Consider the following 144,179-nt stretch of genomic DNA (forward strand, 5'->3'; position numbering starts at 1 on the left):
CACTGGCTCACTTGCTCACAAATTTACTCACTCTTACTGAGTCACTCTCTCACTAATTGACTCACTCTCACTCACTCTCTCTCATGACTCACTCTCACTGACTCAATCTCACTAATTAACTCGCTGTCACTGACTCACTCACTAATTGACTCACTCTCAATGACTCACTAATTGACTCACTCTCACTGACTCACTCACTCTCTAACTAATTGACTCACTCTCACTGACTTACTCTCACGGACTCACTAATTGACTCACTCTCACTGACACACTCTCACTAATTGACTCACTCTCACTGACACACTCACTAATTGACTCACTCTCAATGACTCACTAATTGACTCACTCTCAATGACTCACTAATTGACTCACTCTCACTTACTCTCTCTCTCATGACTCACTCTCACTGACTCACTAATTGACTCACTCTCACTGACTCACCCTCTCTCTCTCTCACCAATTGACTCACTCTCACTGGCTCACTTGCTCACAAATTTACTCACTCTCACTGAGACACTCTCTCACTAATTGACTCACTCTCACTGACTCACTCTCTCATGACTCACTCTCACTGACTCAATCTTACTAATTAACTCGCTCTCACTGACTCACTAACTAATTGACTCACTCTCAATGACTCACTAATTGACTCACTCTCACTGACTGACTCTCACTAATTGACTCACTCTCACTGGCTCACTCTCACTGACTTACTCTCACGGACTCACAAATTGACTCACTCTCACTGACACACTCTCACTAATTGACTAACTCTCACTGACACTCACTAATTGACTCACTCTCAATGACTCACTAATTGACTCACTCTCACTGACTCACTCTCTCTCATGACTCACTCTCACTGACTCACTATCACTAATTGACTCACTCTCACTGACTCACTCACTAATTGACTCACTCACTGAGTCACTTGCTCACTAATTGACTCACTCTCTCACTAATTGCCACACTCTCACAGACTCACTCTCTCAGACTCACTCTCACAGACTTACTCTCACAGACTCACTTACTAATTGACTCACTCTCAATGACTCACTAATTGCCTCACTCTCACTGACTCACTCTCTCTCTCTCTCACTAATTGACTCACTCTCAATGACTCACTAATTGACTCACTCTCACTAACTCACTCTCTCACTAATTGACTCACTCTCACTGGCTCACTCTCACTGACTTACTCTCACGGACTCACAAATTGACTCACTCTCACTGACTCACTCTCTCTCATGACTCACTCTCACTGACTCACTATAACTAATTGACTCACTCTCACTGACTCACACACTAATTGACTCACTCACTGAGTCACTCTCTCACTAATTGCCACACTCTCACAGACTCACTCTCACAGACTCACTTACTAATTGACTCACTCTCAATGACTCACTAATTGCCTCACTCTCACTGACTCACTCTCTCTCTCTCTCACTAATTGACTCACTCTCACTGACTCACTCTCTCTCTCATGACTCACTCTCACTGACTCACTCTCACTAATTGACTAACTCTCACAGACTCACTTACTAATTGACTCACTCTCAATGACTCACTAATTGACTCACTCTCACTGACTCACTCTCTCTCACTAATTGACTCACTCTCACTGGCTCACTTGCTCACAAATTTACTCACTCTTACTGAGTCACTCTCTCACTAATTGACTCACTCTCACTCACTCTCTCTCATGACTCACTCTCACTGACTCAATCTCACTAATTAACTCGCTGTCACTGACTCACTCACTAATTGACTCACTCTCAATGACTCACTAATTGACTCACTCTCACTGACTCACTCACTCTCTAACTAATTGACTCACTCTCACTGACTTACTCTCACGGACTCACTAATTGACTCACTCTCACTGACACACTCTCACTAATTGACTCACTCTCACTGACACACTCACTAATTGACTCACTCTCAATGACTCACTAATTGACTCACTCTCAATGACTCACTAATTGACTCACTCTCACTTACTCTCTCTCTCATGACTCACTCTCACTGACTCACTATCACTAATTGACTTACTCTCACTGACTCACTCACTCATTGACTCACTCACTGAGTCACTCTCTCACTAATTGACTCACTCTCTCACTAATTGCCACACTCTCACTAATTGCCACACTCTCACTAATTGCCACAGTCTCACTAATTGCCACAGTCTCACAGACTCACTCTCACAGACTCACTCTCACAGACTCACTCACTCACTAATTGACTCACTCACTGAGTCACTCTCACTAATTGACTCACTCTCTCACTAATTGCCACACTCTCACTAATTGCCACACTCTCACTAATTGCCACACTATCACAGACTCACTCTCACAGACTCACTCTCACAGACTCACTCACTCACTCATTGACTCACTCTCACTGGCTCACTCTCACTGACTCACTCTCTCACTAATTGACTCACTCTCACTGGCTCACTTGCTCACAAATTTACTCACTCTCACTGAGTCACTCTCTCACTAATTGACTCACTCTCACTGACTCACTCTCTCTCATGACTCACTCTCACTGACTCAATCTCACTAATTAACTCGCTCTCACTGACTCGCTCACTAATTGACTCACTCTCAATGACTCACTAATTAACTCACTCTCACTGACTAACTCACTCTCTCACTAATTGACTCACTCTCACTGGCTCACTCTCACTGACTTACTCTCACGGACTCACAAATTTACTCACTCTCACTGACTCACTCTCTCTCATGACTCACTCTCACTGACTCACTATCACTAATTGACTCACTCTCACTGACTCACTCACTGAGTCACTCTCTCACTAATTGCCACACTCTCACAGACTCACTCTCACAGACTCACTTACTAATTGACTCACTCTCAATGACTCACTAATTGCCTCACTCTCACTGACTCACTCTCTCTCACTAATTGACTCACTCTCACTGACTCACTCTCTCTCTCATGATTCACTCTCACTGACTCACTCTCACTAATTGACTAACTCTCACAGACTCACTTACTAATTGACTCACTCTCAATGACTCACTAATTGACTCACTCTCACTGACTCACTCTCTCTCACTAATTGACTCACTCTCACTGGCTCACTTGCTCACAAATTTACTCACTCTTACTGAGTCACTCTCTCACTAATTGACTCACTCTCACTCACTCTCTCTCATGACTCACTCTCACTGACTCAATCTCACTAATTAACTCGCTGTCACTGACTCACTCACTAATTGACTCACTCTCAATGACTCACTAATTGACTCACTCTCACTGACTCACTCACTCTTTAACTAATTGACTCACTCTCACTGACTTACTCTCACGGACTCACTAATTGACTCACTCTCAATGACTCACTAATTGACTCACTCTCACTGACTCACTCTCTCTCTCATGACTCACTCTCACTGACTCACTATCACTAATTGACTCTCTCTCACTGACTCACTCACTAATTGACTCACTCACTGAGTCACTCTCTCACTAATTGACTCACTCTCTCACTAATTGCCACACTCTCACTAATTGCCACACTCTCACTAATTGCCACAGTCTCACTAATTGCCACAGTCTCACTAATTGCCACAGTCTCACAGACTCACTCTCACAGACTCACTCTCACAGACTCACTCACTCACTCATTGACTCACTCTCACTGGCTCACTCTCACTGGCTCACTCTCACTGGCTCACTCTCACTGACTCACTAATTGACTCACTCTCACTGACTCACTCTCACTAATTGACTCACTCACTGACTCACTCACTAATTGACTCACTCTCAATGACTCACTAATTGACTCACTCTCACTGACTCACTCTCTCTCTCATGACTCACTCTCACTGACTCACTCTCACTAATTGACTCACTCGAACAGACTCACTTACTAATTAACTCACTCTCAATGACTCACTAATTGACTCACTCTCACTGACTCACCCTCTCTCTCTCTCACCAATTGACTCACTCTCACTGGCTCACTTGCTCACAAATTTACTCACTCTCACTGAGACACTCTCTCACTAATTGACTCACTCTCACTGACTCACTCTCTCATGACTCACTCTCACTGACTCAATCTCACTAATTAACTCGCTCTCACTGACTCACTGACTAATTGACTCACTCTCAATGACTCACTAATTGACTCACTCTCACTGACTGACTCTCACTAATTGACTCACTCTCACTGGCTCACTCTCACTGACTTACTCTCACGGACTCACAAATTGACTCACTCTCACTGACACACTCTCACTAATTGACTAACTCTCACTGACACTCACTAATTGACTCACTCTCAATGACTCACTAATTGACTCACTCTCACTGACTCACTCTCTCTCATGACTCACTCTCACTGACTCACTATCACTAATTGACTCACTCTCACTGACTCACTCACTAATTGACTCACTCACTGAGTCACTCGCTCACTAATTGACTCACTCTCTCACTAATTGCCACACTCTCACAGACTCACTCTCACAGACTCACTCTCACAGACTCACTCTCACAGACTCACTTACTAATTGACTCACTTTCAATGACTCACTAATTGCCTCACTCTCACTGACTCACTCTCTCTCTCTCTCTCACTAATTGACTCACTCTCACTGGCTCACTTGCTCACAAATTTACTCACTCTCACAGATTAACTCACTCTCTCACTAATTGCCACACTCTCACTAATTGCCACACTCTCAATAATTGCCACACTCTCACTAATTGCCACACTCTCACAGACTCACTCACACAGACTCACTCACTCATTGACTCACTCTCACTGGCTCACTCTCACTGGCTCACTCTCACTGGCTCACTCTCACTGGCTCACTCTCACTGACTCACTAATTGACACACTCTCACTGACTCACTCTCACTAATTGACTCACTCACTGACTCACTCACTAATTTACTCACTCTCAATGACTCTCTAATTGACTCACTCTCACTGACTCACTCTCTCTCTCATGACTCACTCTCACTGACTCACTCTCACTAATTGACTCACTCGAACAGACTCACTAATTAACTCACTTTCAATGACTCACTAATTGACTCACTCTCTCTCACTAATTGACTCACTCTCACTGGCTCACTTGCTCAAACATTTACTCACTCTCACTGACTCACTATCACTAATTGACTCACTCTCACTGACTCACTCACTAATTGACTCACTCACTGAGTCACTCTCACTAATTAACTCACTCTCTCACTAATTGCCACACTCTCACTAATTGCCACACTCTCACTAATTGCCACAGTCTCACTAATTGCCACAATCTCACTAATTGCCACAGTCTCACAGACTCACTCTCACAGACTCACTCTCACAGACTCACTCTCACAGACTCACTCTCACAGACTCACTCACTCATTGACTCACTCTCACTGGCTCACTCTCACTGGCTCACTCTCACTGACTCACTAATTGACACACTCTCACTGACTCACTCTCACTAATTGACTCACTCACTGACTCACTCACTAATTGACTCACTCTCAACGACTCACTAATTGACTCACTCTCACTGACTCACTCTCTCTCTCACTAATTGACTCACTCTCACTGGCTCACTTCCTCACAAATTTACTCACTCTCACTGAGTCACTCTCTCACTAATTGACTCACTCTCACTGACTCACACTCTCTCTCATGACTCACTCTCACTGACTCAATCTCACTAATTACCTCGCTCTCACTGACTCACTCACTGATTGACTCACTCTCAATGACTCACTAATTGACTCACTCTCACTGACTCACTCTCTCATGACTCACTCTCACTGACTCACTCTCACTAATTGACTCACTCTCACAGACTCACTTACTAATTGACTCACTAATTGATTCACTCTCACTGACTCACTCTCTCTCTCACTAATTGACTCACTCTCACTGGCTCACTTGCTCAAACATTTACTCACTCTCACTGAGTCACTCTCTCACTGACTCACTCTCTCTCTCTCTCATGACTCACTCTCACTGACTCAATCTCACTAATTAACTCGCTCTCACTGACTCACTCACTAAAAGACTCACTCTCAATGACTCACTAATTGACTCACTCCCACTGACTCACTCACTCTCACTGGCTCAGTCTCACTGACTTACTCTCACAGACTCACTAATTGACTCACTCTCACTGACACACTCTCACTAATTGACTCACTCTCACTGACACACTCACTAATTGACTCACTCACTGTGTCACTCTCTCTCTCATGACTCACTCTCACTGACTCACTATCACTAATTGACTCACTCTCACTGACTCACTCACTAATTGACTCACTCACTGAGTCACTCTCACTAATTGACTCACTCTCTCACTAATTGCCACACTCTCACTAATTGCCACACTCTCACTAATTGCCACACTCTCACTAATTGCCACACTCTCACAGACTCACTCTCACAGACTCACTCACTCACTCATTGATTGCCACACTCTCACTAATTGCCACACTCTCACTAATTGCCACACTCTCACAGACTCACTCTCACAGACTCACTCTCACAGACTCACTCACTCACTCATTGATTCACTCTCACTGGCTCACTCTCACTGGCTCACTCTCACTGGCTCACTCTCACTGACTTACTCTCACTGACTCACTAATTGACTCCCTCTCACTGACTCACTCTCACTAATTGACTCACTCACTGACTCACTCACTAATTGACTCACTAATTGACTCACTCTCCCTGAATCACTCTCTCTCTCATGACTCACTCTCACTGACTCACTCTCACTAATTGACTCACTCGAACAGACTCACTTACTAATTAACTCACTCTCAATGACTCACTAATTGACTCACTCTCACTGACTCACTCTCTCTCTCACTAATTGACTCACTCTCACTGGCTCACTTGCTCAAACATTTACTCACTCTCACTGACTTACTATCACTAATTGACTCACTCTCACTGACTCACTCACTAATTGACTCACTCACTGAGTCACTCTCACTAATTGACTCACTCTCACTAATTGCCACACTCTCACTAATTGCCACACTCTCACAGACTCACTCTCACAGACTCACTCTCACAGACTCACTCACTCATTGACTCACTCTCACTGGCTCACTCTCACTGACTCACTCTCACTAATTGACTCACTCTCAATGACTCACTAATTGACTCACTCTCACTGACTCACTCTCTCTCTCATGACTCACTCTCACTGACTCACTATCACTAATTGACTCACTCTCACTGACTCAATCACTAATTGACTCACTCACTGAGTCACTCTCTCACTAATTGACTCACTCTCTCACTAATTGCCACACTCTCACTAATTGCCGCACTCTCACTAATTGCCACAGTCTCACTAATTGCCACAGTCTCACAGACTCACGTTCACAGACTCACTCTCACAGACTCACTCACTCACTCATTGACTCACTCTCACTGGCTCACTCTCACTGGCTCACTCTCACTGGCTCACTCTCACTGACTCACTAATTGACTCACTCTCACTGACTCACTCTCACTAATTGACTCACTCACTGACTCACTCACTAATTGACTCACTCTCAATGACTCACTAATTGACTCACTCTCACTGACTCACTCTCTCTCTCATGACTCACTCTCACTGACTCACTCTCACTAATTGACTCACTCGAACAGACTCACTTACTAATTAACTCACTCTCAATGACTCACTAATTGACTCACTCTCACTGACTCACCCTCTCTCTCTCTCACCAATTGACTCACTCTCACTGGCTCACTTGCTCACAAATTTACTCACTCTCACTGAGACACTCTCTCACTAATTGACTCACTCTCACTGACTCACTCTCTCATGACTCACTCTCACTGACTCAATCTCACTAATTAACTCGCTCTCACTGACTCACTGACTAATTGACTCACTCTCAATGACTCACTAATTGACTCACTCTCACTGACTGACTCTCACTAATTGACTCACTCTCACTGGCTCACTCTCACTGACTTACTCTCACGGACTCACAAATTGACTCACTCTCACTGACACACTCTCACTAATTGACTAACTCTCACTGACACTCACTAATTGACTCACTCTCAATGACTCACTAATTGACTCACTCTCACTGACTCACCCTCTCTCTCTCTCACCAATTGACTCACTCTCACTGGCTCACTTGCTCACAAATTTACTCACTCTCACTGAGACACTCTCTCACTAATTGACTCACTCTCACTGACTCACTCTCTCATGACTCACTCTCACTGACTCAATCTCACTAATTAACTCGCTCTCACTGACTCACTGACTAATTGACTCACTCTCAATGACTCACTAATTGACTCACTCTCACTGACTGGCTCTCACTAATTGACTCACTCTCACTGGCTCACTCTCACTGACTTACTCTCACGGACTCACAAATTGACTCACTCTCACTGACACACTCTCACTAATTGACTAACTCTCACTGACACTCACTAATTGACTCACTCTCAATGACTCACTAATTGACTCACTCTCACTGACTCACTCTCTCTCATGACTCACTCTCACTGACTCACTATCACTAATTGACTCACTCTCACTGACTCACTCACTAATTGACTCACTCACTGAGTCACTTGCTCACTAATTGACTCACTCTCTCACTAATTGCCACACTCTCACAGACTCACTCTCTCAGACTCACTCTCACAGACTTACTCTCACAGACTCACTTACTAATTGACTCACTCTCAATGACTCACTGACTCACTCTCACTGACTCACTCTCTCTCTCTCTCACTAATTGACTCACTCTCAATGACTCACTAATTGACTCACTCTCACTAACTCACTCTCTCACTAATTGACTTACTCTCACTGGCTCACTCTCACTGACTTACTCTCACGGACTCACAAATTGACTCACTCTCACTGACTCTCTCTCATGACTCACTCTCACTGACTCACTATCACTAATTGACCCACTCTCACTGACTCACACACTAATTGACTCACTCACTGAGTCACTCTCTCACTAATTGCCACACTCTCACAGACTCACTCTCACAGACTCACTTACTAATTGACTCACTCTCAATGACTCACTAATTGCCTCACTCTCACTGACTCACTCTCTCTCTCTCACTAATTGACTCACTCTCACTGACTCACTCTCTCTCTCATGACTCACTCTCACTGACTCACTCTCACTAATTGACTAACTCTCACAGACTCACTTACCAATTGACTCACTCTCAATGACTCACTAATTGACTCACTCTCACTGACTCACTCTCTCTCACTAATTGACTCACTCTCACTGGCTCACTTGCTCACAAATTTACTCACTCTTACTGAGTCACTCTCTCACTAATTGACTCACTCTCACTCACTCTCTCTCATGACTCACTCTCACTGACTCAATCTCACTAATTAACTCGCTGTCACTGACTCACTCACTAATTGACTCACTCTCAATGACTCACTAATTGACTCACTCTCACTGACTCACTCACTCTCTAACTAATTGACTCACTCTCACTGACTTACTCTCACGGACTCACTAATTGACTCACTCTCACTGAAACACTCTCACTAATTGACTCACTCTCACTGACACACTCACTAATTGACTCACTCTCAATGACTCACTAATTGACTCACTCTCAATGACTCACTAATTGATTCACTCTCACTTACTCTCTCTCTCATGACTCACTCTCACTGACTCACTATCACTAATTGACTCACTCTCACTGACTCACTCACTAATTGACTCACTCACTGAGTCACTCTCTCACTAATTGACTCACTCTCTCACTAATTGCCACACTCTCACTAATTGCCACACTCTCACTAATTGCCACACTATCACAGACTCACTCTCACAGACTCACTCTCACAGACTCACTCACTCACTCATTGACTCACTCTCACTGGCTCACTCTCACTGACTCACTCTCTCACTAATTGACTCACTCTCACTGGCTCACTTGCTCACAAATTTACTCACTCTCACTGAGTCACTCTCTCACTAATTGACTCACTCTCACTGACTCACTCTCTCTCATGACTCACTATCACTGACTCAATCTCACTAATTAACTCGCTCTCACTGACTCGCTCACTAATTGACTCACTCTCAATGACTCACTAATTGACTCACTCTCACTGACTAACTCACTCTCTCACTAATTGACTCACTCTCACTGGCTCACTCTCACTGACTTACTCTCACGGACTCACAAATTGACTCACTCTCACTGACTCACTCTCTCTCATGACTCACTCTCACTGACTCACTATCACTAATTGACTCACTCTCACTGACTCACTCACTGAGTCACTCTCTCACTAATTGCCACACTCTCACAGACTCACTCTCACAGACTCACTTACTAATTGACTCACTCTCAATGACTCACTAATTGCCTCACTCTCACTGACTCACTCTCTCTCACTAATTGACTCACTCTCACTGACTCACTCTCTCTCTCATGATTCACTCTCACTGACTCACTCTCACTAATTGACTAACTCTCACAGACTCACTTACTAATTGACTCACTCTCAATGACTCACTAATTGACTCACTCTCACTGACTCACTCTCTCTCACTAATTGACTCACTCTCACTGGCTCACTTGCTCACAAATTTACTCACTCTTACTGAGTCACTCTCTCACTAATTGACTCACTCTCACTCACTCTCTCTCATGACTCACTCTCACTGACTCAATCTCACTAATTAACTCGCTGTCACTGACTCACTCACTAATTGACTCACTCTCAATGACTCACTAATTGACTCACTCTCACTGACTCACTCACTCTCTAACTAATTGACTCACTCTCACTGACTTACTCTCACGGACTCACTAATTGACTCACTCTCAATGACTCACTAATTGACTCACTCTCACTGACTCACTCACTAATTGACTCACTCACTGAGTCACTCTCTCACTAATTGACTCACTCTCTCACTAATTGCCACACTCTCACTAATTGCCACACTCTCACTAATTGCCACAGTCTCACTAATTGCCACAGTCTCACTAATTGCCACAGTCTCACAGACTCACTCTCACAGACTCACTCTCACAGACTCACTCACTCACTCATTGACTCACTCTCACTGGCTCACTCTCACTGGCTCACTCTCACTGGCTCACTCTCACTGACTCACTAATTGACTCACTCTCACTGACTCACTCTCGCTAATTGACTCACTCACTGACTCACTCACTAATTGACTCACTCTCAATGACTCACTAATTGACTCACTCTCACTGACTCACTCTCTCTCTCATGACTCACTCTCACTGACTCACTCTCACTAATTGACTCACTCGAACAGACTCACTTACTAATTAACTCACTCTCAATGACTCACTAATTGACTCACTCTCACTGACTCACCCTCTCTCTCTCTCACCAATTGACTCACTCTCACTGGCTCACTTGCTCACAAATTTACTCACTCTCACTGAGACACTCTCTCACTAATTGACTCACTCTCACTGACTCACTCTCTCATGACTCACTCTCACTGACTCAATCTCACTAATTAACTCGCTCTCACTGACTCACTGACTAATTGACTCACTCTCAATGACTCACTAATTGACTCACTCTCACTGACTGACTCTCACTAATTGACTCACTCTCACTGGCTCACTCTCACTGACTTACTCTCACGGACTCACAAATTGACTCACTCTCACTGACACACTCTCACTAATTGACTAACTCTCACTGACACTCACTAATTGACTCACTCTCAATGACTCACTAATTGACTCACTCTCACTGACTCACTCTCTCTCATGACTCACTCTCACTGACTCACTATCACTAATTGACTCACTCTCACTGACTCACTCACTAATTGACTCACTCACTGAGTCACTCGCTCACTAATTGACTCACTCTCTCACTAATTGCCACACTCTCACAGACTCACTCTCACAGACTCACTCTCACAGACTCACTCTCACAGACTCACTTACTAATTGACTCACTTTCAATGACTCACTAATTGCCTCACTCTCACTGACTCACTCTCTCTCTCTCTCACTAATTGACTCACTCTCACTGGCTCACTTGCTCACAAATTTACTCACTCTCACAGATTAACTCACTCTCTCACTAATTGCCACACTCTCACTAATTGCCACACTCTCAATAATTGCCACACTCTCACTAATTGCCACACTCTCACAGACTCACTCACACAGACTCACTCACTCATTGACTCACTCGCACTGGCTCACTCTCACTGGCTCACTCTCACTGGCTCACTCTCACTGGCTCACTCTCACTGACTCACTAATTGACACACTCTCACTGACTCACTCTCACTAATTGACTCACTCACTGACTCACTCACTAATTTACTCACTCTCAATGACTCTCTAATTGACTCACTCTCACTGACTCACTCTCTCTCTCATGACTCACTCTCACTGACTCACTCTCACTAATTGACTCACTCGAACAGACTCACTAATTAACTCACTTTCAATGACTCACTAATTGACTCACTCTCTCTCACTAATTGACTCACTCTCACTGGCTCACTTGCTCAAACATTTACTCACTCTCACTGACTCACTATCACTAATTGACTCACTCTCACTGACTCACTCACTAATTGACTCACTCACTGAGTCACTCTCACTAATTAACTCACTCTCTCACTAATTGCCACACTCTCACTAATTGCCACACTCTCACTAATTGCCGCAGTCTCACTAATTGCCACAATCTCACTAATTGCCACAGTCTCACAGACTCACTCTCACAGACTCACTCTCACAGACTCACTCTCACAGACTCACTCTCACTGGCTCACTCTCACTGACTCACTAATTGACACACTCTCACTGACTCACTCTCACTAATTGACTCACTCACTGACTCACTCACTAATTGACTCACTCTCAACGACTCACTAATTGACTCACTCTCACTGACTCACTCTCTCTCTCACTAATTGACTCACTCTCACTGGCTCACTTCCTCACAAATTTACTCACTCTCACTGAGTCACTCTCTCACTAATTGACTCACTCTCACTGACTCACACTCTCTCTCATGACTCACTCTCACTGACTCAATCTCACTAATTACCTCGCTCTCACTGACTCACTCACTGATTGACTCACTCTCAATGACTCACTAATTGACTCACTCTCACTGACTCACTCTCTCATGACTCACTCTCACTGACTCACTCTCACTAATTGACTCACTCTCACAGACTCACTTACTAATTGACTCACTAATTGATTCACTCTCACTGACTCACTCTCTCTCTCACTAATTGACTCACTCTCACTGGCTCACTTGCTCAAACATTTACTCACTCTCACTGAGTCACTCTCTCACTGACTCACTCTCTCTCTCTCATGACTCACTCTCACTGACTCAATCTCACTAATTACCTCGCTCTCACTGACTCACTCACTAAAAGACTCACTCTCAATGACTCACTAATTGACTCACTCCCACTGACTCACTCACTCTCACTGGCTCAGTCTCACTGACTTACTCTCACAGACTCACTAATTGACTCACTCTCACTGACACACTCTCACTAATTGACTCACTCTCACCGACACACTCACTAATTGACTCACTCACTGTGTCACTCTCTCTCTCATGACTCACTCTCACTGACTCACTATCACTAATTGACTCACTCTCACTGACTCACTCACTAATTGACTCACTCACTGAGTCACTCTCACTAATTGACTCACTCTCTCACTAATTGCCACACTCTCACTAATTGCCACACTCTCACTAATTGCCACACTCTCACTAATTGCCACACTCTCACAGACTCACTCTCACAGACTCACTCACTCACTCATTGATTGCCACACTCTCACTAATTGCCACACTCTCACTAATTGCCACACTCTCACAGACTCACTCTCACAGACTCACTCTCACAGACTCACTCACTCACTCATTGATTCACTCTCACTGGCTCACTCTCACTGGCTCACTCTCACTGGCTCACTCTCACTGACTTACTCTCACTGACTCACTAATTGACTCACTCTCACTGACTCACTCTCACTAATTGACTCACTCACTGACTCACTCACTAATTGACTCACTAATTGACTCACTCTCACTGAATCACTCTCTCTCTCATGACTCACTCTCACTGACTCACTCTCACTAATTGACTCACTCGAACAGACTCACTTACTAATTAACTCACTCTCAATGACTCACTAATTGACTCACTCTCACTGACTCACTCTCTCTCTCACTAATTGACTCACTCTCACTGGCTCACTTGCTCAAACATTTACTCACTCTCACTGACTTACTATCACTAATTGACTCACTCTCACTGACTCACTCACTAATTGACTCACTCACTGAGTCACTCTCACTAATTGACTCACTCTCACTAATTGCCACACTCTCACTAATTGCCACACTCTCACAGACTCACTCTCACAGACTCACTCTCACAGACTCACTCACTCATTGACTCACTCTCACTGGCTCACTCTCACTGACTCACTCTCACTAATTGACTCACTCTCAATGACTCACTAATTGACTCACTCTCACTGACTCACTCTCTCTCTCATGACTCACTCTCACTGACTCACTATCACTAATTGACTCACTCTCACTGACTCACTCACTAATTGACTCACTCACTGAGTCACTCTCTCACTAATTGACTCACTCTCTCACTAATTGCCACACTCTCACTAATTGCCGCACTCTCACTAATTGCCACAGTCTCACTAATTGCCACAGTCTCACAGACTCCCGTTCACAGACTCACTCTCACAGACTCACTCACTCACTCATTGACTAACTCTCACTGGCTCACTCTCACTGGCTCACTCTCACTGGCTCACTCTCACTGACTCACTAATTGACTCACTCTCACTGACTCACTCTCACTAATTGACTCACTCACTGACTCACTCACTAATTGACTCACTCTCAATGACTCACTAATTGACTCACTCTCACTGACTCACTCTCTCTCTCATGACTCACTCTCACTGACTCACTCTCACTAATTGACTCACTCGAACAGACTCACTTACTAATTAACTCACTCTCAATGACTCACTAATTGACTCACTCTCACTGACTCACCCTCTCTCTCTCTCACCAATTGACTCACTCTCACTGGCTCACTTGCTCACAAATTTACTCACTCTCACTGAGACACTCTCTCACTAATTGACTCACTCTCACTGACTCACTCTCTCATGACTCACTCTCACTGACTCAATCTCACTAATTAACTCGCTCTCACTGACTCACTGACTAATTGACTCACTCTCAATGACTCACTAATTGACTCACTCTCACTGACTGACTCTCACTAATTGACTCACTCTCACTGGCTCACTCTCACTGACTTACTCTCACGGACTCACAAATTGACTCACTCTCACTGACACACTCTCACTAATTGACTAACTCTCACTGACACTCACTAATTGACTCACTCTCAATGACTCACTAATTGACTCACTCTCACTGACTCACCCTCTCTCTCTCTCACCAATTGACTCACTCTCACTGGCTCACTTGCTCACAAATTTACTCACTCTCACTGAGACACTCTCTCACTAATTGACTCACTCTCACTGACTCACTCTCTCATGACTCACTCTCACTGACTCAATCTCACTAATTAACTCGCTCTCACTGACTCACTGACTAATTGACTCACTCTCAATGACTCACTAATTGACTCACTCTCACTGACTGGCTCTCACTAATTGACTCACTCTCACTGGCTCACTCTCACTGACTTACTCTCATGGACTCACAAATTGACTCACTCTCACTGACACACTCCCACTAATTGACTAACTCTCACTGACACTCACTAATTGACTCACTCTCAATGACTCACTAATTGACTCACTCTCACTGACTCACTCTCTCTCATGACTCACTCTCACTGACTCACTATCACTAATTGACTCACTCTCACTGACTCACTCACTAATTGACTCACTCACTGAGTCACTTGCTCACTAATTGACTCACTCTCTCACTAATTGCCACACTCTCACAGACTCACTCTCTCAGACTCACTCTCACAGACTTGCTCTCACAGACTCACTTACTAATTGACTCACTCTCAATGACTCACTGACTCACTCTCACTGACTCACTCTCTCTCTCTCTCACTAATTGACTCACTCTCAATGACTCACTAATTGACTCACTCTCACTAACTCACTCTCTCACTAATTGACTCACTCTCACTGGCTCACTCTCACTGACTTACTCTCACGGACTCACAAATTGACTCACTCTCACTGACTCACTCTCTCTCATGACTCACTCTCACTGACTCACTATCACTAATTGACCCACTCTCACTGACTCACACACTAATTGACTCACTCACTGAGTCACTCTCTCACTAATTGCCACACTCTCACAGACTCACTTACTAATTGACTCACTCTCAATGACTCACTAATTGCCTCACTCTCACTGACTCACTCTCTCTCTCTCACTAATTGACTCACTCTCACTGACTCACTCTCTCTCTCATGACTCACTCTCACTGACTCACTCTCACTAATTGACTAACTCTCACAGACTCACTTACTAATTGACTCACTCTCAATGACTCACTAATTGACTCACTCTCACTGACTCACTCTCTCTCACTAATTGACTCACTCTCACTGGCTCACTTGCTCACAAATTTACTCACTCTTACTGAGTCACTCTCTCACTAATTGACTCACTCTCACTCACTCTCTCTCATGACTCACTCTCACTGACTCAATCTCACTAATTAACTCGCTGTCACTGACTCACTCACTAATTGACTCACTCTCAATGACTCACTAATTGACTCACTCTCACTGACTCACTCACTCTCTAACTAATTGACTCACTCTCACTGACTTACTCTCACGGACTCACTAATTGACTCACTCTCACTGACACACTCTCACTAATTGACTCACTCTCACTGACACACTCACTAATTGACTCACTCTCAATGACTCACTAATTGACTCACTCTCAATGACTCACTAATTGACTCACTCTCACTTACTCTCTCTCTCATGACTCACTCTCACTGACTCACTATCACTAATTGACTCACTCTCACTGACTCACTCACTAATTGACTCACTCACTGAGTCACTCTCTCACTAATTGACTCACTCTCTCACTAATTGCCACACTCTCACTAATTGCCACACTCTCACTAATTGCCACAGTCTCACTAATTGCCACAGTCTCACAGACTCACTCTCACAGACTCACTCTCACAGACTCACTCACTCACTAATTGACTCACTCACTGAGTCACTCTCACTAATTGACTCACTCTCTCACTAATTGCCACACTCTCACTAATTGCCACACTCTCACTAATTGCCACACTATCACAGACTCACTCTCACAGACTCACTCTCACAGACTCACTCACTCACTCATTGACTCACTCTCACTGGCTCACTCTCACTGACTCACTCTCTCACTAATTGACTCACTCTCACTGGCTCACTTGCTCACAAATTTACTCACTCTCACTGAGTCACTCTCTCACTAATTGACTCACTCTCACTGACTCACTCTCTCTCATGACTCACTCTCACTGACTCAATCTCACTAATTAACTCGCTCTCACTGACTCGCTCACTAATTGACTCACTCTCAATGACTCACTAATTGACTCACTCTCACTGACTAACTCACTCTCTCACTAATTGACTCACTCTCACTGGCTCACTCTCACTGACTTACTCTCACGGACTCACAAATTGACTCACTCTCACTGACTCACTCTCTCTCATGACTCACTCTCACTGACTCACTATCACTAATTGACTCACTCTCACTGACTCACTCACTGAGTCACTCTCTCACTAATTGCCACACTCTCACAGACTCACTCTCACAGACTCACTTACTAATTGTCTCACTCTCAATGACTCACTAATTGCCTCACTCTCACTGACTCACTCTCTCTCACTAATTGACTCACTCTCACTGACTCACTCTCTCTCTCATGATTCACTCTCACTGACTCACTCTCACTAATTGACTAACTCTCACAGACTCACTTACTAATTGACTCACTCTCAATGACTCACTAATTGACTCACTCTCACTGACTCACTCTCTCTCACTAATTGACTCACTCTCACTGGCTCACTTGCTCACAAATTTACTCACTCTTACTGAGTCACTCTCTCACTAATTGACTCACTCTCACTCACTCTCTCTCATGACTCACTCTCACTGACTCAATCTCACTAATTAACTCGCTGTCACTGACTCACTCACTAATTGACTCACTCTCAATGACTCACTAATTGACTCACTCTCACTGACTCACTCACTCTCTAACTAATTGACTCACTCTCACTGACTTACTCTCACGGACTCACTAATTGACTCACTCTCAATGACTCACTAATTGACTCACTCTCACTGACTCACTCTCTCTCTCATGACTCACTCTCACTGACTCACTATCACTAATTGACTCACTCTCACTGACTCACTCACTAATTGACTCACTCACTGAGTCACTCTCTCACTAATTGACTCACTCTCTCACTAATTGCCACACTCTCACTAATTGCCACACTCTCACTAATTGCCACAGTCTCACTAATTGCCACAGTCTCACTAATTGCCACAGTCTCACAGACTCACTCTCACAGACTCACTCTCACAGACTCACTCACTCACTCATTGACTCACTCTCACTGGCTCACTCTCACTGGCTCACTCTCACTGGCTCACTCTCACTGACTCACTAATTGACTCACTCTCACTGACTCACTCTCACTAATTGACTCACTCACTGACTCACTCACTAATTGACTCACTCTCAATGACTCACTAATTGACTCACTCTCACTGACTCACTCTCTCTCTGATGACTCACTCTCACTGACTCACTCTCACTAATTGACTCACTCGAACAGACTCACTTACTAATTAACTCACTCTCAATGACTCACTAATTGACTCACTCTCACTGACTGACTCTCACTAATTGACTCACTCTCACTGGCTCACTCTCACTGACTTACTCTCACGGACTCACAAATTGACTCACTCTCACTGACACACTCTCACTAATTGACTAACTCTCACTGACACTCACTAATTGACTCACTCTCAATGACTCACTAATTGACTCACTCTCACTGACTCACTCTCTCTCATGACTCACTCTCACTGACTCACTATCACTAATTGACTCACTCTCACTGACTCACTCACTAATTGACTCACTCACTGAGTCACTCGCTCACTAATTGACTCACTCTCTCACTAATTGCCACACTCTCACAGACTCACTCTCACAGACTCACTCTCACAGACTCACTTACTAATTGACTCACTCTCAATGACTCACTAATTGCCTCACTCTCACTGACTCACTCTCTCTCTCTCTCACTAATTGACTCACTCTCACTGGCTCACTTGCTCACAAATTTACTCACTCTCACAGATTAACTCACTCTCTCACTAATTGCCACACTCTCACTAATTGCCACACTCTCACTAATTGCCACACTCTCACTAATTGCCACACTCTCAATAATTGCCACACTCTCACTAATTGCCACACTCTCACAGACTCACTCACACAGACTCACTCACTCATTGACTCACTCTCACTGGCTCACTCTCACTGGCTCACTCTCACTGGCTCACTCTCACTGACTCACTAATTGACACACTCTCACTGACTCACTCTCACTAATTGACTCACTCACTGACTCACTCACTAATTGACTCACTCTCAATGACTCTCTAATTGACTCACTCTCACTGACTCACTCTCTCTCTCATGACTCACTCTCACTGACTCACTCTCACTAATTGACTCACTCGAACAGACTCACTAATTATCTCACTTTCAATGACTCACTAATTGACTCACTCTCTCTCACTAATTGACTCACTCTCACTGGCTCACTTGCTCAAACATTTACTCACTCTCACTGACTCACTATCACTAATTGACTCACTCTCACTGACTCACTCACTAATTGACTCACTCACTGAGTCACTCTCACTAATTAACTCACTCTCTCACTAATTGCCACACTCTCACTAATTGCCACACTCTCACTAATTGCCACAGTCTCACTAATTGCCACAGTCTCACAGACTCACTCTCACAGACTCACTCTCACAGACTCACTCTCATAGACTCACTCTCATAGACTCACTCACTCATTGACTCACTCTCACTGGCTCACTCTCACTGGCTCACTCTCACTGACTCACTAATTGACACACTCTCACTGACTCACTCTCACTAATTGACTCACTCACTGACTCACTCACTAATTGACTCACTCTCAACGACTCACTAATTGACTCACTCTCACTGAGTCACTCTCTCACTAATTGACTCACTCTCACTGACTCACACTCTCTCTCATGACTCACTCCCACTGACTCAATCTCACTAATTAACTCGCTCTCACTGACTCACTCACTGATTGACTCACTCTCAATGACTCACTAATTGACTCACTCTCACTGACTCACTCTCTCTCTCATGACTCACTCTCACTGACTCACTCTCACTAATTGACTCACTCTCACAGACTCACTTACTAATTGACTCACTAATTGATTCACTCTCACTGACTCACTCTCTCTCTCACTAATTGACTCACTCTCACTGGCTCACTTGCTCAAACATTTACTCACTCTCACTGAGTCACTCTCTCACTGACTCACTCTCTCTCTCTCATGACTCACTCTCACTGACTCAATCTCACTAATTAACTCGCTCTCACTGACTCACTCACTAAAAGACTCACTCTCAATGACTCACTAATTGACTCACTCCCACTGACTCACTCACTCTCACTGGCTCACTCTCACTGACTTACTCTCACAGACTCACTAATTGACTCACTCTCACTGACACACTCTCACTAATTGACTCACTCTCACTGACACACTCACTAATTGACTCACTCACTGTGTCACTCTCTCTCTCATGACTCACTCTCACTGACTCACTATCACTAATTGACTCACTCTCACTGACTCACTCACTAATTGACTCACTCACTGAGTCACTCTCACTAATTGACTCACTCTCTCACTAATTGCCACACTCTCACTAATTGCCACACTCTCACTAATTGCCACACTCTCACTAATTGCCACACTCTCACAGACTCACTCTCACAGACTCACTCTCACAGACTCACTCACTCACTCATTGATTCACTCTCACTGGCTCACTCTCACTGGCTCACTCTCACTGGCTCACTCTCACTGACTTACTCTCACTGACTCACTAATTGACTCACTCTCACTGACTCACTCTCACTAATTGACTCACTCACTGACTCACTCACTAATTGACTCACTAATTGACTCACTCTCACTGAATCACTCTCTCTCTCATGACTCACTCTCACTGACTCACTCTCACTAATTGACTCACTCGAACAGACTCACTTACTAATTAACTCACTCTCAATGACTCACTAATTGACTCACTCTCACTGACTCACTCTCTCTCTCACTAATTGACTCACTCTCACTGGCTCACTTGCTCAAACATTTACTCACTCTCACTGACTTACTATCACTAATTGACTCACTCTCACTGACTCACTCACTAATTGACTCACTCACTGAGTCACTCTCACTAATTGACTCACTCTCACTAATTGCCACACTCTCACTAATTGCCACACTCTCACAGACTCACTCTCACAGACTCACTCTCACAGACTCACTCACTCATTGACTCACTCTCACTGGCTCACTCTCACTGACTCGCTCTCCCTCTCATTAATTGACTCACTCTCACTGGCTCACTTGCTCACAAATTTACTCACTCTCACTCTCACTGACTCAATCTCACTAATTAACTCGCTCTCACTGACTCGCTCACTAATTGACTCACTCTCAATGACTCACTAATTGACTCACTCTCACTGACTAACTCACTCTCTCACTAATTGACTCACTCTCACTGGCTCACTGTTGGAAGGCGGACCCCGAGGAGTCGGTGAGACCACCAAGGGGGGCCCTCGCACTGCACGAAGTAGCCGAGCGCTGCCGAGAAGTCTCCTGAGAGATCCTTCTCCTATCACGTACTAGCACAGTAACACCACCACACCGGACTCAAGGAGGTTGTCTCAAGACAAGCAATTCTTTATCATCAATAAAAGGTTACGAGTTCAATATTTACACGAAGGGATCGAGGGATCCACCAAAAGTCTCAATGTCTCTTTGGAAGGGTAGGGGTAGCGGGACAGTCTTTGGCAGGAATGTGGTACGAGGGTACCTGGGGCCCAGTTCTTATCCTCAAGCTGGAGGACCTCCGATCTCGGAGGGGTTGAGCCGCGACGGCGTCAGCAGGGCTCTGGCGTACAGTTCGTGGAGAGCCGCGATTCAATCAGCAGGGCTCTCAAGATGGTTTCTGCTCAGCTCGAGCCGCGACGTCGTCAGCAGGGCTCCGAGGAAGGTCTCAGCGAGGTGGGGCCGCGACGGCGTCTGCAGGGCTCCGATGTTCCAGGTGGTTCAGGAAAGGTTCACAAGAGGGAGCCGCGACGCAGTCAGCAGGGCTCGTGATGGTTCCGACAAGAGTTCTTCTCCGTAGGGTCAGCCGCGATTCGATCAGCAGGGCTCTCGACTCCGGGATACAACTGCCGAGCTGTGGTGGGGTCGCCCCAGATATAGGTCTGGAGCCCTTTGATGTCCGGACCCTTGCGCCCGAGGGGGCGGAGTGGCCGGGTGGAGGTGGCCAGACGCCCAGCAGGAGAGGCGCCAGGCCCATGGGAGTTTGCAGGGCGATCACACCTCGAGAGGGGAGGACAGTTGGGGGTCCCAACGATACCGTCCTCCGCCGGGGGCGATGAATGGTTCCTGCGGCACCCCCTGGCCAGTCCGTGGTGCCTCGAGGTCGGGGCTTCGCTGGGGTCGAGGCCGGGTTGAGCGGGGTCGCGCCGGCTGGTGTACGGGGTGACGTAGATGCCAACAAGATGGCGGAGCCATGAGGAGCACGCGACCACGTGCAGTTCCAGGTGAAGGGCCTTGGAGCAGTTCAGACGGGTGGCCCGTGAAGGCCGGGGCAGGGAACGGCCACAGTCCAGGGGGGTTAAGGACCACGCCACGAGGCCGGGTCCAACAGGCGTCCCCCCCAGCCGAAGGCATGGAGAGTCACCCATCTCCTTGGGGATTCTCCTCGTCAAGGCGGAAGAAGCGGGACAGGCCGTCGGCGTTGGCGTGGTCATTGCCGGGCCGGTGTTCGACGTCAAAGTCCATCCCTTGTAGCGAGATGGACCATCGCAGCAGTTTGGGGTTCTCGCCCCGCATTCGCATTAACCATTGCAAGGGCCGGTGGTCGGTCTGGACCCGGAAGTGGGCGCCAAAGAGGTAGGGCCGGAGCTTCTTGAGGGCCCACACCACAGCGAAGGCCTCGCGCTCAATAGTGCTCCAGCGTTGCTCCCGGGGCAGTAGTCGCCGGCTGATGAAGGCCACTGGTCGGTCGAGCCCCTTTTCGTCAGTTTGGGAGAGAACGGCCCCGATCCCATACTCGGAGGCGTCCGTCTGTACCACGAACTCCTTCTGGTAGTCCGGGGCCTGCAGCACCGGAGCAGTACACATGGCCGTTTTGAGGGTGTCGAAGGCTGTTTGGCAGCGGGGTGTCCAGTGTACCTTCTTGGGCTGCTTTTTGGACGTTAACTCTGTGAGGGGGCCGACAATGCTCCCATAGTCCCGGATAAACCGTCGGTAGTATCCGGTGAGGCCCAGGAAGGCCCGGACAGCGGTCTGGGTAGTGGGGGGTTCCCAGGTCTGGATGGCATCTATCTTTGCTTGGAGGGGGGCCACCTGCCCGCTCCCCACTTGATGGCCCAGGTAGGTCACGGATCCGTGGCCGATTTGGCATTTGCTGGCCTTGATTGTGAGCCCGGCCCGCTGGAGGGCGGCCAGGACGGCCTTTAGGTGGAGGAGGTGCTCGGCCCAGTGGTTGCTGTACACGGCAATGTCATCTAAGTAGGCCGCGCTGAAGGCCTCAAGCCCGGCCAAAACTTTGTTCACCAGTCGCTGGAAGGTGGCCGGGGCGTTCTTCATTCCGAAGGGCATCACCCGAAAGGGGTAATGCCCATCCGGAGTCGAAAAGGCGGATCTTTCTTGGGCGCCGGGGGTGAGCTGGATTTGCCAGTACCCGGCGGTGAGGTCCAGCGTGCTCAGGTAGCGAGCGGCCCCTAGGCGGTCGATGAGTTCGTCGGCCCGGGGTATCGGGTGTGCGTCCGTCTTGGTTACTACATTCAGGGCTCGGTAGTCCACGCAGAATCGCAACTCCGGGGGGTGGCCGGGAGCTGCGGCCTTGGGCACCAGGACGACAGGGCTGGCCCACGGGCTGTCGGAAGGCTCGATGACCCCCAGGGCCAGCATCTTCGCTACTTCGGCCTGGATGCAGGCCCGCACTCGGTCAGGCACCCGGTAGGCTCTGTGTCGTATGGGGGGGTTCTCCCCGGTGTCGACGTCGTGGACGCACCAGTGGGTCACCCCCGGGGTGAGAGAGAAGAGGGCTGCGTAGTCCCGCAGTAATCGCTGGCAGTCGTTGCGCTGTTCCGGGGTAAGGGACGAGGCGAGTTGGACCCCTTCGATCGATCCATCGTGAATGTCGGCTTGCAAGAGGTCGGGCAGGGGCTCGGAGTCGTCCTCGCCCCCCTCGTCGGTCGCCAGCAGCAGGCTCAGTTCGGTCCGGGCGAAGTGGGGTTTTAGCCTGTTAGCATGTAGGACCCGGAGGGGGTTCCGGGGGGACTCCAGATCGACCAAGTAGGTGACGGGACTTTTCTTCTCCACCACCTTGAAGGGCCCGGTCCACTTGTCCTGGAGGGCGCCGGGTTCGACCGGGGCCATGACCCATACTTTCTGACCTGGCTCGAATTCTACAGTAGAAGTGTTGCGATCGTACCACCGCTTCATGTCCTCCTGGCTGGCCTCGAGGTTGGCTTCGGCGAGGGCTCGGAACTTGCGGGTCTGGTTTCGGAGGGTCAGGAGGTATCGGTAGACGTCAGGAGGGGCGCCTCGGGGCTTCATCTCCCAGCCCTCCTTGACCAGACTGAGCGGTCCGCGGACCGGGTGTCCATACAATAGTTCAAACGGGCTGAACCCCAGGGACTTCTGCGGGACCTCCCGATAGGCGAACAGGAGGCAGGGCAGCAGGACATCCCATTTCCGCCTGAGTGGTTCTTCCAGGCCCTGGATCATCCCTTTCAATGTTCGGTTGAATCGCTCAACCAGTCCGTTCCCCTGAGGGTGATATGGGGTCGTGAACTTGTATGTGACCCCGCACTGTTGCCACAGGGACCGCATGTACCTGGAGATAAAGTTCGTGCCGCGGTCGCTCACCACTTCGCTGGGGAATCCCACTCGGGAGAAGATCCCCATCAAGGCCCGGCCTACCACAGGGGCCGTTATGGTTCTGAGCGGGACCGCCTCCGGGTACCTGGTGGCGTGGTCCACGAGGACCAGGATGAAGCGGTGGCCCAGGGCGGTTTGGGGGTCCAGGGGTCCCACAATGTCGATTCCGACCCGTTCAAACGGGGTGCTGACGGCGGGAAAGGGCTGGAGGGGGGCCTTGACCCGACCCCCCGTCTTTCCGCTGGCTTGGCAGGTCTGGCAGGACCGGCAGTGGTTGTCCACATCTCTCCGCATCCGGGGCCAGTAGAAGTGGGTCACCAGACGACTGTACGTTTTGTCTTGCCCCAAGTGTCCGGCGAGGGGCACATCATGGGCCAGGTTGAGAAGAAACTCCCGGAAGCGGAGGGGGACCACCAACACGCGGCTGGCCCCGAGTTCTGCTACTTTCTGTTCACTGTACAACAGGCCCTCGGCCCAGTAGATCCAGTGGGTGCCGGTCTGGTCACCGTTGGCTTGCGCGGTCGCCTGCTGTCGGACCCCTTCGAGAGAGGGACAGGACTGTTGCTCTTGCTGGAACTGCTCTCGGGTGGGGCCCCCTTCGTGTTGCCATTGCGTCAGCTCTGGTAGGGCGCTCGGAGAAGTCATCTCTTCGGGGGAGGATTCGCTGGACCCAGGGTCGGTGTCCGCCTCCTCCTCGCTGCTGGCGGGAGGGGGTGTGAGCCCCTCGGGTCGGGCGGTCCCGGAGGTCGAGGATGAGCGGGGGGCCTGGGCGGTCATGGACCGGGTGATGGCGCAGGCCCAATCAGCCAGTCCCAACATTTGGAGGTGCTCTCGTCGTTCTACTTGAGCCCAGGGGGAACTCTCCAAGTCGTTCCCCAGGAGGCAGTCGACCGGGGCGTCGTCGCGCACTGTCACCTTCAGCAGGCCCGTCACCCCTCCCCACTCGAAGGGGACCAGGGCCATCTGGCATAGGCTTTCACTGTTGTCGGCCGTCCGGACAGGGCACAGCACATTCGGTAGAATCTGTTCAGGGGTCACCAGGTGGCAGCGGACAGCGGTGATACTGGCGCCGGTGTCGCGAAGGGCTTTGGCCCGTTGTCCGTTAACCGTGACCTGCTGCCGGTACTTCTGGGTGTTGGTTGGGATGGGGGTGCAGGGTACCATCTCCCGGCTACCCAGGCAGACCAGGGACATGGCTGCCGGCTCCCACTCAGTGTTTTCTCGGTCGAGGGCCTCTTCTTCCTCTTCTCCTCCCCCCAAGGCGGCGGCTGTCAGCTGCCGGGGCGGGGGCCCGCCGGCCCCGTTTCTTCGGTTCAGAGGGCAGGCCGGGTCGCTGGCAAAGTGTCCGGTTTGTTGGCAGCCATAGCAGGTCACTGGTGGCCGTGGTCCGGGTCGGGCCGGGCCCACCCTTCGTGCTAGGCTCGGGGAGAGATGTGGCTGCGGTGGCCCTCGAGGGGGGCTCCTGGGGGCCCCAGCGGGAGGGTCTCGGTTCCTGTTCGGCCCTCCCCCCCCACCGCGCTGGCGTGGGGGTCCGTTGGGGTTCCTCTGGTACTCCCCCATTGAGCTCCGGGGGACCCGGGAGTTGACCCATCGATCGGCCTCGACGGCCAGTTTCCGCGGGTCGGTCATTTTGCTGTCGAGGAGGTGCTGTCTCAGCTCCACGAAGCAATTGTTGGAAAGATGTTCCCACACGATGAGGTCGACCAGCTGCCCATAGGTGGTTACTTTGCTGCCTTTGATCCACCCTTCTAGGGCCCGACTAAAAAAGTCCACATATTCCACCCATGTGGTACCCGGGATTTTCTTGCAGTCTCGGAACCGCTGGCGGTACATCTCCGCTGTTAGCCCGTAGCGGGTGAGCAGGGCCTCCTTCATGTGATCGTAGGAGGTCATCACTTCCTCCGGTAGCTGGAGCAGCGTGTCCCGCCCTTCACTCAGGAATCGCCCCCACAGGCCTGCGCCCCAGTCTTTTCGGGGCACTCGATGGGAGGTCATGGCCACCTCATAGGCCTTGAACCATTGTTGGATATCGTCATTTTTGTAATACTCCTTGACGACCTCCTTCGGGATATGTACTTTGGCCTCGGCAGGCGGTAGAGTGTCTCTCGTACTGGGGGTGTTGGTCCCTCCGTTCTTGGCCTTGATCTCGAGCTCCTTGAGGCTGCGCTCGTGCTCAAGGGTGAGCTTCTTTTCCTCCAACTCCCGGTGTCGTCTCTTCTCTTCTATCTCTTCTTGAAGGCGTAGCTGCTCGAGGGCCAGTTTCTTTTCTGCCAGCTGGAGTTCGCCGTCCAGTCGCAGTCGGGCGAGCTCTAGCTCGTGGCTCCGGACCTTTTCCCGCTCTCGTATTTCTTCTTCGGAGAGGCCGGTTTCTAGGCTCTTTCGTCCTCCGGTTGCCGGGGTCAGTGCGGTTGCTGTGGTCTCCGTCAGGGGCAAGGGCCCTTCTTCCTGGGAGGGGCCTGCCCTGGCCTCCAGCCATGTCCTCAGAGCTTTCTGCATCTCTTCCTTGGTACCGAGGCTGGTGGTTGCAATGCCTTTGTCTCTGCAGAACTGTTTTAATTCTTTGTGCGTATATTCTTCCAGCCGTTCGGGCTGGAACTCCATTGTCGCGTTGTTTTCCTGGCTGCTCATGATGCTATTCGTTTGGATGGGTAGCTAGTGGGTACTGGCTGGTACGTACTGCGTTCGGCTCGGATCCCGTCGCTGGCCACCAAATGTTGGAAGGCGGACCCCGAGGAGTCGGTGAGACCACCAAGGGGGGCCCTCGCACTGCACGAAGTAGCCGAGCGCTGCCGAGAAGTCTCCTGAGAGATCCTTCTCCTATCACGTACTAGCACAGTAACACCACCACACCGGACTCAAGGAGGTTGTCTCAAGACAAGCAATTCTTTATCATCAATAAAAGGTTACGAGTTCAATATTTACACGAAGGGATCGAGGGATCCACCAAAAGTCTCAATGTCTCTTTGGAAGGGTAGGGGTAGCGCGACAGTCTTTGGCAGGAATGTGGTACGAGGGTACCTGGGGCCCAGTTCTTATCCTCAAGCTGGAGGACCTCCGATCTCGGAGGGGTTGAGCCGCGACGGCGTCAGCAGGGCTCTGGCGTACAGTTCGTGGAGAGCCGCGATTCAATCAGCAGGGCTCTCAAGATGGTTTCTGCTCAGCTCGAGCCGCGACGTCGTCAGCAGGGCTCCGAGGAAGGTCTCAGCGAGGTGGGGCCGCGACGGCGTCTGCAGGGCTCCGATGTTCCAGGTGGTTCAGGAAAGGTTCACAAGAGGGAGCCGCGACGCAGTCAGCAGGGCTCGTGATGGTTCCGACAAGAGTTCTTCTCCGTAGGGTCAGCCGCGATTCGATCAGCAGGGCTCTCGACTCCAGGATACAACTGCCGAGCTGTGGTGGGGTCGCCCCAGATATAGGTCTGGAGCCCTTTGATGTCCGGACCCTTGCGCCCGAGGGGGCGGAGTGGCCGGGTGGAGGTGGCCAGACGCCCAGCAGGAGAGGCGCCAGGCCCATGGGAGTTTGCAGGGCGATCACACCTCGAGAGGGGAGGACAGTTGGGGGTCCCAACGATACCGTCCTCCGCCGGGGGCGATGAATGGTTCCTGCGGCACCCCCTGGCCAGTCCGTGGTGCCTCGAGGTCGGGGCTTCGCTGGGGTCGAGGCCGGGTTGAGCGGGGTCGCGCCGGCTGGTGTACGGGGTGACGTAGATGCCAACAAGATGGCGGAGCCATGAGGAGCACGCGACCACGTGCAGTTCCAGGTGAAGGGCCTTGGAGCAGTTCAGACGGGTGGCCCGTGAAGGCCGGGGCGGGGAACGGCCACAGTCCAGGGGGGTTAAGGACCACGCCACGAGGCCGGGTCCAACACTCACTCTCACTGACTTACTCTCACGGACTCACAAATTGACTCACTCTCACTGACTCACTCTCTCTCATGACTCACTCTCACTGACTCACTATCACTAATTGACTCACTCACTGACTCACACACTAATTGACTCACTCTCAATGACTCACTAATTGCCTCACTCTCACTGACTCACTCTCTCTCACTAATTGACTCACTCTCACTGACTCACTCTCTCTCTCATGACTCACTCTCACTGACTCACTCTCACTAATTGACTAACTCTCACAGACTCACTTACTAATTGACTCACTCTCAATGACTCACTAATTGACTCACTCTCACTGACTCACTCTCTCTCACTAATTGACTCACTCTCACTGGCTCACTTGCTCACAAATTTACTCACTCTCACTGACTCACTCTCTCACTAATTGACTCACTCTCACTCACTCTCTCTCATGACTCACTCTCACTGACTCAATCTCACTAATTAACTCGCTGTCACTGACTCACTCACTAATTGACTCACTCTCAATGACTCACTAATTGACTCACTCTCACTGACTCACTCACTCTCTAACTAATTGACTCACTCTCACTGACTTACTCTCACGGACTCACTAATTGACTCACTCTCACTGACACACTCTCACTAATTGACTCACTCTCACTGACACACTCACTAATTGACTCACTCTCAATGACTCACTAATTGACTCACTCTCACTGACTCACTCTCTCTCTCATGACTCACTCTCACTGACTCAATCTCACTAATTGACTCACTCTCACTGACTCACTCACTAATTGACTCACTCACTGAGTCACTCTCACTAATTGACTCACTCTCTCACTAATTGCCACACTCTCACTAATTGCCACACTCTCACTAATTGCCACACTCACAGACTCACTCTCACAGACTCACTCTCACAGACTCACTCACTCACTCATTGACTCACTCTCACTGGCTCACTCTCACTCTCTCACTAATTGACTCACTCTCACTGGCTCACTTGCTCACAAATTTACTCACTCTCACTGAGTCACTCTCTCACTAATTGACTCACTCTCACTGACTCACTCTCTCTCTCATGACTCACTCTCACTGACTCAATCTCACTAATTAACTCACTCTCACTGACTCACTCACTAAAAGACTCACTCTCAATGACTCACTAATTGACTCACTCCCACTGACTCACTCACTCTCACTGGCTCACTCTCACTGACTTACTCTCACAGACTCACTAATTGACTCACTCTCACTGACACACTCTCACTAATTGACTCACTCTCACTGACACACTCACTAATTGACTCACTCACTGTGTCACTCTCTCTCTCATGACTCACTCTCACTGACTCACTATCACTAATTGACTCACTCTCACTGACTCACTCACTAATTGACTCACTCACTGAGTCACTCTCACTAATTGACTCAATCTCTCACTAATTGCCACACTCTCACTAATTGCCACACTCTCACTAATTGCCACACTCTCACTAATTGCCACACTCTCACAGACTCACTCTCACAGACTCACTCACTCACTCATTGATTGCCACACTCTCACTAATTGCCACACTCTCACAGACTCACTCTCACAGACTCACTCTCACAGACTCACTCACTCACTCATTGATTCACTCTCACTGGCTCACTCTTACTGGCTCACTCTCACTGGCTCACTCTCACTGACTTACTCTCACTGACTCACTAATTGACTCACTCTCACTGACTCACTCTCACTAATTGACTCACTCACTGACTCACTCACTAATTGACTCACTAATTGACTCACTCTCACTGAATCACTCTCTCTCTCATGACTCACTCTCACTGACTCACTCTCACTAATTGACTCACTCGAACAGACTCACTTACTAATTAACTCACTCTCAATGACTCACTAATTGACTCACTCTCACTGACTCACTCTCTCTCTCACTAATTGACTCACTCTCACTGGCTCACTTGCTCAAACATTTACTCACTCTCACTGACTTACTATCACTAGTTGACTCACTCTCACTGACTCACTCACTAATTGACTCACTCACTGAGTCACTCTCACTAATTGACTCACTCTCACTAATTGCCACACTCTCACTAATTGCCACACTCTCACAGACTCACTCTCACAGACTCACTCACTCATTGACTCACTCTCACTGGCTCACTCTCACTGACTCGCTCTCTCTCTCATTAATTGACTCACTCTCACTGGCTCACTTGCTCACAAATTTACTCACTCTCACTCTCACTGACTCAATCTCACTAATTAACTCGCTCTCACTGACTCGCTCACTAATTGACTCACTCTCAATGACTCACTAATTGACTCACTCTCACTGACTAACTCACTCTCTCACTAATTGACTCACTCTCACTGGCTCACTCTCACTGACTTACTCTCACGGACTCACAAATTGACTCACTCTCACTGACACACTCTCACTAATTGACTAACTCTCACTGACACTCACTAATTGACTCACTCTCAATGACTCACTAATTGACTCACTCTCACTGACTCACCCTCTCTCTCGCTCACTAATTGACTCACTCTCACTGGCTCACTTGCTCACAAATTTACTCACTCTCACTGAGACACTCTCTCACTAATTGACTCACTCTCACTGACTCACTCTCTCATGACTCACTCTCACTGACTCAATCTCACTAATTAACTCGCTCTCACTGACTCACTGACTAATTGACTCACTCTCAATGACTCACTAATTGACTCACTCTCACTGACTGACTCTCACTAATTGACTCACTCTCAATGGCTCACTCTCACTGACTTACTCTCACGGACTCACAAATTGACTCACTCTCACTGACACACTCTCACTAATTGACTAACTCTCACTGACACTCACTAATTGACTCACTCTCAATGACTCACTAATTGACTCACTCTCACTGACTCACTCTCTCTCATGACTCACTCTCACTGACTCACTATCACTAATTGACTCACTCTCACTGACTCACTCACTAATTGACTCACTCACTGAGTCACTTGCTCACTAATTGACTCACTCTCTCACTAATTGCCACACTCTCACAGACTCACTCTCTCAGACTCACTCTCACAGACTTACTCTCACAGACTCACTTACTAATTGACTCACTCTCAATGACTCACTAATTGCCTCACTCTCACTGACTCACTCTCTCTCTCTCTCACTAATTGACTCACTCTCAATGACTCACTAATTGACTCACTCTCACTAGCTCACTCTCTCACTAATTGACTCACTCTCACTGGCTCACTCTCACTGACTTACTCTCACGGACTCACAAATTGACTCACTCTCACTGACTCACTCTCTCTCATGACTCACTCTCACTGACTCACTATCACTAATTGACTCACTCTCACTGACTCACACACTAATTGACTCACTCACTGAGTCACTCTCTCACTAATTGCCACAATCTCACAGACTCACTCTCACAGACTCACTTACTAATTGACTCACTCTCAATGACTCACTAATTGCCTCACTCTCACTGACTCACTCTCTCTCTCTCACTAATTGACTCACTCTCACTGACTGACTCTCTCTCTCATGACTCACTCTCACTGACTCACTCTCACTAATTGACTAACTCTCACAGACTCACTTACTAATTGACTCACTCTCAATGACTCACTAATTGACTCACTCTCACTGACTCACTCTCTCTCACTAATTGACTCACTCTCACTGGCTCACTTGCTCACAAATTTACTCACTCTTACTGAGTCACTCTCTCACTAATTGACTCACTCTCACTCACTCTCTCTCATGACTCACTCTCACTGACTCAATCTCACTAATTAACTCGCTGTCACTGACTCACTCACTAATTGACTCACTCTCAATGACTCACTAATTGACTCACTCTCACTGACTCACTCACTCTCTAACTAATTGACTCACTCTCACTGACTTACTCTCACGGACTCACTAATTGACTCACTCTCACTGACACACTCTCACTAATTGACTCACTCTCACTGACACACTCACTAATTGACTCACTCTCAATGACTCACTAATTGACTCACTCTCAATGACTCACTAATTGACTCACTCTCACTGACTCTCTCTCTCATGACTCACTCTCACTGACTCACTATCACTAATTGATTCACTCTCACTGACTCACTCACTAATTGACTCACTCACTGAGTCACTCTCTCACTAATCGACTCACTCTCTCACTAATTGCCACACTCTCACTAATTGCCACACTCTCACTAATTGCCACAGTCTCACTAATTGCCACAGTCTCACTAATTGCCACAGTCTCACAGACTCACTCTCACAGACTCACTCTCACAGACTCACTCACTCACTAATTGACTCACTCACTGAGTCACTCTCACTAATTGACTCACTCTCTCACTAATTGCCACACTCTCACTAATTGCCACACTCTCACTAATTGCCACACTATCACAGACTCACTCTCACAGACTCACTCTCACAGACTCACTCACTCACTCATTGACTCACTCTCACTGGCTCACTCTCACTGACTCACTCTCTCACTAATTGACTCACTCTCACTGGCTCACTTGCTCACAAATTTACTCACTCTCACTGAGTCACTCTCTCACTAATTGACTCACTCTCACTGACTCACTCTCTCTCATGACTCACTCTCACTGACTCAATCTCACTAATTAACTCGCTCTCACTGACTCGCTCACTAATTGACTCACTCTCAATGACTCACTAATTGACTCACTCTCACTGACTAACTCACTCTCTCACTAATTGACTCACTCTCACTGGCTCACTCTCACTGACTTACTCTCACGGACTCACAAATTGACTCACTCTCACTGACTCACTCTCTCTCATGACTCACTCTCACTGACTCACTATCACTAATTGACTCACTCTCACTGACTCACTCACTGAGTCACTCTCTCACTAATTGCCACACTCTCACAGACACACTCTCACAGACTCACTTACTAATTGACTCACTCTCAATGACTCACTAATTGCCTCACTCTCACTGACTCACTCTCTCTCACGAATTGACTCACTCTCACTGACTCACTCTCTCTCTCATGATTCACTCTCACTGACTCACTCTCACTAATTGACTAACTCTCACAGACTCACTTACTAATTGACTCACTCTCAATGACTCACTAATTGACTCACTCTCACTGACTCACTCTCTCTCACTAATTGACTCACTCTCACTGGCTCACTTGCTCACAAATGTACTCACTCTTACTGAGTCACTCTCTCACTAATTGACTCACTCTCACTCACTCTCTCTCATGACTCACTCTCACTGACTCAATCTCACTAATTAACTCGCTGTCACTGACTCACTCACTAATTGACTCACTCTCAATGACTCACTAATTGACTCACTCTCACTGACTCACTCTCTCATGACTCACTCTCACTGACTCAATCTCACTAATTAACTCGCTCTCACTGACTCACTGACTAATTGACTAACTCTCAATGACTCACTAATTGACTCACTCCCACTGACTCACTCACTCTCACTGGCTCACTCTCACTGACTTACTCTCACAGACTCACTAATTGACTCACTCTCACTGACACACTCTCTCATGACTCACTCTCACTGACTCACTCTCACTAATTGACTCACTCTCACAGACTCACTTACTAATTGACTCACTGATTGATTCACTCTCACTGACTCACTCTCTCTCTCACTAAGTGACTCACTCTCACTGACTCACTATCACTAATTGACTCACTCTCACTGACTCACTCACTAATTGACTCACTCACTGAGTCACTCTCTCACTAATTGACTCACTCTCTCACTAATTGCCACACTCTCACTAATTGCCACAGTCTCACTAATTGCCACAGTCTCACTAATTGCCACAGTCTCACAGACTCACTCTCACAGACTCACTCTCACAGACTCACTCTCACAGACTCACTCACTCACTCATTGACTCACTCTCACTGGCTCACTCTCACTGGCTCACTCTCACTGGCTCACTCTCACTGACTCACTAATTGACTCACTCTCACTGACTCACTCTCACTAATTGACTCACTCACTGACTCACTCACTAATTGACTCACTCTCAATGACTCACTAATTGACTCACTCTCACTGACTCACTCTCTCTCTCATGACTCACTCTCACTGACTCACTCTCACTAATTGACTCACTCGAACAGACTCACTTACTAATTAACTCACTCTCAATGACTCACTAATTGACTCACTCTCACTGACTCACCCTCTCTCTCTCTCACCAATTGACTCACTCTCACTGGCTCACTTGCTCACAAATTTACTCACTCTCACTGAGACACTCTCACTAATTGACTCACTCTCACTGACTCACTCTCTCATGACTCACTCTCACTGACTCAATCTCACTAATTAACTCGCTCTCACTGACTCACTGACTAATTGACTCACTCTCAATGACTCACTAATTGACTCACTCTCACTGACTGACTCTCACTAATTGACTCACTCTCACTGGCTCACTCTCACTGACTTACTCTCACGGACTCACAAATTGACTCACTCTCACTGACACACTCTCACTAATTGACTAACTCTCACTGACACTCACTAATTGACTCACTCTCAATGACTCACTAATTGACTCACTCTCACTGACTCACTCTCTCTCATGACTCACTCTCACCGACTCACTATCACTAATTGACTCACTCTCACTGACTCACTCACTAATTGACTCACTCACTGAGTCACTCGCTCACTAATTGACTCACTCTCTCACTAATTGCCACACTCTCACAGACTCACTCTCACAGACTCACTCTCACAGACTCACTTACTAATTGACTCACTCTCAATGACTCACTAATTGCCTCACTCTCACTGACTCACTCTCTCTCTCTCTCACTAATTGACTCACTCTCACTGGCTCACTTGCTCACAAATTTACTCACTCTCACAGATTAACTCACTCTCTCACTAATTGCCACACTCTCACTAATTGCCACACTCTCACTAATTGCCACACTCTCACTAATTGCCACACTCTCAATAATTGCCACACTCTCACTAATTGCCACACTCTCACAGACTCACTCACACAGACTCACTCACTCATTGACTCACTCTCACTGGCTCACTCTCACTGGCTCACTCTCACTGGCTCACTCTCACTGACTCACTAATTGACACACTCTCACTGACTCACTCTCACTAATTGACTCACTCACTGACTCACTCACTAATTGACTCACTCTCAATGACTCTCTAATTGACTCACTCTCACTGACTCACTCTCTCTCTCATGACTCACTCTCACTGACTCACTCTCACTAATTGACTCACTCGAACAGACTCACTAATTAACTCACTTTCAATGACTCACTAATTGACTCACTCTCTCTCACTAATTGACTCACTCTCACTGGCTCACTTGCTCAAACATTTACTCACTCTCACTGACTCACTATCACTAATTGACTCACTCTCACTGACTCACTCACTAATTGACTCACTCACTGAGTCACTCTCACTAATTAACTCACTCTCTCACTAATTGCCACACTCTCACTAATTGCCACACTCTCACTAATTGCCACAGTCTCACTAATTGCCACAATCTCACTAATTGCCACAGTCTCACAGACTCACTCTCACAGACTCACTCTCACAGACTCACTCTCACAGACTCACTCTCACAGACTCACTCTCTCATTGACTCACTCTCACTGGCTCACTCTCACTGGCTCACTCTCACTGACTCACTAATTGACACACTCTCACTGACTCACTCTCACTAATTGACTCACTCACTGACTCACTCACTAATTGACTCACTCTCAACGACTCACTAATTGACTCACTCTCACTGACTCACTCTCTCTCCCACTAATTGACTCACTCTCACTGGCTCACTTCCTCACAAATTTACTCACTCTCACTGAGTCACTCTCTCACTAATTGACTCACTCTCACTGACTCACACTCTCTCTCATGACTCACTCTCTCTGACTCAATCTCACTAATTAACTCGCTCTCACTGACTCACTCACTGATTGACTCACTCTCAATGACTCACTAATTGACTCACTCTCACTGACTCACTCTCTCTCTCATGACTCACTCTCACTGACTCACTCTCACTAATTGACTCACTCTCACAGACTCACTTACTAATTGACTCACTAATTGATTCACTCTCACTGACTCACTCTCTCTCTCACTAATTGACTCACTCTCACTGGCTCACTTGCTCAAACATTTACTCACTCTCACTGAGTCACTCTCTCACTGACTCACTCTCTCTCTCTCATGACTCACTCTCACTGACTCAATCTCACTAATTAACTCGCTCTCACTGACTCACTCACTAAAAGACTCACTCTCAATGACTCACTAATTGACTCACTCCCACTGACTCACTCACTCTAACTGGCTCACTCTCACTGACTTACTCTCACAGACTCACTAATTGACTCACTCTCACTGACACACTCTCACTAATTGACTCACTCTCACTGACACACTCACTAATTGACTCACTCACTGTGTCACTCTCTCCCTCATGACTCACTCTCACTGACTCACTATCACTAATTGACTCACTCTCACTGACTCACTCACTAATTGACTCACTCACTGAGTCACTCTCACTAATTGACTCACTCTCTCACTAATTGCCACACTCTCACTAATTGCCACACTCTCACTAATTGCCACACTCTCACTAATTGCCACACTCTCACAGACTCACTCTCACAGACTCACTCACTCACTCATCGATTGCCACACTCTCACTAATTGCCACACTCTCACTAATTGCCACACTCTCACAGACTCACTCTCACAGACTCACTCTCACAGACTCACTCACTCACTCATTGATTCACTCTCACTAGCTCACTCTCACTGGCTCACTCTCACTGGCTCACTCTCACTGACTTACTCTCACTGACTCACTAATTGACTCACTCTCACTGACTCACTCTCACTAATTGACTCACTCACTGACTCACTCACTAATTGACTCACTAATTGACTCACTCTCACTGAATCACTCTCTCTCTCATGACTCACTCTCACTGACTCACTCTCACTAATTGACTCACTCGAACAGACTCACTTACTAATTAACTCACTCTCAATGACTCACTAATTGACTCACTCTCACTGACTCACTATCTCTCTCACTAATTGACTCACTCTCACTGGCTCACTTGCTCAAGCATTTACTCACTCTCACTGACTTACTATCACTAATTGACTCACTCTCACTGACTCACTCACTAATTGACTCACTCACTGAGTCACTCTCACTAATTGACTCACTCTCACTAATTGCCACACTCTCACTAATTGCCACACTCTCACAGACTCACTCTCACAGACTCACTCTCACAGACTCACTCACTCATTGACTCACTCTCACTGGCTCACTCTCACTGACTCGTTCTCTCTCTCATTAATTGACTCACTCTCACTGGCTCACTTGCTCACAAATTTACTCACTCTCACTCTCACTGACTCAATCTCACTAATTAACTCGCTCTCACTGACTCGCTCACTAATTGACTCACTCTCAATGACTCACTAATTGACTCACTCTCACTGACTAACTCACTCTCTCACTAATTGACTCACTCTCACTAGCTCACTCTCACTGACTTACTCTCACGGACTCACAAATTGACTCACTCTCACTGACACACTCTCACTAATTGACTAACTCTCACTGACACTCACTAATTGACTCACTCTCAATGACTCACTAATTGACTCACTCTCACTGACTCACCCTCTCTCTCTCTCACCAATTGACTCACTCTCACTGGCTCACTTGCTCACAAATTTACTCACTCTCACTGAGACACTCTCTCACTAATTGACTCACTCTCACTGACTCACTCTCTCATGACTCACTCTCACTGACTCAATCTCACTAATTAACTCGCTCTCACTGACTCACTGACTAATTGACTCACTCTCAATGACTCACTAATTGACTCACTCTCACTGACTGACTCTCACTAATTGACTCACTCTCACTGGCTCACTCTCACTGACTTACTCTCACGGACTCACAAATTGACTCACTCTCACTGACACACTCTCACTCATTGACTAACTCTCACTGACACTCACTAATTGACTCACTCTCAATGACTCACTAATTGACTCACTCTCACTGACTCACTCTCTCTCATGACTCACTCTCACTGACTCACTATCACTAATTGACTCACTCTCACTGACTCACTCACTAATTGACTCACTCACTGAGTCACTTGCTCACTAATTGACTCACTCTCTCACTAATTGCCACACTCTCACAGACTCACTCTCTCAGACTCACTCTCACAGACTTACTCTCACAGACTCACTTACTAATTGACTCACTCTCAATGACTCACTAATTGCCTCACTCTCACTGACTCACTCTCTCTCTCTCTCACTAATTGACTCACTCTCAATGACTCACTAATTGACTCACTCTCACTAACTCACTCTCTCACTAATTGACTCACTCTCACTGGCTCACTTCACTGACTTACTCTCACGGACTCACAAATTGACTCACTCTCACTGACTCACTCTCTCTCATGACTCACTCTCACTGACTCACTATCACTAATTGACTCACTCTCACTGACTCACACACTAATTGACTCACTCACTGAGTCACTCTCTCACTAATTGCACACTCTCACAGACTCACTCTCACAGACTCACTTACTAATTGACTCACTCTCAATGACTCACTAATTGCCTCACTCTCACTGACTCACTCTCTCTCTCTCACTAATTGACTCACTCTCACTGACTCACTCTCTCTCTCATGACTCACTCTCACTGACTCACTCTCACTAATTGACTAACTCTCACAGACTCACTTACTAATTGACTCACTCTCAATGACTCACTAATTGACTCACTCTCACTGACTTACTCTCTCTCACTAATTGACTCACTCTCACTGGCTCACTTGCTCACAAATTTACTCACTCTTACTGAGTCACTCTCTCACTAATTGACTCACTCTCACTCACTCTCTCTCATGACTCACTCTCACTGACTCAATCTCACTAATTAACTCGCTGTCACTGACTCACTCACTAATTGACTCACTCTCAATGACTCACTAATTGACTCACTCTCACTGACTCACTCACTCTCTAACTAATTGACTCACTCTCACTGACTTACTCTCACGGACTCCCTAATTGACTCACTCTCACTGACACACTCTCACTAATTGACTCACTCTCACTGACACACTCACTAATTGACTCACTCTCAATGACTCACTAATTGACTCACTCTCAATGACTCACTAACTGACTCACTCTCACTGACTCACTCACTAATTGACTCACTCACTGAGTCACTCTCTCACTAATTGACTCACTCTCTCACTAATCGCCACACTCTCACTAAATGCCACACTCTCACTAATTGCCACACTATCACAGACTCACTCTCACAGACTCACTCTCACAGACTCACTCACTCACTCATTGACTCACTCTCACTGGCTCACTCTCACTGACTCACTCTCTCACTAATTGACTCACTCTCACTGGCTCACTTGCTCACAAATTTACTCACTCTCACTGAGTCACTCTCTCACTAATTGACTCACTCTCACTGACTCACTCTCTCTCATGACTCACTCTCACTGACTCACTATCACTAATTGACTCACTCTCACTGACTCACTCACTGAGTCACTCTCTCACTAATTGCCACACTCTCACAGACTCACTCTCACAGACTCACTTACTAATTGACTCACTCTCAATGACTCACTAATTGCCTCACTCTCACTGACTCACTCTCTCTCACTAATTGACTCACTCTCACTGACTCACTCTCTCTCTCATGATTCACTCTCACTGACTCACTCTCACTAATTGACTAACTCTCACAGACTCACTTACTAATTGACTCACTCTCAATGACTCACTAATTGACTCACTCTCACTGACTCACTCTCTCTCACTAATTGACTCACTCTCACTGGCTCACTTGCTCACAAATTTACTCACTCTTACTGAGTCACTCTCTCACTAATTGACTCACTCTTACTCACTCTCTCTCATGACTCACTCTCACTGACTCAATCTCACTAATTAACTCGCTGTCACTGACTCACTCACTAATTGACTCACTCTCAATGACCCACTAATTGACTCACTCTCACTGACTCACTCACTCTCTAACTAATTGACTCACTCTCACTGACTTACTCTCACGGACTCACTAATTGACTCACTCTCAATGACTCACTAATTGACTCACTCTCACTGACTCACTCTCTCTCTCATGACTCACTCTCACTGACTCACTATCACTAATTGACTCACTCTCACTGACTCACTCACTAATTGACTCACTCACTGAGTCACTCTCTCACTAATTGACTCACTCTCTCACTAATTGCCACACTCTCACTAATTGCCACACTCTCACTAATTGCCACAGTCTCACTAATTGCCACAGTCTCACTAATTGCCACAGTCTCACAGACTCACTCTCACAGACTCACTCACTCACTCATTGACTCACTCTCACTGGCTCACTCTCACTGGCTCACTCTCACTGGCTCACTCTCACTGACTCACTAATTGACTCACTCTCACTGACTCACTCTCACTAATTGACTCACTCACTGACTCACTCACTAATTGACTCACTCTCAATGACTCACTAATTGACTCACTCTCACTGACTCACTCTCTCTCTCATGACTCACTCTCACTGACTCACTCTCACTAATTGACTCACTCGAACAGACTCACTTACTAATTAACTCACTCTCAATGACTCACTAATTGACTCACTCTCACTGACTCACCCTCTCTCACCAATTGACTCACTCTCACTGGCTCACTTGCTCACAAATGTACTCACTCTCACTGAGACACTCTCACTAATTGACTCACTCTCACTGACTCAATCTCACTAATTAACTCGCTCTCACTGACTCACTGACTAATTGACTCACTCTCACTGACTCACTCTCTCTCATGACTCACTCTCACTGACTCAATCTCACTAATTAACTCGCTCTCACTGACTCGCTCACTAATTGACTCACTCTCAATGACTCACTCTCACTGACTAACTCACTCTCTCACTAATTGACTCACTCTCACTGGCTCACTCTCACTGACTTACTCTCACGGACTCACAAATTGACTCACTCTCACTGACTCACTCTCTCTCATGACTCACTCTCACTGACTCACTATCACTAATTGACTCACTCTCACTGACTCACACACTAATTGACTCACTCACTGAGTCACTCTCTCACTAATTGCCACACTCTCACAGACTCACTCTCACAGACTCACTTACTAATTGACTCACTCTCAATGACTCACTAATTGCCTCACTCTCACTGACTCACTCTCTCTCTCTCACTAATTGACTCACTCTCACTGACTCACTCTCTCTCTCATGACTCACTCTCTCTGACTCACTCTCACTAATTGACTAACTCTCACAGACTCACTTACTAATTGACTCACTCTCAATGACTCACTAATTGACTCACTCTCACTGACTCACTCTCTCTCACTAATTGACTCATTCTCACTGGCTCACTTGCTCACAAATTTACTCACTCTTACTGAGTCACTCTCTCACTAATTGACTCACTCTCACTCACTCTCTCTCATGACTCACTCTCACTGACTCAATCTCACTAATTAACTCGCTGTCACTGACTCACTCACTAATTGACTCACTCTCAATGACTCACTAATTGACTCACTCTCACTGACTCACTCACTCTCTAACTAATTGACTCACTCTCACAGACTTACTCTCACGGACTCACTAATTGACTCACTCTCAATGACTCACTAATTGACTCACTCTCACTGACTCACTCTCTCTCTCATGACTCACTCTCACTGACTCACTATCACTAATTGACTCACTCTCACTGACTCACTCACTAATTGACTCACTCACTGAGTCACTCTCTCACTAATTGACTCACTCTCTCACTAATTGCCACACTCTCACTAATTGCCACACTCTCACTAATTGCCACAGTCTCACTAATTGCCACAGTCTCACTAATTGCCACAGTCTCACAGACTCACTCTCACAGACTCACTCTCACAGACTCACTCACTCACTCATTGACTCACTCTCACTGGCTCACTCTCACTGGCTCACTCTCAATGGCTCACTCTCACTGACTCACTAATTGACTCACTCTCACTGACTCACTCTCACTAATTGACTCACTCACTGACTCACTCACTAATTGACTCACTCTCAATGACTCACTAATTGACTCACTCTCACTGACTCACTCTCTCTCTCATGACTCACTCTCACTGACTCACTCTCACTAATTGACTCACTCGAACAGACTCACTTACTAATTAACTCACTCTCAATGACTCACTAATTGACTCACTCTCACTGACTCACCCTCTCTCTCTCTCACCAATTGACTCACTCTCACTGGCTCACTTGCTCACAAATTTACTCACTCTCACTGAGACACTCTCACTAATTGACTCACTCTCACTGACTCACTCTCTCATGACTCACTCTCACTGACTCAATCTCACTAATTAACTCGCTCTCACTGACTCACTGACTAATTGACTCACTCTCACTGACTCACTCTCTCTCATGACTCACTCTCACTGACTCAATCTCACTAATTAACTCGCTCTCACTGACTCGCTCACTAATTGACTCACTCTCAATGACTCACTCTCACTGACTAACTCACTCTCTCACTAATTGACTCACTCTCACTGGCTCACTCTCACTGACTTACTCTCACGGACTCACAAATTGACTCACTCTCACTGACTCACTCTCTCTCATGACTCACTCTCACTGACTCACTATCACTAATTGACTCACTCTCACTGACTCACACACTAATTGACTCACTCACTGAGTCACTCTCTCACTAATTGCCACACTCTCACAGACTCACTCTCACAGACTCACTTACTAATTGACTCACTCTCAATGACTCACTAATTGCCTCACTCTCACTGACTCACTCTCTCTCTCTCACTAATTGACTCACTCTCACTGACTCACTCTCTCTCTCATGACTCACTCTCACTGACTCACTCTCACTAATTGACTAACTCTCACAGACTCACTTACTAATTGACTCACTCTCAATGACTCACTAATTGACTCACTCTCACTGACTCACTCTCTCTCACTAATTGACTCATTCTCACTGGCTCACTTGCTCACAAATTTACTCACTCTTACTGAGTCACTCTCTCACTAATTGACTCACTCTCACTCACTCTCTCTCATGACTCACTCTCACTGACTCAATCTCACTAATTAACTCGCTGTCACTGACTCACTCACTAATTGACTCACTCTCAATGACTCACTAATTGACTCACTCTAACTGACTCACTCACTCTCTAACTAATTGACTCACTCTCACTGACTTACTCTCACGGACTCACTAATTGACTCACTCTCAATGACTCACTAATTGACTCACTCTCACTGACTCACTCTCTCTCTCATGACTCACTCTCACTGACTCACTATCACTAATTGACTCACTCTCACTGACTCACTCACTAATTGACTCACTCACTGAGTCACTCTCTCACTAATTGACTCACTCTCTCACTAATTGCCACACTCTCACTAATTGCCACAGTCTCACTAATTGCCACAGTCTCACAGACTCACTCTCACAGACTCACTCTCACAGACTCACTCACTCACTCACTCATTGACTCACTCTCACTGGCTCACTCTCACTGGCTCACTCTCACTGGCTCACTCTCACTGACTCACTAATTGACTCACTCTCACTGACTCACTCTCACTAATTGACTCACTCACTGACTCACTCACTAATTGACTCACTCTCAATGACTCACTAATTGACTCACTCTCACTGACTCACTCTCTCTCTCATGACTCACTCTCACTGACTCACTATCACTAATTGACTCACTCTCACTGACTCACTCACTAATTGACCCACTCACTGAGTCACTCTCTCACTAATTGACTCACTCTCTCACTAATTGCCACACTCTCACTAATTGCCGCACTCTCACTCATTGCCACAGTCTCACTAATTGCCACAGTCTCACAGACTCACTCTCACAGACTCACTCTCACAGACTCACTCACTCACTCATTGACTCACTCTCACTGGCTCACTCTCACTGGCTCACTCTCACTGACTCACTAATTGACTCACTCTCACTGACTCACTCTCACTAATTGACTCACTCACTGATTCACTCACTAATTGACTCACTCTCAATGACTCACTAATTGACTCACTCTCACTGACTCACTCTCTCTCTCATGACTCACTCTCACTGACTCACTCTCACTAATTGACTCACTCGAACAGACTCACTTACTAATTAACTCACTCTCAATGACTCACTAATTGACTCACTCTCACTGACTCACCCTCTCTCTCTCTCACCAATTGACTCACTCTCACTGGCTCACTTGCTCACAAATTTACTCACTCTCACTGAGACACTCTCTCACTAATTGACTCACTCTCACTGACTCAATCTCACTAATTAACTCGCTCTCACTGACTCACTGACTAATTGACTCACTCTCAATGACTCACTAATTGACTCACTCTCACTGACTGACTCTCACTAATTGACTCACTCTCACTGGCTCACTCTCACTGACTTACTCTCACGGACTCACAAATTGACTCACTCTCACTGACACACTCTCACTAATTGACTAACTCTCACTGACACTCACTAATTGACTCACTCTCAATGACTCACTAATTGACTCACTCTCACTGACTCACTCTCTCTCATGACTCACTCTCACTGACTCACTATCACTAATTGACTCACTCTCACTGACTCACTCACTAATTAACTCACTCACTGAGTCACTTGCTCACTAATTGACTCACTCTCTCACTAATTGCCACACTCTCACAGACTCACTCTCTCAGACTCACTCTCACAGACTTACTCTCACAGACTCACTTACTAATTGACTCACTCTCAATGACTCACTAATTGCCTTACTCTCACTGACTCACTCTCTCTCTCTCTCACTAATTGACTCACTCTCAATGACTCACTAATTGACTCACTCTCACTAACTCACTCTCTCACTAATTGACTCACTCTCACTGGCTCACTCTCACTGACTTACTCTCACGGACTCACAAATTGACTCACTCTAACTGACTCACTCTCTCTCATGACTCACTCTCACTGACTCACTATCACTAATTGACTCACTCTCACTGACTCACACACTAATTGACTCACTCACTGAGTCACTCTCTCACTAATTGCCACACTCTCACAGACTCACTCTCACAGACTCACTTACTAATTGACTCACTCTCAATGACTCACTAATTGCCTCACTCTCACTGACTCACTCTCTCTCTCTCACTAATTGACTCACTCTCACTGACTCACTCTCTCTCTCATGACTCACTCTCACTGACTCACTCTCACTAATTGACTAACTCTCACAGACTCACTTACTAATTGACTCACTCTCAATGACTCACTAATTGACTCACTCTCACTGACTCACTCTCTCTCACTAATTGACTCACTCTCACTGGCTCACTTGCTCACAAATTTACTCACTCTTACTGAGTCACTCTCTCACTAATTGACTCACTCTCACTCACTCTCTCTCATGACTCACTCTCACTGACTCAATCTCACTAATTAACTCGCTGTCACTGACTCACTCACTAATTGACTCACTCTCAATGACTCACTAATTGACTCACTCTCACTGACTCACTCACTCTCTAACTAATTGACTCACTCTCACTGACTTACTCTCACGGACTCACTAATTGACTCACTCTCACTGACACACTCTCACTAATTGACTCACTCTCACTGACACACTCACTAATTGACTCACTCTCAATGACTCACTAATTGACTCACTCTCAATGACTCACTAATTGACTCACTCTCACTTACTCTCTCTCTCATGACTCACTCTCACTGACTCACTATCACTAATTGACTCACTCTCACTGACTCACTCACTAATTGACTCACTCACTGAGTCACTCTCTCACTAATCGACTCACTCTCTCACTAATTGCCACACTCTCACTAATTGCCACACTCTCACTAATTGCCACAGTCTCACTAATTGCCACAGTCTCACAGACTCACTCTCACAGACTCACTCTCACAGACTCACTCACTCACTAATTGACTCACTCACTGAGTCACTCTCACTAATTGACTCACTCTCTCACTAATCGCCACACTCTCACTAAATGCCACACTCTCACTAATTGCCACACTATCACAGACTCACTTTCACAGACTCACTCTCACAGACTCACTCACTCACTCATTGACTCACTCTCACTGGCTCACTCTCACTGACTCACTCTCTCACTAATTGACTCACTCTCACTGGCTCACTTGCTCACAAATTTACTCACTCTCACTGAGTCACTCTCTCACTAATTGACTCACTCTCACTGACTCACTCTCTCTCATGACTCACTCTCACTGACTCAATCTCACTAATTAACTCGCTCTCACTGACTCGCTCACTAATTGACTCACTCTCAATGACTCACTAATTGACTCACTCTCACTGACTAACTCACTCTCTCACTAATTGACTCACTCTCACTGGCTCACTCTCACTGACTTACTCTCACGGACTCACAAATTGACTCACTCTCACTGACTCACTCTCTCTCATGACTCACTCTCACTGACTCACTATCACTAATTGACTCACTCTCACTGACTCACTCACTGAGTCACTCTCTCACTAATTTCCACACTCTCACAGACTCACTCTCACAGACTCACTTACTAATTGACTCACTCTCAATGACTCACTAATTGCCTCACTCTCACTGACTCACTCTCTCTCACTAATTGACTCACTCTCACTGACTCACTCTCTCTCTCATGATTCACTCTCACTGACTCACTCTCACTAATTGACTAACTCTCACAGACTCACTTACTAATTGACTCACTCTCAATGACTCACTAATTGACTCACTCTCACTGACTCACTCTCTCTCACTAATTGACTCACTCTCACTGGCTCACTTGCTCACAAATTTACTCACTCTTACTGAGTCACTCTCTCACTAATTGACTCACTCTCACTCACTCTCTCTCATGACTCACTCTCACTGACTCAATCTCACTAATTAACTCGCTGTCACTGACTCACTCACTAATTGACTCACTCTCAATGACTCACTAATTGACTCACTCTCACTGACTCACTCACTCTCTAACTAATTGACTCACTCTCACTGACTTACTCTCACGGACTCACTAATTGACTCACTCTCAATGACTCACTAATTGACTCACTCTCACTGACTCACTCTCTCTCTCATGACTCACTCTCACTGACTCACTATCACTAATTGACTCACTCTCACTGACTCACTCACTAATTGACTCACTCACTGAGTCACTCTCTCACTAATTGACTCACTCTCTCACTAATTGCCACACTCTCACTAATTGCCACAGTCTCACTAATTGCCACAGTCTCACTAATTGCCACAGTCTCACAGACTCACTCTCACAGACTCACTCTCACAGACTCACTCACTCACTCATTGACTCACTCTCACTGGCTCACTCTCACTGGCTCACTCTTACTGGCTCACTCTCACTGACTCACTAATTGACTCACTCTCACTGACTCACTCTCACTAATTGACTCACTCACTGACTCACTCACTAATTGACTCACTCTCAATGACTCACTAATTGACTCACTCTCACTGACTCACTCTCTCTCTCATGACTCACTCTCACTGACTCACTCTCACTAATTGACTCACTCGAACAGACTCACTTACTAATTAACTCACTCTCAATGACTCACTAATTGACTCACTCTCACTGACTCACCCTCTCTCTCTCTCACCAATTGACTCACTCTCACTGGCTCACTTGCTCACAAATTTACTCACTCTCACTGAGACACTCTCACTAATTGACTCACTCTCACTGACTCACTCTCTCATGACTCACTCTCACTGACTCAATCTCACTAATTAACTCGCTCTCACTGACTCACTGACTAATTGACTCACTCTCAATGACTCACTAATTGACTCACTCTCACTGACTGACTCTCACTAATTGACTCACTCTCACTGGCTCACTCTCACTGACTTACTCTCACGGACTCACAAATTGACTCACTCTCACTGACACACTCTCACTAATTGACTAACTCTCACTGACACTCACTAATTGACTCACTCTCAATGACTCACTAATTGACTCACTCTCACTGACTCACTCTCTCTCATGACTCACTCTCACCGACTCACTATCACTAATTGACTCACTCTCACTGACTCACTCACTAATTGACTCACTCACTGAGTCACTCGGTCACTAATTGACTCACTCTCTCACTAATTGCCACACTCTCACAGACTCACTCTCACAGACTCACTCTCACAGACTCACTCTCACAGACTCACTTACTAATTGACTCACTCTCAATGACTCACTAATTGCCTCACTCTCACTGACTCACTCTCTCTCTCTCTCACTAATTGCCTCACTCTCACTGGCTCACTTGCTCACAAATTTACTCACTCTCACAGATTAACTCACTCTCTCACTAATTGCCACACTCTCACTAATTGCCACACTCTCACTAATTGCCACACTCTCACTAATTGCCACACTCTCAATAATTGCCACACTCTCACTAATTGCCACACTCTCACAGACTCACTCACACAGACTCACTCACTCATTGACTCACTCTCACTGGCTCACTCTCACTGGCTCACTCTCACTGGCTCACTCTCACTGACTCACTAATTGACACACTCTCACTGACTCACTCTCACTAATTGACTCACTCACTGACTCACTCACTAATTGACTCACTCTCAATGACTCTCTAATTGACTCACTCTCACTGACTCACTCTCTCTCTCATGACTCACTCTCACTGACTCACTCTCACTAATTGACTCACTCGAACAGACTCACTAATTAACTCACTTTCAATGACTCACTAATTGACTCACTCTCTCTCACTAATTGACTCACTCTCACTGGCTCACTTGCTCAAACATTTACTCACTCTCACTGACTCACTATCACTAATTGACTCACTCTCACTGACTCACTCACTAATTGACTCACTCACTGAGTCACTCTCACTAATTAACTCACTCTCTCACTAATTGCCACACTCTCACTAATTGCCACACTCTCACTAATTGCCACAGTCTCACTAATTGCCACAATCTCACTAATTGCCACAGTCTCACAGACTCACTCTCACAGACTCACTCTCAAAGACTCACTCTCACAGACTCACTCTCACAGACTCACTCACTCATTGACTCACTCTCACTGGCTCACTCTCACTGGCTCACTCTCACTGACTCACTAATTGACACACTCTCACTGACTCACTCTCACTAATTGACTCACTCACTGACTCACTCACTAATTGACTCACTCTCAACGACTCACTAATTGACTCACTCTCACTGACTCACTCTCTCTCCCACTAATTGACTCACTCTCACTGGCTCACTTCCTCACAAATTTACTCACTCTCACTGAGTCACTCTCTCACTAATTAACTCGCTCTCACTGACTCACTCACTGATTGACTCACTCTCAATGACTCACTAATTGACTCACTCTCACTGACTCACTCTCTCTCTCATGACTCACTCTCACTGACTCACTCTCACTAATTGACTCACTCTCACAGACTCACTTACTAATTGACTCACTAATTGATTCACTCTCACTGACTCACTCTCTCTCTCACTAATTGACTCACTCTCACTGGCTCACTTGCTCAAACATTTACTCACTCTCACTGAGTCACTCTCTCACTGACTCACTCTCTCTCTCTCATGACTCACTCTCACTGACTCAATCTCACTAATTAACTCGCTCTCACTGACTCACTCACTAAAAGACTCACTCTCAATGACTCACTAATTGACTCACTCCCACTGACTCACTCACTCTAACTGGCTCACTCTCACTGACTTACTCTCACAGACTCACTAATTGACTCACTCTCACTGACACACTCTCACTAATTGACTCACTCTCACTGACACACTCACTAATTGACTCACTCACTGTGTCACTCTCTCCCTCATGACTCACTCTCACTGACTCACTATCACTAATTGACTCACTCTCACTGACTCACTCACTAATTGACTCACTCACTGAGTCACTCTCACTAATTGACTCACTCTCTCACTAATTGCCACACTCTCACTAATTGCCACACTCTCACTAATTGCCACACTCTCACTAATTGCCACACTCTCACAGACTCACTCTCACAGACTCACTCACTCACTCATTGATTGCCACACTCTCACTAATTGCCACACTCTCACTAATTGCCACACTCTCACAGACTCACTCTCACAGACTCACTCTCACAGACTCACTCACTCACTCATTGATTCACTCTCACTGGCTCACTCTCACTGGCTCACTCTCACTGGCTCACTCTCACTGACTTACTCTCACTGACTCACTAATTGACTCACTCTCACTGACTCACTCTCACTAATTGACTCACTCACTGACTCACTCACTAATTGACTCACTAATTGACTCACTCTCACTGAATCACTCTCTCTCTCATGACTCACTCTCACTGACTCACTCTCACTAATTGACTCACTTGAACAGACTCACTTACTAATTAACTCACTCTCAATGACTCACTAATTGACTCACTCTCACTGACTCACTATCTCTCTCACTAATTGACTCACTCTCACTGGCTCACTTGCTCAAGCATTTACTCACTCTCACTGACTTACTATCACTAATTGACTCACTCTCACTGACTCACTCACTAATTGACTCACTCACTGAGTCACTCTCACTAATTGACTCACTCTCACTAATTGCCACACTCTCACTAATTGCCACACTCTCACAGACTCACTCTCACAGACTCACTCTCACAGACTCACTCACTCATTGACTCACTCTCACTGGCTCACTCTCACTGACTCGCTCTCTCTCTCATTAATTGACTCACTCTCACTGGCTCACTTGCTCACAAATTTACTCACTCTCACTCTCACTGACTCAATCTCACTAATTAACTCGCTCTCACTGACTCGCTCACTAATTGACTCACTCTCAATGACTCACTAATTGACTCACTCTCACTGACTAACTCACTCTCTCACTAATTGACTCACTCTCACTGGCTCACTCTCACTGACTTACTCTCACGGACTCACAAATTGACTCACTCTCACTGACACACTCTCACTAATTGACTAACTCTCACTGACACTCACTAATTGACTCACTCTCAATGACTCACTAATTGACTCACTCTCACTGACTCACCCTCTCTCTCTCTCACCAATTGACTCACTCTCACTGGCTCACTTGCTCACAAATTTACTCACTCTCACTGAGACACTCTCTCACTAATTGACTCACTCTCACTGACTCACTCTCTCATGACTCACTCTCACTGACTCAATCTCACTAATTAACTCGCTCTCACTGACTCACTGACTAATTGACTCACTCTCAATGACTCACTAATTGACTCACTCTCACTGACTCACCCTCTCTCTCTCTCACCAATTGACTCACTCTCACTGGCTCACTTGCTCACAAATTTACTCACTCTCACTGAGACACTCTCTCACTAATTGACTCACTCTCACTGACTCACTCTCTCATGACTCACTCTCACTGACTCAATCTCACTAATTAACTCACTCTCACTGACTCACTGACTAATTGACTCACTCTCAATGACTCACTAATTGACTCACTCTCACTGACTGACTCTCACTAATTGACTCACTCTCACTGGCTCACTCTCACTGACTTACTCTCACGGACTCACAAATTGACTCACTCTCACTGACACACTCTCACTCATTGACTAACTCTCACTGACACTCACTAATTGACTCACTCTCACTGACTCACTCTCTCTCATGACTCACTCTCACTGACTCACTATCACTAATTGACTCACTCTCACTGACTCACTCACTAATTGACTCACTCACTGAGTCACTTGCTCACTAATTGACTCACTCTCTCTAATTGCCACACTCTCACAGACTCACTCTCTCAGACTCACTCTCACAGACTTACTCTCACAGACTCACTTACTAATTGACTCACTCTCAATGACTCACTAATTGCCTCACTCTCACTGACTCACTCTCTCTCTCTCTCACTAATTGACTCACTCTCAATGACTCACTAATTGACTCACTCTCACTAACTCACTCTCTCACTAATTGACTCACTCTCACTGGCTCACTTCACTGACTTACTCTCACGGACTCACAAATGGACTCACTCTCACTGACTCACTCTCTCTCATGACTCACTCTCACTGACTCACTATCACTAATTGACTCACTCTCACTGACTCACACACTAATTGACTCACTCACTGAGTCACTCTCTCACTAATTGCACACTCTCACAGACTCACTCTCACAGACTCACTTACTAATTGACTCACTCTCAATGACTCACTAATTGCCTCACTCTCACTGACTCACTCTCTCTCTCTCACTAATTGACTCACTCTCACTGACTCACTCTCTCTCTCATGACTCACTCTCACTGACTCACTCTCACTAATTGACTAACTCTCACAGACTCACTTACTAATTGACTCACTCTCAATGACTCACTAATTGACTCACTCTCACTGACTTACTCTCTCTCACTAATTGACTCACTCTCACTGGCTCACTTGCTCACAAATTTACTCACTCTTACTGAGTCACTCTCTCACTAATTGACTCACTCTCACTCACTCTCTCTCATGACTCACTCTCACTGACTCAATCTCACTAATTAACTCGCTGTCACTGACTCACTCACTAATTGACTCACTCTCAATGACTCACTAATTGACTCACTCTCACTGACTCACTCACTCTCTAACTAATTGACTCACTCTCACTGACTTACTCTCACGGACTCCCTAATTGACTCACTCTCACTGACACACTCTCACTAATTGACTCACTCTCACTGACACACTCACTAATTGACTCACTCTCAATGACTCACTAATTGACTCACTCTCAATGACTCACTAATTGACTCACTCTCACTGACTCTCTCTCTCATGACTCACTCTCACTGACTCACTATCACTAATTGACTCACTCTCACTGACTCACTCACTAATTGACTCACTCACTGAGTCACTCTCTCACTAATCGACTCACTCTCTCACTAATTGCCACACTCTCACTAATTGCCACACTCTCACTAATTGCCACAGTCTCACTAATTGCCACAGTCTCACTAATTGCCACAGTCTCACAGACTCACTCTCACAGACTCACTCTCACAGACTCACTCACTCACTAATTGACTCACTCACTGAGTCACTCTCACTAATTGACTCACTCTCTCACTAATTGCCACACTCTCACTAATTGCCACACTCTCACTAATTGCCACACTATCACAGACTCACTCTCACAGACTCACTCTCACAGACTCACTCACTCACTCATTGACTCACTCTCACTGGCTCACTCTCACTGACTCACTCTCTCACTAATTGACTCACTCTCACTGGCTCACTTGCTCACAAATTTACTCACTCTCACTGAGTCACTCTCTCACTAATTGACTCACTCTCACTGACTCACTCTCTCTCATGACTCACTCTCACTGACTCAATCTCACTAATTAACTCGCTCTCACTGACTCGCTCACTAATTGACTCACTCTCAATGACTCACTAATTGACTCACTCTCACTGACTAACTCACTCTCTCACTAATTGACTCACTCTCACTGGCTCACTCTCACTGACTTACTCTCACAGACTCACAAATTGACTCACTCTCACTGACTCACTCTCTCTCATGACTCACTCTCACTGACTCACTATCACTAATTGACTCACTCTCACTGACTCACTCACTGAGTCACTCTCTCACTAATTGCCACACTCTCACAGACTCACTCTCACAGACTCACTTACTAATTGGCTCACTCTCAATGACTCACTAATTGCCTCACTCTCACTGACTCACTCTCTCTCACTAATTGACTCACTCTCACTGACTCACTCTCTCTCTCATGATTCACTCTCACTGACTCACTCTCACTAATTGACTAACTCTCACAGACTCACTTACTAATTGACTCACTCTCAATGACTCACTAATTGACTCACTCTCACTGACTCACTCTCTCTCACTAATTGACTCACTCTCACTGGCTCACTTGCTCACAAATTTACTCACTCTTACTGAGTCACTCTCTCACTAATTGACTCACTCTCACTCACTCTCTCTCATGACTCACTCTCACTGACTCAATCTCACTAATTAACTCGCTGTCACTGACTCACTCACTAATTGACTCACTCTCAATGACTCACTAATTGACTCACTCTCACTGACTCACTCACTCTCTAACTAATTGACTCACTCTCACTGACTTACTGTCACGGACTCACTAATTGACTCACTCTCAATGACTCACTAATTGACTCACTCTCACTGACTCACTCTCTCTCTCATGACTCACTCTCACTGACTCACTATCACTAATTGACTCACTCTCACTGACTCACTCACTAATTGACTCACTCACTGAGTCACTCTCTCACTAATTGACTCACTCTCTCACTAATCGCCACACTCTCACTAAATGCCACACTCTCACTAATTGCCACACTATCACAGACTCACTCTCACAGACTCACTCTCACAGACTCACTCACTCACTCATTGACTCACTCTCACTGGCTCACTCTCACTGACTCACTCTCTCACTAATTGACTCACTCTCACTGGCTCACTTGCTCACAAATTTACTCACTCTCACTGAGTCACTCTCTCACTAATTGACTCACTCTCACTGACTCACTAATTGACTCACTCTCACTGACTAACTCACTCTCTCACTAATTGACTCACTCTCACTGGCTCACTCTCACTGACTTACTCTCACGGACTCACAAATTGACTCACTCTCACTGACTCACTCTCTCTCATGACTCACTCTCACTGACTCACTATCACTAATTGACTCACTCTCACTGACTCACTCACTGAGTCACTCTCTCACTAATTGCCACACTCTCACAGACTCACTCTCACAGACTCACTTACTAATTGACTCACTCTCAATGACTCACTAATTGCCTCACTCTCACTGACTAACTCACTCTCTCACTAATTAACTCGCTCTCACTGACTCGCTCACTAATTGACTCACTCTCAATGACTCACTAATTGACTCACTCTCACTGACTAACTCACTCTCTCACTAATTGACTCACTCTCACTGGCTCACTCTCACTGACTTACTCTCACGGACTCACAAATTGACTCACTCTCACTGACTCACTCTCTCTCATGACTCACTCTCACTGACTCACTATCACTAATTGACTCACTCTCACTGACTCACTCACTGAGTCACTCTCTCACTAATTGCCACACTCTCACAGACTCACTCTCACAGACTCACTTACTAATTTACTCACTCTCAATGACTCACTAATTGCCTCACTCTCACTGACTCACTCTCTCTCACTAATTGACTCACTCTCACTGACTCACTCTCTCTCTCATGATTCACTCTCACTGACTCACTCTCACTAATTGACTAACTCTCACAGACTCACTTACTAATTGACTCACTCTCAATGACTCACTAATTGACTCACTCTCACTGACTCACTCTCTCTCACTAATTGACTCACTCTCACTGGCTCACTTGCTCACAAATTTACTCACTCTTACTGAGTCACTCTCTCACTAATTGACTCACTCTCACTCACTCTCTCTCATGACTCACTCTCACTGACTCAATCTCACTAATTAACTCGCTGTCACTGACTCACTCACTAATTGACTCACTCTCAATGACCCACTAATTGACTCACTCTCACTGACTCACTCACTCTCTAACTAATTGACTCACTCTCACTGACTTACTCTCACGGACTCACTAATTGACTCACTCTCAATGACTCACTAATTGACTCACTCTCACTGACTCACTCTCTCTCTCATGACTCACTCTCACTGACTCACTATCACTAATTGACTCACTCTCACTGACTCACTCACTAATTGACTCACTCACTGAGTCACTCTCTCACTAATTGACTCACTCTCTCACTAATTGCCACACTCTCACTAATTGCCACACTCTCACTAATTGCCACAGTCTCACTAATTGCCACAGTCTCACTAATTGCCACAGTCTCACAGACTCACTCTCACAGACTCACTCTCACAGACTCACTCACTCACTCATTGACTCACTCTCACTGGCTCACTCTCACTGGCTCACTCTCACTGGCTCACTCTCACTGACTCACTAATTGACTCACTCTCACTGACTCACTCTCACTAATTGACTCACTCACTGACTCACTCACTAATTGACTCACTCTCAATGACTCACTAATTGACTCACTCTCACTGACTCACTCTCTCTCTCATGACTCACTCTCACTGACTCACTCTCACTAATTGACTCACTCGAACAGACTCACTTACTAATTAACTCACTCTCAATGACTCACTAATTGACTCACTCTCACTGACTCACCCTCTCTCTCTCTCACCAATTGACTCACTCTCACTGGCTCACTTGCTCACAAATTTACTCACTCTCACTGAGACACTCTCACTAATTGACTCACTCTCACTGACTCACTTTCTCATGACTCACTCTCACTGACTCAATCTCACTAATTAACTTGCTCTCACTGACTCACTGACTAATTGACTCACTCTCACTGACTCACTCTCTCTCATGACTCACTCTCACTGACTCAATCTCACTAATTAACTCGCTCTCACTGACTCGCTCACTAATTGACTCACTCTCAATGACTCACTCTCACTGACTAACTCACTCTCTCACTAATTGACTCACTCTCACTGGCTCACTCTCACTGACTTACTCTCACGGACTCACAAATTGACTCACTCTCACTGACTCACTCTCTCTCTCATGACTCACTCTCACTGACTCACTATCACTAATTGACTCACTCTCACTGACTCACTCACTAATTGACTCACTCACTGAGTCACTCTCTCACTAATTGACTCACTCTCTCACTAATTGCCACACTCTCACTAATTGCCGCACTCTCACTCATTGCCACAGTCTCACTAATTGCCACAGTCTCACAGACTCACTCTCACAGACTCACTCTCACAGACTCACTCACTCACTCATTGACTCACTCTCACTGGCTCACTCTCACTGGCTCACTCACACTGACTCACTAATTGACTCACTCTCACTGACTCACTCTCACTAATTGACTCACTCACTGACTCACTCACTAATTGACTCACTCTCAATGACTCACTAATTGACTCACTCTCACTGACTCACTCTCTCTCTCATGACTCACTCTCACTGACTCACTCTCACTAATTGACTCACTCGAACAGACTCACTTACTAATTAACTCACTCTCAATGACTCACTAATTGACTCACTCTCACTGACTCACCCTCTCTCTCTCTCACCAATTGACTCACTCTCACTGGCTCACTTGCTCACAAATTTACTCACTCTCACTGAGACACTCTCTCACTAATTGACTCACTCTCACTGACTCACTCTCTCATGACTCACTCTCACTGACTCAATCTCACTAATTAACTCGCTCTCACTGACTCACTGACTAATTGACTCACTCTCAATGACTCACTAATTGACTCACTCTCACTGACTGACTCTCACTAATTGACTCACTCTCACTGGCTCACTCTCACTGACTTACTCTCACGGACTCACAAATTGACTCACTCTCACTGACACACTCTCACTAATTGACTAACTCTCACTGACACTCACTAATTGACTCACTCTCAATGACTCACTAATTGACTCACTCTCACTGACTCACTCTCTCTCATGACTCACTCTCACTGACTCACTATCACTAATTGACTCACTCTCACTGACTCACTCACTAATTAACTCACTCACTGAGTCACTTGCTCACTAATTGACTCACTCTCTCACTAATTGCCACACTCTCACAGACTCACTCTCTCAGACTCACTCTCACAGACTTACTCTCACAGACTCACTTACTAATTGACTCACTCTCAATGACTCACTAATTGCCTTACTCTCACTGACTCACTCTCTCTCTCTCTCACTAATTTACTCACTCTCAATGACTCACTAATTGACTCACTCTCACTAACTCACTCTCTCACTAATTGACTCACTCTCACTGGCTCACTCTCACTGACTTACTCTCACGGACTCACAAATTGACTCACTCTAACTGACTCACTCTCTCTCATGACTCACTCTCACTGACTCACTATCACTAATTGACTCACTCTCACTGACTCACACACTAATTGACTCACTCACTGAGTCACTCTCTCACTAATTGCCACACTCTCACAGACTCACTCTCACAGACTCACTTACTAATTGACTCACTCTCAATGACTCACTAATTGCCTCACTCTCACTGACTCACTCTCTCTCTCTCACTAATTGACTCACTCTCACTGACTCACTCTCTCTCTCATGACTCACTCTCACTGACTCACTCTCACTAATTGACTAACTCTCACAGACTCACTTACTAATTGACTCACTCTCAATGACTCACTAATTGACTCACTCTCACTGACTCACTCTCTCTCACTAATTGACTCACTCTCACTGGCTCACTTGCTCACAAATTTACTCACTCTTACTGAGTCACTCTCTCACTAATTGACTCACTCTCACTCACGCTCTCTCATGACTCACTCTCACTGACTCAATCTCACTAATTAACTTGCTGTCACTGACTCACTCACTAATTGACTCACTCTCAATGACTCACTAATTGACTCACTCTCACTGACTCACTCACTCTCTAACTAATTGACTCACTCTCACTGACTTACTCTCACGGACTCACTAATTGACTCACTCTCACTGACACACTCTCACTAATTGACTCACTCTCACTGACACACTCACTAATTGACTCACTCTCAATGACTCACTAATTGACTCACTCTCAATGACTCACTAATTGACTCACTCTCACTTACTCTCTCTCTCATGACTCACTCTCACTGACTCACTATCACTAATTGACTCACTCTCACTGACTCACTCACTAATTGACTCACTCACTGAGTCACTCTCTCACTAATCGACTCACTCTCTCACTAATTGCCACACTCTCACTAATTGCCACACTCTCACTAATTGCCACAGTCTCACTAATTGCCACAGTCTCACAGACTCACTCTCACAGACTCACTCTCACAGACTCACTCACTCACTAATTGACTCACTGTTGGACCCGGCCTCGTGGCGTGGTCCTTAACCCCCCGGGACTGTGGCCGTTCCCCGCCCCGGCCTTCACGGGCCACCCGTCTGAACTGCTCCAAGGCCCTTCACCTGGAACTGCACGTGGTCGCATGCTCCTCATGGCTCCGCCATCTTGTTGGCATCTACGTCACCCCGTACACCAGCCGGCGCGACCCCGCTCAACCCGGCCTCGACCCCAGCGAAGCCCCGACCTCGAGGCACCACGGACTGGCCAGGGGGTGCCGCAGGAACCCTTCATCGCCCCCGGCGGAGGACGGTATCGTTGGGACCCCCAACTGTCCTCCCCTCTCGAGGTGTGATCGCCCTGCAAACTCCCATGGGCCTGGCGCCTCTCCTGCTGGGCGTCTGGCCACCTCCACCCGGCCACTCCGCCCCCTTGGGCGCAAGGGTCCGGACATCAAAGGGCTCCAGACCTATATCTGGGGCGACCCCACCACAGCTCGGCAGTTGTATCCCGGAGTCGAGAGCCCTGCTGATCGAATCGCGGCTGACCCTACGGAGAAGAACTCTTGTCGGAACCATCACGAGCCCTGCTGACTGCGTCGCGGCTCCCTCTTGTGAACCTTTCCTGAACCACCTGGAACATCGGAGCCCTGCAGACGCCGTCGCGGCCCCACCTCGCTGAGACCTTCCTCGGAGCCCTGCTGACGACGTCGCGGCTCGAGCTGAGCAGAAACCATCTTGAGAGCCCTGCTGATTGAATCGCGGCTCTCCACGAACTGTACGCCAGAGCCCTGCTGATGCCGTCGCGGCTCGACCCCTCCGAGATCGGAGGTCCTCCAGCTTGAGGATAAGAACTGGGCCCCAGGTACCCTCGTACCACATTCCTGCCAAAGACTGTCCCGCTACCCCTACCCTTCCAAAGAGACATTGAGACTTTTGGTGGATCCCTCGATCCCTTCGTTTAAATATTGAACTCGTAACCTTTTATTGATGATAAAGAATTGCTTGTCTTGAGACAACCTCCTTGAGTCCGGTGTGGTGGTGTTACTGTGCTAGTACGTGATAGGAGAAGGATCTCTCAGGAGACTTCTCGGCAGCGCTCGGCTACTTCGTGCAGTGCGAGGGCCCCCCTTGGTGGTCTCACCGACTCCTCGGGGTCCGCCTTCCAACATTTGGTGGCCAGCGACGGGATCCGAGCCGAACGCAGTACGTACCAGCCAGTACCCACTAGCTACCCATCCAAACGAATAGCATCATGAGCAGCCAGGAAAACAACGCGACAATGGAGTTCCAGCCCGAACGGCTGGAAGAATATACGCACAAAGAATTAAAACAGTTCTGCAGAGACAAAGGCATTGCAACCACCAGCCTCGGTACCAAGGAAGAGATGCAGAAAGCTCTGAGGACATGGCTGGAGGCCGGGGCAGGCCCCTCCCAGGAAGAAGGGCCCTTGCCCCTGACGGAGACCACAGCAACCGCACTGACCCCGGCAACCGGAGGACGAAAGAGCCTAGAAACCGGCCTCTCCGAAGAAGAAATACGAGAGCGGGAAAAGGTCCGGAGCCACGAGCTAGAGCTCGCCCGACTGCGACTGGACGGCGAACTCCAGCTGGCAGAAAAGAAACTGGCCCTCGAGCAGCTACGCCTTCAAGAAGAGATAGAAGAGAAGAGACGACACCGGGAGTTGGAGGAAAAGAAGCTCACCCTTGAGCACGAGCGCAGCCTCAAGGAGCTCGAGATCAAGGCCAAGAACGGAGGGACCAACACCCCCAGTACGAGAGACACTCTACCGCCTGCCGAGGCCAAAGTACATATCCCGAAGGAGGTCGTCAAGGAGTATTACAAGAATGACGATATCCAACAGTGGTTCAAGGCCTATGAGGTGGCCATGACCTCCCATCGAGTGCCCCGAAAAGACTGGGGCGCAGGCCTGTGGGGGCGATTCCTGAGTGAAGGGCGGGACACGCTGCTCCAGCTACCGGAGGAAGTGATGACCTCCTACGATCACATGAAGGAGGCCCTGCTCACCCGCTACGGGCTAACAGCGGAGATGTACCGCCAGCGGTTCCGAGACTGCAAGAAAATCCCGGGTACCACATGGGTGGAATATGTGGACTTTTTTAGTCGGGCCCTAGAAGGGTGGATCAAAGGCAGCAAAGTAACCCCCTACGGGCAACTGGTCGACCTCATCGTGTGGGAACATCTTTCCAACAATTGCTTCGTGGAGCTGAGACAGCACCTCCTCGACAGCAAAATGACCGACCCGCGGAAACTGGCCGTCGAGGCCGATCGATGGGTCAACTCCCGGGTCCCCCGGAGCTCAATGGGGGAGTACCAGAGGAACCCCAACGGACCCCCACGCCAGCGCGGTGGGGGGGGAGGGCCGAACAGGAACCGAGACCCTCCCGCTGGGGCCCCCAGGAGCCCCCCTCGAGGGCCACCGCAGCCACATCTCTCCCCGAGCCTAGCACGAAGGGTGGGCCCGGCCCGACCCGGACCCCGGCCACCAGTGACCTGCTATGGCTGCCAACAAACCGGACACTTTGCCAGCGACCCGGCCTGCCCTCTGAACCGAAGAAACGGGGCCGGCGGGCCCCCGCCCCGGCAGCTGACAGCCGCCGCCTTGGGGGGAGGAGAAGAGGAAGAAGAGGCCCTCGACCGAGAAAACACTGAGTGGGAGCCGGCAGCCATGTCCCTGGTCTGCCTGGGTAGCCGGGAGATGGTACCCTGCACCCCCATCCCAACCAACACCCAGAAGTACCGGCAGCAGGTCACGGTCAACGGACAACGGGCCGAAGCCCTTCGCGACACCGGCGCCAGTATCACCGCTGTCCGCTGCCACCTGGTGACCCCTGAACAGATTCTACCGAATGTGCTGTGCCCTGTCCGGACGGCCGACAACAGTGAAAGCCTATGCCAGATGGCCCTGGTCCCCTTCGAGTGGGGAGGGGTGACGGGCCTGCTGAAGGTGATAGTGCGCGACGACGCCCCGGTCGACTGCCTCCTGGGGAACGACTTGGAGAGTTCCCCCTGGGCTCAAGTAGAACGACGAGAGCACCTCCGAATGTTGGGACTGGCTGATTGGGCCTGCGCCATCACCCGGTCCATGACCGCCCAGGCCCCCCGCTCATCCTCGACCTCCGGGACCGCCTGACCCGAGGGGCTCACACCCCCTCCCGCCAGCAGCGAGGAGGAGGCGGACACCGACCCTGGGTCCAGCGAATCGTCCCCCGAAGAGATGACTTCTCCGAGCGCCCTACCAGAGCTGACGCAATGGCAACACGAAGGGGGCCCCACCCGAGAGCAGTTCCAGCAAGAGCAACAGTCCTGTCCCTCTCTCGAAGGGGTCCGGCAGCAGGCGACCGCGCAAGCCAACGGTGACCAGACCGGCACCCACTGGATCTACTGGGCCGAGGGCCTGTTGTACAGTGAACAGAAAGTAGCAGAACTCGGGGCCAGCCGCGTGTTGGTGGTCCCCCTCCGCCTCCGGGAGTTTCTTCTCAACCTGGCCCATGATGTGCCCCTCGCCGGACACTTGGGGCAAGACAAAACGTACAGTCGTCTGGTGACCCACTTCTACTGGCCCCGGATGCGGAGAGATGTGGACAACCACTGCCGGTCCTGCCAGACCTGCCAAGCCAGCGGAAAGACGGGGGGTCGGGTCAAGGCCCCCCTCCAGCCCTTTCCCGCCGTCAGCACCCCGTTTGAACGGGTCGGAATCGACATTGTGGGACCCCTGGACCCCCAAACCGCCCTGGGCCACCGCTTCATCCTGGTCCTCGTGGACCACGCCACCAGGTACCCGGAGGCGGTCCCGCTCAGAACCATAACGGCCCCTGTGGTAGGCCGGGCCTTGATGGGGATCTTCTCCCGAGTGGGATTCCCCAGCGAAGTGGTGAGCGACCGCGGCACGAACTTTATCTCCAGGTACATGCGGTCCCTGTGGCAACAGTGCGGGGTCACATACAAGTTCACGACCCCATATCACCCTCAGGGGAACGGACTGGTTGAGCGATTCAACCGAACATTGAAAGGGATGATCCAGGGCCTGGAAGAACCACTCAGGCGGAAATGGGATGTCCTGCTGCCCTGCCTCCTGTTCGCCTATCGGGAGGTCCCGCAGAAGTCCCTGGGGTTCAGCCCGTTTGAACTATTGTATGGACACCCGGTCCGCGGACCGCTCAGTCTGGTCAAGGAGGGCTGGGAGATGAAGCCCCGAGGCGCCCCTCCTGACGTCTACCGATACCTCCTGACCCTCCGAAACCAGACCCGCAAGTTCCGAGCCCTCGCCGAAGCCAACCTCGAGGCCAGCCAGGAGGACATGAAGCGGTGGTACGATCGCAACACTTCTACTGTAGAATTCGAGCCAGGTCAGAAAGTATGGGTCATGGCCCCGGTCGAACCCGGCGCCCTCCAGGACAAGTGGACCGGGCCCTTCAAGGTGGTGGAGAAGAAAAGTCCCGTCACCTACTTGGTCGATCTGGAGTCCCCCCGGAACCCCCTCCGGGTCCTACATGCTAACAGGCTAAAACCCCACTTCGCCCAGACCGAACTGAGCCTGCTGCTGGCGACCGACGAGGGGGGCGAGGACGACTCCGAGCCCCTGCCCGACCTCTTGCAATCCGACATTCACGATGGATCGATCGAAGGGGTCCAACTCGCCTCGTCCCTGACCCCGGAACAGCGCAACGACTGCCAGCGATTACTGCGGGACTACGCAGCCCTCTTCTCTCTCACCCCGGGGGTGACCCACTGGTGCGTCCACGACGTCGACACCGGGGAGAACCCCCCCATACGACACAGAGCCTACCGGGTGCCTGACCGAGTGCGGGCCTGCATCCAGGCCGAAGTAGCGAAGATGCTGGCCCTGGGGGTCATCGAGCCTTCCGACAGCCCGTGGGCCAGCCCTGTCGTCCTGGTGCCCAAGGCCGCAGCTCCCGGCCACCCCCCGGAGTTGCGATTCTGCGTGGACTACCGAGCCCTGAATGTAGTAACCAAGACGGACGCACACCCGATACCCCGGGCCGACGAACTCATCGACCGCCTAGGGGCCGCTCGCTACCTGAGCACGCTGGACCTCACCGCCGGGTACTGGCAAATCCAGCTCACCCCCGGCGCCCAAGAAAGATCCGCCTTTTCGACTCCGGATGGGCATTACCACTTTCGGGTGATGCCCTTCGGAATGAAGAACGCCCCGGCCACCTTCCAGCGACTGGTGAACAAAGTTTTGGCCGGGCTTGAGGCCTTCAGCGCGGCCTACTTAGATGACATTGCCGTGTACAGCAACCACTGGGCCGAGCACCTCCTCCACCTAAAGGCCGTCCTGGCCGCCCTCCAGCGGGCCGGGCTCACAATCAAGGCCAGCAAATGCCTAATCGGCCACGGATCCGTGACCTACCTGGGCCATCAAGTGGGGAGCGGGCAGGTGGCCCCCCTCCAAGCAAAGATAGATGCCATCCAGACCTGGGAACCCCCCACTACCCAGACCGCTGTCCGGGCCTTCCTGGGCCTCACCGGATACTACCGACGGTTTATCCGGGACTATGGGGGCATTGTCGGCCCCCTCACAGAGTTAACGTCCAAAAAGCAGCCCAAGAAGGTACACTGGACACCCCGCTGCCAAACAGCCTTCGACACCCTCAAAACGGCCATGTGTACTGCTCCGGTGCTGCAGGCCCCGGACTACCAGAAGGAGTTCGTGGTACAGACGGACGCCTCCGAGTATGGGATCGGGGCCGTTCTCTCCCAAACTGACGAAAAGGGGCTCGACCGACCAGTGGCCTTCATCAGCCGGCGACTACTGCCCCGGGAGCAACGCTGGAGCACTATTGAGCGCGAGGCCTTCGCTGTGGTGTGGGCCCTCAAGAAGCTCCGGCCCTACCTCTTTGGCGCCCACTTCCGGGTCCAGACCGACCACCGGCCCTTGCAATGGTTAATGCGAATGCGGGGCGAGAACCCCAAACTGCTGCGATGGTCCATCTCGCTACAAGGGATGGACTTTGACGTCGAACACCGGCCCGGCAATGACCACGCCAATGCCGACGGCCTGTCCCGCTTCTTCCGCCTTGACGAGGAGAATCCCCAAGGAGATGGGTGACTCTCCATGCCTTCGGCTGGGGGGGACGCCTGTTGGACCCGGCCTCGTGGCGTGGTCCTTAACCCCCCGGGACTGTGGCCGTTCCCCGCCCCGGCCTTCACGGGCCACCCGTCTGAACTGCTCCAAGGCCCTTCACCTGGAACTGCACGTGGTCGCATGCTCCTCATGGCTCCGCCATCTTGTTGGCATCTACGTCACCCCGTACACCAGCCGGCGCGACCCCGCTCAACCCGGCCTCGACCCCAGCGAAGCCCCGACCTCGAGGCACCACGGACTGGCCAGGGGGTGCCGCAGGAACCCTTCATCGCCCCCGGCGGAGGACGGTATCGTTGGGACCCCCAACTGTCCTCCCCTCTCGAGGTGTGATCGCCCTGCAAACTCCCATGGGCCTGGCGCCTCTCCTGCTGGGCGTCTGGCCACCTCCACCCGGCCACTCCGCCCCCTTGGGCGCAAGGGTCCGGACATCAAAGGGCTCCAGACCTATATCTGGGGCGACCCCACCACAGCTCGGCAGTTGTATCCCGGAGTCGAGAGCCCTGCTGATCGAATCGCGGCTGACCCTACGGAGAAGAACTCTTGTCGGAACCATCACGAGCCCTGCTGACTGCGTCGCGGCTCCCTCTTGTGAACCTTTCCTGAACCACCTGGAACATCGGAGCCCTGCAGACGCCGTCGCGGCCCCACCTCGCTGAGACCTTCCTCGGAGCCCTGCTGACGACGTCGCGGCTCGAGCTGAGCAGAAACCATCTTGAGAGCCCTGCTGATTGAATCGCGGCTCTCCACGAACTGTACGCCAGAGCCCTGCTGACGCCGTCGCGGCTCGACCCCTCCGAGATCGGAGGTCCTCCAGCTTGAGGATAAGAACTGGGCCCCAGGTACCCTCGTACCACATTCCTGCCAAAGACTGTCCCGCTACCCCTACCCTTCCAAAGAGACATTGAGACTTTTGGTGGATCCCTCGATCCCTTCGTGTAAATATTGAACTCGTAACCTTTTATTGATGATAAAGAATTGCTTGTCTTGAGACAACCTCCTTGAGTCCGGTGTGGTGGTGTTACTGTGCTAGTACGTGATAGGAGAAGGATCTCTCAGGAGACTTCTCGGCAGCGCTCGGCTACTTCGTGCAGTGCGAGGGCCCCCCTTGGTGGTCTCACCGACTCCTCGGGGTCCGCCTTCCAACACTCACTCACTGAGTCACTCTCACTAATTGACTCACTCTCTCACTAATCGCCACACTCTCACTAAATGCCACACTCTCACTAATTGCCACACTATCACAGACTCACTCTCACAGACTCACTCTCACAGACTCACTCACTCACTCATTGACTCACTCTCACTGGCTCACTCTCACTGACTCACTCTCTCACTAATTGACTCACTCTCACTGGCTCACTTGCTCACAAATTTACTCACTCTCACTGAGTCACTCTCTCACTAATTGACTCACTCTCACTGACTCACTCTCACTGACTCAATCTCACTAATTAACTCGCTCTCACTGACTCGCTCACTAATTGACTCACTCTCAATGACTCACTAATTGACTCACTCTCACTGACTAACTCACTCTCTCACTAATTGACTCACTCTCACTGGCTCACTCTCACTGACTTACTCTCACGGACTCACAAATTGACTCACTCTCACTGACTCACTATCACTAATTGACTCACTCTCACTGACTCACTCACTGAGTCACTCTCTCACTAATTGCCACACTCTCACAGACTCACTCTCACAGACTCACTTACTAATTGACTCACTCTCAATGACTCACTAATTGCCTCACTCTCACTGACTCACTCTCTCTCACTAATTGACTCACTCTCACTGACTCACTCTCTCTCTCATGATTCACTCTCACTGACTCACTCTCACTAATTGACTAACTCTCACAGACTCACTTACTAATTGACTCACTCTCAATGACTCACTAATTGACTCACTCTCACTGACTCTCTCTCACTAATTGACTCACTCTCACTGGCTCACTTGCTCACAAATTTACTCACTCTTACTGAGTCACTCTCTCACTAATTGACTCACTCTCACTCACTCTCTCTCATGACTCACTCTCACTGACTCAATCTCACTAATTAACTTGCTGTCACTGACTCACTCACTAATTGACTCACTCTCAATGACTCACTAATTGACTCACTCTCACTGACTCACTCACTCTCTAACTAATTGACTCACTCTCACTGACTTACTCTCACGGACTCACTAATTGACTCACTCTCAATGACTCACTAATTGACTCACTCTCACTGACTCACTCTCTCTCTCATGACTCACTCTCACTGACTCACTATCACTAATTGACTCACTCTCACTGACTCACTCACTAATTGACTCACTCACTGAGTCACTCTCTCACTAATTGACTCACTCTCTCACTAATTGCCACACTCTCACTAATTGCCACACTCTCACTAATTGCCACAGTCTCACTAATTGCCACAGTCTCACTAATTGCCACAGTCTCACAGACTCACTCTCACAGACTCACTCTCACAGACTCACTCACTCACTCATTGACTCACTCTCACTGGCTCACTCTCACTGGCTCACTCTCACTGGCTCACTCTCACTGACTCACTAATTGACTCACTCTCACTGACTCACTCTCACTAATTGACTCACTCACTGACTCACTCACTAATTGACTCACTCTCAATGACTCACTAATTGACTCACTCTCACTGACTCACTCTCTCTCTCATGACTCACTCTCACTGACTCACTCTCACTAATTGACTCACTCGAACAGACTCACTTACTAATTAACTCACTCTCAATGACTCACTAATTGACTCACTCTCACTGACTCACCCTCTCTCTCTCTCACCAATTGACTCACTCTCACTGGCTCACTTGCTCACAAATTTACTCACTCTCACTGAGACACTCTCACTAATTGACTCACTCTCACTGACTCACTCTCTCATGACTCACTCTCACTGACTCAATCTCACTAATTAACTCGCTCTCACTGACTCACTGACTAATTGACTCACTCTCAATGACTCACTAATTGACTCACTCTCACTGACTGACTCTCACTAATTGACTCACTCTCACTGGCTCACTCTCACTGACTTACTCTCACGGACTCACAAATTGACTCACTCTCACTGACACACTCTCACTAATTGACTAACTCTCACTGACACTCACTAATTGACTCACTCTCAATGACTCACTAATTGACTCACTCTCACTGACTCACTCACTAATTGACTCACTCACTGAGTCACTCGCTCACTAATTGACTCACTCTCTCACTAATTGCCACACTCTCACAGACTCACTCTCACAGACTCACTCTCACAGACTCACTCTCACAGACTCACTTACTAATTGACTCACTCTCAATGACTCACTAATTGCCTCACTCTCACTGACTCACTCTCTCTCTCTCTCACTAATTGACTCACTCTCACTGGCTCACTTGCTCACAAATTTACTCACTCTCACAGATTAACTCACTCTCTCACTAATTGCCACACTCTCACTAATTGCCACACTCTCACTAATTGCCACACTCTCACTAATTGCCACACTCTCAATAATTGCCACACTCTCACTAATTGCCACACTCTCACAGACTCACTCACACAGACTCACTCACTCATTGACTCACTCTCACTGGCTCACTCTCACTGGCTCACTCTCACTGGCTCACTCTCACTGACTCACTAATTGACACACTCTCACTGACTCACTCTCACTAATTGACTCACTCACTGACTCACTCACTAATTGACTCACTCTCAATGACTCTCTAATTGACTCACTCTCACTGACTCACTCTCTCTCTCATGACTCACTCTCACTGACTCACTCTCACTAATTGACTCACTCGAACAGACTCACTAATTAACTCACTTTCAATGACTCACTAATTGACTCACTCTCTCTCACTAATTGACTCACTCTCACTGGCTCACTTGCTCAAACATTTACTCACTCTCACTGACTCACTATCACTAATTGACTCACTCTCACTGACTCACTCACTAATTGACTCACTCACTGAGTCACTCTCACTAATTAACTCACTCTCTCACTAATTGCCACACTCTCACTAATTGCCACACTCTCACTAATTGCCACAGTCTCACTAATTGCCACAATATCACTAATTGCCACAGTCTCACAGACTCACTCTCACAGACTCACTCTCACAGACTCACTCTCACAGACTCACTCTCACAGACTCACTCACTCATTGACTCACTCTCACTGGCTCACTCTCACTGGCTCACTCTCACTGACTCACTAATTGACACACTCTCACTGACTCACTCTCACTAATTGACTCACTCACTGACTCACTCACTAATTGACTCACTCTCAACGACTCACTAATTGACTCACTCTCACTGACTCACTCTCTCTCCCACTAATTGACTCACTCTCACTGGCTCACTTCCTCACAAATTTACTCACTCTCACTGAGTCACTCTCTCACTAATTGACTCACTCTCACTGACTCACACTCTCTCTCATGACTCACTCTCACTGACTCAATCTCACTAATTAACTCGCTCTCACTGACTCACTCACTGATTGACTCACTCTCAATGACTCACTAATTGACTCACTCTCACTGACTCACTCTCATGACTCACTCTCACTGACTCACTCTCACTAATTGACTCACTCTCACAGACTCACTTACTAATTGACTCACTAATTGATTCACTCTCACTGACTCACTCTCTCTCTCACTAATTGACTCACTCTCACTGGCTCACTTGCTCAAACATTTACTCACTCTCACTGAGTCACTCTCTCACTGACTCACTCTCTCTCTCTCATGACTCACTCTCACTGACTCAATCTCACTAATTAACTCGCTCTCACTGACTCACTCACTAAAAGACTCACTCTCAATGACTCACTAATTGACTCACTCCCACTGACTCACTCACTCTCACTGGCTCACTCTCACTGACTTACTCTCACAGACTCACTAATTGACTCACTCTCACTGACACACTCTCTCTCTCATGACTCACTCTCACTGACTCACTCTCACTAATTGACTCACTCTCACAGACTCACTTACTAATTGACTCACTAATTGATTCACTCTCACTGACTCACTCTCTCTCTCACTAATTGACTCACTCTCACTGGCTCACTTGCTCAAACATTTACTCACTCTCACTGAGTCACTCTCTCACTGACTCACTCTCTCTCTCTCATGACTCACTCTCACTGACTCAATCTCACTAATTAACTCGCTGTCACTGACTCACTCACTAATTGACTCACTCTCAATGGCTCACTAATTGACTCACTCTCACTGACTCACTCACTCTCTAACTAATTGACTCACTCTCACTGACTTACTCTCACGGACTCACTAATTGACTCACTCTCAATGACTCACTAATTGACTCACTCTCACTGACTCACTCTCTCTCTCATGACTCACTCTCACTGACTCACTATCACTAATTGACTCACTCTCACTGACTCACTCACTAATTGACTCACTCACCGAGTCACTCTCTCACTAATTGACTCACTCTCTCACTAATTGCCACACTCTCACTAATTGCCGCACTCTCACTCATTGCCACAGTCTCACTAATTGCCACAGTCTCACAGACTCACTCTCACAGACTCACTCTCACAGACTCACTCACTCACTCATTGACTCACTCTCACTGGCTCACTCTCACTGGCTCACTCTCACTGACTCACTAATTGACTCACTCTCACTGACTCACTCTCACTAATTGACTCACTCACTGACTTACTCACTAATTGACTCACTCTCAATGACTCACTAATTGACTCACTCTCACTGACTCACTCTCTCTCTCATGACTCACTCTCACTGACTCACTCTCACTAATTGACTCACTCGAACAGACTCACTTACTAATTAACTCACTCTCAATGACTCACTAATTGACTCACTCTCACTGACTCACCCTCTCTCTCTCTCACCAATTGACTCACTCTCACTGGCTCACTTGCTCACAAATTTACTCACTCTCACTGAGACACTCTCTCACTAATTGACTCACTCTCACTGACTCACTCTCTCATGACTCTCTCTCACTGACTCAATCTCACTAATTAACTCGCTCTCACTGACTCACTGACTAATTGACTCACTCTCAATGACTCACTAATTGACTCACTCTCACTGACTGACTCTCACTAATTGACTCACTCTCACTGGCTCACTCTCACTGACTTACTCTCACGGACTCACAAATTGACTCACTCTCACTGACACACTCTCACTAATTGACTAACTCTCACTGACACTCACTAATTGACTCACTCTCAATGACTCACTAATTGACTCACTCTCACTGACTCACTCTCTCTCATGACTCACTCTCACTGACTCACTATCACTAATTGACTCACTCTCACTGACTCACTCACTAATTAACTCACTCACTGAGTCACTTGCTCACTAATTGACTCACTCTCTCACTAATTGCCACACTCTCACAGACTCACTCTCTCAGACTCACTCTCACAGACTTACTCTCACAGACTCACTTACTAATTGCCTTACTCTCACTGACTCACTCTCTCTCTCTCTCACTAATTGACTCACTCTCAATGACTCACTAATTGACTCACTCTCACTAACTCACTCTCTCACTAATTGACTCACTCTCACTGGCTCACTCTCACTGACTTACTCTCACGGACTCACAAATTGACTCACTCTAACTGACTCACTCTCTCTCATGACTCACTCTCACTGACTCACTATCACTAATTGACTCACTCTCACTGACTCACACACTAATTGACTCACTCACTGAGTCACTCTCTCACTAATTGCCACACTCTCACAGACTCACTCTCACAGACTCACTTACTGATTGACTCACTCTCAATGACTCACTAATTGCCTCACTCTCACTGACTCACTCTCTCTCTCTCACTAATTGACTCACTCTCACTGACTCACTCTCTCTCTCATGACTCACTCTCACTGACTCACTCTCACTAATTGACTAACTCTCACAGACTCACTTACTAATTGACTCACTCTCAATGACTCACTAATTGACTCACTCTCACTGACTCACTCTCTCTCACTAATTGACTCACTCTCACTGGCTCACTTGCTCACAAATTTACTCACTCTTACTGAGTCACTCTCTCACTAATTGACTCACTCTCACTCACTCTCTCTCATGACTCACTCTCACTGACTCAATCTCACTAATTAACTTGCTGTCACTGACTCACTCACTAATTGACTCACTCTCAATGACTCACTAATTGACTCACTCTCACTGACTCACTCACTCTCTAACTAATTGACTCACTCTCACTGACTTACTCTCACGGACTCACTAATTGACTCACTCTCACTGACACAATCTCACTAATTGACTCACTCTCACTGACACACTCACTAATTGACTCACTCTCAATGACTCACTAATTGACTCACTCTCAATGACTCACTAATTGACTCACTCTCACTTACTCTCTCTCTCATGACTCACTCTCACTGACTCACTATCACTAATTGACTCACTCTCACTGACTCACTCACTAATTGACTCACTCACTGAGTCACTCTCTCACTAATCGACTCACTCTCTCACTAATTGCCACACTCTCACTAATTGCCACACTCTCACTAATTGCCACAGTCTCACTAATTGCCACAGTCTCACAGACTCACTCTCACAGACTCACTCTCACAGACTCACTCACTCACTAATTGACTCACTCACTGAGTCACTCTCACTAATTGACTCACTCTCTCACTAATCGCCACACTCTCACTAAATGCCACACTCTCACTAATTGCCACACTATCACAGACTCACTCTCACAGACTCACTCTCACAGACTCACTCACTCACTCATTGACTCACTCTCACTGGCTCACTCTCACTGACTCACTCTCTCACTAATTGACTCACTCTCACTGACTCACTTGCTCACAAATTTACTCACTCTCACTGAGTCACTCTCTCACTAATTGACTCACTCTCACTGACTCACTCTCACTGACTCAATCTCACTAATTAACTCGCTCTCACTGACTCGCTCACTAATTGACTCACTCTCAATGACTCACTAATTGACTCACTCTCACTGACTAACTCACTCTCTCACTAATTGACTCACTCTCACTGGCTCACTCTCACTGACTTACTCTCACGGACTCACAAATTGACTCACTCTCACTGACTCACTCTCTCTCATGACTCACTCTCACTGACTCACTATCACTAATTGACTCACTCTCACTGACTCACTCACTGAGTCACTCTCTCACTAATTGCCACACTCTCACAGACTCACTCTCACAGACTCACTTACTAATTGACTCACTCTCAATGACTCACTAATTGCCTCACTCTCACTGACTCACTCTCTCTCACTAATTGACTCACCCTCACTGACTCACTCTCTCTCTCATGATTCACTCTCACTGACTCACTCTCACTAATTGACTAACTCTCACAGACTCACTTACTAATTGACTCACTCTCAATGACTCACTAATTGACTCACTCTCACTGACTCACTCTCTCTCACTAATTGACTCACTCTCACTGGCTCACTTGCTCACAAATTTACTCACTCTTACTGAGTCACTCTCTCACTAATTGACTCAATCTCACTCACTCTCTCTCATGACTCACTCTCACTGACTCAATCTCACTAATTAACTCGCTGTCACTGACTCACTCACTAATTGACTCACTCTCAATGACTCACTAATTAACTCACTCTCACTGACTCACTCACTCTCTAACTAATTGACTCACTCTCACTGACTTACTCTCACGGACTCACTAATTGACTCACTCTCAATGACTCACTAATTGACTCACTCTCACTGACTCACTCTCTCTCTCATGACTCACTCTCACTGACTCACTATCACTAATTGACTCACTCTCACTGACTCACTCACTAATTGACTCACTCACTGAGTCACTCTCTCACTAATTGACTCACTCTCTCACTAATTGCCACACTCTCACTAATTGCCACACTCTCACTAATTGCCACAGTCTCACTAATTGCCACAGTCTCACTAATTGCCACAGTCTCACAGACTCACTCTCACAGACTCACTCTCACAGACTCACTCACTCACTCATTGACTCACTCTCACTGGCTCACTCTCACTGGCTCACTCTCACTGGCTCACTCTCACTGACTCACTAATTGACTCACTCTCACTGACTCACTCTCACTAATTGACTCACTCACTGACTCACTCACTAATTGACTCACTCTCAATGACTCACTAATTGACTCACTCTCACTGACTCACTCTCTCTCTCATGACTCACTCTCACTGACTCACTCTCACTAATTGACTCACTCGAACAGACTCACTTACTAATTAACTCACTCTCAATGACTCACTAATTGACTCACTCTCACTGACTCACCCTCTCTCTCTCTCACCAATTGACTCACTCTCACTGGCTCACTTGCTCACAAATTTACTCACTCTCACTGAGACACTCTCACTAATTGACTCACTCTCACTGACTCACTCTCTCATGACTCACTCTCACTGACTCAATCTCACTAATTAACTCGCTCTCACTGACTCACTGACTAATTGACTCACTCTCAATGACTCACTAATTGACTCACTCTCACTGACTGACTCTCACTAATTGACTCACTCTCACTGGCTCACTCTCACTGACTTACTCTCACGGACTCACAAATTGACTCACTCTCACTGACACACTCTCACTAATTGACTAACTCTCACTGACACTCACTAATTGACTCACTCTCAATGACTCACTAATTGACTCACTCTCACTGACTCACTCACTAATTGACTCACTCACTGAGTCACTCGCTCACTAATTGACTCACTCTCTCACTAATTGCCACACTCTCACAGACTCACTCTCACAGACTCACTCTCACAGACTCACTCTCACAGACTCACTTACTAATTGACTCACTCTCAATGACTCACTAATTGCCTCACTCTCACTGACTCACTCTCTCTCTCTCTCACTAATTGACTCACTCTCACTGGCTCACTTGCTCACAAATTTACTCACTCTCACAGATTAACTCACTCTCTCACTAATTGCCACACTCTCACTAATTGCCACACTCTCACTAATTGCCACACTCTCACTAATTGCCACACTCTCAATAATTGCCACACTCTCACTAATTGCCACACTCTCACAGACTCACTCACACAGACTCACTCACTCATTGACTCACTCTCACTGGCTCACTCTCACTGGCTCACTCTCACTGGCTCACTCTCACTGACTCACTAATTGACACACTCTCACTGACTCACTCTCACTAATTGACTCACTCACTGACTCACTCACTAATTGACTCACTCTCAATGACTCTCTAATTGACTCACTCTCACTGACTCACTCTCTCTCTCATGACTCACTCTCACTGACTCACTCTCACTAATTGACTCACTCGAACAGACTCACTAATTAACTCACTTTCAATGACTCACTAATTGACTCACTCTCTCTCACTAATTGACTCACTCTCACTGGCTCACTTGCTCAAACATTTACTCACTCTCACTGACTCACTATCACTAATTGACTCACTCTCACTGACTCACTCACTAATTGACTCACTCACTGAGTCACTCTCACTAATTAACTCACTCTCTCACTAATTGCCACACTCTCACTAATTGCCACACTCTCACTAATTGCCACAGTCTCACTAATTGCCACAATATCACTAATTGCCACAGTCTCACAGACTCACTCTCACAGACTCACTCTCACAGACTCACTCTCACAGACTCACTCTCACAGACTCACTCACTCATTGACTCACTCTCACTGGCTCACTCTCACTGGCTCACTCTCACTGACTCACTAATTGACACACTCTCACTGACTCACTCTCACTAATTGACTCACTCACTGACTCACTCACTAATTGACTCACTCTCAACGACTCACTAATTGACTCACTCTCACTGACTCACTCTCTCTCCCACTAATTGACTCACTCTCACTGGCTCACTTCCTCACAAATTTACTCACTCTCACTGAGTCACTCTCTCACTAATTGACTCACTCTCACTGACTCACACTCTCTCTCATGACTCACTCTCACTGACTCAATCTCACTAATTAACTCGCTCTCACTGACTCACTCACTGATTGACTCACTCTCAATGACTCACTAATTGACTCACTCTCACTGACTCACTCTCTCTCTCATGACTCACTCTCACTGACTCACTCTCACTAATTGACTCACTCTCACAGACTCACTTACTAATTGACTCACTAATTGATTCACTCTCACTGACTCACTCTCTCTCTCACTAATTGACTCACTCTCACTGGCTCACTTGCTCAAACATTTACACACTCTCACTGAGTCACTCTCTCACTGACTCACTCTCTCTCTCTCATGACTCACTCTCACTGACTCAATCTCACTAATTAACTCGCTCTCACTGACTCACTCACTAAAAGACTCACTCTCAATGACTCACTAATTGACTCACTCCCACTGACTCACTCACTCTCACTGGCTCACTCTCACTGACTTACTCTCACAGACTCACTAATTGACTCACTCTCACTGACACACTCTCACTAATTGACTCACTCTCACTGACACACTCACTAATTGACTCACTCACTGTGTCACTCTCTCTCTCATGACTCACTCTCACTGAATCACTATCACTAATTGACTCACTCTCACTGACTCACTCACTAATTGACTCACTCACTGAGTCACTCTCACTAATTGACTCACTCTCTCACTAATTGCCACACTCTCACTAATTGCCACACTCTCACTAATTGCCACACTCTCACTAATTGCCACACTCTCACAGACTCACTCTCACAGACTCACTCACTCACTCATTGATTGCCACACTCTCACTAATTGCCACACTCTCACTAATTGCCACACTCTCACAGACTCACTCTCACAGACTCACTCTCACAGACTCACTCACTCACTCATTGATTCACTCTCACTGGCTCACTCTCACTGGCTCACTCTCACTGGCTCACTCTCACTGACTTACTCTCACTGACTCACTAATTGACTCACTCTCACTGACTCACTCTCACTAATTGACTCACTCACTGACTCACTCACTAATTGACTCACTAATTGACTCACTCTCACTGAATCACTCTCTCTCTCATGACTCACTCTCACTGACTCACTCTCACTAATTGACTCACTCGAACAGACTCACTTACTAATTAACTCACTCTCAATGACTCACTAATTGACTCACTCTCACTGACTCACTATCTCTCTCACTAATTGACTCACTCTCACTGGCTCACTTGCTCAAGCATTTACTCACTCTCACTGACTTACTATCACTAATTGACTCACTCTCACTGACTCACTCACTAATTGACTCACTCACTGAGTCACTCTCACTAATTGACTCACTCTCACTAATTGCCACACTGTTGGAAGGCGGACCCCGAGGAGTCGGTGAGACCACCAAGGGGGGGCCCTCTCACTGCACGAAGTAGCCGAGCGCTGCCGAGAAGTCTCCTGAGAGATCCTTCTCCTATCCCGTACTAGCACAGTAACACCACCACACCGGACTCAAGGAGGTTGTCTCAAGACAAGCAATTCTTTATCATCAATAAAAGGTTACGAGTTCAATATTTACACGAAGGGATCGAGGGATCCACCAAAAGTCTCAATGTCTCTTTGGAAGGGTAAGGGTAGCGGGACAGTCTTTGGCAGGAGTGTGGTACGAGGGTACCTGGGGCCTAGTTCTTATCCTCACGCTGGAGGACCTCCGATCTCGGAGGGGTCGAGCCGCGACGGCGTCAGCAGGGCTCTGGCGTACAGTTCGTGGAGAGCCGCGATTCAATCAGCAGGGCTCTCAAGATGGTTTCTGCTCAGCTCGAGCCGCGACGTCGTCAGCAGGGCTCCGAGGAAGGTTCCAGCGAGGTTGGGCCGCGACAGCGTCTGCAGGGCTCCGATGTTCCAGGTGGTTCAGAAAAGGGTTCACAGGAGGGAGCCGCGACGCAGTCAGCAGGGCTCGTGATGGTTCCGGCAAGAGTTCGTTTCCGTAGGGTCAGCCGCGATTCGATCAGCAGGGCTCTCGACTCCGGGATACAACTGCCGAGCTGTGGTGGGGTCGCCCCAGATATAGGTCTGGAGCCCTTTGATGTCCGGACCTATGCGCCCGAGGGGGCGGAGTGGCCGGGTGGAGGTGGCCAGACGCCCAGCAGGAGAGGCGCCAGGCCCATGGGAGTTTGCAGGGTGATCACACCTCGAGAGGGGAGGACAGTTGGGGGTCCCATCGATACTGTCCTCCGCCGGGGCGATGAATGGTTCCTGCGGCACCCCCTGGCCAGTTCGTGGTGCCTCGATGTCGGGGCTTCGTTGGGGTCGAGGCTGGGTTGAGCGGGGTCGCGCCGGCTGGGGCACGGTGTGACGTGGATGCCAACAAGATGGCGGAGCCACGAGGAGTATGCGACCACGTGTAGCTCCGGGTGAAGGGCCTTGGTGCAGTCCAGACGGGTGGCCCGTGACGGCCGGGGCGGGGAACGGCCACAATCCAGGGGGTTAAGGACCACGCCACGAGGCCAGGTCCAACAGGCGTCCCCCCCAGCCGAAGGCATGGAGAGTCACCCATCTCCTTGGGGATTCTCCTCGTCAAGGCGGAAGAAGCGGGACAGGCCGTCGGCGTTGGCGTGGTCATTGCCGGGCCGGTGTTCGACGTCAAAGTCCATCCCTTGTAGCGAGATGGACCATCGCAGCAGCTTGGGGTTCTCGCCCCGCATTCGCATTAACCATTGCAAGGGCCGGTGGTCGGTCTGGACCCGGAAGTGGGCGCCAAAGAGGTAGGGCCGGAGCTTCTTGAGGGCCCACACCACAGCGAAGGCCTCGCGCTCAATAGTGCTCCAGCGTTGCTCTCGGGGCAGTAGTCGCCGGCTGATGAAGGCCACTGGTCTGTCGAGCCCCCTTTCGTCAGTTTGGGAGAGGACGGCCCCGATCCCATACTCGGAGGCATCCGTCTGTACCACAAACTCCTTCTGGTAGTCCGGGGCTTGCAGCACCGGAGCAGTACACATGGCCGTTTTGAGGGTGTCGAAGGCTGTTTGGCAGCGGGGTGTCCAGTGTACCTTCTTGGGCTGTTTCTTGGACGTTAACTCTGTGAGGGGGCCAACAATGCTCCCATAGTCCCGGATAAACCGCCGGTAGTATCCGGTGAGGCCCAGGAAGGCCCGGACAGCGGTCTGGGTAGTGGGGGGTTCCCAGGTCTGGATGGCATCTATCTTCGCTTGGAGGGGGGCCACCTGCCCGCTCCCCACTTGATGGCCCAGGTAGGTCACGGATCCGTGGCCGATTTGGCATTTGCTGGCCTTGATTGTGAGCCCGGCCCGCTGGAGGGCGGCCAGGACGGCCTCCAGGTGGAGGAGGTGCTCGGCCCAGTGGTTGCTGTACACGGCAATGTCATCTAAGTAGGCCGCGCTGAAGGCCTCAAGCCCGGCCAAAACCTTGTTCACCAGTCTTTGGAAGGTGGCCGGGGCGTTCTTCATTCCGAAGGGCATCACCCGAAAGTGGTAATGCCCATCCGGAGTCGAAAAGGCGGATCTTTCTTGGGCGCCGGGGGTGAGCTGGATTTGCCAGTACCCGGCGGTGAGGTCCAGCGTGCTCAAGTAGCGAGCGGCCCCTAGGCGGTCGATCAGTTCGTCGGCCCGGGGTATCGGGTGTGCGTCCGTCTTGGTTACTACATTCAGGGCTCGGTAGTCCACGCAGAATCGCAACTCCGGGGGGTGACCGGGAGCTGCGGCCTTGGGCACCAGGACGACAGGGCTGGCCCACGGGCTGTCGGAAGGCTCGATGACCCCCAGGGCCAGCATCTTCGCTACTTCGGCCTGGATGCAGGCCCGCACTCGGTCAGGCACCCGGTAGGCTCTGTGTCGTATGGGGGGGTTCTCCCCGGTGTCGACGTCGTGGACGCACCAGTGGGTCACCCCCGGGGTGAGAGAGAAGAGGGCTGCGTAGTCCCGCAGTAATCGCTGGCAGTCGTTGCGCTGCTCCGGGGTCAGGGACGAGGCGAGTTGGACCCCTTCGATCGATCCATCGTGACTGTCGGATTGCAAGAGGTCGGGCAAGGGCTCGGAGTCGTCCTCGCCCCCCTCGTCGGTCGCCAGCAGCAGGCTCAGTTCGGTCCGGGCGAAGTGGGGTTTTAGCCTGTTCGCATGTAGGACCCGGAGGGGGTTCCGGGGGGACTCCAGATCGACCAGGTAGGTGACGGGACTTTTCTTCTCCACCACCTTGAAGGGCCCGGTCCACTTGTCCTGGAGGGCGCCGGGTTCGACCGGGGCCATGACCCATACTTTCTGACCTGGCTCGAATTCTACCGTAGAAGTGTTGCGATCGTACCACCGCTTCATGTCCTCCTGGCTGGCCTCGAGGTTGGCTTCGGCTATGGCTCGGAACTTGCGGGTCTGGTTTCGGAGGGTCAGGAGGTATCGGTAGACGTCAGGAGGGGCGCCTCGGGGCTTCATCTCCCAGCCCTCCTTGACCAGGCTGAGTGGTCCGCGGACCGGGTGCCCATACAAGAGTTCAAACGGGCTGAACCCCAGGGACTTCTGCGGGACCTCCCGATAGGCAAACAGGAGGCAGGGCAGCAGGACATCCCATTTCCGCCTGAGGGGTTCTTCCAGGCCCTGGATCATCCCTTTCAATGTTCGGTTGAACCGCTCAACCAGCCCGTTCCCCTGAGGGTGATATGGGGTCGTGAACTTGTATGTGACCCCGCATTGTTGCCACAGGGACCGCATGTACCTGGAGATAAAGTTCGCGCCACGGTCGCTCACCACTTCGCTGGGGAATCCCACTCGGGAGAAGATCCCCATCAAGGCCCGGCCTACCACAGGGGCCGTTATAGTTCTGAGCGGGACCGCCTCCGGGTACCTGGTGGCGTGGTCCACGAGGACCAGGATGAAGCGGTGGCCCAGGGCGGTTTGGGGGTCCAGGGGTCCCACAATGTCGATTCCGACTCGTTCAAACGGGGTGCTGACGGCGGGAAAGGGCTGGAGGGGGGCCTTGACCCGACCCCCCGTCTTTCCGCTGGCTTGGCAGGTCTGGCAGGACCGGCAGTGGTTGTCCACATCTCTCCGCATCCGGGGCCAGTAGAAGTGGGTCACCAGACGACTGTACGTTTTGTCTTGCCCCAAGTGTCCGGCGAGGGGCACATCATGGGCCAGGTTGAGAAGGAACTCCCGGAAGCGGAGGGGGACCACCAACACGCGGCCGGCCCCGAGTTCTGCCACTTTCTGTTCACTGTACAACAGGCCCTCGGCCCAGTAGATCCAGTGGGTGCCGGTCTGGTCACCGTCGGCTTGCGCGGTCGCATGCTGTCGGACCCCTTCGAGAGAGGGACAGGACTGTTGCTCTTGCTGGAACTGCTCTCGGGTGGGGCCCCCTTCATGTTGCCATTGCGTTAGTTCTGGTAGGGCGCTCGGAGAAGCCATCTCTTCGGGGGAGGATTCGCTGGGCCCGGGGTCGGTGTCCGCCTCCTCCTCGCTGCTGGCGGGAGGGGGTGTGAGCCCCTCGGGTCGGGCAGTCCCGGAGGTCGAGGAGGAGCGGGGGGCCTGGGCGGTCATGGACCGGGTGATGGCGCAGGCCCAATCAGCCAGTCCCAACATTCGGAGGTGCTCTCGTCGTTCTACTTGAGCCCAGGGGGAACTCTCCAAGTCGTTACCCAGGAGGCAGCCGACCGGGGCGTCGTCACGCACCGTCACCTTCAGCAGGCCCGTCACCCCTCCCCACTCGAAGGGGACCAGGGCCATCTGGCATAGGCTTTCACTGTTGTCGGCCGTCCGCACAGGGCACAGCACATTCGGTAGAATCTGTTCAGGGGTCACCAGGTGGCAGCGGACAGCGGTGATACTGGTGCCGGTGTCACGAAGGGCTTCGGCCCGTTGTCCGTTGACCGTGACCTGCTGCCGGTACTTCTGGGTGTTGGTTGGGATGGGGGTGCAGGGTACCATCTCTCGGCTACCCAGGCAGACCAGGGACATGGCTGCCGGCTCCCACTCAGTGTTTTCTCGGTCGAGGGCCTCTTCTTCCTCCTCTCCCCCCAAGGCGGCGGCTGTCAGCTGCCGGGGCGGGGGCCCGCCGGCCCCGTTTCTTCGGTTCAGGGGGCAGGCCGGGTCGCTGGTAAAGTGTCCGGTTTGTTGGCAGCCATAGCAGGTCACTGGTGGCCGTGGTCCGGGTCGGGCCGGGCCTACCCTTCGCGCTAGGCTCAGGGAGAGATGTGGCTGCGGTGGCCCTCGAGGGGGCTCCTGGGGGCCCCAGCGGGAGGGTCTCGGTTCCTGTTCGGCCCTCCCCCCCACCGCGCTGGCGTGGGGGTCCGTTGGGGTTCCTCTGGTACTCCCCCATTGAGCTCCGGGGGACCCGGGAGTTGACCCATCGATCGGCCTCGACGGCAAGTTTTCGCGGGTCGGTCATTTTGCTGTCGAGGAGGTGCTGTCTCAGTTCCACGAAGCAATTGTTGGAAAGATGTTCCCAGACGATGAGGTCGACCAGTTGTCCGTAGGTGGTTACTTTGCTGCCTTTGATCCACCCTTCTAGGGCCCGACTGAAAAAGTCCACATATTCCACCCATGTGGTACCCGGGATTTTCTTGCAGTCTCGGAACCGCTGGCGGTACATCTCCGCTGTTAGCCCGTAGCGGGTGAGCAGGGCCTCCTTCATGTGATCGTAGGAGGTCATCACCTCCTCCGGTAGCTGGAGCAGCGTGTCCCGCCCTTCACTCAGGAATCGCCCCCACAGGCCTGCGCCCCAGTCTTTTCGGGGCACCCGATGGGAGGTCATGGCCACCTCGTAGGCCTTGAACCATTGTTGGATATCGTCATTCTTGTAATACTCCTTGACGACCTCCTTCGGGATATGCACCTTGGCCTCGGGGGGCGGTAGAGTGTCTCTAGTACTGGGGGTGTTGGCCCCTCCGTTCTTGGCCTTGATCTCGAGCTCCTTGAGACTGCGCTCGTGCTCAAGAGTTAGTTTCTTTTCCTCCAACTCCCGGTGTCGTCTCTTCTCTTCTATTTCTTCTTGAAGGCGTAGCTGCTCGAGGGCCAGTTTCTTTTCTGCCAGCTGGAGTTCGCCGTCCAGTCGCAGTCGGGCGAGCTCTAGCTCGTGGCTCCGGACCTTTTCCCGCTCTCGTATTTCTTCCTCGGAGAGGCCGGTTTCTAGGCTCTTTCTTCCTCCGGTTGCCGGGGTCAGTGCGGTTGCTGTGGTCTCCGTCAGGGGCAAGGGCCCTTCTTCCTGGGAGGGGCCTGCCCCAGCCTCCAACCATGCCCTCAGAGCTTTCTGCATCTCTTCCTTGGTACCGAGGCTGGTGGTTGCAATGCCTTTGTCTCTGCAGAACTGTTTTAATTCTTTGTGCGTATATTCTTCCAGCCGTTCGGGCTGGAACTCCATTGTCGCGTTGTTTTCCTGGCTGCTCATGATGCTATTCGTTTGGATGGGTAGCTAGTGGGTACTGGCTGGTACGTACTGCGTTCGGCTCGGATCCCGTCGCTGGCCACCAAATGTTGGAAGGCGGACCCCGAGGAGTCGGTGAGACCACCAAGGGGGGGCCCTCTCACTGCACGAAGTAGCCGAGCGCTGCCGAGAAGTCTCCTGAGAGATCCTTCTCCTATCCCGTACTAGCACAGTAACACCACCACACCGGACTCAAGGAGGTTGTCTCAAGACAAGCAATTCTTTATCATCAATAAAAGGTTACGAGTTCAATATTTACACGAAGGGATCGAGGGATCCACCAAAAGTCTCAATGTCTCTTTGGAAGGGTAGGGGTAGCGGGACAGTCTTTGGCAGGAGTGTGGTACGAGGGTACCTGGGGCCCAGTTCTTATCCTCACGCTGGAGGACCTCCGATCTCGGAGGGGTCGAGCCGCGACGGCGTCAGCAGGGCTCTGGCGTACAGTTCGTGGAGAGCCGCGATTCAATCAGCAGGGCTCTCAAGATGGTTTCTGCTCAGCTCGAGCCGCGACGTCGTCAGCAGGGCTCCGAGGAAGGTTCCAGCGAGGTTGGGCCACGACAGCGTCTGCAGGGCTCCGATGTTCCAGGTGGTTCTGAAAAGGGTTCACAGGAGGGAGCCGCGACGCAGTCAGCAGGGCTCGTGATGGTTCCGGCAAGAGTTCGTTTCCGTAGGGTCAGCCGCGATTCGATCAGCAGGGCTCTCGACTCCGGGATACAACTGCCGAGCTGTGGTGGGGTCGCCCCAGATATAGGTCTGGAGCCCTTTGATGTCCGGACCTATGCGCCCGAGGGGGCGGAGTGGCCGGGTGGAGGTGGCCAGACGCCCAGCAGGAGAGGCGCCAGGCCCATGGGAGTTTGCAGGGTGATCACACCTCGAGAGGGGAGGACAGTTGGGGGTCCCATCGATACTGTCCTCCGCCGGGGCGATGAATGGTTCCTGCGGCACCCCCTGGCCAGTTCGTGGTGCCTCGATGTCGGGGCTTCGTTGGGGTCGAGGCTGGGTTGAGCGGGGTCGCGCCGGCTGGGGCACGGTGTGACGTGGATGCCAACAAGATGGCGGAGCCACGAGGAGTATGCGACCACGTGTAGCTCCGGGTGAAGGGCCTTGGTGCAGTCCAGACGGGTGGCCCGTGACGGCCGGGGCGGGGAACGGCCACAATCCAGGGGGTTAAGGACCACGCCACGAGGCCAGGTCCAACACACACTCTCACTAATTGCCACACTCTCACAGACTCACTCTCACAGACTCACTCTCACAGACTCACTCACTCATTGACTCACTCTCACTGGCTCACTCTCACTGACTCGCTCTCTCTCTCATTAATTGACTCACTCTCACTGGCTCACTTGCTCACAAATTTACTCACTCTCACTCTCACTGACTCAATCTCACTAATTAACTTGCTCTCACTGACTCGCTCACTAATTGACTCACTCTCAATGACTCACTAATTGACTCACTCTCACTGACTAACTCACTCTCTCACTAATTGACTCACTCTCACTGGCTCACTCTCACTGACTTACTCTCACGGACTCACAAATTGACTCACTCTCACTGACACACTCTCACTAATTGACTAACTCTCACTGACACTCACTAATTGACTCACTCTCAATGACTCACTAATTGACTCACTCTCACTGACTCACCCTCTCTCTCTCTCACCAATTGACTCACTCTCACTGGCTCACTTGCTCACAAATTTACTCACTCTCACTGAGACACTCTCTCACTAATTGACTCACTCTCACTGACTCACTCTCTCATGACTCACTCTCACTGACTCAATCTCACTAATTAACTCGCTCTCACTGACTCACTGACTAATTGACTCACTCTCAATGACTCACTAATTGACTCACTCTCACTGACTGACTCTCACTAATTGACTCACTCTCACTGGCTCACTCTCACTGACTTACTCTCACGGACTCACAAATTGACTCACTCTCACTGACACACTCTCACTCATTGACTAACTCTCACTGACACTCACTAATTGACTCACTCTCAATGACTCACTAATTGACTCACTCTCACTGACTCACTCTCTCTCATGACTCACTCTCACTGACTCACTATCACTAATTGACTCACTCTCACTGACTCACTCACTAATTGACTCACTCACTGAGTCACTTGCTCACTAATTGACTCACTCTCTCACTAATTGCCACACTCTCTCAGACTCACTCTCTCAGACTCACTCTCACAGACTTACTCTCACAGACTCACTTACTAATTGACTCACTCTCAATGACTCACTAATTGCCTCACTCTCACTGACTCACTCTCTCTCTCTCTCACTAATTGACTCACTCTCAATGACTCACTAATTGACTCACTCTCACTAACTCACTCTCTCACTAATTGACTCACTCTCACTGGCTCACTTCACTGACTTACTCTCACGGACTCACAAATTGACTCACTCTCACTGACTCACTCTCTCTCATGACTCACTCTCACTGACTCACTATCACTAATTGACTCACTCTCACTGACTCACACACTAATTGACTCACTCACTGAGTCACTCTCTCACTAATTGCACACTCTCACAGACTCACTCTCACAGACTCACTTACTAATTGACTCACTCTCAATGACTCACTAATTGCCTCACTCTCACTGACTCACTCTCTATCTCTCACTAATTGACTCACTCTCACTGACTCACTCTCTCTCTCATGACTCACTCTCACTGACTCACTCTCACTAATTGACTAACTCTCACAGACTCACTTACTAATTGACTCACTCTCAATGACTCACTAATTGACTCACTCTCACTGACTCACTCTCTCTCACTAATTGACTCACTCTCACTGGCTCACTTGCTCACAAATTTACTCACTCTTACTGAGTCACTCTCTCACTAATTGACTCACTCTCACTCACTCTCTCTCATGACTCACTCTCACTGACTCAATCTCACTAATTAACTCGCTGTCACTGACTCACTCACTAATTGACTCACTCTCAATGACTCACTAATTGACTCACTCTCACTGACTCACTCACTCTCTAACTAATTGACTCACTCTCACTGACTTACTCTCACGGACTCACTAATTGACTCACTCTCACTGACACACTCTCACTAATTGACTCACTCTCACTGACACACTCACTAATTGACTCACTCTCAATGACTCACTAATTGACTCACTCTCAATGACTCACTAATTGACTCACTCTCACTGACTCTCTCTCTCATGACTCACTCTCACTGACTCACTATCACTAATTGACTCACTCTCACTGACTCACTCACTAATTGACTCACTCACTGAGTCACTATCTCATTAATCGACTCACTCTCTCACTAATTGCCACACTCTCACTAATTGCCACACTCTCACTAATTGCAACAGTCTCACTAATTGCCACAGTCTCACTAATTGCCACAGTCTCACAGACTCACTCTCACAGACTCACTCTCACAGACTCACTCACTCACTAATTGACTCACTCACTGAGTCACTCTCACTAATTGACTCACTCTCTCACTAATTGCCACACTCTCACTAATTGCCACACTCTCACTAATTGCCACACTATCACAGACTCACTCTCACAGACTCACTCTCACAGACTCACTCACTCACTCATTGACTCACTCTCACTGGCTCACTCTCACTGACTCACTCTCTCACTAATTGACTCACTCTCACTGGCTCACTTGCTCACAAATTTACTCACTCTCACTGAGTCACTCTCTCACTAATTGACTCACTCTCACTGACTCACTCTCTCTCATGACTCACTCTCACTGACTCAATCTCACTAATTAACTCGCTCTCACTGACTCGCTCACTAATTGACTCACTCTCAATGACTCACTAATTGACTCACTCTCACTGACTAACTCACTCTCTCACTAATTGACTCACTCTCACTGGCTCACTCTCACTGACTTACTCTCACGGACTCACAAATTGACTCACTCTCACTGACTCACTCTCTCTCATGACTCACTCTCACTGACTCACTATCACTAATTGACTCACTCTCACTGACTCACTCACTGAGTCACTCTCTCACTAATTGCCATACTCTCACAGACTCACTCTCACAGACTCACTTACTAATTGACTCACTCTCAATGACTCACTAATTGCCTCACTCTCACTGACTCACTCTCTCTCACTAATTGACTCACTCTCACTGACTCACTCTCTCTCTCATGATTCACTCTCACTGACTCACTCTCACTAATTGACTAACTCTCACAGACTCACTTACTAATTGACTCACTCTCAATGACTCACTAATTGACTCACTCTCACTGACTCACTCTCTCTCACTAATTGACTCACTCTCACTGGCTCACTTGCTCACAAATTTACTCACTCTTACTGAGTCACTCTCTCACTAATTGACTCACTCTCAATGACTCACTAATTGACTCACTCTCACTGACTCACTCACTCTCTAACTAATTGACTCACTCTCACTGACTTACTGTCACGGACTCACTAATTGACTCACTCTCAATGACTCACTAATTGACTCACTCTCACTGACTCACTCTCTCTCTCATGACTCACTCTCACTGACTCACTATCACTAATTGACTCACTCTCACTGACTCACTCACTAATTGACTCACTCACTGAGTCACTCTCTCACTAATTGACTCACTCTCTCACTAATTGCCACACTCTCACTAATTGCCACAGTCTCACTAATTGCCACAGTCTCACTAATTGCCACAGTCTCACAGACTCACTCTCACAGACTCACTCTCACAGACTCACTCACTCACTCATTGACTCACTCTCACTGGCTCACTCTCACTGGCTCACTCTCACTGGCTCACTCTCACTGACTCACTAATTGACTCACTCTCACTGACTCACTCTCACTAATTGACTCACTCACTGACTCACTCACTAATTGACTCACTCTCAATGACTCACTAATTGACTCACTCTCACTGACTCACTCTCTCTCTCTCATGACTCACTCTCACTGACTCACTCTCACTAATTGACTCACTCGAACAGACTCACTTACTAATTAACTCACTCTCAATGACTCACTAATTGACTCACTCTCACTGACTCACCCTCTCTCTCTCTCACCAATTGACTCACTCTCACTGGCTCACTTGCTCACAAATTTACTCACTCTCACTGAGACACTCTCTCACTAATTGACTCACTCTCACTGACTCACTCTCTCATGACTCACTCTCACTGACTCAATCTCACTAATTAACTCGCTCTCACTGACTCACTGACTAATTGACTCACTCTCAATGACTCACTAATTGACTCACTCTCACTGACTTACTCTCACTAATTGACTCACTCTCACTGGCTCACTCTCACTGACTTACTCTCACGGACTCACAAATTGACTCACTCTCACTGACACACTCTCACTAATTGACTAACTCTCACTGACACTCACTAATTGACTCACTCTCAATGACTCACTAATTGACTCACTCTCACTGACTCACTCTCTCTCATGACTCACTCTCACTGACTCACTATCACTAATTGACTCACTCTCACTGACTCACTCACTAATTGACTCACTCACTGAGTCACTCGCTCACTAATTGACTCACTCTCTCACTAATTGCCACACTCTCACAGACTCACTCTCACAGACTCACTCTCACAGACTCACTCTCACAGACTCACTTACTAATTGACTCACTCTCAATGACTCACTAATTGCCTCACTCTCACTGACTCACTCTCTCTCTCTCTCACTAATTGACTCACTCTCACTGGCTCACTTGCTCACAAATTTACTCACTCTCACAGATTAACTCACTCTCTCACTAATTGCCACACTCTCACTAATTGCCACACTCTCACTAATTGCCACACTCTCACTAATTGCCACACTCTCACTAATTGCCACACTCTCACAGACTCACTCACACAGACTCACTCACTCATTGACTCACTCTCACTGGCTCACTCTCACTGGCTCACTCTCACTGGCTCACTCTCACTGGCTCACTCTCACTGACTCACTAATTGACACACTCTCACTGACTCACTAATTGCCACACTATCACAGACTCACTCTCACAGACTCACTCTCACAGACTCACTCACTCACTCATTGACTCACTCTCACTGGCTCACTCTCACTGACTCACTCTCTCACTAATTGACTCACTCTCACTGGCTCACTTGCTCACAAATTTACTCACTCTCACTGAGTCACTCTCTCACTAATTGACTCACTCTCACTGACTCACTCTCTCTCATGACTCACTCTCACTGACTCAATCTCACTAATTAACTCGCTCTCACTGACTCGCTCACTAATTGACTCACTCTCAATGACTCACTAATTGACTCACTCTCACTGACTAACTCACTCTCTCACTAATTGACTCACTCTCACTGGCTCACTCTCACTGACTTACTCTCACGGACTCACAAATTGACTCACTCTCACTGACTCACTCTCTCTCATGACTCACTCTCACTGACTCACTATCACTAATTGACTCACTCTCACTGACTCACTCACTGAGTCACTCTCTCACTAATTGCCATACTCTCACAGACTCACTCTCACAGACTCACTTACTAATTGACTCACTCTCAATGACTCACTAATTGACTCACTCTCACTGACTCACTCACTCTCTAACTAATTGACTCACTCTCACTGACTTACTGTCACGGACTCACTAATTGACTCACTCTCAATGACTCACTAATTGACTCACTCTCACTGACTCACTCTCTCTCTCATGACTCACTCTCACTGACTCACTATCACTAATTGACTCACTCTCACTGACTCACTCACTAATTGACTCACTCACTGAGTCACTCTCTCACTAATTGACTCACTCTCTCACTAATTGCCACACTCTCACTAATTGCCACAGTCTCACTAATTGCCACAGTCTCACTAATTGCCACAGTCTCACAGACTCACTCTCACAGACTCACTCTCACAGACTCACTCACTCACTCATTGACTCACTCTCACTGGCTCACTCTCACTGGCTCACTCTCACTGGCTCACTCTCACTGACTCACTAATTGACTCACTCTCACTGACTCACTCTCACTAATTGACTCACTCACTGACTCACTCACTAATTGACTCACTCTCAATGACTCACTAATTGACTCACTCTCACTGACTCACTCTCTCTCTCTCATGACTCACTCTCACTGACTCACTCTCACTAATTGACTCACTCGAACAGACTCACTTACTAATTAACTCACTCTCAATGACTCACTAATTGACTCACTCTCACTGACTCACCCTCTCTCTCTCTCTCACCAATTGACTCACTCTCACTGGCTCACTTGCTCACAAATTTACTCACTCTCACTGAGACACTCTCTCACTAATTGACTCACTCTCACTGACTCACTCTCTCATGACTCACTCTCACTGACTCAATCTCACTAATTAACTCGCTCTCACTGACTCACTGACTAATTGACTCACTCTCAATGACTCACTAATTGACTCACTCTCACTGACTGACTCTCACTAATTGACTCACTCTCACTGGCTCACTCTCACTGACTTACTCTCACGGACTCACAAATTGACTCACTCTCACTGACACACTCTCACTAATTGACTAACTCTCACTGACACTCACTAATTGACTCACTCTCAATGACTCACTAATTGACTCACTCTCACTGACTCACTCTCTCTCATGACTCACTCTCACTGACTCACTATCACTAATTGACTCACTCTCACTGACTCACTCACTAATTGACTCACTCACTGAGTCACTCGCTCACTAATTGACTCACTCTCTCACTAATTGCCACACTCTCACAGACTCACTCTCACAGACTCACTCTCACAGACTCACTCTCACAGACTCACTTACTAATTGACTCACTCTCAATGACTCACTAATTGCCTCACTCTCACTGACTCACTCTCTCTCTCTCTCACTAATTGACTCACTCTCACTGGCTCACTTGCTCACAAATTTACTCACTCTCACAGATTAACTCACTCTCTCACTAATTGCCACACTCTCACTAATTGCCACACTCTCACTAATTGCCACACTCTCACTAATTGCCACACTCTCAATAATTGCCACACTCTCACTAATTGCCACACTCTCACAGACTCACTCACACAGACTCACTCACTCATTGACTCACTCTCACTGGCTCACTCTCACTGGCTCACTCTCACTGGCTCACTCTCACTGGCTCACTCTCACTGACTCACTAATTGACACACTCTCACTGACTCACTAATTGCCACACTATCACAGACTCACTCTCACAGACTCACTCTCACAGACTCACTCACTCACTCATTGACTCACTCTCACTGGCTCACTCTCACTGACTCACTCTCTCACTAATTGACTCACTCTCACTGGCTCACTTGCTCACAAATTTACTCACTCTCACTGAGTCACTCTCTCACTAATTGACTCACTCTCACTGACTCACTCTCTCTCATGACTCACTCTCACTGACTCAATCTCACTAATTAACTCGCTCTCACTGACTCGCTCACTAATTGACTCACTCTCAATGACTCACTAATTGACTCACTCTCACTGACTAACTCACTCTCTCACTAATTGACTCACTCTCACTGGCTCACTCTCACTGACTTACTCTCACGGACTCACAAATTGACTCACTCTCACTGACTCACTCTCTCTCATGACTCACTCTCACTGACTCACTATCACTAATTGACTCACTCTCACTGACTCACTCACTGAGTCACTCTCTCACTAATTGCCATACTCTCACAGACTCACTCTCACAGACTCACTTACTAATTGACTCACTCTCAATGACTCACTAATTGCCTCACTCTCACTGACTCACTCTCTCTCACTAATTGACTCACTCTCACTGACTCACTCTCTCTCTCATGATTCACTCTCACTGACTCACTCTCACTAATTGACTAACTCTCACAGACTCACTTGCTCACAAATTTACTCACTCTTACTGAGTCACTCTCTCACTAATTGACTCACTCTCACTCACTCTCTCTCATGACTCACTCTCACTGACTCAATCTCACTAATTAACTCGCTGTCACTGACTCACTCACTAATTGACTCACTCTCAATGACTCACTAATTGACTCACTCTCACTGACTCACTCACTCTCTAACTAATTGACTCACTCTCACTGACTTACTGTCACGGACTCACTAATTGACTCACTCTCAATGACTCACTAATTGACTCACTCTCACTGACTCACTCTCTCTCTCATGACTCACTCTCACTGACTCACTATCACTAATTGACTCACTCTCACTGACTCACTCACTAATTGACTCACTCACTGAGTCACTCTCACTAATTGACTCACTCTCTCACTAATTGCCACACTCTCACTAATTGCCACACTCTCACTAATTGCCACACTCTCACTAATTGCCACACTCTCACAGACTCACTCTCACAGACTCACTCACTCACTCATTGATTGCCACACTCTCACTAATTGCCACACTCTCACTAATTGCCACACTCTCACAGACTCACTCTCACAGACTCACTGTCACAGACTCACTCACTCACTCATTGATTAACTCTCACTGGCTCACTCTCACTGGCTCACTCTCACTGGCTCACTCTCACTGACTTACTCTCACTGACTCACTAATTGACTCACTCTCACTGACTCACTCTCACTAATTGACTCACTCACTGACTCACTCACTAATTGACTCACTAATTGACTCACTCTCACTGAATCACTCTCTCTCTCATGACTCACTCTCACTGACTCACTCTCACTAATTGACTCACTCGAACAGACTCACTTACTAATTAACTCACTCTCAATGACTCACTAATTGACTCACTCTCACTGACTCACTCTCTCTCTCACTAATTGACTCACTCTCACTGGCTCACTTGCTCAAACATTTACTCACTCTCACGGACTTACTATCACTAATTGACTCACTCTCACTGACTCACTCACTAATTGACTCACTCACTGAGTCACTCTCACTAATTGACTCACTCTCACTAATTGCCACACTCTCACTAATTGCCACACTCTCACAGACTCACTCTCACAGACTCACTCTCACAGACTCACTCACTCATTGACTCACTCTCACTGGCTCACTCTCACTGACTCGCTCTCTCTCTCATTAATTGACTCACTCTCACTGGCTCACTTGCTCACAAATTTACTCACTCTCACTCTCACTGACTTAATCTCACTAATTAACTCGCTCTCACTGACTCGCTCACTAATTGACTCACTCTCAATGACTCACTAATTGACTCACTCTCACTGACTAACTCACTCTCTCACTAATTGACTCACTCTCACTGGCTCACTCTCACTGACTTACTCTCACGGACTCACAAATTGACTCACTCTCACTGACACACTCTCACTAATTGACTAACTCTCACTGACACTCACTAATTGACTCACTCTCAATGACTCACTAATTGACTCACTCTCACTGACTCACCCTCTCTCTCGCTCACTAATTGACTCACTCTCACTGGCTCACAAATTTACTCACTCTCACTGAGACACTCTCTCACTAATTGACTCACTCTCACTGACTCACTCTCTCATGACTCACTCTCACTGACTCAATCTCACTAATTAACTCGCTCTCACTGACTCACTGACTAATTGACTCACTCTCAATGACTCACTAATTGACTCACTCTCACTGACTGACTCTCACTAATTGACTCACTCTCACTGGCTCACTCTCACTGACTTACTCTCACGGACTCACAAATTGACTCACTCTCACTGACACACTCTCACTAATTGACTAACTCTCACTGACACTCACTAATTGACTCACTCTCAATGACTCACTAATTGACTCACTCTCACTGACTCACTCTCTCTCATGACTCACTCTCACTGACTCACTATCACTAATTGACTCACTCTCACTGACTCACTCACTGAGTCACTCTCTCACTAATTGCCACACTCTCACAGACTCACTCTCACAGACTCACTTACTAATTGACTCACTCTCAATGACTCACTAATTGCCTCACTCTCACTGACTCACTCTCTCTCTCACTAATTGACTCACTCTCACTGACTCACTCTCTCTCTCATGATTCACTCTCACTGACTCACTCTCACTAATTGACTAACTCTCACAGACTCACTTACTAATTGACTCACTCTCAATGACTCACTAATTGACTCACTCCCACTGACTCACTCTCTCTCACTAATTGACTCCCTCTCACTGGCTCACTTGCTCACAAATTTACTCACTCTTACTGAGTCACTCTCTCACTAATTGACTCACTCTCACTCACTCTCTCTCATGACTCACTCTCACTGACTCAATCTCACTAATTAACTCGCTGTCACTGACTCACTCACTAATTGACTCACTCTCAATGACTCACTAATTGACTCACTCTCACTGACTCACTCACTCTCTAACTAATTGACTCACTCTCACTGACTTACTCTCACGGACTCACTAATTGACTCACTCTCACTGACACACTCTCACTAATTGACTCACTCTCACTGACACACTCACTAATTGACTCACTCTCAATGACTCACTAATTGACTCACTCTCAATGACTCACTAATTGACTCACTCTCACTGACTCTCTCTCTCATGACTCACTCTCACTGACTCACTATCACTAATTGACTCACTCTCACTGACTCACTCACTAATTGACTCACTCACTGAGTCACTCTCTCACTAATCGACTCACTCTCTCACTAATTGCCACACTCTCACTAATTGCCACACTCTCACTAATTGCCACAGTCTCACTAATTGCCACAGTCTCACTAATTGCCACAGTCTCACAGACTCACTCTCACAGACTCACTCTCACAGACTCACTCACTAACTAATTGACTCACTCACTGAGTCACTCTCACTAATTGACTCACTCTCTCACTAATTGCCACACTCTCACTAATTGCCACACTCTCACTAATTGCCACACTATCACAGACTCACTCTCACAGACTCACTCTCACAGACTCACTCACTCACTCATTGACTCACTCTCACTGGCTCACTCTCACTGACTCACTCTCTCACTAATTGACTCACTCTCACTGGCTCACTTGCTCACAAATTTACTCACTCTCACTGAGTCACTCTCTCACTAATTGACTCACTCTCACTGACTCACTCTCTCTCATGACTCACTCTCACTGACTCAATCTCACTAATTAACTCGCTCTCACTGACTCGCTCACTAATTGACTCACTCTCAATGACTCACTAATTGACTCACTCTCACTGACTAACTCACTCTCTCACTAATTGACTCACTCTCACTGGCTCACTCTCACTGACTTACTCTCACGGACTCACAAATTGACTCACTCTCACTGACTCACTCTCTCTCATGACTCACTCTCACTGACTCACTATCACTAATTGACTCACTCTCACTGACTCACTCACTGAGTCACTCTCTCACTAATTGCCATACTCTCACAGACTCACTCTCACAGACTCACTTACTAATTGACTCACTCTCAATGACTCACTAATTGCCTCACTCTCACTGACTCACTCTCTCTCACTAATTGACTCACTCTCACTGACTCACTCTCTCTCTCATGATTCACTCTCACTGACTCACTCTCACTAATTGACTAACTCTCACAGACTCACTTACTAATTGACTCACTCTCAATTACTCACTAATTGACTCACTCTCACTGACTCACTCTCTCTCACTAATTGACTCACTCTCACTGGCTCACTTGCTCACAAATTTACTCACTCTTACTGAGTCACTCTCTCACTAATTGACTCACTCTCACTCACTCTCTCTCATGACTCACTCTCACTGACTCAATCTCACTAATTAACTCGCTGTCACTGACTCACTCACTAATTGACTCACTCTCAATGACTCACTAATTGACTCACTCTCACTGACTCACTCACTCTCTAACTAATTGACTCACTCTCACTGACTTACTGTCACGGACTCACTAATTGACTCACTCTCAATGACTCACTAATTGACTCACTCTCACTGACTCACTCTCTCTCTCATGACTCACTCTCACTGACTCACTATCACTAATTGACTCACTCTCACTGACTCACTCACTAATTGACTCACTCACTGAGTCACTCTCTCACTAATTGACTCACTCTCTCACTAATTGCCACACTCTCACTAATTGCCACACTCTCACTAATTGCCACAGTCTCACTAATTGCCACAGTCTCACTAATTGCCACAGTCTCACAGACTCACTCTCACAGACTCACTCTCACAGACTCACTCACTCACTCATTGACTCACTCTCACTGGCTCACTCTCACTGGCTCACTCTCACTGGCTCACTCTCACTGACTCACTAATTGACTCACTCTCACTGACTCACTCTCACTAATTGACTCACTCACTGACTCACTCACTAATTGACTCACTCTCAATGACTCACTAATTGACTAACTCTCACTGACTCACTCCCTCTCTCATGACTCACTCTCACTGACTCACTCTCACTAATTGACTCACTTGAACAGACTCACTTACTAATTAACTCACTCTCAATGACTCACTAATTGACTCACTCTCACTGACTCACCCTCTCTCTCTCTCACAAATTGACTCACTCTCACTGGCTCACTTGCTCACAAATTTACTCACTCTCACTGAGACACTCTCTCACTAATTGACTCACTCTCACTGACTCACTCTCTCATGACTCACTCTCACTGACTCAATCTCACTAATTAACTCGCTCTCACTGACTCACTGACTAATTGACTCACTCTCAATGACTCACTAATTGACTCACTCTCACTGACTGACTCTCACTAATTGACTCACTCTCACTGGCTCACTCTCACTGACTTACTCTCACGGACTCACAAATTGACTCACTCTCACTGACACACTCTCACTAATTGACTAACTCTCACTGACACTCACTAATTGACTCACTCTCAATGACTCACTAATTGACTCACTCTCACTGACTCACTCTCTCTCATGACTCACTCTCACTGACTCACTATCACTAATTGACTCACTCTCACTGACTCACTCACTAATTGACTCACTCACTGAGTCACTCGCTCACTAATTGACTCACTCTCTCACTAATTGCCACACTCTCACAGACTCACTCTCACAGACTCACTCTCACAGACTCACTCTCACAGACTCACTTACTAATTGACTCACTCTCAATGACTCACTAATTGCCTCACTCTCACTGACTCACTCTCTCTCTCTCTCACTAATTGACTCACTCTCACTGGCTCACTTGCTCACAAATTTACTCACTCTCACAGATTAACTCACTCTCTCACTAATTGCCACACTCTCACTAATTGCCACACTCTCACTAATTGCCACACTCTCAATAATTGCCACACTCTCACTAATTGCCACACTCTCACAGACTCACTCACACAGACTCACTCACTCATTGACTCACTCTCACTGGCTCACTCTCACTGGCTCACTCTCACTGGCTCACTCTCACTGACTCACTAATTGACACACTCTCACTGACTCACTCTCACTAATTGACTCACTCACTGACTCACTCACTAATTGACTCACTCTCAATGACTCTCTAATTGACTCACTCTCACTGACTCACTCTCTCCCTCATGACTCACTCTCACTGACTCACTCTCACTAATTGACTCACTCGAACAGACTCACTAATTAACTCACTTTCAATGACTCACTAATTGACTCACTCTCTCTCACTAATTGACTCACTCTCACTGGCTCACTTGCTCAAACATTTACTCACTCTCACTGACTCACTATCACTAATTGACTCACTCTCACTGACTCACTCACTAATTGACTCACTCACTGAGTCACTCTCACTAATTAACTCACTCTCTCACTAATTGCCACACTCTCACTAATTGCCACACTCTCACTAATTGCCACAGTCTCACTAATTGCCACAATCTCACTAATTGCCACAGTCTCACAGACTCACTCTCACAGACTCACTCTCACAGACTCACTCTCACAGACTCACTCACTCATTGACTCACTCTCACTGGCTCACTCTCACTGGCTCACTCTCACTGACTCACTAATTGACACACTCTCACTGACTCACTCTCACTAATTGACTCACTCACTGACTCACTCACTAATTGACTCACTCTCAACGACTCACTAATTGACTCACTCTCACTGACTCACTCTCTCTCTCACTAATTGACTCACTCTCACTGGCTCACTTCCTCACAAATTTACTCACTCTCACTGAGTCACTCTCTCACTAATTGACTCACTCTCACTGACTCACACTCTCTCTCATGACTCACTCTCACTGACTCAATCTCACTAATTAACTCGCTCTCACTGACTCACTCACTGATTGACTCACTCTCAATGACTCACTAATTGACTCACTCTCACTGACTCACTCTCTCTCTCATGACTCACTCTCACTGACTCACTCTCACTAATTGACTCACTCTCACAGACTCACTTACTAATTGACTCACTAATTGATTCACTCTCACTGACTCACTCTCTCTCTCACTAATTGACTCACTCTCACTGGCTCACTTGCTCAAACATTTACTCACTCTCACTGAGTCACTCTCTCACTGACTCACTCTCTCTCTCTCATGACTCACTCTCACTGACTCAATCTCACTAATTAACTCGCTCTCACTGACTCACTCACTAAAAGACTCACTCTCAATGACTCACTAATTGACTCACTCCCACTGACTCACTCACTCTCACTGGCTCACTCTCACTGACTTACTCTCACAGACTCACTAATTGACTCACTCTCACTGACACACTCTCACTAATTGACTCACTCACTGACTCACTCACTAATTGACTCACTCTCAATGACTCACTAATTGACTCACTCTCACTGACTCACTCTCTCTCTCATGACTCACTCTCACTGACTCACTCTCACTAATTGACTCACTCGAACAGACTCACTTACTAATTAACTCACTCTCAATGACTCACTAATTGACTCACTCTCACTGACTCACCCTCTCTCTCTCTCACCAATTGACTCACTCTCACTGGCTCACTTGCTCACAAATTTACTCACTCTCACTGAGTCACTCTCTCACTAATTGACTCACTCTCACTGACTCACTCACTAAAAGACTCACTCTCAATGACTCACTAATTGACTCACTCCCACTGACTCACTCACTCTCACTGGCTCACTCTCACTGACTTACTCTCACAGACTCACTAATTGACTCACTCTCACTGACACACTCTCACTAATTGACTCACTCTCACTGACACACTCACTAATTGACTCACTCACTGTGTCACTCTCTCTCTCATGACTCACTCTCACTGACTCACTATCACTAATTGACTCACTCTCACTGACTCACTCACTAATTGACTCACTCACTGAGTCACTCTCACTAATTGACTCACTCTCTCACTAATTGCCACACTCTCACTAATTGCCACACTCTCACTAATTGCCACACTCTCACTAATTGCCACACTCTCACAGACTCACTCTCACAGACTCACTCACTCACTCATTGATTGCCACACTCTCACTAATTGCCACACTCTCACTAATTGCCACACTCTCACAGACTCACTCTCACAGACTCACTCTCACAGACTTACTCACTCACTCATTGATTCACTCTCACTGGCTCACTCTCACTGGCTCACTCTCACTGGCTCACTCTCACTGACTTACTCCCACTGACTCACTAATTGACTCACTCTCACTGACTCACTCTCACTAATTGACTCACTCACTGACTCACTCACTAATTGACTCACTAATTGACTCACTCTCACTGAATCACTCTCTCTCTCATGACTCACTCTCACTGACTCACTCTCACTAATTGACTCACTCGAACAGACTCACTTACTAATTAACTCACTCTCAATGACTCACTAATTGACTCACTCTCACTGACTCACTCTCTCTCTCACTAATTGACTCACTCTCACTGGCTCACTTGCTCAAACATTTACTCACTCTCACGGACTTACTATCACTAATTGACTCACTCTCACTGACTCACTCACTAATTGACTCACTCACTGAGTCACTCTCACTAATTGACTCACTCTCACTAATTGCCACACTCTCACTAATTGCCACACTCTCACAGACTCACTCTCACAGACTCACTCTCACAGACTCACTCACTCATTGACTCACTCTCACTGGCTCACTCTCACTGACTCGCTCTCTCTCTCATTAATTGACTCACTCTCACTGGCTCACAAATTTACTCACTCTCACTCTCACTGACTTAATCTCACTAATTAACTCGCTCTCACTGACTCGCTCACTAATTGACTCACTCTCAATGACTCACTAATTGACTCACTCTCACTGACTAACTCACTCTCTCACTAATTGACTCACTCTCACTGGCTCACTCTCACTGACTTACTCTCACGGACTCACAAATTGACTCACTCTCACTGACACACTCTCACTAATTGACTAACTCTCACTGACACTCACTAATTGACTCACTCTCAATGACTCACTAATTGACTCACTCTCACTGACTCACCCTCTCTCTCGCTCACTAATTGACTCACTCTCACTGGCTCACTTGCTCACAAATTTACTCACTCTCACTGAGACACTCTCTCACTAATTGACTCACTCTCACTGACTCACTCTCTCTCATGACTCACTCTCACTGACTCAATCTCACTAATTAACTCGCTCTCACTGACTCGCTCACTAATTGACTCACTCTCAATGACTCACTAATTGACTCACTCTCACTGACTAACTCACTCTCTCACTAATTGACTCACTCTCACTGGCTCACTCTCACTGACTTACTCTCACGGACTCACAAATTGACTCACTCTCACTGACACACTCTCACTAATTGACTAACTCTCACTGACACTCACTAATTGACTCACTCTCAATGACTCACTAATTGACTCACTCTCACTGACTCACTCTCTCTCATGACTCACTCTCACTGACTCACTATCACTAATTGACTCACTCTCACTGACTCACTCACTGAGTCACTCTCTCACTAATTGCCACACTCTCACAGACTCACTCTCACAGACTCACTAATTGACTCACTCTCAATGACTCACTAATTGCCTCACTCTCACTGACTCACTCTATCTCTCACTAATTGACTCACTCTCACTGACTCACTCTCTCTCTCATGATTCACTCTCACTGACTCACTCTCACTAATTGACTAACTCTCACAGACTCACTTACTAATTGACTCACTCTCAATGACTCACTAATTGACTCACTCCCACTGACTCACTCTCTCACTAATTGACTCCCTCTCACTGGCTCACTTGCTCACAAATTTACTCACTCTTACTGAGTCACTCTCTCACTAATTGACTCACTCTCACTCACTCTCTCTCATGACACACTCTCACTGACTCAATCTCACTAATTAACTCACTGTCACTGACTCACTCACTAATTGACTCACTCTCAATGACTCACTAATTGACTCACTCTCACTGACTCACTCACTCTCTAACTAATTGACTCACTCTCACTGACTTACTCTCACGGACTCACTAATTGACTCACTCTCAATGACTCACTAATTGACTCACTCTCACTGACTCACTCTCTCTCTCATGACTCACTCTCACTGACTCACTATCACTAATTGACTCACTCTCACTGACTCACTCACTAATTGACTCACTCACTGAGTCACTCTCTCACTAATTGACTCACTCTCTCACTAATTGCCACACTCTCACTAATTGCCACACTCTCACTAATTGCCACAGTCTCACTAATTGCCACAGTCTCACTAATTGCCACAGTCTCACAGACTCACTCTCACAGACTCACTCTCACAGACTCACTCACTCACTCATTGACTCACTCTCACTGGCTCACTCTCACTGGCTCACTCTCACTGGCTCACTCTCACTGACTCACTAATTGACTCACTCTCACTGACTCACTCTCACTAATTGACTCACTCACTGACTCACTCACTAATTGACTCACTCTCAATGACTCACTAATTGACTCACTCTCACTGAGTCACTCTCTCTCTCATGACTCACTCTCACTGACTCACTCTCACTAATTGACTCACTCGAACAGACTCACTTACTAATTAACTCACTCTCAATGACTCACTAATTGACTCACTCTCACTGACTCACCCTCTCTCTCTCTCACCAATTGACTCACTCTCACTGGCTCACTTGCTCACAAATTTACTCACTCTCACTGAGACACTCTCTCACTAATTGACTCACTCTCACTGACTCACTCTCTCATGACTCACTCTCACTGACTCAATCTCACTAATTAACTCGCTCTCACTGACTCACTGACTAATTGACTCACTCTCAATGACTCACTAATTGACTCACTCTCACTGACTGACTCTCACTAATTGACTCACTCTCACTGGCTCACTCTCACTGACTTACTCTCACAGACTCACAAATTGACTCACTCTCACTGACACACTCTCACTAATTGACTAACTCTCACTGACACTCACTAATTGACTCACTCTCACTGACTCACTCTCTCATGACTCACTCTCACTGACTCACTATCACTAATTGACTCACTCTCACTGACTCACTCACTAATTGACTCACTCACTGAGTCACTCGCTCACTAATTGACTCACTCTCTCACTAATTGCCACACTCTCACAGACTCACTCTCACAGACTCACTCTCACAGACTCACTCTCACAGACTCACTTACTAATTGACTCACTCTCAATGACTCACTAATTGCCTCACTCTCACTGACTCACTCTCTCTCTCTCTCACTAATTGACTCACTCTCACTGGCTCACTTGCTCACAAATTTACTCACTCTCACAGATTAACTCACTCTCTCACTAATTGCCACACTCTCACTAATTGCCACACTCTCACTAATTGCCACACTCTCACTAATTGCCACACTCTCAATAATTGCCACACTCTCACTAATTGCCACACTCTCACAGACTCACTCACACAGACTCACTCACTAATTGCCACAGTCTCACAGACTCACTCTCACAGACTCACTCTCACAGACTCACTCTCACAGACTCACTCATTCACTAATTGACTCACTCACTGAGTCACTCTCATTAATTGACTCACTCTCTCACTAATTGCCACACTCTCACTAATTGCCACACTCTCACTAATTGCCACACTCTCACAGACTCACTCTCACAGACTCACTCACTCACTCATTGACTCACTCTCACTGGCTCACTCTCACTGACTCACTCTCACTAATTGACTCACTCTCAATGACTTACTAATTGACTCACTCTCACTGACTCACTCTCTCTCTCATGACTCACTCTCACTGACTCACTCTCTCTCTCATGACTCACTCTCACTGACTCACTCTCACTAATTGACTCACTCGAACAGACTCACTTACTAATTAACTCACTCTCAATGACTCACTAATTGACTCACTCTCACTGACTCACTCTCTCTCTCACTAATTGACTCACTCTCACTGGCTCACTTGCTCAAACATTTACTCACTCTCACTAACTCACTATCACTAATTGACTCACTCTCACTGACTCACTCACTAATTGACTCACTCACTGAGTCACTCTCACTAATTGACTCACTCTCTCACTAATTGCCACACTCTCACTAATTGCCACACTCTCACTAATTGCCACACTCTCACAGACTCACTCTCACAGACTCACTCACTCACTCTCACTCTCACTGGCTCACTCTCACTGGCTCACTCTCACTGGCTCACTCTCACTGACTCACTAATTGACTCACTCTCACTGACTCACTCTCACTAATTGACTCACTCACTGACTCACTCACTAATTGACTCACTCTCAATGACTCACTAATTGACTCACTCTCACTGAGTCACTCTCTCTCTCATGACTCACTCTCACTGACTCACTCTCACTAATTGACTCACTCGAACAGACTCTCTTACTAATTAACTCACTCTCAATGACTCACTAATTGACTCACTCTCACTGACTCACCCTCTCTCTCTCTCACCAATTGACTCACTCTCACTGGCTCACTTGCTCACAAATTTACTCACTCTCACTGAGACACTCTCTCACTAATTGACTCACTCTCACTGACTCACTCTCTCATGACTCACTCTCACTGACTCAATCTCACTAATTAACTCGCTCTCACTGACTCACTGACTAATTGACTCACTCTCAATGACTCACTAATTGACTCACTCTCACTGACTGACTCTCACTAATTGACTCACTCTCACTGGCTCACTCTCACTGACTTACTCTCACAGACTCACAAATTGACTCACTCTCACTGACACACTCTCACTAATTGACTAACTCTCACTGACACTCACTAATTGACTCACTCTCAATGACTCACTAATTGACTCACTCTCACTGACTCACTCTCTCATGACTCACTCTCACTGACTCACTATCACTAATTGACTCACTCTCACTGACTCACTCACTAATTCACTCACTCACTGAGTCACTCGCTCACTAATTGACTCACTCTCTCACTAATTGCCACACTCTCACAGACTCACTCTCACAGACTCACTCTCACAGACTCACTCTCACAGACTCACTTACTAATTGACTCACTCTCAATGACTCACTAATTGCCTCACTCTCACTGACTCACTCTCTCTCTCTCTCACTAATTGACTCACTCTCACTGGCTCACTTGCTCACAAATTTACTCACTCTCACAGATTAACTCACTCTCTCACTAATTGCCACACTCTCACTAATTGCCACACTCTCACTAATTGCCACACTCTCACTAATTGCCACACTCTCAATAATTGCCACACTCTCACTAATTGCCACACTCTCACAGACTCACTCACACAGACTCACTCACTAATTGCCACAGTCTCACAGACTCACTCTCACAGACTCACTCTCACAGACTCACTCTCACAGACTCACTCATTCACTAATTGACTCACTCACTGAGTCACTCTCATTAATTGACTCACTCTCTCACTAATTGCCACACTCTCACTAATTGCCACACTCTCACTAATTGCCACACTCTCACAGACTCACTCTCACAGACTCACTCACTCACTCATTGACTCACTCTCACTGGCTCACTCTCACTGACTCACTCTCACTAATTGACTCACTCTCAATGACTTACTAATTGACTCACTCTCACTGACTCACTCTCTCTCTCATGACTCACTCTCACTGACTCACTCTCTCTCTCATGACTCACTCTCACTGACTCACTCTCACTAATTGACTCACTCGAACAGACTCACTTACTAATTAACTCACTCTCAATGACTCACTAATTGACTCACTCTCACTGACTCACTCTCTCTCTCACTAATTGACTCACTCTCACTGGCTCACTTGCTCAAACATTTACTCACTCTCACTAACTCACTATCACTAATTGACTCACTCTCACTGACTCACTCACTAATTGACTCACTCACTGAGTCACTCTCACTAATTGACTCACTCTCTCACTTATTGCCACACTCTCACTAATTGCCACACTCTCACTAATTGCCACACTCTCACAGACTCACTCTCACAGACTCACTCACTCACTCTCACTCTCACTGACTCACTCTCACTAATTGACTCACTCTCAATGACTCACTAATTGACTCACTCTCACTGACTCACTCTCTCTCTCATGACTCACTCTCACTGACTCACTCTCTCTCTCATGACTCACTCTCACTGACTCACTCTCACTAATTGACTCACTCGAACAGACTCACTTACTAATTAACTCACTCTCAATGACTCACTAATTGACTCACTCTCACTGACTCACTCTCTCTCTCACTAATTGACTCACTCTCACTGGCTCACTTGCTCAAACATTTACTCACTCTCACTGACTCACTATCACTAATTGACTCACTCTCACTGACTCACTCACTAATTGACTCACTCACTGAGTCACTCTCACTAATTGACTCACTCTCTCACTAATTGCCACACTCTCACTAATTGCCACACTCTCACTAATTGCCACACTCTCACAGACTCACTCTCACAGACTCACTCACTCACTCATTGACTCACTCTCACTGGCTCACTCTCACTCTCTCACTAATTGACTCACTCTCACTGGCTCACTTGCTCACAAATTTACTCACTCTTACTGAGTCACTCTCTCACTAATTGACTCACTCTCACTCACTCTCTCTCATGACTCACTCTCACTGACTCAATCTCACTAATTAACTCGCTGTCACTGACTCACTCACTAATTGACTCACTCTCAATGACTCACTAATTGACTCACTCTCACTGACTCACTCACTCTCTAACTAATTGACTCACTCTCACTGACTTACTCTCACGGACTCACTAATTGACTCACTCTCAATGACTCACTAATTGACTCACTCTCACTGACTCACTCTCTCTCTCATGACTCACTCTCACTGACTCACTATCACTAATTGACTCACTCTCACTGACTCACTCACTAATTGACTCACTCACTGAGTCACTCTCTCACTAATTGACTCACTCTCTCACTAATTGCCACACTCTCACTAATTGCCACACTCTCACTAATTGCCACAGTCTCACTAATTGCCACAGTCTCACTAATTGCCACAGTCTCACAGACTCACTCTCACAGACTCACTCTCACAGACTCACTCACTCACTCATTGACTCACTCTCACTGGCTCACTCTCACTGGCTCACTCTCACTGGCTCACTCTCACTGACTCACTAATTGACTCACTCTCACTGACTCACTCTCACTAATTGACTCACTCACTGACTCACTCACTAATTGACTCACTCTCAATGACTCACTAATTGACTCACTCTCACTGACTCACTCTCTCTCTCATGACTCACTCTCACTGACTCACTCTCACTAATTGACTCACTCGAACAGACTCACTTACTAATTAACTCACTCTCAATGACTCACTAATTGACTCACTCTCACTGACTCACCCTCTCTCTCTCTCACCAATTGACTCACTCTCACTGGCTCACTTGCTCACAAATTTACTCACTCTCACTGAGACACTCTCTCACTAATTGACTCACTCTCACTGACTCACTCTCTCATGACTCACTCTCACTGACTCAATCTCACTAATTAACTCGCTCTCACTGACTCACTGACTAATTGACTCACTCTCAATGACTCACTAATTGACTCACTCTCACTGACTGACTCTCACTAATTGACTCACTCTCACTGGCTCACTCTCACTGACTTACTCTCACGGACTCACAAATTGACTCACTCTCACTGACACACTCTCACTAATTGACTAACTCTCACTGACACTCACTAATTGATTCACTCTCAATGACTCACTAATTGACTCACTCTCACTGACTCACTCTCTCTCATGACTCACTCTCACTGACTCACTATCACTAATTGACTCACTCTCACTGACTCACTCACTAATTGACTCACTCACTGAGTCACTCGCTCACTAATTGACTCACTCTCTCACTAATTGCCACACTCTCACAGACTCACTCTCACATACTCACTCTCACAGACTCACTCTCACAGACTCACTTACTAATTGACTCACTCTCAATGACTCACTAATTGCCTCACTCTCACTGACTCACTCTCTCTCTCTCTCACTAATTGACTCACTCTCACTGGCTCACTTGCTCACAAATTTACTCACTCTCACAGATTAACTCACTTTCTCACTAATTGCCACACTCTCACTAATTGCCACACTCTCACTAATTGCCACACTCTCACTAATTGCCACACTCTCAATAATTGCCACACTCTCACTAATTGCCACACTCTCACAGACTCACTCACACAGACTCACTCACTCATTGACTCACTCTCACTGGCTCACTCTCACTGGCTCACTCTCACTGGCTCACTCTCACTGGCTCACTCTCACTGACTCACTAATTGATACACTCTCACTGACTCACTCTCACTAATTGACTCACTCACTGACTCACTCACTAATTGACTCACTCTCAATGACTCTCTAATTGACTCACTCTCACTGACTCACTCTCTCTCTCATGACTCACTCTCACTGCCTCACTCTCACTAATTGACTCACTCGAACAGACTCACTAATTAACTCACTTTCAATGACTCACTAATTGACTCACTCTCTCTCACTAATTGACTCACTCTCACTGGCTCACTTGCTCAAACATTTACTCACTCTCACTGACTCACTATCACTAATTGACTCACTCACTAATTGACTCACTCACTGAGTCACTCTCACTAATTAACTCACTCTCTCACTAATTGCCACACTCTCACTAATTGCCACACTCTCACTAATTGCCACAGTCTCACTAATTGCCACAATCTCACTAATTGCCACAGTCTCACAGACTCACTCTCACAGACTCACTCTCACAGACTCACTCTCACAGACTCACTCTCACAGACTCACTCACTCATTGACTCACTCTCACTGGCTCACTCTCACTGGCTCACTCTCACTGACTCACTAATTGACACACTCTCACTGACTCACTCTCACTAATTGACTCCCTCACTGACTCACTCACTAATTGACTCACTCTCAACGACTCACTAATTGACTCACTCTCACTGACTCACTCTCTCTCATGACTCACTCTCACTGACTCACTCTCACTAATTGACTCACTCGAACAGACTCACTCACTAATTAACTCACTCTCAATGACTCACTAATTGACTCACTCTCACTGACTCACTCTCTCTCTCACTAATTGACTCACTCTCACTGGCTCACTTCCTCACAAATTTACTCACTCTCACTGAGTCACTCTCTCACTAATTGACTCACTCTCACTGACTCACACTCTCTCTCATGACTCACTCTCACTGACTCAATCTCACTAATTAACTCGCTCTCACTGACTCACTCACTGATTGACTCACTCTCAATGACTCACTAATTGACTCACTCTCACTGACTCACTCTCTCTCTCATGACTCACTCTCACTGACTCACTCTCACTAATTGACTCACTCTCACAGACTCACTTACTAATTGACTCACTAATTGATTCACTCTCACTGACTCACTCTCTCTCTCACTAATTGACTCACTCTCACTGGCTCACTTGCTCAAACATTTACTCACTCTCACTGAGTCACTCTCTCACTGACTCACTCTCTCTCTCTCATGACTCTCTCTCACTGACTCAATCTCACTAATTAACTCACTCTCACTGACTCACTCACTAAAAGACTCACTCTCAATGACTCACTAATTGACTCACTCCCACTGACTCACTCACTCTCACTGGCTCACTCTCACTGACTTACTCTCACAGACTCACTAATTGACTCACTCTCACTGACACACTCACTAATTGACTCACTCACTGTGTCACTCTCTCTCTCATGACTCACTCTCACTGACTCACTATCACTAATTGACTCACTCTCACTGACTCACTCACTAATTGACTCACTCACTGAGTCACTCTCACTAATTGACTCACTCTCTCACTAATTGCCACACTCTCACTAATTGCCACACTCTCACTAATTGCCACACTCTCACTAATTGCCACACTCTCACAGACTCACTCTCACAGACTCACTCTCACAGACTCACTCACTCACTCATTGATTCACTCTCACTGGCTCACTCTCACTGGCTCACTCTCACTGGCTCACTCTCATTGACTTACTCTCACTGACTCACTAATTGACTCACTCTCACTGACTCACTCTCACTAATTGACTCACTCACTGACTCACTCACTAATTGACTCACTAATTGACTCACTCTCACTGAATCACTCTCTCTCTCATGACTCACTCTCACTGACTCACTCTCACTAATTGACTCACTCAATCAGACTCACTTACTAATTAACTCACTCTCAATGACTCACTAATTGACTCACTCTCACTGACTCACTCTCTCTCTCACTAATTGACTCACTCTCACTGGCTCACTTGCTCAAACATTTACTCACTCTCACTGACTTACTATCACTAATTGACTCACTCTCACTGACTCACTCACTAATTGACTCACTCACTGAGTCACTCTCACTAATTGACTCACTCTCACTAATTGCCACACTCTCACTAATTGCCACACTCTCACAGACTCACTCTCACAGACTCACTCTCACAGACTCACTCACTCATTGACTCACTCTCACTGGCTCACTCTCACTGACTCGCTCTCTCTCTCATTAATTGACTCACTCTCACTGGCTCACTTGCTCACAAATTTACTCACTCTCACTCTCACTGACTCAATCTCACTAATTAACTCGCTCTCACTGACTCGCTCACTAATTGACTCACTCTCAATGACTCACTAATTGACTCACTCTCACTGACTAACTCACTCTCTCACTAATTGACTCACTCTCACTGGCTCACTCTCACTGACTTACTCTCACGGACTCACAAATTGACTCACTCTCACTGACTCACTCTCTCTCATGACTCACTCTCACTGACTCACTATCACTAATTGACTCACTCACTGACTCACACACTAATTGACTCACTCACTGAGTCACTCTCTCACTAATTGCAACACTCTCACTGACTCACTCTTACAGACTCACTCTCACAGACTCACTTACTAATTGACTCACTCTCAATGACTCACTAATTGCCTCACTCTCACTGACTCACTCTCTCTCTCTCACTAATTGACTCACTCTCACTGACTCACTCTCTCTCTCATGACTCACTCTCACTGACTCACTCTCACTAATTGACTAACTCTCACAGACTCACTTACTAATTGACTCACTCTCAATGACTCACTAATTGACTCACTCTCACTGACTCACTCTCTCTCACTAATTGACTCACTCTCACTGGCTCACTTGCTCACAAATTTACTCACTCTCACTGACTCACTCTCTCACTAATTGACTCACTCTCACTCACTCTCTCTCATGACTCACTCTCACTGACTCAATCTCACTAATTAACTCGCTGTCACTGACTCACTCACTAATTGACTCACTCTCAATGACTCACTAATTGACTCACTCTCACTGACTCACTCACTCTCTAACTAATTGACTCACTCTCACTGACTTACTCTCACGGACTCACTAATTGAATCACTCTCACTGACACACTCACTAATTGACTCACTCTCAATGACTCACTAATTGACTCACTCTCACTGACTCACTCTCTCTCTCATGACTCACTCTCACTGACTCAATCTCACTAATTGACTCACTCTCACTGACTCACTCACTAATTGACTCACTCACTGAGTCACTCTCTCACTAATTGACTCACTCTCACTGGCTCACTTGCTCAAACATTTACTCACTCTCACTGACTCACTATCACTAATTGACTCACTCTCACTGACTCACTCACTAATTGACTCACTCACTGAGTCACTCTCACTAATTGACTCACTCTCTCACTAATTGCCACACTCTCACTAATTGCCACACTCTCACTAATTGCCACACTCTCACAGACTCACTCTCACAGACTCACTCTCACAGACTCACTCACTCACTCATTGACTCACTCTCACTGGCTCACTCTCACTCTCTCACTAATTGACTCACTCTCACTGGCTCACTTGCTCACAAATTTACTCACTCTCACTGAGTCACTCTCTTACTAATTGACTCACTCTCACTGACTCACTCTCTCTCTCATGACTCACTCTCACTGACTCAATCTCACTAATTAACTCGCTCTCACTGACTCGCTCACTAATTGACTCACTCTCACTGACTAACTCACTCTCTCACTCATTGACTCACTCTCACTGGCTCACTCTCACTGGCTCACTCTCACTGACTTACTCTCACTGACTCACTAATTGACTCACTCTCACTGACTCACTCTCACTAATTGACTCACTCACTGACTCACTCACTAATTGACTCACTCTCAATGACTCACTAATTGACTCACTCTCACTGACTCACTCTCTCTCTCATGACTCACTCTCACTGACTCACTCTCACTAATTGACTCACTCGAACAGACTCACTTACTAATTAACTCACTCTCAATGACTCACTAATTGACTCACTCTCACTGACTCACCCTCTCTCTCTCTCACCAATTGACTCACTCTCACTGGCTCACTTGCTCACAAATTTACTCACTCTCACTGAGTCACTCTCTCACTAATTGACTCACTCTCACTGACTCACTCTCTCATGACTCACTCTCACTGACTCAATCTCACTAATTAACTCGCTCTCACTGACTGACTAATTGACTCACTCTCAATGACTCACTAATTGACTCACTCTCACTGACTGACTCACTAATTGACTCACTCTCACTGGCTCACTCTCACTGACTTACTCTCACGGACTCACAAATTGACTCACTCTCACTGACACACTCTCACTAATTAACTAACTCTCACTGACACACTCACTAATTGACTCACTCTCAATGACTCACTAATTGACTCACTCTCACTGACTCACTCTCTCTCATGACTCACTCTCACTGACTCACTCACTAATTGACTCACTCACTGAGTCGCTCTCTCACTAATTGACTCACTCTCTCACTAATTGCCACACTCTCACAGACTCACTCTCACAGACTCACTCTCACAGACTCACTCTCAATGACTCACTAATTGCCTCACTCTCACTGACTCACTCTCTCTCTCACTAATTGACTCACTCTCACTGGCTCACTTGCTCACAAATTTACTCACTCTCACAGAGTCACTCTCACTAATTGACTCACTCTCACTGACTCACTCACTCTCTCACTAATTGACTCACTCTCACTGGCTTACTCTCACAGACTCACTAATTGACTCACTCTCACTGACACACTCTCACTAATTGACTCACTCTCACTGACACACTCACTAATTGACTCACTCTCAATGACTCACTAATTGACTCACTCTCACTGACTCACTCTCTCTCTCATGACTCACTCTCACTGACTCAATCTCACTAATTGACTCGCTCTCACTGACTCACTCACTAATTAACTCACTCTCAATGACTCACTAATTGACTCACTCTCACTGACTCACTCTCTCTCTCTCATGACTCACTCTCACTGACTCACTCTCACTAGTTGACTCACTCTCACTGACTCACACTAATTGACTCACTCTCAATGACTCACTAATTGACTCACTCTCACTGACTCACCCTCTCTCTCTCACTAATTGACTCACTCTCACTGGCTCACTTGCTCACTAATTTGCTCACTCTCACTGAGTCACTCTCTCACTAATTGACTCACTCTCACTAGCTCACTCTATCTCTCATAACTCACTCTCACTGACTCTCTCACTAATTCACTCACTGACTCACTCGCTGATTGACTCACTCACTGAGTCACTCTCTCACTAATTGACTCACTCACACTGACTCACTCTCTCTCTCATGACTCACTCTCACTGACTCACTATCACTAATTGACTCACTCTCACTGACTCACTCACTAATTGACTCACTCACTGAGTCACTCTCTCACTAATTGGCTCACTCTCTCACTAATTTCCACACTTTCACAGACTCACTCTCACTCACTCACTCATTGACTTACTCTCACTGGCTCACTCTCACTGGCTTACTCTCACTGACTCACTAATTGACTCACTCTCACTGACTCACTCTCACTAATTGACTGAGTCTCACTGACTCACTCACTAATTGACTCACTCTCAATGACTCACTAATTGACTCACTGTCACTGAGTCACTCTCTCTCTTATGACTCACTCTCACTGACTCACTCTCACTAATTGACTTAGTCTCACTTGCCACAGTCTCACAGACTCACTCTCACAGACTCACTCTCACAGACTCACTCACTCACTCACTCATTGACTCACTCTCATTGACTCACTCTCACTGGCTCACTCTCACTGGCTCACTCTCACTGGCTTACTCTCACTGACTCACTAATTGACTCACTCTCACTGACTCACTCTCACTAATTGACTCACTCACTAATTGACTCGCTCTCAATGACTCACTAATTGACTCACTCTCACTGATACTCTCTCTCTCATGACTCACTCCCACTGACTCACTCTCACTAATTGACTCACTCGAACAGACTCACTCACTCTCAATGACTCACTAATTGACTCACTCTCACTCTCACTCTCACTCTCACTGACTCACCCTCTCTCTCTCTCACCAATTGACTCACTCTCACTGGCTCACTTGCTCACAAATTTACTCACTCTCACTGAGTCACTCTCTCACTAATTGACTCACTCTCACTGGCTCACTCTCACTGACTTACTCTCACAGACTCACTAATTGACTCACTCTCACTGACACACTCTCACTAATTGACTCACTCTCACTGACACACTCACTAATTGACTCACTCTCAATGACTCACTAATTGACTCACTCTCACTGACTCACTCTCTCTCTCATGACTCACTCTCACTGACTCAATCTCACTAATTGACTCGCTCTCACTGACTCACTCACTAATTAACTCACTCTCAATGACTCACTAATTGACTCACTCTCACTGACTCACTCTCTCTCTCTCATGACTCACTCTCACTGACTCACTCTCACTAGTTGACTCACTCTCACTGACTCACACTAATTGACTCACTCTCAATGACTCACTAATTGACTCACTCTCACTGACTCACCCTCTCTCTCTCACTAATTGACTCACTCTCACTGGCTCACTTGCTCACTAATTTGCTCACTCTCACTGAGTCACTCTCTCACTAATTGACTCACTCTCACTAGCTCACTCTCTCTCTCATAACTCACTCTCACTGACTCTCTCACTAATTCACTCACTGACTCACTCGCTGATTGACTCACTCACTGAGTCACTCTCTCACTAATTGACTCACTCACACTGACTCACTCTCTCTCTCTCATGACTCACTCTCACTGACTCACTATCACTAATTGACTCACTCTCACTGACTCACTCACTAATTGACTCACTCACTGAGTCACTCTCACACTAATTGGCTCACTCTCTCACTAATTTCCACACTCTCACAGACTCACTCTCACTCACTCACTCATTGACTTACTCTCACTGGCTCACTCTCACTGGCTTACTCTCACTGACTCACTAATTGACTCACTCTCACTGACTCACTCTCACTAATTGACTCAGTCTCACTGACTCACTCACTAATTGACTCACTCTCAATGACTCACTAATTGACTCACTGTCACTGAGTCACTCTCTCTCTTATGACTCACTCTCACTGACTCACTCTCACTAATTGACTTAGTCTCACTTGCCACAGTCTCACAGACTCACTCTCACAGACTCACTCTCACAGACTCACTCACTCACTCACTCATTGACTCACTCTCATTGACTCACTCTCACTGGCTCACTCTCACTGGCTCACTCTCACTGGCTTACTCTCACTGACTCACTAATTGACTCACTCTCACTGACTCACTCTCACTAATTGACTCACTCACTAATTGACTCACTCTCAATGACTCACTAATTGACTCACTCTCACTGACACTCTCTCCCTCATGACTCACTCCCACTGACTCACTCTCACTAATTGACTCACTCGAACAGACTCACTTACTAATTAACTCACTCTCAATGACTCACTAATTGACTCACTCTCACTGACTCACCCTCTCTCTCTCTCTCTCACTAATTGACTCACTCTCACTGGCTCACTTGCTCACAAATTTACTCACTCTCACTGAGTCACTCTCACTAATTGACTCACTCTCACTGACTCACTCTCTCTCTCATGACTCACTCTCACTGACTCATTCTCACTAATTAACTCGCTCTCACTGACTCACTGACTAATTGACTCACTCTCAATGACTCACTAATTGACTCACTCTCAATGACTGACTCACTCTCTCACTAATTGACTCACTCTCACTGGCTCACTCTCACTGACTTACTCTCACGGACTCACAAATGGACTCACTCACACTGACACACTCTCACTAATTGACTAACTCTCACTGACACTCACTAATTGACTCACTCTCAATGACTCACTAATTGACTCACTCTCACTGACTCACTCTCTCTCATGACTCACTCTCACTGACTCACTATCACTAATTGGCTCACTCTCACTGACTCACTCACTAATTGACTCACTCACTGAGTCACTCGCTCACTAATTGACTCACTCTCTCACTAATTGCCACACTCTCACAGACTCACTCTCACAGACTCACTCTCACAGACTCACTCTCACAGACTCACTTACTAATTGACTCACTCTCAATGACTCACTAATTGCCTCACTCTCACTAACTCACTCGCTCTCTCTCTCACTAATTGACTCACTCTCACTGGCTCACTTGCTCACAAATTTACTCACTCGCACAGAGTCACTCTCACTAATTAACTCGCTCTCACTGACTCACTCACTAATTGACTCACTCTCAATGACTCACTAATTGACTCACTCTCACTGACTCACTCACTCTCTCACTAATTGACTCACTCTCACTGGCTCACTCTCACTGGCTTACTCTCACAGACTCACTAATCGACTCACTCTCACTGACACACTCTCACTAATTGACTCACTCTCACTGACACTCACTAATTGACTCACTCTCAATGACTCACTAATTGACTCACTCTCACTGACTCACTCTCTCTCTCATGACTCACTCTCACTGACTCAATCTCAAAAATTGACTCGCTCTCACTGACTCACTCACTAATTAATTCACTCTCAATGACTCACTAATTGACTCACTCTCACTGACTCACTCTCTCTCTCATGACTCACTCTCACTGACTCACTCTCACTAATTGACTCACTCTCACTGACTCACACTAATTGACTCGCTCTCAATGACTCACTAATTGACTCACTCTCACTGACTCACCCTCTCTCTCTCACTAATTGACTCACTCTCACTGGCTCACTTGCTCACTAATTTACTCACTCTCACTGAGTCACTCTCTCACTAATTGACTCACTCTCACTGACTCTCTCTCTCATAACTCACTCTCACTGACTCACTCTCACTAATTCACTCACTGACTCACTCGCTGATTGACTCACTCACTGAGTCACTCTCTCACTAATTGACTCACTCACACTGACTCACTCTCTCTCTCATGACTCACTCTCACTGACTCACTCTCACTAATTGACTCACTCTCACTGACTCACTCACTAATTGACTCACTCTCAATGACTCACTAATTGCCTCACTCTCACTGACTCACTCGCTCTCTCTCTCACTAATTGACTCACTCTCACTGGCTCACTTGCTCACAAATTTACTCACTCGCACAGAGTCACTCTCACTAATTAACTCGCTCTCACTGACTCACTCACTAATTGACTCACTCTCAATGACTCACTAATTGACTCACTCTCACTGACTCACTCACTCTCTCACTAATTGACTCACTCTCACTGGCTCACTCTCACTGGCTTACTCTCACAGACTCACTAATCGACTCACTCTCACTGACACACTCTCACTAATTGACTCACTCTCACTGACACTCACTAATTGACTCACTCTCAATGACTCACTAATTGACTCACTCTCACTGACTCACTCTCTCTCTCATGACTCACTCTCACTGACTCAATCTCAAAAATTGACTCGCTCTCACTGACTCACTCACTAATTAATTCACTCTCAATGACTCACTAATTGACTCACTCTCACTGACTCACTCTCTCTCTCATGACTCACTCTCACTGACTCACTCTCACTAATTGACTCACTCTCACTGACTCACACTAATTGACTCACTCTCAATGACTCACTAATTGACTCACTCTCACTGACTCACCCTCTCTCTCTCACTAATTGACTCACTCTCACTGGCTCACTTGCTCACTAATTTACTCACTCTCACTGAGTCACTCTCTCACTAATTGACTCACTCTCACTGACTCTCTCTCTCATAACTCACTCTCACTGACTCACTCTCACTAATTCACTCACTGACTCACTCGCTGATTGACTCACTCACTGAGTCACTCTCTCACTAATTGACTCACTCACACTGACTCACTCTCTCTCTCATGACTCACTCTCACTGACTCACTCTCAATAATTGACTCACTCTCACTGACTCACTCACTAATTGACTCACTCACTGAGTCACTCTCTCACTAATTGGCTCACTCTCTCACTAATTTCCACACTCTCACAGACTCACTCTCACTCACTCATTGACTCACTCTCACTGGCTCACTCTCACCTGCTTACTCTCACTGACTCACTAATTGACTCACTCTCACTGACTCACTCTCACTAATTGACTCAGTCTCACTGACTCACTCACTAATTGACTCACTCTCAATGACTCACTAATTGACTCACTCTCACTGACTCACTCTCACTAATTGACTTAGTCTCACTGACTCACTCACTAATTGACTGACTGTCAATGACTCACTAATTGACTCACTAATTGACTCACTGTCACTGAGTCACTGTCACTGAGTCACTCTCTCTTATGACTCACTCTCACTGACTCACTCTCACTAATTGACTCACTCACAGACTCACTTACTAATTGACTCACTCTCAATGACTCACTAATTGACTCACTCTCACTGAGTCACTCTCTCTCTCACTAATTGACTCACTCTCACTGGCTCACTTGCTCACTAATTAACTCACTCTCACTGAGTCACTCTCTCACTCATTGACTCACTCTCACTGACTCACTCTCTCACTAATTGACTCACTCTTACTGATTGACTCACTCACTCATTGACTCACTCTCACTGACTCACTCTCTCACTCATTGACTCACTCTCACTGACTCACTCTCACTCACTCATTGACTCACTCTCACTGGCTCACCATACCACAGGAATGTTCCACAGGCAAATATAAACTTTTTTTACAGTGTCCTTGTTGCATCCTTTTGTAGTGTGATCGAAGTATACTACAGTTACACATATAAAGGAATCAAGGCCGAAAGCAAGTACATTAAAATGAAGTAAATATTGCCTAGTTGACACTAGAGATATGGGAAATAGTAACTGTGGTTAATTTATATAATCTATTCACATTAAGTGGCGATTAATGGTTACTTTAGTTACTCTTTTCCCTTGCTCCGTGCCATAAGCAGTGACTTGAAAAAAAGACCACTTATGCCATAGGTTGACTCACTCACACTGACTCACTCTCGCTCTCATGACTCACTCTCACTGACTCAATCTCACTAATTGACTCGCTCTCACTGACTCACTCACTAATTAACTCACTCTCAATGACTCACTAATTGACTCACTCTCACAGACTCACTCTCTCTCTCTCATGACTCACTCTCACTGACTCACTCTCACTAATTGACTCACTCTCACTGACTCACACTAATTGACTCACTCTCAATGACTCACTAATTGACTCACTCTCACTGACTCACTCTCTCTCTCTCACTAATTGACTCACTCTCACTGGCTCACTTGCTCACAAATTTACTCACTCTCACAGAGTCACTCTCACTAATTGACTCACTCTCACTGACTCACTCACTCTCTCACTAATTGACTCACTCTCACTAGCTTACTCTCACAGACTCACTAATTGACTCACTCTCACTGACACACTCTCACTAATTGACTCACTCTCACTGACACACTCACTAATTGACTCACTAATTGACTCACTCTCACTGACTCACTCTCTCTCTCATGACTCACTCTCACTGACTCAATCTCACTAATTGACTCGCTCTCACTGACTCACTCACTAATTAACTCACTCTCAATGACTCACTAATTGACTCACTCTCACTGACTCACTCTCTCTCTCTCACTAATTGACTCACTCTCACTGGCTCACTTGCTCACTAATTTGCTCACTCTCACTGAGTCACTCTCTCACTAATTGACTCACTCTCACTGACTCACTCTCTCTCTCATAACTCACTCTCACTGACTCACTCTCACTAATTCACTCACTGACTCACTCGCTGATTGACTCACTCACTGAGTCACTCTCTCACTAATTGACTCACTCACACTGACTCACTCTCTCTCTCTCATGACTCACTCTCACTGACTCACTATCACTAATTGACTCACTCTCACTGACTCACTCACTAATTGACTCACTCACTGAGTCACTCTCTCACTAATTGGCTCACTCTCTCACTAATTTCCACACTCTCACAGACTCACTCTCACTCAGTCACTCATTGACTCACTCTCACTGGCTCACTCTCACTGGCTTACTCTCACTGACTCACTAATTGACTCACTCTCACTGACTCACTCTCACTAATTGACTCAGTCTCACTGACTCACTCACTAATTGACTCACTCTCAATGACTCACTAATTGACTCACTGTCACTGAGTCACTCTCTCTCTTATGACTCACTCTCACTGACTCATTCTCACTAATTGACTTAGTCTCACTTGCCACAGTCTCACAGACTCACACTCACAGACTCACTCTCACAGACTCACTCACTCACTCATTGACTCACTCTCATTGACTCACTCTCACTGGCTCACTCTCACTGGCTCACTCTCACTGGCTCACTCTCACTGACTCACTAATTGACTCACTCTCACTGACTCACTCTCACTAATTGACTCACTCACTAATTGACTCACTCTCAATGACTCACTAATTGACTCACTCTCACTGACACTCTCTCTCTCATGACTCACTCTCACTGACTCACTCTCACTAATTGACTCACTCGCACAGACTCACTTACTAATTAACTCACTCTCAATGACTCACTAATTGACTCACTCTCACTGACTCACCCTCTCTCTCTCTCTCTCTCTCACTAATTGACTCACTCTCACTGGCTCACTTGCTCACAAATTTACTCACTCTCACTGAGTCACTCTCACTAATTGACTCACTCTCATTGACTCACTCTCACTGACTCATTCTCACTAATTAACTCGCTCTCACTGACTCACTGACTAATTGACTCACTCTCAATGACTCACTAATTGACTCACTCTCACTGACTGACTCACTCTCTCACTAATTGACTCACTGTCACTGGCTCACTCTCACTGACTTACTCTCACGGACTCACAAATGGACTCACTCTCACTGACACACTCTCACTAATTGACTAACTCTCACTGACACTCACTAATTGACTCACTCTCAATGACTCACTAATTGACTCACTCTCACTGACTCACTCTCTCTCATGACTCACTCTCACTGACTCACTATCACTAATTGACTCACTCTCACTGACTCACTCACTAATTGACTCACTCACTGAGTCACTCGCTCACTAATTGACTCACTCTCTCACTAATTGCCATACTCTCACAGACTCACTCTCACAGACTCACTTACTAATTGACTCACTCTCAATGACTCACTAATTGCCTCACTCTCACTGACTCACTCTCTCTCTCTCTCACTAATTGACTCACTCTCACTGGCTTACTTGCTCACAAATTTACTCACTCTCACAGAGTCACTCTCACTAATTGACTCACTCTCACTGACTCACTCTCTCTCATGACTCACCCTCACTGACTCAATCTCACTAATTAACTCGCTCTCACTGACTCACTCACTAATTGACTCACTCTCAATGACTCACTAATTGACTGACTCTCACAGACTCACTCACTCTCTCACTAATTGACTCACTCTCACTGGCTCACTCTCACTGGCTTACTCTCACAGACTCACTAATCGACTCACTCTCACTGACACACTCTCACTAATTGACTCACTCACTAATTGACTCACTCTCAATGACTCACTAATTGACTCACTCTCACTGACACTCTCTCTCTCATGACTCACTCTCACTGACTCACTCTCACTAATTGACTCACTCGAACAGACTCACTTACTAATTAACTCACTCTCAATGACTCACTAATTGACTCACTCTCACTGACTCACCCTCTCTCTCTCTCTCTCACTAATTGACTCACTCTCACTGGCTCACTTGCTCACAAATTTACTCACTCTCACTGAGTCACTCTCACTAATTGACTCACTCTCACTGACTCACTCTCACTGACTCATTCTCACTAATTAACTCGCTCTCACTGACTCACTGACTAATTGACTCACTCTCAATGACTCACTAATTGACTCACTCTCACTGACTGACTCACTCTCTCACTAATTGACTCACTGTCACTGGCTCACTCTCACTGACTTACTCTCACGGACTCACAAATGGACTCACTCTCACTGACACACTCTCACTAATTGACTAACTCTCACTGACACTCACTAATTGACTCACTCTCAATGACTCACTAATTGACTCACTCTCACTGACTCACTCTCTCTCATGACTCACTCTCACTGACTCACTATCACTAATTGACTCACTCTCACTGACTCACTCACTAATTGACTCACTCACTGAGTCACTCGCTCACTAATTGACTCACTCTCTCACTAATTGCCACACTCTCACAGACTCACTCTCACAGACTCACTTACTAATTGACTCACTCTCAATGACTCACTAATTGCCTCACTCTCACTGACTCACTCTCTCTCTCTCTCACTAATTGACTCACTCTCACTGGCTTACTTGCTCACAAATTTACTCACTCTCACAGAGTCACTCTCACTAATTGACTCACTCTCACTGACTCACTCTCTCTCATGACTCACCCTCACTGACTCAATCTCACTAATTAACTCGCTCTCACTGACTCACTCACTAATTGACTCACTCTCAATGACTCACTAATTGACTCACTCTCACTGACTCACTCACTCTCTCACTAATTGACTCACTCTCACTGGCTCACTCTCACTGGCTTACTCTCACAGACTCACTAATCGACTCACTCTCACTGACACACTCTCACTAATTGACTCACTCTCACTGACACTCACTAATTGACTCACTTTCAATGACTCACTAATTGACTCACTCTCACTGACTCACTCACTCTCACTGATTATCTGACTATCTTCCGATTATCTGTGAAAATTGTATTGTTGTGACTATTTCCGACTGTTTGCTTTTAATTGAGGGAAATCAAGGGGGGCTGCAATTTTATTCAGGATCTTGCACTGGGGGACCTGGGGGGAAAATAATCTGCTTACAGCGAATGACAGGGGGAAGCTGTGAGGGCATTTTGCTGTGGCCATCTTGAGTGCGACGCGCGTTTTGCGCGGTCAGCACTCTAGTTGTTGCACGCTGTTCCCCCGGGCCCATCCACGCATGTTAAATAGGATGTCTGTCAGGAAGCGCAGCGGACGAGCGCAGCGGGCGCGCCGAGAGCGCGCCGAAGGCGCGCTTAAGGCAAGCCCGTCTGCGCCCGTCAGCGCACTGTCAGGGCATAGGGCATGCCACTCTGCCCGTTCCACCAGCCCAGTGTCTCTGTCGTCGGCGTGGCTTAAATCCTTACAGCCACCCCGGAGCCCTATGGATAAGGTCTGCTCCGTCCTCCCCTCCTCAGACTATGTCTGTGACAGCTGTGCTTTTCACTTTTTACCTGAGCTCACTGCATCTGACTCAGCGGATAGTACTTTTAGTGCAGTTACCATCTGCGCCTGCCTCATTAATGCAAGATCTGTGAACAAACATTATTTGGATGTGTTTGACCTAATTACTGATAACAAACTGGATATCCTGTTTGTGACCGAGACTTGGCTTGATGCCTTTTCTAATCCCTCAGTCCATATGGCTACTCCTCCGGGATTTAAAGTCCACCGGGTGGATCGCTGCTCTGGCAGAGGGGGTGGCCTGGCCATCTGGTACAGAGACATTTGGACTTTACGGAGTGAAACTTCTACTCTCTGGAGCAATTGTGAGGTCTTGCATTTTAATCTCCAACTATCGGCCCATTTCACTCTTGGGGGCTTTTGATATATCGCCCCCCCGGTTCTGCGGCGAACTTTTTAGCTGCCTTTGGCGAGGCTTTGGCTGAGCGCGCTTTGAGGTTCTCTAAGTTTATTCTCCTGGGGGATGTTAATATCCACCTTGATTGTTGCGAAGAGGCATGTTGGACCTGGCCTCGTGGCGTGGTCCTTAACCCCCTGGATTGTGGCCGTTCCCCGCCCCGGCCGTCACGGGCCACCCGTCTGGACTGCACCAAGGCCCTTCACCCGGAGCTACACGTGGTCGCATACTCCTCGTGGCTCCGCCATCTTGTTGGCATCCACGTCACACCGTGCCCCAGCCGGCGCGACCCCGCTCAACCCAGCCTCGACCCCAACGAAGCCCCGACATCGAGGCACCACGAACTGGCCAGGGGGTGCCGCAGGAACCATTCATCGCCCCGGCGGAGGACAGTATCGATGGGACCCCCAACTGTCCTCCCCTCTCGAGGTGTGATCACCCTGCAAACTCCCATGGGCCTGGCGCCTCTCCTGCTGGGCGTCTGGCCACCTCCACCCGGCCACTCCGCCCCCTCGGGCGCATAGGTCCGGACATCAAAGGGCTCCAGACCTATATCTGGGGCGACCCCACCACAGCTCGGCAGTTGTATCCCGGAGTCGAGAGCCCTGCTGATCGAATCGCGGCTGACCCTACGGAGACGAACTCTTGCCGGAACCATCACGAGCCCTGCTGACTGCGTCGCGGCTCCCTCCTGTGAACCCTTTTCTGAACCACCTGGAACATCGGAGCCCTGCAGACGCTGTCGCGGCCCAACCTCGCTGGAACCTTCCTCGGAGCCCTGCTGACGACGTCGCAGCTCGAGCTGAGCAGAAACCATCTTGAGAGCCCTGCTGATTGAATCGCGGCTCTCCACGAACTGTACGCCAGAGCCCTGCTGACGCCGTCGCGGCTCGACCCCTCCGAGATCGGAGGTCCTCCAGCGGGAGGATAAGAACTGGGCCCCAGGTACCCTCGTACCACATTCCTGCCAAAGACTGTCCCGCTACCCCTACCCTTCCAAAGAGACATTGAGACTTTTGGTGGATCCCTCGATCCCTTCGTGTAAATATTGAACTCGTAACCTTTTATTGATGATAAAGAATTGCTTGTCTTGAGACAACCTCCTTGAGTCCGGTGTGGTGGTGTTACTGTGCTAGTACGGGATAGGAGAAGGATCTCTCAGGAGACTTCTCGGCAGCGCTCGGCTACTTCGTGCAGTGAGAGGGCCCCCCCCTTGGTGGTCTCACCGACTCCTCGGGGTCCGCCTTCCAACATTTGGTGGCCAGCGACGGGATCCGAGCCGAACGCAGTACGTACCAGCCAGTACCCACTAGCTACCCATCCAAACGAATAGCATCATGAGCAGCCAGGAAAACAACGCGACAATGGAGTTCCAGCCCGAACGGCTGGAAGAATATACGCACAAAGAATTAAAACAGTTCTGCAGAGACAAAGGCATTGCAACCACCAGCCTCGGTACCAAGGAAGAGATGCAGAAAGCTCTGAGGGCATGGTTGGAGGCTGGGGCAGGCCCCTCCCAGGAAGAAGGGCCCTTGCCCCTGACGGAGACCACAGCAACTGCACTGACCCCGGCAACCGGAGGAAGAAAGAGCCTAGAAACCGGCCTCTCCGAGGAAGAAATACGAGAGCGGGAAAAGGTCCGGAGCCACGAACTAGAGCTCGCCCGACTACGGCTGGACGGCGAACTCCAGCTGGCAGAAAAGAAACTGGCCCTCGAGCAGCTACGCCTTCAAGAAGAAATAGAAGAGAAGAGACGACACCGGGAGTTGGAGGAAAAGAAACTAACTCTTGAGCACGAGCGCAGTCTCAAGGAGCTCGAGATCAAGGCCAAGAACGGAGGGACCAACACCCCCAGTACTAGAGACACTCTACCGCCCCCCGAGGCCAAGGTGCATATCCCGAAGGAGGTCGTCAAGGAGTATTACAAGAATGACGATATCCAACAATGGTTCAAGGCATACGAGGTGGCCATGACCTCCCATCGGGTGCCCCGAAAAGACTGGGGCGCAGGCCTGTGGGGGCGATTCCTGAGTGAAGGGCGGGACACGCTGCTCCAGCTACCGGAGGAGGTGATGACCTCCTACGATCACATGAAGGAGGCCCTGCTCACCCGCTACGGGCTAACAGCGGAGATGTACCGCCAGCGGTTCCGAGACTGCAAGAAAATCCCGGGTACCACATGGGTGGAATATGTGGACTTTTTCAGTCGGGCCCTAGAAGGGTGGATCTGTGGTAAATAAAAATACCGGACTGAATTTCATACGGAATCTTAAAATAAAGTAAATAGCTCAAAATAACAAGAGGCAGAATCCGTGGTATAAGAGGTTTTCTAATGGGCTTTATTCCATTCAAAATGGCCGACTCGAGTCGCGGCCTTCAGGTTCCGTCACCACGAGGGTTCAGGAAGTGAAGTACAATAATTTATTAACAGACATGTATTTTTATAATAAGTACATTACAATGAAACGAATGTAGAAGGCGTAACATTTGATAAGAAAAGTGACAAAACAGTGACATAATCGAAACTAGGCGTAATAAGGAATAAAAGAAACATGATTGGTTAGAATTATCAGACATAGGTGGATCTATAAGATAATACTTGGCATAGATGCGCGCGCGGCAGCATGACGTGTAATTGACGTGCAACTAGGGGGTGAAGGGGACTTGACATTAACTCTACATATGGAGACGAAAAGTCTGAGGGGTCAAGTCAACCTAATCCCAAATCATATCTAACATCCTATGTTTAGAGAACTATGTTATCCACAAGGAAGGACTCTCGGACAGAATCTATTCTATACTAACTGTGTGTGCGTGTACAAGCGTCTAAGTGTCTATATGAGATGCGAGGGGCAGAAAACTTTCCATGGCAGCAGGGCTATGAATCACTTGCAGGAGGACGGAAAGGCTGAGTCCCTTGCTTGTGAGCTAAAGGAAATGTTTACTTAAATCACTAGACAGGAATGCATCGGCTGAAGAGCAAAATAGATAATTCGAAGGTGAAATACAGCTTCTTGGCAGACAGGCGAAAACTGGCCGAGGCAGGCACCGTTAGCTGCACAGGGAGTAGGACAAAGTTCATGGATACAGATGCGAGCTCAAGCTGAAGCTGTCAGAGACAGAGAGCAGGGAAAGGCTTGAGGACAGAATCGGGCCTACTTGCCTGAACTGTAAAAATGAAGTAACTTAGCCATATAAAGTCGGTGGCCTTTCATACTTAGGAATCGAATATCCAACCCTGTGATGGCGGATCTGACAGAGAACATGTCGACGGTAGACACACATATGTTTGCGTCTTAGAAACTGGAACTGGAGGGAACATACATGTACTTGTAACATGCATATAGAACCGTTGGGGTCCAAGATAGGGGACATAACTGATCAGGAAAATCCACATTTCCACATTCCCTCCTTGTCCCCTTCTTGCCCTTCACGAGACATCAATCTTCATCATTCCATTGATTTGCTCATGGAGCATCATTTCTTCTTTCTTCCGGCATTCTGAACGGGACCTGTGATGTGGAATGCATGATGTGGCACACAGACCACAAATCGCTGGTCCACCTTGCAGGCATAAACAACAACTGAAGAGCATAAGAAGGCCAATACCTAGGAAGGATAAAACTCTCCATCCCCAGGCTGATATCACACTCCAAAACCACCCGGACCACGTCCAAGTGCCTGGATTTTCGTGTATCTGGCTTACAATCTTATGAAGGCGTGTTATAGCTTTATATACAGATGGCGAATTTTCTGGTATGAATATGCAGCAGCTGGATCCGATGACCCTGCAAGCTCCGCCCCTATCGGCCAGGATGACGTCAAGGACAAGACGATTCTGGAGAACAACAATTCTCATCACTGATTGTTCCTCTGTCAGATTGCCTAGGGCGGCTATAGTCTCGTTTACTACAGCTTCAAGAGTCTTGGTGAGTCTGCGTATCAGCTTACTATTTGATATTGTACCTATATAGGGAAAGATACCTTTATTGAAATCTACATACTTGTCCCATGCTGTCTCAGTATAATCGACGACTGGGAGATCTCTTTGCTCTCTATTGTGTACTAAATGAACATTTCGATAATAATCAGGGGGAGCTAGGAAAACAGGTGGCAAAAGGAATGCTATGTAACAGGTACCATCCCAATCTAGAGGCAGACGCATATATGCCGTCTGACCACATATGAAGTAAGAATGGCGAGAAGCTCTAAATGAAGATTTACCTTGATCACTATATTCTACTGTAGTAACGCATTGGCTATGGCCCATATGTATGGAACCAACTTTTCTTACACATAATTCACCCTTAACTGGAAATACTGACATAGTGGGCAGAATTAGTTCAACTTCGGATTTGACATTCAGAATCATAAGATTAGGCGTAAAATTACCTAATTTATACACTTCATTTTCTAAATCAGTTCCTGTTCTACTGGGGTGACCCTCCTTATTAGGGTGACAGACTTTGAATAAAACTAGATTCAGATTTCCCCATATCCAATGTTGTTGATAAACTGCTGTGTCTGGGTCTATGGAATTTAATAAACTAAACCATGCTCCACAGGAGCCATTGTGTGTGAATGGATGTGGAAAGAAAGGCAGAACTCCTTTGTTATTCTGATAGGGAGGAAGTCGGCCACACACCCAACAATTGGTCGCATTACTAGTCTGATGGGAATGATGTAACATACTAATGAAGGTGTTATTGCGCAGCGCAAGTCTATAAGATAATTCATGTGGCGGTAGGTCACTAAAAGAATGTTCTGCAGCAACATTATAAACATGTCTAGAGATAGGATGATATATGTGCAAAATCACACTCGTAATAATTACTAAAATACTCAATAAAAACAAAATTAATAATGTCCTCATACAGTAGCTACGCAGTGATTTACAATACGCCTGTCGTTTCAACATTTCTCGGGTATTTTCTCTACTCAGGTCCAAGGGATACATGTCGGAGACAATTCAACCGCTTCACCTTGGAGAGGACTTAAACAATCAAATTGCTCGACTGTTTGGGCCTAAGCTTTAATTTATAGTACTGAGAGTCATTCTGTTCAACAAAAGGAAGTTTTGAATCAGTCTGTGAGGGAGTGCAGGGCACAGTGTCTATATCTGAAGGTAGTCCATGAAATTTTTTGACGTGACTTGAATGAATCCACCCTTTACGTCCCTCGATCTTCACGGCTGTTCTTGTGGTCAACAGGACCAACTTGGGTGCTTTCCACCTGGGCTCCAGTTGACTTTTCCTGTCGAAATTTCTCACAAAGACAAGATTACCCGGAACAACGTCATGGGGTTTCGCCTCAGTGTTGTCGGGAAAGGCTGCAGCTACCTGTGAACGAGAAGATTGTAGTGCAGACATCAAGGAAGCCAAGTAATCTGTCAGCATGTTACAGTCAATGTCAGTTATTTTGCGTGGTATAGGCGTCCCCCACATATTCGGTGGTCTACCAAAGATCACCTCATACGGGGATAGCCCTGTTCTAGAGTGTGCTACCATTCTCATGTAAAAGAGTGCAACTGGTAATGCTACTATCCAGTCGACACCTTTCTCTCTACATATTTTGGACAGTCTGATTTTCAGTGTCTGGTTATGTCTTTCTACGAGACCTGCTGCCTCGGGGTGTCGGACACAGTGGAATTTCCACTGATATCCCAACAAGAGTGAGACATGTTTCATTAATTCGGATGAGAAAGGCTGACCGTTATCTGAATATACAACACGTGGTAAACCGTACCGTGGGAAGAATTCTCGAACTAGCTGCTTGGCAGTAGTCGGGGCAGTGTAATCTGATACGGGATACGCCTCTGTCCAACGGGAGAGAGCGCAGACAACTACGAGGACATATTTGAATCCTCGACAACGTTCCATCTGAATATAATCCATCTGGAGGACTTCAAAAGGATGGTCAGGAGGCTGAAATCCACCCTGCTCTACGGGAACACTCTTTCCTGGATTAAACTGACAACATATCATACAGGTACGAACTTTTTGTTTAGCTGCTGCTCGTAAATGTTTGTTGAACCAAATGTGCTGAATGCTGTCTAGCATAGCCTTCTCTCCTAAATGTGCTGGACTGTGAACTGTAGCTATAATGGCTTGAACCATGGAATCAGGGAGAAACCATACAGATTTCTCCTTCGTCATCCACCCTTGATCTGTCTGGATCCCTCCTAGTTCAGTCCACTTCTTTATTTCTTCTGCTGTGGCATGTGTCTGTATGTCAATTACGTCAAGTGCGGGATCCTTAATTGTCATACACTGTGTTGGTGTCTGAACTATTGGCTTTGTCATGTCTAATGTGCGATTCTGAGCAGTCTGTTTAGCTGTTTTGTCAGCTAAATCATTGCCTTGAGAAATGGTATCAGTAACCTTCGTGTGTGCTTTACATTTCATAATCGATATAGCAGTGGGTAGATGTATTGCATCTAACAAAGCATGAATGAGGGGCCCGTGCTGAATGTGGGCACCATGGGACGTTAAATAACCTCTCTCTCGCCACAGCACGCCGAAGTCGTGTACAACTCCGAATGCATAACGTGAGTCAGTGTATACATTAACTTTCTTATTTGTGGCTTGAATACAGGCTTGCGTTAGAGCAATAAGTTCTGCTGCTTGGGCTGACAGAGTATCTATACAATGTGTCTCAATAACTTCAGTGTCTGTTGTGACTGCATACGCGGCCACTAAATCTCCTGTACTTGCTCTCATGCATGATCCGTCTACATACAACGTCAGGTCTGGATCTAACAATGGAACGTCTGTCAAGTCTTGTCTAGGTTTCGTCTTTATTTCAATGATTTCAACACAATCATGAGCTAGTGGGTCTGTTCCAATTACAGGTAATAGTGTAGCAGGATTCAATGTATTACACCGTCGGATCTCTATGTGTGGTTGAAACAATGTCAGTTCATAACCGGTAAGTCTTGCTATGGTCAAGTGTTGTGTTTGTGTTCGGTTCACAAGAACCTCTACTGCATGTGGTACTTGAACTATCAATGGGTGTCCTAATACTATGGCATCGCTTTGTCTGATTGCTAAAGCTGTCGCTGCCACTGATTTCAGGCATGCAGGCAAAGCCTGAGCTACGGGATCTAATGTACTGGAAAAATAAGCACATGGCTTGCATGATCCTGCTTGATCCTGAGTGAGTACTGACAAGGCAGTACCTTCGCGTTCTGTAACAAAGAGTGTAAAAGGTTTGCTATAACATGGTGTTGCTAAAACAGGTGCTTGACATAAAGCTTCCTTTAGGCTTTCAAAAGCTTGTGTATGTTCCTGAGTCCAAGGGAGAACAGTCGATGTGGCTGCCTCCTGTGTGGTTAACTGAATGAGTGGTTTTGCTAGAAATGCGTACTGAGGGATCCACTGCCTACAATATGAAGTGAGGCCTATGAAAGCTCGCACCTCCTTTTGTGTCCGGGGTATTGACATGTTAGCAATTAACTGGATGCGATCTGGTGTAAGCTGCCTTCCCTCCTTGGACAGCGAGTGACCAAGATAAATAACTCGCTGAACACAGAATTGCAGCTTAGAAGGGGACACCTTGTGCCCCTTGTCGGCTAGGAAATGTAAAACTGTCAGAGAAGCTTTTTCACATTCTGACTCGCTTCTCGCGGTGATCAGCAGATCATCGACATATTGAAGCAGTGCAGTATTGACTGGCATGTGGATACTGTCAAGTTCTCGTTTCAATGCTTGGCTGTAGATGCTGGGGCTTTCTGTGAATCCTTGGGGAGCGCGTGAGAATTTAAAACTGCGCCCATTTAAACTGAATCCGAACAAGTATTGGCTTTCCGGATCTATTGGGACGCTGAAAAAGGCATTCTTGAGATCAATTACAGTAAAGAATGTTGCTTCGGAATCAATTGCTGTCAACAATGATGATATATCAGGGACCACAGGGAATTGTGGTACAATACACTTGTTTAGTTCACGCAAATCAATAACCAATCGGTATACTGGCGGAGCAGTAGGATCAGTTCGTTTAAGAATCGGAATTATCGGTGAATTACATACATTGGAGTCTGTTTCTACAACTACTCCCTGGGCAATCAGCTCATCAATGATTTTCAACAAAGCCACTACAGCATCATGCGGTAACTTGTATTGTCGCATTCGTGGTAGTACCACTCCTGCTTTCAATGTAACTCGATAGGGTGTAATGTTCATGCAGCCAACATCCGTAGGGCCTTGTGCCCATAGATGTACTGGTAAAGTCTGTAGTCGGGGATCCATGTCTCTGGACACATAGTGACCTTTAAAATCACGTAAAAACAACCTTACTCCTTCCGGAGAACAACATATTATGGCTCCTAGTGCTTTCAGAGTCTTAATTCCTAACAGATTTTCTGGGCATGATTTAGTAAGCAATAAATCTGTAGTTCGTGTCAAAGGTCCTATCGTAAGTGGTAGAGGCTGTGATACTTCATTAACAATAGGTTTTCCCGAAAAACCAAGGGAAACATTTTGAGAGCCTGAGAGGGGTGCCCCTGGAACTTCACTACGTTTTATGGTTGTTCGACTTGCCCCTGTATCGAGTAAGAATTTTCTATCTTGACCTAATAATTCACTATGTACATAAGGTCCTTCTTGATCTACAGGAATCTCGATAAGCGGTAAGTCAACTTCCCTCTCTAGGCTGGTTCATGCGTAACGCTGATACTCAGGGTATTCATACTGTGCAGTCTGATACATTTGTCGTGTTGTGGTTTGTGTGGCAGTAGCAGGCAACGGTGGTGCAGCTGGCACAAACTGTATGGGTTGCTGTGAGGCTGGCATGGACTGTTGCTGAACTGGCATGGACTGTCCATGCTGCATAGCTCTTTGTTCATTCTGATCTTGTCTAACTAATCGTGGTCTCTCTTTTGCAATACCTGTAGCTATATTACGTTTCAGGACTGGACAATCGTGTACATAATGGCCTAGTTGTTTACAGTAATTGCAGGTTCCTTTTACAGGAACTGCAGAATCACCAGAATGTGTCACACCCTTTTTGTGACCATCTGCTGGTACTGTCTGAGAAACTAGCATTTTCATTTTTGTATCCTTCATGCGTCTATGCTCGTGTTCTTGTTCATCCCTATTTCTATTGTGATGATACTGTAACATTTGTAGCATTTGCGACGGAGTGTTACTTTGCCAGGTACTCTCGAATTTCAATATTCTATTCTTTACTGGAGGTAATGCATTTTCCACTAATTTTGTCACAAATAAATGTGGATATGAATCACTACTTGCTTTTATACCACTATTTATACCAAAACATTTTTCAAATCGAGCATAATAATCGCTTGTGTCTTCATCTTGCTTTTGTTTACAGGCTGTGATTGCACCCCAATCTTCCTTTTTTGTAGTTAATAAACGTGGCAGTACCTGTACTAGTAAACCTGGTAATAGTTTAACTTTATCCCCGAGCCCTGAACCTGCAGCTCGGCCCCTTTCTTCCTCTGCTAATGCTGTCCAGTCTATCTTTTGGTCTCCCACTTCCCACTCTTTTTCTTTCAGTTTTTCATATATGCCAGCAGGCAAAAGCACCTTTAATATCGTCATAATATCAGGAAAGGTGTACTCTCCCATCAGTAACATGTCTTTAATTTCTCGGTGGAAACCCGCTGGGTCTTTGTCATGACTAGGTACTACTTTTTTCATTTCTAATAATTCCATTTTTGATATGGGTGTGTAAACAAATACACGGTGAAACTCATTGTCTTCGCCTTTTATTGGGTGCACTTCTCGTAGGGGATTTTGTCTATCCATATAGTACGGCGCTCTTTCTCTGTGGGGCAGCGAGAGAGAATCCGGACTTACAAAAAGGACATACTGCTTACGTGACACTAATATCTCTTTAATTAGCTTGTTACTAGAACCTCTCCATCTGTTCGTGAGTAGTTCCGTTAATATATCAGGTAAAGGACCAGGGTCAGCATGTTGGCTCTTATATAATATGAGGAGTTGCTGAATCATATATATTCCAGCTAAACGTTGTTCATCTGTACTGAGGTTAAAAAACGTGTGTGCTACGGTCTCATCACCGTATTTTTCAGGACTGTCAATCCAGTGAACGGCTGATCTGGCTAATTCTTGCTCATCCATGGAATCGAGGAGGTGGTAACCTCTTCGTTCTCGTAGTATTTTATCTGCGGCTTGAAACGAATGTTCAGGAGATTTCAGATTTATTACAGGCGTCGGATACGTTCTGCTATTATTTGGACATACAGAGTGTATGGGATCAGAAAAACATCTAGTATTTTCACAGTATCTTCCTCTGCCTACATAGGCTATGGTCTCTGACTGTCTTGCGGAATTCCCTGATTCGGACACTTCATCTTGCTCAAACTCGTCTGTTCCCAATCTCTCTTCATGAATACGCTCTATTTCTTTACGTATTTTTCGGCACATGGCTATTATACAATTTTGCTTATCGTGTCTCCCTTCTGATATATTCTGACTCCATCTTGTAAGAATAAGCATTGCATTCGGGTCTACCCCCGGACGATCTTGATTTCTGATTACACAGTTTATGAGGAAACGTAACAGTTCCCCCTGTATCTCTACTTTCTGGAATTCCATAGCTCTGTTAATACATCCTGGATCTCGTCCTGTTTGAACAAAATGATATATGTTATCTAGATGCGTAGTCATCCCTGGTAACCTTGCTAAATACTCTGCGGCTCGCCTGATACGTAATGATGCCAGGACCATTTCGTCCTCTTTACCAACCACTGGGTCATATCTACAATTTACAAGGAGTTCCTTAAGCGTACGTTCACTTACGAATTTAGGTGTACGTGAATGCGCTGACTCTTGAAAAACAAGTTTATTTATTCTGGGTGGTGTAAAGGTACTGCTAGCACCTCCCGTGGCCCCATCTGGGGCGTCGGGTGTGAATGGATTCGTTGAACGTGACACAGCAACTACGGGTGTCGATACCCCTATAGGATCGACTGCGGAGACAGATGCGGAAACAGATGTGCTTGCCGAAGCTTGTATCGGGACTTGCTGTTGCACGGGGACAGATACCTGATCCTGACGTTGAACCCCTCCGCCAGACGGTCTATGTGGTGTGGCGTTAGCATACTCGGGAGCTGCATCGTCTAGATATGAGGAAAGAAAAACATCTTCTGCGGTTCTGGGATGCCCCTTTGGATGTACCTTAATTGGAAATAATGGGGGTGGCAAGTCTTTTGGCATCTCTGTAACAGCCTTAGGTAGTCCTTCGGCTAGAAGGGGATACATACCATTCATAAGAGCATTTCTTTGTCTATTCACTTGTTCTGATTTCACTCGGATACCTTCCTCAATTAATAGATTTTCTTGAACTTTATTTGAACTTTCTTTACTCCTCTCTTCTTGTCTACGTGCTTTTTCTGTTCGTCTATGAGATTCTTTACGCCATAACTCAACAGCGTCTTTCTGTGACTGTCTGACCTTTCTTTTCCATAACTCTTCCTCCACTTTCATGATGCACTCTGCATCCCAGGTTCCCGCTATGGGCCACCTTTGACTTTCCGGTAATCCTTTGGTATAATCTACCCATAGATCAAGAAACAATATGGCATCTAAGCCATGTTTATGGTACATAAAATGCCCTGGGGTGTCCCTAGGAGGAATAGGAACTGCTTCTTCAAGCACCCCTTTTCTGGTAGTAATCTGTCTTAACTTCGAGAAGAGCGGCATATTGACAACTGATCTGATACTTACTCTTGAATTTTCTTAATACGAAAAACACCATAAATGAACAGTGAACAATGAACAGTCATTCATACCACAATATGCAAGACATTTCTGAATACTTTAAACATTAAACATTAAACATTATAACAATGATCGACAATGATGACAGTCTGCCTAACTAATCACCACGCTGAATTCTTGACAATAACTGAATACTTCGGAATACTTGATATACTGCTAAACAGTACATATACACTGCTAAACAGTGCAGACCGGATTTGTGTACCCAAATCCGTCTTGACCGGCACAACCTATGTGCGCGTCAACACGCCTCCCCGGCGATGGTACTCACCGAGTAGCTCCTTGAAACGGAAGGCCTCAGAGAATGGACAGGACTCGATAACTGCGGACATCGGACCCTCTGGACGTCGGGATTTCGGAAAACCTGGTGGGCCTCTGTATACCTCGGATCTTGCTCTCTCAGCTAGGCTCTGGTCGGGATACTTCGCACTTCTCACCGCCTCGTCTGGGTTGATCGCAGCCTCAGTCGCCCCCGCTTGACCGGAGGGAGCTTACAGGAAATCCTGCTGGTACGCGTTTATGGTCCGTCCAGCTGTGGCAGGAGACCGGGCCTGCAACGCACCGCCGGCGCGTGAGATGAGAAAGTGTCCCTGTTCGGGCGCCATTATGTGGTAAATAAAAATACCGGACTGAATTTCATACGGAATCTTAAAATAAAGTAAATAGCTCAAAATAACAAGAGGCAGAATCCGTGGTATAAGAGGTTTTCTAATGGGCTTTATTCCATTCAAAATGGCCGACTCGAGTCGCGGCCTTCAGGTTCCGTCACCACGAGGGTTCAGGAAGTGAAGTACAATAATTTATTAACAGACATGTATTTTTATAATAAGTACATTACAATGAAACGAATGTAGAAGGCGTAACATTTGATAAGAAAAGTGACAAAACAGTGACATAATCGAAACTAGGCGTAATAAGGAATAAAAGAAACATGATTGGTTAGAATTATCAGACATAGGTGGATCTATAAGATAATACTTGGCATAGATGCGCGCGCGGCAGCATGACGTGTAATTGACGTGCAACTAGGGGGTGAAGGGGACTTGACATTAACTCTACATATGGAGACGAAAAGTCTGAGGGGTCAAGTCAACCTAATCCCAAATCATATCTAACATCCTATGTTTAGAGAACTATGTTATCCACAAGGAAGGACTCTCGGACAGAATCTATTCTATACTAACTGTGTGTGCGTGTACAAGCGTCTAAGTGTCTATATGAGATGCGAGGGGCAGAAAACTTTCCATGGCAGCAGGGCTATGAATCACTTGCAGGAGGACGGAAAGGCTGAGTCCCTTGCTTGTGAGCTAAAGGAAATGTTTACTTAAATCACTAGACAGGAATGCATCGGCTGAAGAGCAAAATAGATAATTCGAAGGTGAAATACAGCTTCTTGGCAGACAGGCGAAAACTGGCCGAGGCAGGCACCGTTAGCTGCACAGGGAGTAGGACAAAGTTCATGGATACAGATGCGAGCTCAAGCTGAAGCTGTCAGAGACAGAGAGCAGGGAAAGGCTTGAGGACAGAATCGGGCCTACTTGCCTGAACTGTAAAAATGAAGTAACTTAGCCATATAAAGTCGGTGGCCTTTCATACTTAGGAATCGAATATCCAACCCTGTGATGGCGGATCTGACAGAGAACATGTCGACGGTAGACACACATATGTTTGCGTCTTAGAAACTGGAACTGGAGGGAACATACATGTACTTGTAACATGCATATAGAACCGTTGGGGTCCAAGATAGGGGACATAACTGATCAGGAAAATCCACATTTCCACAGATCAATGGCAGCAAAGTAACCACCTACGGACAACTGGTCGACCTCATCGTCTGGGAACATCTTTCCAACAATTGCTTCGTGGAACTGAGACAGCACCTCCTCGACAGCAAAATGACCGACCCGCGAAAACTTGCCGTCGAGGCCGATCGATGGGTCAACTCCCGGGTCCCCCGGAGCTCAATGGGGGAGTACCAGAGGAACCCCAACGGACCCCCACGCCAGCGCGGTGGGGGGGGAGGGACGAACAGGAACCGAGACCCTCCCGCTGGGGCCCCCAGGAGCCCCCCTCGAGGGCCACCGCAGCCACATCTCTCCCCGAGCCTAGCGCGAAGGGTGGGCCCGGCCCGACCCGGACCACGGCCACCAGTGACCTGCTATGGCTGCCAACAAACCGGACACTTTGCCAGCGACCCGGCCTGCCCCCTGAACCGAAGAAACGGGGCCGGCGGGCCCCCGCCCCGGCAGCTGACAGCCGCCGCCTTGGGGGGAGAGGAGGAAGAAGAGGCCCTCGACCGAGAAAACACTGAGCGGGAGCCGGCAGCCATGTCCCTGGTCTGCCTGGGTAGCCGAGAGATGGTACCCTGCACCCCCATCCCAACCAACACCCAGAAGTACCGGCAGCAGGTCACGGTCAACGGACAACGGGCCGAAGCCCTTCGCGACACCGGCGCCAGTATCACCGCTGTCCGCTGCCACCTGGTGACCCCTGAACAGATTCTACCGAATGTGCTGTGCCCTGTGCGGACGGCCGACAACAGTGAAAGCCTATGCCAGCTGGCCCTGGTCCCCTTCGAGTGGGGAGGGGTGACGGGCCTGCTGAAGGTGACGGTGCGCGACGACGCCCCGGTCGACTGCCTCCTGGGGAACGACTTGGAGAGTTCCCCCTGGGCTCAAGTAGAACGACGAGAGCACCTCCGAATGTTGGGACCCCCACGCCAGCGCGGTGGGGGGGAGGGACGAACAGGAACCGAGACCCTCCCGCTGGGGCCCCCAGGAGCCCCCCTCGAGGGCCACCGCAGCCACATCTCTCCCCGATCCTAGCGCGAAGGGTGGGCCCGGCCCGACCCGGACCACGGCCACCAGTGACCTGCTATGGCTGCCAACAAACCGGACACTTTGCCAGCGACCCGGCCTGCCCCCTGAACCGAAGAAACGGGGCCGGCGGGCCCCCGCCCCGGCAGCTGACAGCCGCCGCCTTGGGGGGAGAGGAGGAAGAAGAGGCCCTCGACCGAGAAAACACTGAGTGGGAGCCGGCAGCCATGTCCCTGGTCTGCCTGGGTAGCCGAGAGATGGTACCCTGCACCCCCATCCCAACCAACACCCAGAAGTACCGGCAGCAGGTCACGGTCAACGGACAACGGGCCGAAGCCCTTCGCGACACCGGCGCCAGTATCACCGCTGTCCGCTGCCACCTGGTGACCCCTGAACAGATTCTACCGAATGTGCTGTGCCCTGTGCGGACAGCCGACAACAGTGAAAGCCTATGCCAGCTGGCCCTGGTCCCCTTCGAGTGGGGAGGGGTGACGGGCCTGCTGAAGGTGACGGTGCGCGACGACGCCCCGGTCGACTGCCTCCTGGGGAACGACTTGGAGAGTTCCCCCTGGGCTCAAGTAGAACGACGAGAGCACCTCCGAATGTTGGGACTGGCTGATTGGGCCTGCGCCATCACCCGGTCCATGACCGCCCAGGCCCCCCGCTCCTCCTCGACCTCCGGGACTGCCCGACCCGAGGGGCTCACACCCCCTCCCGCCAGCAGCGAGGAGGAGGCGGACACCGACCCCGGGCCCAGCGAATCCTCCCCCGAAGAGATGGCTTCTCCGAGCGCCCTACCAGAACTGACGCAATGGCAACATGAAGGGGGCCCCACCCGAGAGCAGTTCCAGCAAGAGCAACAGTCCTGTCCCTCTCTCGAAGGGGTCCGACAGCAGGCGACCGCGCAAGCCAACGGTGACCAGACCGGCACCCACTGGATCTACTGGGCCGAGGGCCTGTTGTACAGTGAACAGAAAGTGGCAGAACTCGGGGCCGGCCACGTGTTGGTGGTCCCCCTCCGCTTCCGGGAGTTCCTTCTCAACCTGGCCCATGATGTGCCCCTCGCCGGACACTTGGGGCAAGACAAAACGTACAGTCGTCTGGTGACCCACTTCTACTGGCCCCGGATGCGGAGAGATGTGGACATCCACTGCCGGTCCTGCCAGACCTGCCAAGCCAGCGGAAAGACGGGGGGTCGGGTCAAGGCCCCCCTCCAGCCCTTTCCCGCCGTCAGCACCCCGTTTGAACGAGTCGGAATCGACATTGTGGGACCCCTGGACCCCCAAACCGCCCTGGGCCACCGCTTCATCCTGGTCCTCGTGGACCACGCCACCAGGTACCCGGAGGCGGTCCCGCTCAGAACTATAACGGCCCCTGTGGTAGGCCGGGCCTTGATGGGGATCTTCTCCCGAGTGGGATTCCCCAGCGAAGTGGTGAGCGACCGTGGCACGAACTTTATCTCCAGGTACATGCGGTCCCTGTGGCAACAATGCGGGGTCACATACAAGTTCACGACCCCATATCACCCTCAGGGGAACGGACTGGTTGAGCGGTTCAACCGAACATTGAAAGGGATGATCCAGGGCCTGGAAGAACCCCTCAGGCGGAAATGGGATGTCCTGCTGCCCTGCCTCCTGTTTGCCTATCGGGAGGTCCCGCAGAAGTCCCTGGGGTTCAGCCCGTTTGAACTATTGTATGGGCACCCGGTCCGCGGACCACTCAGCCTGGTCAAGGAGGGCTGGGAGATGAAGCCCCGAGGCGCCCCTCCTGACGTCTACCGATACCTCCTGACCCTCCGAAACCAGACCCGCAAGTTCCGAGCCATAGCCGAAGCCAACCTCGAGGCCAGCCAGGAGGACATGAAGCGGTGGTACGATCGCAACACTTCTACGGTAGAATTCGAGCCAGGTCAGAAAGTATGGGTCATGGCCCCGGTCGAACCCGGCGCCCTCCAGGACAAGTGGACCGGGCCCTTCAAGGTGGTGGAGAAGAAAAGTCCCGTCACCTACCTGGTCGATCTGGAGTCCCCCCGGAACCCCCTCCGAGTCCTACATGCGAACAGGCTAAAACCCCACTTCGCCCGGACCGAACTGAGCCTGCTGCTGGCGACCGACGAGGGGGGCGAGGACGACTCCGAGCCCTTGCCCGACCTCTTGCAATCCGACAGTCACGATGGATCGATCGAAGGGGTCCAACTCGCCTCGTCCCTGACCCCGGAGCAGCGCAACGACTGCCAGCGATTACTGCGGGACTACGCAGCCCTCTTCTCTCTCACCCCGGGGGTGACCCACTGGTGCGTCCACGACGTCGACACCGGGGAGAACCTCCCCATACGACACAGAGCCTACCGGGTGCCTGACCGAGTGCGGGCCTGCATCCAGGCCGAAGTAGCGAAGATGCTGGCCCTGGGGGTCATCGAGCCTTCCGACAGCCTGTGGGCCAGCCCTGTCGTCCTGGTACCCAAGGCCGCAGCTCCCGGTCACCCCCCGGAGTTGCGATTCTGCGTGGACTACCGAGCCCTGAATGTAGTAACCAAGACGGACGCACACCCGATACCCCGGGCCGACGAACTGATCGACCGCCTAGGGGCCGCTCGCTACTTGAGCACGCTGGACCTCACCACCGGGTACTGGCAAATCCAGCTCACCCCCGGCGCCCAAGAAAGATTCGCCTTTTCGACTCCGGATGGGCATTACCACTTTCGGGTGATGCCCTTCGGAATGAAGAACGCCCCGGCCACCTTCCAAAGACTGGTGAACAAGGTTTTGGCCGGGCTTGAGGCCTTCAGCGCGGCCTACTTAGATGACATTGCCGTGTACAGCAACCACTGGGCCGAGCACCTCCTCCACCTGGAGGCCGTCCTGGCCGCCCTCCAGCGGGCCGGGCTCACAATCAAGGCCAGAAAATGCCAAATCGGCCACGGATCCGTGACCTACCTGGGCCATCAAGTGGGGAGCGGGCAGGTGGCCCCCCTCCAAGCGAAGATAGATGCCATCCAGACCTGGGAACCCCCCACTACCCAGACCGCTGTCCGGGCCTTCCTGGGCCTCACCGGATACTACCGGCGGTTTATCCGGGACTATGGGAGCATTGTTGGCCCCCTCACAGAGTTAACGTCCAAAAAACAGCCCAAGAAGGTACACTGGACACCCCGCTGCCAAACAGCCTTCGACACCCTCAAAACGGCCATGTGTACTGCTCCGGTGCTGCAAGCCCCGGACTACCAGAAGGAGTTCGTGGTACAGACGGACGCCTCCGAGTATGGGATCGGGGCCGTCCTCTCCCAAACTGACGAAAGGGGGCTCGACAGACCAGTGGCCTTCATCAGCCGGCGACTACTGCCCCGGGAGCAACGCTGGAGCACTATTGAGCGCGAGGCCTTCGCTGTGGTGTGGGCCCTCAAGAAGCTCCGGCCCTACCTCTTTGGCGCCCACTTCCGGGTCCAGACCGACCACCGGCCCTTGCAATGGTTAATGCGAATGCGGGGCGAGAACCCCAAGCTGCTGCGATGGTCCATCTCGCTACAAGGGATGGACTTTGACGTCGAACACCGGCCCGGCAATGACCACGCCAACGCCGACGGCCTGTCCCGCTTCTTCCGCCTTGACGAGGAGAATCCCCAAGGAGATGGGTGACTCTCCATGCCTTCGGC

The sequence above is a fragment of the Triturus cristatus genome, chromosome 1_1 (genome assembly GCF_964204655.1).
Source record: "Triturus cristatus chromosome 1_1, aTriCri1.1, whole genome shotgun sequence".
NCBI lineage: Eukaryota > Metazoa > Chordata > Amphibia > Caudata > Salamandridae > Triturus > Triturus cristatus.